The 144,179-nt window shown below is 38.0% G+C and overlaps 1 long non-coding RNA gene and 1 pseudogene across 1 annotated transcript; both read right to left on the reverse strand.

Moving 5' to 3' along the window:
* Positions 1–5,333: 5,333 nt before the first annotated feature.
* LOC116474070 (U2 spliceosomal RNA) lies at positions 5,334–5,484 on the reverse strand (annotated as a pseudogene).
* A 790-nt stretch (positions 5,485–6,274) lies between these two features.
* LOC131384027 (uncharacterized) lies at positions 6,275–118,826 on the reverse strand. Its single transcript, XR_009214507.1, has 3 exons — positions 118,786–118,826; positions 110,693–110,762; positions 6,275–6,382 (listed from the first exon to the last, which is right to left on the reverse strand). It is a non-coding gene; the product is annotated as an uncharacterized LOC131384027 (long non-coding RNA).
* Between the last annotated feature and the right edge of the window lie 25,353 nt (positions 118,827–144,179).

Genomic DNA, 144,179 nt, shown 5'->3' on the forward strand with positions numbered 1-144,179 from the left:
ATTCTTTTAAGATAGCAGTATTTCCCTTCAAAAAGCAGAAAAATGAATTTAATGAAATTTGGGATATCTTGGAGCCTTGGGGGTGTTTTCTGAGTCTGTAGAAGAAAGTACAATTCATACTAATAACATTGGCTAAAAGCATAAGCTGTGAACATTGGTGCAAAATGCCCTGGGAGTTATTTATGGCTTGATATAAAGAAACTTCAAGCTCAGATTAAAAGAAAAACAAATTAGACCTAAGGGTTACAGTGCAGCTTAGGTATTTTATTTCATCCATCTACTGCCTCCCAACCAATAGGAGATTCTCATGCCACAGTAATGGTTTCATTGAAAGCTCCCCTGAAAATGGAACTGATTAATAGGTACCTATGCTTTGGGAAGCACTGATAGAAACTTCTTTCTTAGCACTATTTCTGAGACCCCACACGTCATAATAGCAAGTGATAGAGGATAGCTGACAGAGATGAATTTGGGCAGCAACTAATAAAGGTCACTAAACACCAACTGTACTTGCAATGGTGGAAACCCAAACTACATCACTGGATCTGGCCTCTGACCAGCTCTTGGTTGCTCACACCTTTTCTGTTAGAAACCACATTCAAATTCACCAAACCAAGATGTCAAAATCAAAGCTGATCTGGCAGTAGATATACCCAAATTAAAACGAACTCTTGAACCCTGGAAGCTAAGTCACTATTGAAGCAGAGGACCAACTGGGCAGTATAATTAATTCACTCCCAGGCCAAATTGCTAAATTTTTTAAATGTCATGTCATACTTTCCTCCAGTGGTTATTTCCCTCTAGTCCATTTACCCCGTTGAGGAACAGAAGATGCAAAAATATCTTTGGACCTGCAAAAAAATCACTCTAATGCATAACCAGTGTCCATTTTTAATCAAAAGAACATAGCACAGTGTCTTAAAAATAGTAGGTATTCAGTAAATATGAACCAATTTTTATTTCCCCTGCCATGGATTAAAAAGGTGTAAAAATCTACCTTAGCTAGAATGCTGGTTTCTTTTAAAACAAAGGCAAAGAGATATGAAAAGTGCAAGTACCAGTCTATTTCATCTTATACAATAAGAAAACTCACATTCAATTTGGGTCACTGATGATTGTATTAAAGCATGCTTTTCTCTGAAAGCTCTTCCAAAGTGTTAAGTACTGGACACTGGATATTTTTCTCAAAGAGTGACTATTTTTATCCTTCTTTCTTCCTCCCTCTCCAGATAGTGCTATTCACTTTGTCAAGCAATTTTCTTAATAAAAGGCCCTAAATGCCCATGCAACAAAGAAAGGACAGTGAACCCAGGAGATCATGTCTGCTCATTGTATTCTTAGCCACAGAATAACCATAGAATTATCAGCAACAAGGAGACCAGAGGGAAACTTAAGTAGGGTCTCTGCCCTAACACACAGATGGGCTTGCAGGCAAGCTTTCATACATTCATTCAATAAATGTTTATTGTGGACCTATTATGTGCTTGACACTAAAGAAATAATGGTGAACAACAATAAAAAACATGGTTTTCACTCTCATGAAGATTACTGTTTAATGGGTTCTACTGATGTTAATCAAGTAATCACATTAATGAACACGTAAATTAGATGAAACAAAAAAATGGAGTACTATTCTATTAGCGTGTATAATAAAGGAACCTGAAAATACCAGAAGGGAATTAGAAAGCACTGTCCTGAAAAAGCAACTTGTGCTGACATCCATAGGATGCATAATAGTTAATTAAGCAAGGGGTTAAAAAGTAGAGAGAAGTGACTGACCATACAAAAGTTACGTGCTAGAAAGCATGCAGTTTTGTAGGCCATGTTAAAGATTTGGGTCCTTATTTTCAGAATCGTGGGAAAGCTTTGAAGAGAAGGCCCAAAGTTGAAGGAGGGAATTAGGCTATATTGCTAAAGTCCAGGCAAGAGATGATGGTAGCTGTTTTCTAGGATAGTAGCAATGAATATATGGCTATTCTCTGGAGGTAAAAAGTATTCAATCCAGCTGGGCGCGGTAATCCCAGCTGGATTGGGAGGCCGAGGCGGGCGGATCACCTGAGGTCAGGAGTTTGAGACCAGCCTGGCTGACACCCGTGAAACCCCATTTCTACTAAAAATACAGAAAATTAGCCAGCTATTCAAGAGGCTGAGGCAGGAGAATCGCTTGAACTGAGAGGTGGAGGTTGCAGTGAGTCAAGATTGCACCATTGCACTCCAGCTTGGGCAACAAAAGTGAAACTCCATCTCAGAGAAAAATAAATAAATAAATATAAAAAAAATCTGCAATCCATGAGGGAAGATTGGTTGTGCTGGGTAAAGAAGGTTAGGGAGTGAGAGGCAGATATCAAGGAGAACTACTAGTCCAGTTAAATCCCAACTTAAGCCAAGGAATTCTGGAAGGTGATCAAGTTTGTAGAGTGGTGACCATGAGTTTAGTTTTGGGCTTAGGGTTACTCAGATTTTTTTTAAATGAGCAGGCCAATAGTATATGTGAGCCTGGACTTCAGAGGAGAAGTCTATACTGGAGATAGTTATTTAGAAGTTAGATTCTTGGTAATTAATAAAATAAGCATTGATAGCATTACCTAGGAGAAGTATATAGGATATGAAGAGGACAAGACCTAAAACTCAGCTTTGAAGAAACTCAGCAGAGGAAAAGAAACTTTAAAGTGGTAGCAAGAAAACTGTTTAAATGATTGACCACAGTGACCAAGCTGGTTCCATTTGTTTAAACCTCCATGTACGGCTGGATTTAAAATTCAAAGCATAATCTAAAGAAAGCCCCCAGTTTACTTCTGTCAGGTTTTGATGGGTTGAATAAATGAATGAATGAAGTCTTAACTTTATCTCTGTTAGGGTTTGACTATAAGAACTAAGCACAATTCCCTATTGCTTTGCAGCTCACTTTGATTTTTTTTTCCTTAACTCTGAGCCTTCGTATCATGGGCCGTAAGAGGTGACTTTTCTCCTGTATGGCTCTAAACAATCTCTCACTCATCTCTGTATACACTTACTCAGTAACAATAGCTCCCATGTAGGGAGTATGCCAGTCACTTTACCTGCATTATCTCATCATTTTTGTAGATATAAGAATTGAGTCTCAAAAAGATTAAGCAACTTGTCCAAGGATACACATTAGTAAATGTCAGACTAAGACTAGTACAAAAGCCAGTCTCCCGAGGAGTATGCTGTCCTGTCTAAATAAAATCACAAACGGACAACTTCACTATATGCTCCAACTTTCCTGCTACAGTGTTCAAATGTTTCATGCTAAGTAGGATCTTCCTCTTGGCCACAGAAAATCACTATTAAAATGATCATTATTTAGTCCCACATTTCTCACAGTGTGGTACAAAAATTGCATTGAAATCACCTGGATTAAACTTGAGGTTATCAGGCCTTCAGGCTTCTCTCTTTCCCAATCCCACCACTGGCCACAGTCAAAATTCAGTTTCAGTGGGTTGAAGTGAAGCCAGGTCATTTGCAGTTTTAATAAAGTCTCATTGTTTTTTTCTGCACACAGAAGTTAAGCTTTCTTTTGCACTGTATAATTTGAAAACCATTGACTTAGCAGTACTCAACTTATTCTTATTGAACTGACTTAAAAGAGTACTTAATTTGAGTACATGTACTCATAAAGATTAATGTATCTAGTTATGAAAACCACAGATCTGAGACACAGAATACAAACTGAATAAATGGGCAGTCCAGAGATTAGTACTTGAGGAGGATGCTTACGTGTTTTTATATGAGGGGCGGCAGGGTAAAACAAGCTTTGCCATTTAATGATATTATCTATTATCTCCCCCGCCCTTACCAACCATTTCTTTGAGAAGGCAAGATTTAACCTTCTGCATCTACTGAGAAACTGCTTCTACCACTTGATGAAAAACCCTTTTGGAAGGCAGAGGATGGAAATGGCCTCTGCAAATGATTACAGATTGTTATGATTCCATTCTGAGGGCAGATGCCAAGAATCGTGACTGAAAGCAATCTTCTTATCTACAGGGGATTCCTCCAGCCAGTGCTTATGTATATTTTTCAAAATACATTATTATATCTGCAGTGTAACCACAGATGCTGAGCCCCAAGGCAGATATTGCTATTGCAAAGTACCTCCCCTGGCTGTGACACTGGAAAAAGCTTGTTTTCTTCCCTGAACTTTGTTCCATAAAGCTACAAAGGTTCCTTGGAAGTTCTCCAGTAATCTTTTATTTTTAAAGCATCTATGCTATTCTTTTAAAAGTGGTTTAGACATAGTGTGAGGGTGTGAAAGGATATGTGGTTTCTCAGTCCCTGAGAAGTGAAGCCAGAAGCTGCAGAAGGAGATACAGACTAAAGCAACTCAGCAGGCCTAGACCTTATTTTTAAGGAACCTATATACAAACTGGGCTTCACTAGAACACTTTGGCAAGTTTTTGCATCGTCAACCACCAGTTTTGATGCAGTTGCCTAAAGGGCTTGACACCCAACTAGGGAATAACTTAGGTTTGAGATTTAAGAATCACCCTAAGAGTTCTCTTGTTCCAGAGGGCACGCTCATTTTCCTGTAAGAACTGGACATTCCCTCCTATTGATTGGCAGGTCGTAAAGAACTCAACAGAAGTACTGACCCATGTAGACCTTGTCACTCACAGACAAGACAGATGTATGGTCTGAGGAACATTTAGGAACGGAGGTGAGGACAGCTTAAGCATTCTATGGTCAGCAGTGCTGTCCTTGTTTATATGCTTCCGTAGACTATGAGCTGAGAAGACCCCAAGCTACCAACTGCCTCATGAGGGAATGTATCATTCTTTTGGTACATAGAAGGGTCCTATTTATTTGAGCCTTTGCACTTTAATAGAGTTTATCACTCTTAAGAGCCAAATAGTTTAGATTAGGGCATCCCTGACAGTGTGTTACATAAATATAAACAACTTCAACAAAAATGTACTGGTTACCCAACATGGCCAGATACTGGGGATACTCTGATTCTCAAAATACCGCATGCCTTAGAATCACCTGGAAAGCGTGTTAAAATGCAGACTGCTGGGCTCCATTCCCACAGTTTCTAATTCAGCAGATCTGGGATAGGACCCAGAAATGACATTTTTAATAAGTTTCCAGGGAACGATGACGTTGCTGGTCTAGGAACCACGTGACGACTGCCATAGACAGCTGAAACATGGTCCTTGGTTTATAAGGTTTGGTACAAGATATAGTTCATCCAAATACATGACTATTTGTTTGCCAGTAGGAAGTACTTAATAAAGAGTTGTTGAATGGATGAATAAATAAATGAATGAAAACACAGAATGGATATAGTGTGTGAGAATGTGGAACGGTGGGGGATTTATTCTGATTACACAGTGTGGTGTTTGCAGAGCCATCAAGGGAGGAGCTAGCTGCATTGTGCTTCAAAGGTCAAGTTGAATTTGCATAATGAAATGCTGGCATGAAGAATTTCTACACTTGATCTTAGCCAAAAGACCGAGAAGCGATAGGCATGAAGAATTTCTAAGATAAGAGAACAGTATGGCAAAGGAACAGAGACAAGAAAGGAGATGTGTGTGGTGGGAAGTAGTGAATAAGCAGGTGGGTATGCAAGATATTACACAGGGCCATTCCTGAGCCTTGCCTGTCCCACAAAAGCCATTCTGCTACTGGTCCTCCTTTTTCTACCTTCTTGGAAAGCATCTGCTTCTTCTTTTACTACTTATTTTCTCTCCTACGACCGTGTACTTTCCTCTTTGAGCAATGTTAACATCCCTTATCTGAAGAACCTTTGGAACTAACTGAGGCAGATGCTTTTGGGGCCTCTATCATATCCATTCAACCCACCTCTTATTTCTAAGCAGCTGTAACGGAGGATTCTATGCACATGATTGAGAGCCACATCAACTATGTTGCACAGCTTCTTTCTGCTTTTTTGTCTCAGGGCTTCCTCCGTAGCTCAAAAACTGTGTTAGCCCATATGCAGGAGCAGCCAGAAGGGTAGGGCACTTTATACTCTGGGGAACAGCCATTAAACAATAGGGGAGAGGTTACAGTAGATACTTGACCCAGCATCTTGTCTTTTGAAAGCAGGGTTTCTTAGAGGGTCTACTGTGGAATTAAACCCAGTTCCCACAGCAGTAGCCATGTCAGTAACACATCCTTTATTGTTGTTGCTGTTGTTGGTTATCCTCCTCACCTCCCGTTGTACCCCTGCCTCAACCCTGTTTCCTGGGATCATCTCCCAAATAAATTACCTGCATCTAGATATTCATCTCAAGAACCTAAACTGAGATGTGGGGCCTCACAGGAAACACACAACACAGTCCTAGCTATTCATTCCTTGCTTGCTTGTCTGAGGCGATAGGTGAAATTTCAAGAGCAATGGCCTTTGGCTGCACTGGACCTGAAAATAGCAGAACATGGGTTAGCCAGTTTCCTTTGACACTGCAAAAGGGTTTATAGCATTAAAGATTAACAGTATAAAGTGTTTACAGGTTGTTTCCAATTTGAGTGACTAATTTATTTACTTAAAATGGACTCGATTTTTTTTTTCTTTTGAGACAGATTCTCATTCTGTTACCCAGGCTGGAGTGCTGTGGCACAATCATGGCTCCCTGCAGCCTTGAACACCCAGGCTTAAGCCATCCTCCCACCAAGGCCTCCCAAGTAGCTGGGACCACAGGTGCACGTTACCATGTTCAACTAATATTTTTATAGAGACAGGGAATCTCACTGTGTTGCCCAGGATAGTCTCAAACTCCCAGGCTCAAGTGATCCTCCTGCTTCAGCCTCCCAAATTGTTGATATTACAGGAATGAGTCACCACACCCAGTAACTCTTGACTTTTGTGACCTTGGTCTTGTAAGTTTAAATGAGAGCTACCTCCAGGAAGATTCAGAGGTCCTAAAGTGTTATATGTCCAAAATGAGACTTATGATGTTAGAAAGTAAGATATAAAAATATCTACATCACACTTGAGTTGACAAACGTATTAATCTATGAGACAAGGACACTTCTCCAACTACAGTGAAGCTCTGGGAACAGAAAGTCAAATGAGTTTTCAGGTGGGGGTTTGAAAACAATGAAGGGAAGTCACAGGAAAGACTCTAATAGTTTTATCTAGGATCCACTCCAAGCTGATTCAAATTGGAAACCTAATTTTGTGAACTTGATTTGGGTGTTTTCATAAGAGCACAGGCATTTAGCAGCAGGTAAATTCCATAACTCTCAAGAGGATGATAGCAGAGGCTTTTAGTGGAGGGAAAATGAATGGTCACCAGCATGAATATTTCATCATTCACTCCCCAGGCACCAGGGGATCAGAATATACAAATTACACTGATGTGATGCCAGGAGGAGGCTGTCCAGAGCTTTCAACATAGGAGGCTCTGGAAAAGTACTTGAAATTCTAACCACCACACAATATGATCTAAAGACAGCTGGAAACCTCAATAAGTATTTGAGAGTCTTAAAAAGCACTCAGTTTCAGGTGTCTTTACTTTTTGCTAAAAATCACTGAAGATACTGATTTGGGAACCACTTTGCATACACTTTCAGCCGAATTCTGATCTGAATGACTTATCTCAGCAAGGGCCTGAGTTTCTCCCTGTCTTAATATACTCAGAACTTCCCTCACCCACACAAAAATTTTAAAATCTCTTAATTTATGGGTCAGTAGGAATAAAGACAAAAAAATCACAAGGTGAGGGAATGAAAGCTAGAATGGATGGAAAAAGGTATATGGGAAAGGTCACAAAATATCATCTCTTATCCTAAAATACTCAATTCTTTCAACATACATAATTTATGCCCCAAGCCCCTCTCTACTTACTATTTGTAGAGAGTTTTATATTTCATGATACACTTTCACATACATGATATGAATTGATCCTAATAACTATCCACTAAAAAGAGGCAGGACAAGTATTTTCATCCCCATTTAAAGGATAAGTGCTAAGTTACTTATCCAAAGTCCTAAGGTTGCATAGTAACCTGGGGCCAGAATCCAGTACTTCTGACACCCATTCTAGTGCATTTTCTGCTTAGCTGCCTCTCCCAAGGCAAATGATGGATGAGCCTTTACTTGGACAGTTTCCCTAGCAAGGTGTCCTCACTTGTGGTTGGAAACCAAGAGGTGCCTCAAAGTGGGTTCTGCAGTCTGTTGCATGTTCATCTGTCCTCTGACAACCAGATCTTGGGTCAGCCTGCCTACATTTCAGTCCTGGACCCTCCATTTACTAATTGTATGGCTTTGGTAAAGTTATTCAACTTCTATGTCATATGTTTTCTATCTATAAAACAGGAATAGATATAATCCTGCCCTGGAAGAAGTAAAATTATCCCTATTTGCAGATGACATAATTCTATATATAGAAAACCCTAAAGACTCTAACAAACAAACCTGTTAGAACTAATAAATGAATTCAGCAAAGTAGTAGAATACAAAAATAAGTTCTTCACACCAATAATGCTCTATACAAAAGAAATCAAGAAAAAATATTACTTACAGTAGCATTTACAGTAGCATCGAAAAATTAAATACTCAGAAATAAACTCAACCAAGAAAGTGAAAGATCTGAAAACTATAAAACATTGATAAAAGGAATTGAAGAAGACACAAATGAAGCAAATATATCTACAATTAATGGATTGAATAATTGATATTTTTAAATGTTTATACCCTCCAAAACAATATACATATGCAAAACAGTCCCTACAAAATTTTAATTATGTTTTTCACAGAAATAGAAAAAGCAACACTAGAATTCATATGGACTCACAAAAGACCTTGAACAGACAAAGCAATCTCAAGAAAGAAAACGTTGGAGGTTGGAGGCATCACAATTCCAGATTTCAAATGATATTATGAAGCCATAGTAATAAAAACAATATGTTACTAGTATAAAAAAGACACATAAAACAAAGAAATGGAATAGAGAGCCAGAAATAAACCCAAGCTTATATACGCAACTAATTCTTGGCAAGGCTACAAAAAAGACACAATGTGGAAAGAAAGGACAGCTCTTCAATAAATAGTGCTGGAAAACTAGATATCCACACACAATAGAATGAAGCTGGACCTTATCTTATACTATACACAAAAATGTCCACTCAAAATGGATTAAAGATGTAAGATCTGAAAACACAAGACTTCTGGAAGAAAACATAGGGAGAAAGCCCTTGATGTTGGCTTTGGCAATGATTTCTTTGGCTATCACACCAAAAGATCAGGCAATAAAAGCAACAATAAACGAGTGAGACTACATTAAACTGAAAATCTGCTTCACAGCAAAGAAAACAATCAACAAAATGAAAAGGCAGCCTACAGAGTGGTAGAAAACATTTGTAAACCATGTAAATCTGGGAAATGCAAATCAAAACTATGAGACATCACTTCACACCTGTTAGGAGAGCTATTATTCAAAAGTCAAAAAATAAAAGTATCAGCGAGGATGTGGAGGAAAGGAAATACTTGTACACTGCTGGGGGCAATGCAAAGTAGTACAACAAAAATAGTATGGAGGTTCCTCAATAAATTAAGAGTAGAACTAGCACATAATCTAGCAATCCCTCTGCTTGGTGTATACCTACAGGAAATGAATTCAGCACCTCACAGAGACACCTACACTCTATGTTCATTGCAGCATTGTTCAAAATAGCCAAGATAGTCCAACAACCTAAGAGTCAATCAACAATGAATGAATAAAGAAATCATGGTACATATATATTATACATACACAACAGAATATTATTCAGCAATTATAAAAAGACTTCCTGTCATTTGCAAAAACACAGATAAACCTGAAGGGCATTACACTGTGTGAAATAAGCCAGGCACAGAAAAAATAATAACTACTGCATGGTGTCATTTATATGTAGAATCTTTAAAAGTTGAATATGTAGAAACAGGGAGTAGAACAGTGGGTAGCAGGAGTGGACAGGGGGAGGAAATGCACAGCATGAAGACTATAGTTAATAATATTGTAAATATACTGAAAATTTGTGAAGAGAGCAGATTTTAGGTGCTCTTACTACACAAACAAAAAGGTAACTACACCAGATGATGGACATGTTAATTTGCTTGACTTATATAACCATTTCATTATGTCTATGTACAACATCATGTTGCCTATCTTAAATATGTACAAAAATACATACACAGATAATCACCTCATAAAAGAAAGTATTATCCTTTTCTGATAAGATGGAAGAATCGAAGAAAAATGCAAGTAAGTCATTTTAACACAGTTCTTGCAATTTAGTTAATGCTCATAGAAGTTAGCTGCTATGATAATAAAAATGGCGATGCTGATTGTTGTTATAAAACCTGGCCAGGCTAGCATCCCAAGACAGTCTGTCAGTTAGGCAAATTTTCATTTTGGCAATATACATCTGCCTTTGGATTAGCTTTTACAGAAACAAATTTATCTTAAGCTTTTACATAGTTCAATTTTACCCAAGTTAGTAGATTTTAACATTTTAAAATCCAGGGCCATAATGTTTAGTCCTAAAATATCACATGAAGTCTTATTTATTATTTATTGAGACAGGGTCTCACTCTATTGCCTAGGCTGGAGTGCAGTATATAACAATATTATATGGTTATTATATTATTATATTTCATTTTTATTATTACATTATTATATACGAAAATTTGCCAAGAGTAGACTTTTAGGTGCTCTTACTACAAAAAAAAAAAAAAAAAAGTAACTATGCCAGGGTGATGGTTATGTTAATTTGCTTGACTGTTGTAACCATTACACTATGTCTATGTACACCATATATCTTATACAAAAAATAGATAGATACCACATCTCAAAGAAGAAAGTATTCTTTCTTGATAAGATGAAAGAATCAAAGAAAAATGCAAGTAAGTCATCTTAACACAGATATATATATATATATATACATATATATATAGCTTTTATATATATGTATATAAAATAATGGAAATGAGCAACACAAAAACAAGATAGTCATTGCCTCTGGGGATAAAACAGGGAGGTATTGTGAAGAAGGAGCACATAGTAGATTTAAGTTAATGAATCAGTTTTGGGGTTCTGTGTCAGTTTTGTAGATATTAAGTAAATACAGAAATAAAATAGGGCTGTGTAAAGATAATGGATAACAAATTAGGGAGTTTAATTCATTTAATATTTTAGATTGAAAATATTAGAGTTAAAAAGCATAAGATCAATTCAAAATAATCTGATAAATTTTAAAGACTATATTATATATAAAGCACACAAGGAAGAGTATATATTTATGGGGGATATACAGTATTTAAAATTTAGTAGACTAAACAATTCTTATAAAACTTAAAGTAATTCCCCAGGCACACCTCTGTTCTAATTCATTGGTCATACATGGATTATATCCTTCTCAGTGAAATTATAATGGGGAATGTACCTCTATAGAGTCAAGTGGGCTCAAATACAGCAAAAAACTTGGGCCCCATAGTAAAAGCAACTATAAAAATTCCAAGATTCAAATTTATCATTTCTAAAATTTCAGGACCCCATATTTATTCTGTGGGCAAGGGATGCTTTAAGATCAAGTCCTCTTAAATTTAGCAGCTTAATAATTTATACCCACCCTAAAGCAGCTACAAAAAACAAAATTGGTAAGTTTCTATTTTCAAAGTGCTTAGGAGTGAGTCTGGTAAAGATTAAATGATAAATAAGTATTGTTATGTAAATGAATCTCTTTGGAAATTATGACTATTTTTCCAACAAATTGTTACTCAAGTCTTCAGAATACTATAGTGTATTTATTTTGAGAAGAATATGCCAAAGGAAGATGAGAACAGCCTTTTTCCTGCGTTTTGTTGAACAAGTTAGCAATGTTTTGCATAACCTAATAGATTTTCAAGTCCAGCGTGTAATATCAGTGACAAGGCTTAACCTTAAGAAGTTCTAGGAAATTCAGCAAAACTGAATTCTTGCAGCACCTGGATTCCAAACTGTTCCTATCTGAAGGGTTAGCTCAGTTCACCATTTCCATGAATGCTTACAACACATATGCTTAGCTATTTCACACATCGAAATAAATTAAATGTACGTACTTTGCTTTGCAGAGGACAGTGTGGTTACCTCCCCAGTGTTCATCCCACACTTTTCCCATTGTATAGCAGTAATGTGATTTTGAGTAGGATTGACAGGGCCCAAACTCCAGAATATATCCCAACTGATTTAAGCCAATTAAGAAAATTTATATCTCCTGCTAGAGTGATTGAGTTAAAAGGGTTCATCCAGAGAGGGAGGGTAATGACTTTTATTCAAATAATCTTGAGAAGCTCTGTTCTTCAAAATGCTATAGACATAGAGGCACATGCCCTGAGTTTTTGCTGGTGGCCATCACGTGGCCATGAGGAAGCTACCCTGGGGATTGACACAATACACAGGGAGGGTAAAGCAAAGACAATTGCAGAGAAACAGATTCAGGACCTCAGTTTATGCCCAACGGCTGCTCCACCACTGAAATTTTCCATTAATGAACCACAAATCTAATTAGCTAATTGTTTTGAGCTGAAAGCAATTTAGCATTCAGATTTTCATAACAGAAATGTGAAACTGGTTGAATTGAGGTAAAAAGGACAGTGATGGGGGCTTTTCTTTCCATAACTGTGTAATCAATAATCACTTGTATTTAGATTTTTCTAATAGCCAATAAACCATAAACAAACAAAAGAATAAGGCATGAATGGAAAAATCATCCATGGCTCTGGTGATTTCCAGAGACATACGATGAGAAATAAAATGGTAGATACACACTAAGCCCCTGCTTTTATATCAATAAATGTTCCAAACACCTGTGTATTTCCTACTGAAAGAAAATATAAATTTCATATCAGAAGGCTTGCACAATCATTGAGTTAGGTGTGTCAGTTCTTTGTTTTAGAAGATTTATTCCAATACCAACTTTGTGATATTTCCACATCAGAGATATTCTGAACTGAATGAGGCTATGCTTTCTTCCTCTGGCTCAGTGCAACTGTTTTAGCAATAAGGATACACTGAAATTCAAGGTAACTTGCAGTGGTAGTGGTAGAATAGTGATAAAAATTCAAAACTCTGGGTTCTTTATCTAATGATTTCCTGACTGCACCATAAAAATAGATTCGAAAAATGTTGCCTCAGTCAGCTATTGCTATGCAGCAAACCACCCTAAAATGTAGTGTCTTGAAATTATTATATTCCTTAAACTCTATGGGTTTGCTACAATGGCTCTACTTCAGGATGCAGATCTGCCGGGCTGCTCTACTTCTCTCTATTCTTCCTTAGATCATGGGCTCATCAGATGAAGTTCTTCCCATGGAGATGGCAGGGGTGCGAAAATGATCACACATACACAAGCATATTTCTTGTATTACGTATGCTGACTTCCCATTGGCCAAGCCAAGTCACGTGGTCAAGTCCAAAGTCAAGCGGAAGAAACAGCGAAGTTACTGGCAAAGGGAAAAAAAATGCCAATAATTTGATCTACTGCAAAAGTAAACAGACTGAAGAACATTGAGGAGAAAATATAGTTCCTCAAGTCAAGTCAACAAAACACAAACGAGGTTATGAAGAGAAAAAGCATCAAGGCATTGCAATTTTGCAATGCCCTGCGTAATGAGTGCAAAGTGATTGTCTCATCTGAATCAAGTTCATTTATGTAGCTTGAGATAAGAATTAATACCATAAACTTCTCATTAAATATTAAATCACAGCTCTCTCACCCAGGCAAATTAGCCTAGATATTACCGATGCCAATGAAACTCCATCCGGATTCTAATTTGAAGGTGTAGATTTGAGCACAAACTGGTTGTATATAAATAGAAGATTTTATCAAGGACAGATAAGCAAAATATCTTTCTCCAACCTTTAAAGTCATATTGAGAATAAATTTTCAGATTTTTGTTAGGACCACTGAATTTACTTTGGGCCGGAAATAAAATTGTTCTTGTTTTGCCCACACTGTCAAAATGCCATCCTCTCCTCCTTTTCTCAGAAGGCAAGGGGTTTGTTATGAGGACAATTTAAAGAACGAGTGACCAGATCCCAAACAACTCTAGTAGGGGAAACTGAGAAGGGTTCAAGAAATCAGGGAGGCAGGGATTTATGTTAAGGCCATATGAAATATTGGAGCCACATCACACAATATGGAAGCTGCAGGAGCAACAGACGGAGCAGCAGCAGCCGCAGGTGGCTGCCCTGAGGCTGATCGCCACCGCAGCAGGATCCTCTGAAGTTGGTACCTGTCATCACATGATCAATGGAAACTATACCAGGAGTCTATGTAGAAGAAAACAATAATCATGTATTACTTGTTCCACCATAAACATGTAGAATAAAGCACAAATTACACAGTAAAATAGAATCTGGATTCAAGTCTGACTACTACTATAAAAATGAGTCCTAGCCTCACTACTTCACTAGCTGTGACAATTTTTGCAAATCACTTTGATTAACTTACATGAGCCTTAGACTCCCTCACCTGCAAAATGAAGAAATTAATAATCCCTGTCTCTGTGTTGTGGAGAAAACTAAATGGAGAAAACATATGTCAAATAACTAGCATGATGCTTAGCAAGTGGCAAAGGTGCATAAATAGTAGCTAAAGTCATTTTTCAAGCTATTTTATTGTAAGTTGATTTTTTTAACCACACTAGGGGAAGATAGATGTTTGTTGGAAAATTGGTAATTTACCTTTCTTTTCTCATTTTTCATGGTTTTCCAAGGAGCTTCACCAATATGTATCATCCATTTGAATGGAAAATTATGGTTTTAATAGAATGCACCAAAAACAGTTTCAATAAACAAAGATTACTGCACACTTTATTTGGTGTGTCTTAGTATAAGTCATTAAAAATAAAGATTCCCAAACATCTGATTCAGTAACACTATGAGGAATCTGCATTTTTAACTTCTCTGATTTATTCTGAGGCAGATGGTCTATATTTTGAGAAAAAATAAAAATAGCATAAACCGTGGTCTCCTACATATAAAAAGCAGAAGAATGTTTAGAAATACTTCAACAGATCCTCACCAGGCTACATGGATTGCCATTCCCAAAGAGATTAACAACAGCATTATAAATGAAAGCGGATTAGCTCAGGAGATACTATTTGTAAGAGAGGAAATTTCTCCTCCTACACTCAATTCTTTAAAGAATTTGGGACTTGTCACTTTTCTGTGTGATGTTCCACAATGTAATGAAATAAATGAGGATAACTGGAGCTAGCAAAATACCTACAAAAAAGTTCTTCTTAGAATATGATAACACATAAAAGCTTTCAGGATGGATTTATAGCCCTAGAAAGCAACCTCGTGGGAAAACAAACTTTTTTAGTACTGGGTGTGACCCAGTGGTGTCATCCAGTTCAAAGTCCTTATGTTTACATTTGATGACACTAAAGTTGCTCACAGGTAGGAAATGGTTCCATAGACCATCCAGCTTATTAATATCTGGGCTGGCATGAGAAAGACAGTCTTCAAAGGTTTCTTTTTTGTTCTTTCTGATAAACCAGTGATATTCAGCCTAGAGTCCCAGGTTAGTGAATGAGGAAAAGTATAAGCTTACAAGTCATTTTCAGTAGTTCTAGAGATCTAAAGGGAAATCTTCTAATAACACAGGTATGGAAGGCAAATTTAAAAATCAATTTTCTTTCCTTTTACCTAGAGTTATGTAAATTCAGTATGGTCACACTGATGCTCTCATGCTGCCCAGAAGCTCCACAAAGTTTCTGAAAAAGATTCAAGCTACCTCAGGGTAGAATTTTCTGGAATATGATTGGTGGATCTGACTCTGACACAAGAGTCATTATGTAAAGAAGACACCCCCCTTTCTAAGTAGAATCTGCTCACTTAGATCAAAATGCAGAGACAGCTAAACCAATGTTACCCATAGGAATGAATGGTGCTTACTGCTTGTATACTTATCTAACTTCACTATGTAGTAGCATCATAACGGAAGTGATGATTTATGCATAATCATAATATGATGGTAAACTTGGATCATTCATTTAAATCTGGATTCATGCTTAAATGGAAAGCCAGTAATAACTCAGATGGAACTAATTATGTATTGTTTAATGCATGCAGTTTAGAAAAAAATTTCAAGGCTGGGTGCGGTGGCTCAGGCCTGTAATCCCAGCACTTTGGGAGGCCAAGGCAGGCGGATCACTTGAGGTCAGGAGTTCGAGACCAGCCTGACCAACATAGAGAAACCCTGTCTCTACTAAAAATACAAAATTAGCCGGGTGTGGTGGTGCATGCCTGTAATCCCAGCTACTCCGGAGGCTGAGGCAGGAGAATCGCTTGAACCTAGGAGGTGGAGGTTGCGGTGAGCCGAGATTGTGCCATTGCACTCCAGCCTGGGCAACAAGAGCAAAACTCTGTCTCCAAAAAAAAAAAGAAAAGAAAAAAATTTCAAAACACAAGTCCTTGGTGACATTAAAAAGAAAAAAATCCTAAAATTACTGTACTATATCAAGCTACTTCTTGTTACAAATTTACATTTTAGGCCCCTGAGCTATAATTTTTAAATTTTCAGAGGGAACAGATTTTCAGGAAAAAATATACCTACAAAACAGGAGCTGTTTGGACAGAATTTAACTTCACATTCAAAATGAATAAAAAAATTTTTTCCGACTGGAAACACCAAACTTTGAAGCATATTGCTTCATGGCTTAAGATAAACATACCCAGCTAACCCGGTTGTATCAAATATTTAAATTTATCATAAAAGAATAATTACGGGAATTCCACATATTTATGACCTCAGATATTTCAGGAAACTCAGTTAGGTCATTAGTTCCACACCAAAGCATATTACTCCTGCTAACTCTCTTGCCAGGCTTTTATCTTTCTAGCTGCAAAGCTTCAAAAGTCTCTTCTATGAAGCCATTTGGCCATATCTGATCTTGCTTTCTCAGAGGACTACTCATAATTGACCACAAAGCACTAGGGCAGAGATGCTGTGCCATTAAAAAGAAAGATGTAGTAATTTAGTTAAATATGAACTGCACAGGAATTCTGTTAGCTAAACACATTCAAAAACAAACAAACAGAAAAGAAACCAAGTTTCTTTAGAAAAACTTCATAGTTCAAAAATTCATAGTTTGAAAAACTATGAATGACATGGAAAGTGGAAATTACTATCAACATATTCAATGTTAGGAGGCACTGTCCTGGGTAGTTGGTCAATTCTCTCTTACTATAATCTTCAGAGGAAAAGATGCATATTCCTTTGGCCACAACTGGATACAAGCTTTGTAGATTTTTATATTTTTATAATTTTAAATGTTTTACATTTTCAACGTTTTTAATCCCTTTTATATCAGTTGCCAATAATTCAAGTCGGTCTTCCCCATAAATCTCAAGATTTGTATCAAAAATCCCAAATTCCAATAGATCCAAAAACAAGCAACCATGGAAGGCTCCAAAGTATTTCTCTTAAAACAAATTATTCTTTAAATATTTAAACAATGCGAAGGAAGGGAGTTTACATTTGATAGATACCTACAATATTCCATACATCGTGCTCAGCACTTTAGATAAAATATCTTGATATCTGTACACATAGTATTAATACACTCACTTTCAATGAGGAAATTAAAGCTTGAGAGACTGAATGGCCCAAGGGTGAGAGCTAATAGATGGCAATGCTGAAACAACCACTACAGAAGAAGTAGCTCAAATTTTACTACATTATCCTCACCTAATTAAATTAGATGCAGAGTTGCACTCAGTACACATATCCAGTGCATTAGAGCTATTAGGTTCCAAGTAACAAACACTCAACTTAAACTAGTTTAAACAAAATAAGACATTTTATTAACCTCCTTAAACAAAGAAGTAATTGGAACTGGCTTTAAGAATGAATAGAATCATGGACTTAAAGTTAAGCGCCTCTCTTTCTTCTCTCTACACTGATTTCTGGACATGGTAAAGGACATGGTCCCAGAAACATCACTCTCTAATATTACAGTCTTAGGATATAAAACCCCCATCTACCAGCTGCTAATGAAAAAATATTTAGGGCAAAGTCTCTCAGCAGCACCATTATTGACATTTTGGACTGGATAATTCTTTGTTGTGAGGTCTGTCCTAGACATCGTATATGTTTAGCAGCATTGTTTACCTTACCCAGTAGTTGCCAACAGCCCCCCAATCATCCCCATCATAACAATTACAAATTGTTTATAATGCCAAATGTCTTTCACTGTGGGGTAGCAAAATATTCTTGTGTTGAGAATCACTGCTTTAGAGAGAATTATGACTAGCCTGGTTCAGTGTAAGCACCCACTCTTCAACAGTTCTCATGCCCAGAAAATGGAGTCATTTAAAAAGATGGCAACTCCAGTTCAGGCCACATGCTAGAATGGGGTTGTGGGAAGCGGGGATAAAATTTATTAAGAGGAGAAAAGTACAGCATTGACGTGGTCCCTAAAAAAGTCATTGAGACTGGGCTCTACTCCAATTTGTGTCAATTACATGCAGATTATAGCAGGAAAGCAAATCAAATGAGCATCTTTAACCTGACCCAAATGAAGTCTTATGAATCATTCATGGCCAAATGCCCACATCTTCTATTGCATTCACTATGATTTTCTATATTCCAATTGCTCTAGTGGAACATATAATATATTCTCTTTTTCGCCAAACTCAATATTCCAAGCACATTTTTTAAACATGCAGCAAGTTTACTTGTTCAAGGTAGAAGATTATAATAATAGCTAACACTTATTGAGTACCTATTAAGTGCCAGGTACTAATTTAGGAATTTTTCATTTATCTTATTCAATACTCACAATGGTCCTATCAAATACGCACTATTGTTACCTCTATCTTACAAAAGAAGAAAAATATCTTACAGAGGTTAAGTGACTTACCCATGGTCATTTAGCTGGGATTTCAAATCATGTCTGTTTAATATTAAAATAAATGGTCTTATATACAAATAAATGCTATCAATAGCTTTTTGGGACCCAAAACTGAAGATCCAGGAAAGAGACAATAGGAGTCAATATGGTTCTTCTTTTCCCTTTTCTCCAGTTATCTCCTCCCACCTATATGCCACTCCTCACCCTTATACACACACGTCCTTCTAGGAATAAAGAAAACATCACTGAGACATTTTTTAAAGTAAATTACTAATAAGTAGAGACAACTCAAAAACCAAACACTGAAAAGGATACGTAGGGTTAATCAGCTTTCATTTCTATTAAATTATGGCCCACTTTAACTGATGTTTATGAAGCAGGAGGGCAAAGGATGCGCAGAATAATTGCTCAGAAATATACCCCTCAGGGGAGCAGCATCATAGCAGGCAAAATTCTTTTACAGAGAATTAGCAAAAGTAGTTGCAGATCTTAAACGTTGCAGAGAGTTATGACGAAATCACAACAAAGTAGAGTCTAAGAGAACTCATCAACATTAGTAAGTCCAGGTTTTCTCAACTGTAAAATCAGTGAGTTAGATGATCTTGCCAACTAGACCACTTCTTTCTTTCTGATATATCCTACAGCCCAGTGTCAAGAGGCTGTGATGTTGGTGCCACAGGACAACTCTTAATCCTACTTAATCTAATTTAAATAAGTGCTGAACACTTCTTTTGGCAACTCCAAATCAACCTGGTCAGGAGAAACTCTACATGCAACTCAGCAATCTATCTGCATAGAAAAGACTCATTATTCCCTGCTTTAATGTTTGACCATATTCTTCACAAGAACTGCTGCATGATCATATCTGAATTTCACTGTTTAATTATCTATCTTATTATCATTCAACCTAGACATAGAAATCATCTTGGGCCACATATTAGTCTGTTTTCATGCTGCTATAAAGCACTGCCTAAAACTGGATAACATATAAACAATAGAGGTTTAATTGACTCACAGTTCCACATGACTGAGGAGGCCTCCAGAAACTTACAATCATGGCGGAAGGCAAAGGGGAAGCAAGTCATGTCTTACATGGTGACAGGAGAGAGAGAGACAGTCAGGTGGGGAACTGCCAAACACTTTTAAACCATCAGAATTCATGAGAACTCACTCACTATTATGAGAACTACATGGGGGAGACTGCCCCCATGAGTCAATCACCTCTCACCAAGTTCCTCCCTGGACATATGGGGATTACAATTCGAGATGAGATTTCGGTGGGGACACAGACCACATTGCACAGATTATCTTGTTACTTTTGCCATTGTCTTCGGTCCTGGCAATCTGTATCTCTTCTTCCACTGGCCCCCTAAGCTTGCCTATGATGAAGTTGGAATCCTCTTAAGTAATCTTTGTCAGTATTAATTATTTTTAGCTTGTTTTGTAGTTCTTAAAGCAACTTCAACACTGGCATATGAATTCAATTCAAAGCATTGAACCCTTGTGCCACATAGTTCTATACCTACCTGTAGTCCAACAGCCTGGATAATCTCTAAGGCCTTTTCAAGTAATAACATTCTATGATGTCATGGTGCTGTAGCAGTTGTATTAAACATAAAACATTCAGCAAAAGGGACATGCTGGGCTGCAGTTAAAAGACTAGATCATGAGCAGATTTTCAAAAATCGTCATTCACCAGTGGCAAAATGGTTTCAGGTTTTCCAACCAGAAATAACTACATAATACCACTATTATAAAATAGTGATATACCACTTCATACCTATAAAAATATAGGTACAAAGCCCTATACTCTCAGAATATACAAAAAGCACAACTATCCTCTATTGTAGGTGAATTACAGAATGATGGGAAGTGCCTAGGATCCCAAGCAATTTTCTCTATTTCCTAAAAATGAGTGTGAGTCTATATGTACTTTTCTTGTGATGTGTTAATTACCATGACTAATACTTCACTGAACCTTCTCTTTTTCTCTTGATTGTGGGGGTAGGGTGGGGGTGGTGAGATGCTTTTGAAAAAAACACATCAGAACAAATACATCCAAATTAATGGACTTCCTCAAAGGGCATGCCCTTCACCTAACAGTGCCAACAGTCATGCAAACTCCTCTGAGCTGTACCTTGGGAAACACTTTCAATGTCAGTTTTTTAGGAACATTTTTAAAAATGTCATATCACTTTATGTATTTATACTGTATATTTGGGAAAAAAAAAGTCAACTTGATTACCCAGCTCACTGAGCCATTTAGGTTAGCAGGCTTTACCATGAAACACTTGAGGATTTTTTTCTAAAAACCACAATGACCCACAAAGTCTTACAATCATGACCCATAAATCTTACAAACACTTACATACTGTGCCAAAAGCTGAGGAGGAAAACCTAAAAAAGAATTTTCAAAGATGTTTTTGTTAGTGACAACATCAATTACAATACGTTTATGGTCTCTCAAGATAAAATATTTTTAAGATGTTATACTCATTAGGAAGTATAACTTCTGGCCTGCATGTTGTATGTATATTATTTTTTATTTAGCCACCACCCATCTATGTATCTTTATAACACTTTAATTCAGAAATAATTTAAAACAGTTTATAAGGAGACATTAAAATACAAGAAATAGCAAAAATTAAAAGGGAAGCAAAAGAAGAACTAAAAAGAAAATCACATTAAGCACATAAATAGAGAACAGGAATGAAGTTTACAATGCACATCATAGTGTGAACTTATGACCCAAAATGTGGCAGGTAGCCAATGGGAAAAAGAAAACCAGGTCAGCTACACAATTCACAATGTTCGGAAGAAAGGAAGCAATTCAACTGCTCAGGGAGAATTCTGTAACTTACAGGATTTCCTTTTCCCATTAACCCATAGGCAGAGCCAGTCAAGCTTTTCCTCAGAAAATGGTTTTGAATCAATTCTGTGTCCTGGGTGGCTCAGTGAATAAGACCCCAAATTCTGTTCCATGTTGAATACTTCATGGAATATAGCTGTAATACTCATAGCTTTAACATTTTTGAGGCATGTGTAATAAGACACTTGCCTTTATCAACATAAGATTTTAACAAAGAATACCTAACTCTGAATAATGTTTATTCCTCCAAAAAAAATATATTTGCAAATATCTCCTAAAGTTATTTGATTAGGCCACTGTTTGGTGGGATTAGTATGTAATAAATCATCAAAGTTTAAAGAATGCCACCCAAAATATATTTTATCATAGAATAGTTGATATACCTTCTCTTTAAGAAATATATTTGGCTAGTTTACTTTTTTAATGGTTGCAGTATCTTATCACATTCCTCTGAAGATATCAGTTATATTCACATACATGTTCAAAGAGGCTTACATGGGTCATCTTTGCACACTGCATATAATAATGGAAAATTGGAAAGTGCTTAAATGTCCTTCAACAAGGTAAGGGTTAAACACTATACGACACATCCTAGAACACTATGCACACACTAAAATGAATAAGGTGCAGTTAAGTTGAGTCTTATGAGAAGATTCTAAAACATATTTGTATTCTTTTTCTGTTTGCTTTATTAATTCTGATCTTTGCTGGTCATTTTTCTATTTGTTGATTCTGATGGCTTTCTTCATAATGTTAGTTTTTCCACCAACTTAATGACTCTTGGTAGTGTGTATCTTTTATTTTGAGATTCTCTATTAGCCTATCTGAGAATACTATACAGTTGACCCTTCATATCTATGGGTTCCACATCTGCAGACTGAACCATTACAGATGGAAAATATTCTACATAAATAAATAATACAAATAAAAAATAATACAGTATAATAACTATTTACATAGCATTTACATTTTATTATTTGTAAGTAATCTAGAAACTATTCAACTTGTACTGGAGGATATATGTAGGTGATATGAAAATATGCTATTTTACATAAGGGAGTTGAACATATATGGATTTTGGTATCCATAGGAATCCTAGAACCAATCCCCCAGTGGATACTAAGGGACAACTGTATTCGTCACTATTCATTATAGGGAGAGAACATGCTGCTTGGTAAGACAAGCCTGTCTTATTAGTATTAGGACCCTCCCTCACATGTGTAATCAACAACCTGGGGCCCAAGTCTCATTCATTGTCTCTGCAGGGGGAAACATTTCTGCTGTCTGTTGCTTGGCACAATTGAGAGGAGCAAATATTGCTGGGTCTCCCAGCTTCTCCTTCTGTAGAACCTCACACAGTTATTCTGAGAATTGTTCCAGAGCCTCTTTCTCCTCTGTTGGCAGCTCCTGATTTTGAACCTCTCCTGACACTGCTCCTATTTTGTGTAGAAAAACTACCCAGTTCATGTTTTAGACAGTCAGTTTCCTATTCCAATCCAATCTGAACTAATTACTTCAGGGATTTCTTATAACATATGTCCATCCATCTACAGGATCTGTTCTGGTTTTTCAGCATTGTTACAGATTTTATTTTTAAAATCTATGCTTGTATTATTTCTAGGAATTTGAAGTGGGAATAGAGGCAGGCATGTTTTTTCAGTCCCCTCTTGCTCTCTTTTTGATAAATATCCAATTGAAACTTCCATGGGGACTGGGTTGATAGAATAGATTAATTTAAGAAGCATTTGCATTCTTACCAATTCTTCCAATACATGAACAATTATTTCTATTTCCCCATATATTTTCTATATAAAATGTTAATAATTCTACTCACATAGGTCTTAGACACTTTTTATTAATTATTCCTAGGTATTTTGTTCTCGTTACTATTGTGAATGAGATCTCCTTTTTCATCAAAATTTCTAACCAACTCCTATTGGTATATTAGGAAAGTTATTGATTTTGATATACTCATTTTGTAACTGACCACCTTGCTCAGCACTTTTATTTTTTCTAACAGTTTTTAAATTGATTCTCTTAGAGTTGCCAGGCAGATGGTCATGGGACAATGTGAAATATGTGTATCCGTATTTTCATTTCAATATTGTCTGCTATACAGAAAAGTAGAAAATAATATTAATCTCCATCAACAGGAAAATAAGAAATAGATTAAATAAATTATGATGCTTACAGATGAGAAAGCACCAAGCAATCTTTGAAAGCAAACATATGTGGAAAGAAACCCACATGTGAAAAGAAAAAATAAAAGGATACCAGATAGCATAAGTATTTTAACCCAATTTCCTCATTCTTACATAAGACTCTTTATGTGTATGTTGTGTATATGCAAAGAAAGAAAAAGAAAGAAAGAAAGAAAGAAAGAAAGAAAGAAAGAAAGAAAGAAAAAGAAAGAAAGAAAGAAAGAAAGAAAGAAAGAAAGAAAGAAAGAAAGGAGGGAAGGAGGGAGAAGGAAGGAAGAAAGAAAGAAAGAAAGAAAGAAGAGAAAGAAAGAAAGAAAGAAAAAGGAAGAAAGAAAGAAAGAAAACAAGGAAAGAAACGAAAAAAGAAAAAGTTTAACAGTTACACAAACAAATATTTAAAATGGTTAGATTTTGTTTTCCTAAAAGACCTGCAATGACAATGTCCTGCTTTTTTGTAATAAGAAGAAAATAAGCCAGGCATGGTGATTCATGCCTGTAATCCCAGCACTTGGGAGGCTGAGGCAGGTGGATTGCTTGAGCTCAGGAGTTCAAGACCAGCTTGAGCAACATGGCAAAATCTTGTCTCTATAAAAAATACAAAAATTAGCCAGTCATGGTGGCATGCATGTCCCAGCTACTGGGGAGGCTGAGGTAGGAGGATCACTTGAGCCCAGAAGGTCAAGGCTTCAGTGAGCTGAGATCATGTCACAGCACTCCAGCCTCAGCGACAGAGTGAGATCTTGTCAAGCAAAAAAAAAGAAGAAGAAGAAGAGGAAGATGACAACAACGATGATGACAACAATGAGGAAGAAGAGGAAGACAAAGGTAAAGAAGAAGAAGTAGGAGAAGACACAGAGGTGTTGTTTAAATGTATGTTGCTGGGCGGCTTATTATCATTCACAACAAACATTTTCTGACATATGCCATGCTCTCCATGTGACTAGCCACGCCATTCTGGCCTATGTAAACTAGTCCATGTGGTGAGATGAGTGGGTAAGCTAGCCAATTAGGGTTCTTCCACTGGAGTAGAGACTGTAAGAGAGAATGTTAATAAAGTATTCTCAGAGGGTGTCTTAAAAAAGATGAGCTAGACAAAGTTCAGGCTGAGGAATCAGTTTATGGAATTTTACCATGAAGTGACATCCAATATGGATGGAGTAATTCCAGCAAGGCTGATAAATACATGGGCATCTCAAACATTGATACTGCTCAATCTAACACTAGTTGAGTGTGTTTCATGTAAATTATTCAGGCCATGTAAACATATCCTGGTACAAGTCTTAACATTAAATTTTGATGGGAGAAGATAACTAATTGCTAACTCTAGGATATTAGCACTCAAAAAAGCTCTCCGCTTTTAAAAATGAGGCTGATCATATGAGCAGAAATACTCCAAGAGGTACTATCCGTACATTGACTATTAATCTTCATCTATGGCAAAATTTCTGATACGTAAATATGGAAAGTTGAACACGTGCCTTTATTATAGTTCAATTAAAACCTCACAGAAACATAGAATGTCATGATGGGAAAGTTATTTACTCGTTATTGAGTGTAGTCAAAACCAGAAAAAGTTAACATTTTGTCTACAATATACTCACGTATGGTCAGAAAAAGTCAAAACTCCTGTCATGGTAGTATAAAGGACTTTTCACTGATCGAAGGAATGTCAACAAGCATTGTATAGGGAAAAGGAGATATTCGTTGACACAATGGACAAAATCTGATTGAAGATCAAAGTTCTTCACTTCGCTCTCTGTTGTCATCTCTGCTGCCTTACTTTTCCCCCAACTCTGGCTTCCCTCAGAGCCTTAGGATGGCTATAGCTAATCTAGATACGACAACCAGACTTGACAACATATATATCCAAATCTCTTTCTAATGATCAAGGGAACTCACCCAGAACCCCTTAGCAGATTTCTGTTCATTGAACATAATTGAGTCACATGCTCATCTCTCAGTCAGTCACAGCAAATGACATGGGATCTTCTAGATTGGTTTTGACTAATCAAGATTCAATCTCCAAGTCTGAGGTAAGGATAGCTTTCCCTGAAGCATGTGTGCACATGGAAAAGGCAAAACATTGTGTGAAACTGTAGTTGTTTCATTAGAGAAAGATGAAGGTGGGAGGAAAGGTGGGTAGGCAACCAACAGACAACACAAAGAAACAAGTCTAAGATCACTACAGCAAGAACAGCTTACTCATAGTCTCCAGCATTTGTCCTCAGGTTTTTATCTCTGTATCTAGTTATTATTAACTGCTTTATAAGGAATGGCACACTCTACTTCTCTAGAAATCTGAATTTCACCTAACATTTTAGGTTCAATTGAATCCCACCTTGAGCTTATTAACCTCTCTCTAGAAGCAATGGTCCTCTAAGGCTAACCTGACATCTGACTAAAAGACCTTGTAGAAGCCATACACTCCATTGGCTGCCCTGTTGCTCTGGGAATGTTAAGCTTCACCCTGGGTTATTGCCATGCCTTTGGCTCAAACAGCCATATGCCTGGAGTTTCTCATTCTCTCACCTCTTCGGGAGTTGTATGAAATACCACACTGCAAGTGAGAAGTTCTGGCATCCCAGGTTGCCACTAAAAAGTCCACGTGATGTAAAGCAGAAAGTGGGGGAGAGTTATGTTCCATGAGATGTATTTGGACCAATGAGAAAATGAAGCTGGGGAGAGGGCTGGGCAAATAAATTTCACCTCCTTTATTGCTCTCATGGACTTCTCTAAGCTGGAGTTTCTCCAACCAGGCTGGAGAAATCCTTTATATTCAGTAAATACATTAGCCAAGCAAACCAGAATGTCTCCCGATGTTGATTATAAAGCAATGGTGAGCACAACAATGCAGCATTTCAGGTCACTTCACATCTTTCTTTCTCTTTTCCTCATTCTCCTGCTCTAGACTACATCTCCCAAATAAAGCCTCAGCTTTTCACCCTTTCCTCAGACTCTACTTTCCAAGAACGCAGGCTACGATAGACATTACAAAGAGCTATGGGATAGATGCCTCTCTGGACCACCCAACATTTGCTTAGCCGAAAATGGAACATGGAACATTCTGGGTTCAGTCCCACAGGCAAAGTTTGCACAAATTATACAACAAAATGGGTATTCATTTTCTGGGTATTTTGGAAAGAAGATTTAATTTTTTATCAACAACATAATTCATGACATTGTACATACTTAGAAAAATGTAAAACTATAATATGTAAAACCTATAAAGCATATAACATGACTTTACTGCAGAGGCAATATCCAAATCTTCCAAATGTACATCCTTGGCTGGCTGACTGACATTTAAACAAATCATAAGACAAGTTACTTCATCCAATCAGAACTCAGCAATGCCTTGAGCCCCCAACGTTGCTTGCTTATATCATCTATCAGAACTCATGACTAAATTTTGATAGCAGGTTATGTAGAATTTTATAAGCTACAGAAATCAACTAAAAAATTCAATTGTCATGAATAATGACTAATAATAAAATAATCATAGAAATGATCATAGAGAGAATGTGACAAAGGTGGAAAATTTGAATCAGATTAGGTAAAAATAATTTTTAATTGGTCACCTATGAATGAAGAATGCATTCTGTTTGTGTGACATTTGCCTGAAGAATTATTCACCTAGAACCAATCCTCTCACCTTCTTCTCAGTTTCCACTGCTCTATAACCTTGCTATTTATCATGAACTGTTTTCATGCTTTTGTTCATGCTTTCCCATCTGTCTGAGACACCTTTCCTTTTTTAGCTGTCTATTTCTAACTCAGTTCTTGTGTTACCCTCTTAAAGAGCCTGCACCATTAGACAGTGGTTGGCATACTATATCCCATGGGCCACACTGGTCTCACTCCTGGTGTTTTAATAGCCTGACAGCTAAAAATAGTTTGTACAGATAAACATTTGCAATCAGTCTGATGATGGGAAACACTATCTTTGAGTTCCAGTTAAGCAAGATGTTATCTACCTCCCAACAACATAAAGTCCTTCTCCTTGATAGAATATCTGCATTACAAAAACAATGGACTTAATTATTATTAATATACTGAATTATTTCAAAAAAATTTATGGATATTTCTTTCCTCTCTTGTTATATAAATACCTATACAAGAGCTTTGATTTTGCCTCTTGGCCCACAAAGCCTAAAATATTTACTAGCTTGCCTTTTATAGAGAAAATCTACTAACTCCTGCTCTGGAATCATGGAGCCCAAAGCAGTCAGAAAACTTATCTATTCAGCACCTGAATATCCAGATAAAGAAACCTATGCCCAGAGAAGGAATGAGTCCTGCCTGCCCCCTGTTTTGCAGCAGCCCTAAGACGGGTCTCCCAAGCCTGTAGATGCACCATGCTCCTCCTCAACTCAGCTCCACAGATGTTTGTTAAGTGAAACAGGATTTCTCAAAGAACATGAAAACCAGACAGTATGCCCAATCTCCATCAAATATGCCTCTCCTCTTCTGCCTTTTTCTCCTTGTTTAATTTAATGGAAATCCAATGCTTGGCTGAAATTCAAACCTCACTCTGGCTGCAGTAAGTGCTTGAAGATGTTATGTGAGAAGCAGCTGTGAAGAAGGAGTGAAATCAGTTAAGTGTGAACAGGGCTGAAAGCCTGAAAAGACTCCTACAGCCTAATAATGGTTTATTAAAAAGCTCTGGCAAGGCTGCACCAGCTTGACAGTTGGCCCTCACCTTTCATCTTTCTTTTGAAACAGCTCAGTAAAACCCATCTATCTACCTCTGTCTGAAGACCTGCCATTCCACAAGGCAGAACTTTTTACCTGGGGCACAGTGTTTACATTGGAACTCCATACATCATATTTACAAAAAAGGCCAGACACAACTGAGCAGCCTGCCTGCACATTATATTTAAATTTACTATTTTTTAAAAGAGGTCCTTTTAAAAGTATATTAAATTTGTGCTTGTAATAAAAGAGCTATTTGAACTTGTGTGATTTGTGTTTAAAGGTCATCAGCTGTATGAAACCTGTTCCGTGGAGACTGTAATGGAATGGTTGAGAGCTGAAAAATACTGAGCTGTTTTCCCTCCGTATTTATACAACTTATTTAAAAGCATGCTGTTTATAAATACTTTTAAAATATTTACTTCTCTAGCAGTTGTGCTTGGGAAAATTAGAATCTCAACTCACATGTTTAATGAGACAAGTCAAGTTCAGAGAGAGAGAGAGAAAGAGAGGGATACATACACACACATATACATACATACGGTGTTATTATTGCAAAAAAGCATGATTCTCTGAGCAAATGCTTGATGATGAAGATCATGTATAGTCTAAAGCTCAGAGATAGGATTTGTAGCCAAGCACACTGTGCTTAATTTATAGGAGAAGTTTTAGAAATAATATTCACATTATGGTGGTAGTTGGCTGGGGGTTCTTTCTATGTATTCCCACCTGCATTCTTGTCACAGCGAGTCTATGGATTGTGCCTGAGATAGGACGCTTGTGAGGACAAAGGCATGGTGGTCACTCCTACTGAGCTTTTTCTTGAAACAGCTTCTTTCTTTCCAACCCATTCAGATAAATTCTGTATGAATAAAATCCTCAGTAGACCATAAAAATATTGTTAGTGTTCATTTGGGAAAAAAAAATCAAAGATCCAGAAATGTTTTGGCAGCTTAAGAAATAAAGGCATTCTATTTTAAGAGTAAAAGTAACATGCTTCACTAATGTGTCGGGAGAAGGAAGAATGAAGGACCCATAGAACTGAAGAGTCTGAGGAAGGAGGTGGTAAGGAGGGAAACGCAAGAAGTATCTGTCACATTTGTCATTTCATTTTCCTACCTTTTCCAGGGTATGTTCCTTTATGTTTCTGAAGCATTAACACATTTTTGTTTTCAGAATAGCATAGTGGAAGGAAGGAGAACTCATCAATGGAGAGAACCAACTTTGCCATCAGACAATCTGGACCTGAATCCCAATTCTACTACTAAGTCATTTTCTAGTATCTCTGAACCTCAGTTTCCACAAACACAAAATGATTATACAAGCAAGGCTTGTTTGTTATGAGGATTACTTTAAATAATCCATGTAAAGAACTCACAGAGGCTCCTGACTTTGACAGGAACTGTGCAAAATGTAATGAGATAAAAAATAAGTGCAAGTTCGTAGTGGAGAACCACAGAGCCAGCTCGGGGTGCTGTCAAGAAGATCCTCCACGGCTCTTTGTTGTCCCCCAGCAGCTTGAAGTTGAATGCTGGAGAGAGCTTTAAGGCCTTGGTGGTTCTTAAATTGGACTGCACATCTGAGTCATCTGAGGAACTTTCCGTTTTAAAATCTAGACTTTTGGGCCTTGCTTCACATCTACTGAATCAGAATTTCTGGGTTGGATCTCTGACATTAGTATTTTTAAAAAACAACTCCCTAGTGATTCAAGTAAGCAACCAAGTGTAGGACCTTCTGATTTAATCCACCTTCCCTCAAATAAAGGAATTCTTTCTTCAACTTCCTTGCTTCAACCTCTTTGGGGTACTTCAACACTCTCAAGCAGCCAGGATCATCTGTCATGTCATTTCAGTTGTTAGACAGTGATTTTCTATGAAGTGCAAAAATCTTAAAATTTCTATACCCCCATATTAGTTCTTAGTATGGAACAATCCATCTTATGTAATAATTTTTCTAAAATGTGGAGGAGGCTAATCATCAGGTCTGCTTTACGTCTTTTTTCTTTCTTTCTTTCTTTCTTTCTTTCTTTCTTTCTTTCTTTCTTCCTTTCTTCTTTCTTTCTTCTTTCTTTTTCTTTCTTTTCTTTCTTTCTTAAGCTCCTTCAAATATTTTTCCCAGGACATGGTCTCTAAACCAACTCATCATCATCTTCACCTCAATAAATGTTCAATTATAATATTCTTCTTTAAAAGATCATACCAGAAGACAATAGGATTTTCTGTGTGGCCTAGTCAGCATAAAAAATCATTTTAAGGCCGGGCGCGGTGGCTCACGCTTGTAATCCCAGCACTTTGGGAGGCCGAGGCAGGCAGATCACGAGGTCAGGTGATCGAGACCACGGTGAAACCCCGTCGCTGCTAAAAATACAAAAAAAATTAGCCGGGCGTGGTGGCGGGCGCCTGTAGTCTCAGCTACTCGGAGAGGCTGAGGCAGGAGAATGGCGTGAACCCGGGAGGCGGAGCTTGCAGTGAGCCGAGATGGCGCGGCTGCACTCCAGCCTGGGCGACAGAGCGAGACCCCGTCTCAAAAAAAAAAAAATCATTTTATAATCTTCTCCTGAGCAATCTAATGTTTTATTACTTAGTTTATCTCTTTTGACAACTATCTAATATTGTTCAGGCTGTGGTCCATCAAAACCCCGGACATTCTTCAGAAGCTGCTGCAAAACTGTCTTCCTTATTTTAGTCCCCTGTTTAACTTTTTGAGAAAAATTTAGCATCATATTTTTCCCACTCTTAAATTTCCTTTGGAAGATCTTGATCTATCATTTTAATTTGTTGAGAGGATATACAGAAATTTTATTGTAATTAACATATTCATTATTCTTCCTTGCTTCAGTCATTTTATTCAGCCATTGGCTTAAAAAAGACCAAGAGGTATAAGACCAAAAGTTGAGGCCTGTGGAACACCACCGGAGACCTCTACCCATGTGGACACAGATCCATACAATCAGCTGTGAATCTAAAACTATAAAATGCTTTGCGGACCTCAAGAAGAATTCTAACTGGTGAACTCCAATAAGAATTCTTTATTCAATCTAACTCTAATTAGATCCACCAACCTCATCAAGGTATCTATAAAGATACTAAAGTTGACTTCAGATGTCTTCTTCTAAATGAATACAAACAAGTGGCAATGAATCCTCACCTTTTTAAGAGTATATAAACAATTCAATAATCTTTTTCAAAATTTTGTAAGACTGTCAACCTTATCAGTTAATATCAATCAGAAGCTAGCTTTGTGAGAATTAGAAAATTATTTGATTGTTGCCATTTTTTACAACTCTTTTATAAGTCCTTGGAGGTTAATGACAATGACTCAGTCTCAAAAATCATGCATCTAAGTTCTGTTAGCCATGATCGCTTTTATTCCCATGTACTTAAATTATTTTAAATCTACTGGATTTTCTTTTATTGACTCTTCATGGGCCACAACATCACCTTATTTTGTATTTAGTTTCTTCTTTTCCATTGGAAAATGCTTTCACTTTATAGACAATGGAAACAAAAATAGGAATTGTGCATTCTCCTTTCTTTTCATCATATTAACATCCAAATATTGTCTTCAGGATACAAGCTTGATACTTCCTCCAGTGTGCCTTTGGTACCCATTGTTTCAAAAATAGCTGAAATAGTTTTCAGTTTCATCATAATTCTGATAATTTCCTTAATCTTGACAATACTGTGCCCTGCTTTCAAATTTAACTTTGATCATTTGACATGTGAGGTTGAATAATTCTTTGTTGGGGGTTAGGAAACTACCCTGAACATGTAGGCTGTTTAGCCACATCCCTGGCCTCTGCCTACTAGATACCAGTAGCACATATTCAACTGAAAATGTCTTCTGACATTGTCACTAATTGAGATCTAAGTTTTTGGAAATTTTCATAATCATGTCTCAAAATTTTTGGATTAAAATGCAATCTTCCTTGCCATGTGCCCCTTGGTATCTTGTAGCTGGTTCATACTTAACTTTGCTAGTATCTCCATGTAGTTGGGTCATACATCACAACTTCCTCTGGGGGATCCAGACTCTCACATCTATAATTCTAAGACATGGTCTCTTGAATCTGACATGTTCCTGATTTCATTTGCAAATCTGCCATTTTTAATCCACCAAAGAAAAACTTGAACACAATCCCAGACCTTCGCAGATTGTGAGATTAAGATAAAAATAGTGAAATCATGAGACAATACTTAGACATTCTCAATGCTTCTAATTCCAATACCCACATAGGAATGGAAGAAACCAACCAGTGTGCCTTGGGCTGCTCCTTGCAAGCATTTCCCAAGAAATACTGATTTACGTCAGAGGTATTATTTTTTTTTTCTTTCACGGGTTATTTCTAGCTACTTTCCTAACAAAGTTTTTCTCCGGGTCCCCACCGCCTGCCTTCCTTTGACTAGCGCATTGCTAGATCTACTTTTTACCGGTGTGTCCTTGTAATAAAGTCTACTGAGCAACACATAGAAGGCAGTATTCTTTCAAAAAGAAAGGCAAGAATGTTCTTTTAGAAATTGCCTGCAGTGGCAAAAAGGAACACACAGAAAAGGACAATTTTGTGATTCAAAGGGAATGCAAAAGTCAGAATTCCTGCTAGCACAGAAGGACAGAGGAGCACAAGGTCCTAGAAGCATAAACACTAGACATGTGAGGTCAGCAGGCTCTCTGTCTACACACAGAATGCTAGTCTAGCTGTGTAGAAGATAAGCTCTGTAATGTTTGCACATCTTTCCCACCTAAGTTCAGAGGATCTGCCTTCCTCTTTGTGGCACTGTGAACCCAACTTCCTAAAAGTATCCAACACAAATTCTTCCCCAGATGTTCTCAGGAAATTTCCTGGGTCACCCACAAAATATGTTTTATACTTGCCAGTAGCCACAGGGCCAACAATTTTCAAGCTATAGTGTGCATGAGAATCACCATGAAAGCTTATTTAAAATGCGGCATTCTAGGACCTGCTCTCCAGGACTTTATGATGTGTGAGCTGGGGACTAGGAATTCACATTTTAATAATCAACACAGGTGATTCTGATGTATGGTTGAGAAACACCATTCCAGGTGTCCCAGGGGGAAACTGAGAAAACCTTGATACTGGGGCCTGGTCACATGGCCACAAAATCTATTTTATCATGGAATTCAGTATTTCTGTCTCCAAGAACAGTGCAGGGGCAAAGGGAAAACTTATCATTCACCCTCTGAAAGTTCACTGAAAAATATACTGATAAAAGGCAGATTAACAAGAGAAAAGACATATCCAAATTTATTTTTACATGCATAGTATGGGAAATTGTAGGAGAATAATTATTCAATAACCCAATTGGATACAGATATTTATGTAATCTTCTTCATTAGGGCAAGGGAGATGAGAAAAATGTAGCAATCTGAGGGATAGTAAATGATTTTTAGGGGGATTCAATGGGCTTAAAGAACACATAACAGCCTGTTACTAAGTCTATTGGGTCTACAGAGCAAACAATTGTTTGTGACAAAAGTCTGTCTAGATGTGTTGATAGATTTTTGTCTCTCTTTCTGCAATTTGAGTTAAGTTAATGAAAACCCAGATAATGCAATTGTGTTCTTTGTCAGGTCCAGTTTCTAGGCAGATAAAGGAACTTCAGAAAAAAATAAATAAATAAATAAATAAACCTTCAGCCTGTGCTTTGGGAGAGACAGACCCTTGAGAGACAGGTGTTGGGTAGGGGTAGGAAGGTCAGAATGACTTTGACACTGCTCCTTTAGTCCAGTATGTCAAAGTGTGTATTGGGAGGTATTGGTTTCTGAGTCACAACATTCCCATATCTGAAGGTCAGGGGAGGAAGGTCAGAGTGACCTTGAGGCCACTTCTTTAGTTCAGCACGTCAAAGTACATATTGGTTTCTGAGCCCCAAAATTCCCACCTGAAACTTCCCTAGAAATTTTGCCTACTGAAAACTGAGTTGGTGGATGTGAAGAGAAAAACTGAGTTAGTAGCTAAATGACAAAGGATCTTATTAATCTCATTCTGGGAATAGGCCAGTCCAATTACACAGTTGTATCTCATTTTAGAAAATCGAGTTGCAAATGGGATCTTAAAGTGAGGCCTCTATATTCAGGCAAACAGATCTTTAATAAGAGACATGTTTATGAAATCAGGGAAAAACAAACACATTAATGTCTGGAGCAGTCTATAAACTAGGTTCACCTAGAGAAGAGGGCAGTCATCTGAGAAGACCAGTGGCAATCCGATAGATTTTCCTGGGTTGTAGTATATCTGTAAAGTTTGTCCAAATATAAACTATTGCAGTAATTTTTCTTTAAAGCCAAGTTGACTAGCTTCATCTTTCAGGACTTTCGGAAAAAGTCAGTTCTAATTTTAGTAATTTCAAGTCAAAAAGGTGGGAGAAAAATTTAAAACATTAGTCAAGACAGTTGCAGCCAGATATTGGAGGTAACTACAATTTTAAAATTCAGTCCAGAATTTTAAAAAAACTAAAAAATGGACAAGGCTGTAATCTAATAACAAGTACACTATAGTTTTTTTTCTTAAATATAATTTTTCTCTCTCCAGTCCCACCTTTCTACCAAAGATAAATCATAGTAAGACTAGTTTGTAAAATAAGTTTAGTCTTTGACCTAATGATTACGTAAGTTTGGTAAGAATGACAATTGACCGTATAGGCTCTTTTTAAGTTGGCTTTGCTAAAACTTTTTCATAAGGAACCTCAGATTAGACTTTTCTGAAAAGCCTCTGAAGGCTTTGGGGCTAAGCCAAGGATTTATCATCAGACTGTGCCCAAGTGAATTCCTCTTTTCTCGAGGTCTTAAAAATATCTTGAGGTTCCTAGGCCCACCAGAAAGTGTTATTTTTTACTTACCACAAGGCTAGAATCCTGTAAGGGAGCTGTTAACAAGATACCAGGCCAGTCTTTCCAAGGTAGCATGGGTTCTGGCTCTATAAAGTCAATCTGAAATCCCAGTTCCTTAAAGTTGTCTAATGATACTGAAGAAAGGACATCCCAGTAAAAGCCTTGGTAATAAAACACTATTTCCAATAGTGTCTTGTTACTTAAAAAGAATTCTTATTGAACGTATGCTGACAGTATGCTGACAACTATATTGCCATAAAATAAAAATATCTATGAACAGTTTCCAAATTTTGGAGAGATCAGGTAGAGAGAAAAAGAAATGTTTTAATTTTTCCCACAGAAGAACACTTTACCAAATAGCTGTAAAGCTTCATAGAAAAAGAAATTTCCATAACTTTGGAAGACAAAACATAAAAAGAAGCAACAAATTTTTAAGCAAAAAAGTCATAAAAATCATTTCAACTCAACGTAATTAATTCTAATTAATTTTTGTTCTGCTTGATGTTGGATTACAATTTTATGAGTCCAGGTTTTTTTAGAGTTCTAGAAATTTTTACCCAGTCCAATGATACAATCATGAAATTGCCAGAATGTGTATTTGTCAAAGCTTTTTCTCACCATTTTTATGAACCTCTTTGAAGACATACTTTAGGATTTGCAAACTGTTTTCAGGGAAGAAAAAAAAAAGCATCAGAAGAAGGCAAATAACTGTGGACAACTAGACTTAAAATGGCAATGGTTAAAGACGGAATTCACATGAAAATTTGGTCATTCATTTTTTGTGACCCATAACAATTCAACATAATAATCATAATACTGACTGATAGCATACACCAAGACATATCAGATTTTTGGGAATCACATATAATTTTGGAACACATATTAATAACTTAAAAAGGTTGAACATAATTTTTTATTAGGGGATCTTTCCCATATAATTTAACACGTAAAATAAATGTTAGTTATCTCACTTTCAGATGCTTCAAGGTCCCTTTGAAGCAGCCCCAAATTAGTTTGAGGTCAAACGTAATCCATCACATAAACAGAACTAATGACAGAAACCACGACTGTCTCAATAGGTGCAGAAAAGGCCTTCAATAACATTCAACAGCCCTTCACACTAAAAACTCTCAATAAACTAGGTATTGATGGAACACATCTCAAAATAATAAGAGCTATTTATGACAAACCCACAGCCAATATCAAATGAATGGGCAAAAGCTGGAAGCATTCCCTTTGAAAACCGGCCCAAAACAACAACACCCTCTCTCACCACTCCTATTCAACACAGTATTGGAAGTTCTGGTGAGGGCAATCAGGCAAGAGAAAGAAAAAAAGCATATTCAAATAGGAAGAGAGGAGGTCAAATTGTCTCTGTTTGCAGATGACATGATTGTATATTTAGAAAACCCCATAATCTCGGCCCAAAAACTCCTTAAGCTGATAAGCAACTTCAGCAAAGTTTGAGGATACAAATTCAATGTGTGAATATCACAAGCATTCCTATACACCAGTAACAGACAAACAGAGAGCCAAATCATGAGTGAACTCCCATTCACAATTGCTAAGAAGATAATAAAATACCTAGGAATCCAACTTACAAGGGACATGAAGAACCTCTTCAAGGAAAACTACAAACCACTGCTCAAGGAAATAAGAGAGGACACAAATAAATGGAAAAACATTCCACGTTCATGGATAGGAAGAATCAATATCATGAAAATGGCCATACTGCCCAAAGTAATTTATAGATTCAATGCTATTCCCATAAAGCTACCACTGAGTTTCTTCACAGAATTGGAAAAAAAAAACTACTTTAAATTTCATATGAAACCAAAAAAGAGCCCGTATAGCCAAGACAATCATAAGCAAGAAAAACAAAGCTAGAGGCATCACACCACCTGACTTCAAACTACACTATGAGACCATAGTAACCAAAACAGCATAGTACTGGTACCAAAACAGATATATAGACCAATGAAACAGAACAGAGGCCTCAGATATAACACCACATATCTACAACCATGTGATCTTTGACAAACCTGACAAAAACAAGAAATGGGGAAAGGATTCCCTATTTAATAAATGGTGCTGGGAAAACTGGCTAGCTATATGCAGAAAACTGAAACTGGACTCCTTCCTTACACCTTATACAAAAATGAACTCGAGATGGATTAGAGACTTAAATGTAAGACCTAAAACCACAAAAACCCTAGAAGAAAACCTAGGCAATACCATTCAGGACATAGGCATGGGCAAAGACTTCATGACTAAAACACTAAAAGCAATGGCAACAAAAGCCAAAATTGACAAATGGGATCTAATTAAACTAAAGAGCTTCTGCACAGCAAAAGAAACTATCATCAGAATGAACAGGCAACCTACAGAACGGCAGAAAATTTTCACAATCTATCCATCTGACAAAGGGCTAATATCCAGACTTTACAAAGAACTTCAACAAATTCACAAGAAAAATCAAACAACCCCATCCAAAAGTGGGAAAAGGATATGAATAGACACTTCTCAAAAGAAGACATTTATGCAGCCAACAAACATTAAAAGAAAGCTCATCATCACTGGTCATTAGACAAATGCAAATCAAAAACCACAATGAGATACCATCTCACTCCAGTTAAAATGACGATCATTAAAAAGTCAGGAAACAACAGATGCTGGAGAGGATGTGGAGAAATGGGAACACTTTTACACTGTTGGTGGAAGTGTAAATTAGTTCAACCATTGTAGAAGACAGTGTGGTGATTCCTCATGGATCTAGAACCAGAAATACCATTTGACCCAGCAATCCCATTACTGGGTGTATACCCAAAGGATTGTAAATCATTCTGCTATAAAGACACATGCACACATATGTTTACTGCAGCACTATTTACAATAGCAAAGACTTGGAACCAATCCAAATGCCCATCAATGATAGACTGGATAAAGAAAATGTGGCATATATATATATATATATATATACACACACACACACACATATACACGTATATACACGTATATATACGTGTATATATATATACACTACATATTTTTATTTTTTAAATAAAAAGATATATATATACATATATAAAAAATACATTTTTTTATATATGTATATACATATATATATATATACCATGAAATACTATGCAGCTATAAAAAAGAATGAGTTCATATCCCTTGCAGGGACATGGATGAAGCTGGAAACCATCATTTTTAGCAAACTAACACAGGAACAGAAAACCAAACACCACATGTTCTCACTCGTAAGTGTGAGTTGAACAATGAAAACACATGGACACAGAAAGGGGAACATCACACACTGGGGCCTGTCGTGGGGTGGGGGACAAGCGGAGGGATGGCATTACAACAAATACCTAATGCATGCAGGGCTTAAAACTTAGATGACGGGTTGATGGGTGCAGCAAACCTGCACATTCTGTACATGTATCCCAGAACTTAAAGTATAATAAAAAATACTTAATTTAGAATTTGAAATTTGATTTTGGGAAACTGTTAAATAAGTCCAAGTTTTAAAACACTTCAAAAATAGAATCACAGGTCACTGTAGGGTAATAGTCATTTGTTTAGCCAAAATGATCATTAAAAAAAAAATTAAAAGCAAAATCTTTCACTCTTTGACAATGAGACAGCTTTTCAAATAATCAAAAGGCCTATTAAAGCTCTTTTGATTATATGATTAATAACATGGGACACATAGAATCTATGTCTCTTTCTCTTTCTTTTCTCTTTCTCTCTCTCTGCTATTTACTCAAAAGAGGAACAACAATGTTTTACTATCTTTTATTTATTCTACCAGAAAATCTCATTTAAAAGAGAACACCAGATTTTAGTATTTTATTAGTGTACTTTTAATATTAAAGATAATTTTAATAAAACTTGATAAATAAATCCATCCAATATCACTCAGCTTTGATCACATAAGGTAAGATTTCCATAAACCTTTTATATCCTCTTTCCATCTTTTTATTATCTTTCTTCCTCCAACTTTCTATATCCAATTGGTTTTATCTACATCATTCTTACTTTATCCCTTCATGTTGAAACAATCTTTAAATATCCTTTAAACTAGACAAAGTTAACTTTTTTCTCCACAAAACCACAGGTCTTCATGGCTTTTTATAACTTTTCTCACCAAAAATACATCTTGTTTTTCTTGTACACATTGCACACAAAATTGTTTTCCATATTTCTGGTAATTTTAAGTACATACATTAAAACAAACATTATTTTTATTTACCAAAGATTACTAGAGTCACGTGAACTTAAAAAACAATTTAGGGTTATTTATTGAATTTATGAGTACTTATTTATAAGTCAATTTGGTACCATGTAGACAGTACAAAAATACCTGTTTAGACATATTCATATATATAGACAAAACATTCAACACACACACGTACATACATATATATACAAAAGCCAAAGAGATTAGGCAGCTCAATGTAAGAGATCAGAGCTTGAGACCTAAAAGGAAACTGCCCACCTTCCCATGACTCTTGGGGTTCACAAAAATACAGAGCACTCCAAAGTAAGGGGGTAGGTGGTGACTTTGTGTGTGTGTGTGTGTTTCTCAAGGGGGTCTCAGAGTCATTAGAGGTCCCCTCTAGACCCCTTCATGTGGCATCAAAGATGGTAGAAGGAAGGAGAAATAAGCAAATGAAAGAACAAGTCTTTGAGAAGCCAATTTGTGGAGACTTTAAGCTTCTAAAAAAGGCCAATGAAATTTTACATTTTTCTCAGAAAAAAAAAAAAAAAACATGCCAACAAGAAAGGAAGTGAACAGAAGGACCAAACTTTTAATTAAAATGGGGTTTCAGTCAACTGAAGAAAAAAATCCCAAGGGAGAAACAGAATCCAAAAGAGAACAGAGAAACTTTAAAAAAAATACGGCCTGAATATCAGCTTTTAATTAAGGTGACTATTGACCATGGAGGGTTTTCCTTTAAATCTTTTAAATCTCTCATTATCCAACTTTACCCAGGACCAACAGCCAATATTTATGGCCTTTGAACTTTTTTTTCACCTTCCTCTTCATCGAAAGTTACCTACTGACTCAGAACCAAAACCAGTATCTTTATGACTTAACCAAGGATGTACGAAGGGTGTCCAAAGAAATGTCAAGAAGTCCTCACAAGATCCAGAGTAATTCCCAAAGAAAGTTAAAGCAAAAAGCAATTTAGACAACAGAAAAACAATAGTTATCCAGGGGAGCAAAATAGATCAATAATCAATGGATACCCGAAAAAATGTAATAGTCACATAAATATAAATTTAAAACAGACAATTCAAGCTAACTTTTAAAAATATGATACTGTTTATTTAACTTCAAAAACATTTCAGTATTCTAAACATACAAAAAGTAAAACATGTTTAAGTATACAAGGTTCTCAAACTTTCTTTTCTTTACTTTTTTTTTTTTTTTTTTTTTTTTTTTTTTTTCCGGCAGAGTCTTGTTCTGTTGCCCAGGCTGGAGTACAGTGATGTTATCACGGCTCACTGCAGTCTTGACCTCCAGAACTCAAGCGATCCTTTCACCTCAGTCTTCCAATAGCTGAGACTTCAGGCACACATCACCATGCCTGGCTAATTGTTTATATTTTTTTGTAGAGATGGGGTTTGCCATGTTGCACAGGTTGATCTCGAACTCCTGAGCTCCAGTAATCCACTTGCCTTGGCCTCCTAATGTGCTAGAATTATAAGCATAAGCCACTGCACCTGGCCAGTTCTTAAACTTTCATTGATACAGTGGCTGTTTGCTTTGCTAACAATGAAGGACTCTATAGTTTGTTTTAAAACTACCCCACTTAATGTAAAAAAAAAAAAAAAATTTTTCAACCATTTCTCATGCCAGCTGATCTCCCTTTTTCTATAGCTAAAAATGGCAGCAGAATGTGATGTCATAATATATAAAAACAAAACAACCTGAAGCTAAATGGATGTTCATTGCAGTGGAAACAGGCCCAGCCTCATCATGCATGCCCTGAGCTGTGGTCCCTTCAAAAGGCATCATGCTCCACAGCCTCAATGCCAAGCAAGGGTCATCCAGAGTTTGTCTCAGTTGTTTTGTTCCTTTTACAAAATGTAGATGCATACAGTTAATAACTCAGGATTTCTAGTCAATAACCATATAGTTAACACCACCTTGCAAATTAAAAAAGAAATTCCAGAAACATCTTTAAATGCCTTGTCACACCAACAGCACAGTACAAAGAGTGAGGAGAACACAAGAATGCCTTTTCATTTTAAAAATGTTTAGAGATATATACAACTTTGATACTGTTTCTGGGTGTTCCAGGCACCCATGGCTACTTCATGTAAACCACTGACAATTTCTAGAGCACTTGGAGAGACTACAATATGATCATGATCAAATTTTATAATTAAACCCATTGAGGGCAATAGATACTTCTTAAATAAGAGATATGTCCATTTGGTGTTCCCCTACTCTAAGGTATTCATGCAGAGTCAGATCAACAGTTATTATTCATCTTCCTCCCCCAACATCTCTTCTTCTTCCTCGTCTTCTTTGTCTTCTTCTACCTTTTTCCAGGCAACAGTTAGTGGGGTCTTTTGAGCCATCAAACTTTCCTTTAGACTTAAAGTCAGCAACATCCTTCTCATACTTCTCCTTCAGCTTCACTGCCTTAGTGATGCAAGACTGCTTTTCACTGTCACTTAAACATTCCACATCTCACCCAGCAGTTTTTGGTCACATCTTCAACAGAGATGCCAGGTTCTGGGGATTTGATCTTGGGGTAGAATTCTGAACAGAACAGGAAGAATTCAGATGATGGGCTTTAGCAGGCCTTAGGGACCTTTATCTTCTTGTGTCCCTTAGCTGGATTATAATCCTTCATTTCCCAGTCAGCATACTTTATCCACCTTTGAGATTTTATCAAATTTATCTTCTCTTTTCCAAACTGTCTTTCACCTCTCAGATAACTTTTGAAAATTCTTAAAAAACTGACAGGGCCATCTGGTTTCAACTTCTTATGTTCTTCTCTGCATGTCTTCACAAAGAAGACATTAGCAGACATTTTGCCTTTTGGGTTTCTGAGGTCACCTTTAGCCATCCTTACTCTATTGTTCACTTGTCTTGGCAGTGCAGGGCACCATGTGAGGCTCAGTGCTCCTCAGCCTCATGCTAGCTGCCTCCGTGAGAGCCCCAATCTAATTTTTATAAATGTTTACTTTTTCCTCCTGAATTTAAAGGATTTACATCCAGTACCTCCAAGGGACTGGCTCCCTGACTGGGAATTGAACCTGGCCATGACACTAGAAGCATGGAATCCTAGCCACTAGACTACAGGCTTGAGGTCCTTTTTTGCAAATCCCACAGAAGATCCAAAGCAGGCAGTTTGTGCATACAAATGACTTCATTTTACATCTGCTTTCTGCCTTTTAAAAAAAAAAACTCATAGAAGGAGTTTCTAAGGTTATGTTTCCTTTGTATCTTTTCATAGGTACCAATAAGATACCTGTTTAAAATGAGAGCACTCTAAAAAGTTTTCTTTTAAATATAACTAATTTATTTATTCCATAAGCAAGTCAACCCAATAAGCCTTTTTCATGGACAGTACCAGAGATAACTTTCCAGCTTTAGAATACCATAAATGTAAGTGATATTTTTAGAGTAGGCAAAGGCAGTGTAACCCTTATGATTGCCCAAAAAATTCATTCCCAGAAATAGACTAAGGTAGCAAAAGACTTGTTGTTACAGATGGTTGAGGATGGTGTTTGTGTGTACAGCGCCTTCACCATCACACAAATTTGTGAGGGGCTGCCAGTCACAGACTCATTTATCCATGCCACCAGGTAGGTCCTCCTAGGATTGAACTTTCTCCGGACTAACGAGGCAGCAAGAATTAAAAAAACAGGGGATTCATCAAGGAAGAAATGGAACCCACAGAGCGCAGAGACGAGTGAGGCAGGACAGCCACCCACCGGGAACTGGCATGGAGCCAAGGCAGGCTCCCTATTACAGGAAATGGCAAGTGAGTGAGAGCCCTCATGGCCCACTTCTGCCACAGATTATTAAAACCCTAGACACAGGAGGTTCCCCCACCCAGCTAACACCCTCCCACTGGGGCCTCTAGACTGACATGGAGACATGCCTGGATTCTGGGCAGAGATACAATTCAGGCCCATGTGGATCCCCAAAGAATCTTCCCCGTGAGCTCCCAATCTCCTGCTCTTCACTAGGCAGGGGCCCTGGCTTGGGCCCATAGTACAGTCACTCCATCCCGGGCTGAACCTTCCCATTATTCACAGTGATTCTGTGTCTCTCTGGGGTGGAATTTCCAGAGGCAACTGTCAGCCTCCCTGCCACTACCACTGTAGCAATACCTGCCCTTGCTGCCACTAGAATGGGGAAGAAATAGAGCCTGAATGTTTTACTTGCACCTCCAGTATGCTGCTGCTGCCCTATGGAGAAGAGGCCAGGCTGTCTTCTCTGCAAGTGCCCCATTCCCCCTGTTCATTACCAGGCAAGGCCCCCTTTCTTGGGCAAGCAATGCAGCTGCCCCACCCTGTGCTGATTATTTTGATTGACAGCAGCTATGTTCTCTGGGGTGGAGCCCCAAGAGACAAGTGAAAGGCCTTCTGCCATGGCCACTGCCAAGGTCCTCACCCCTGTGATCCCCAAGTGGGGGAGGAAACAAAAAGCCTAAGCTTGCCCCAGGGCTGCAGTGTGCAGCATGGGAGTGTCAAGCTGAGATCTGAGGCCAGGACTCAAGTGGGAGAGAAACCCACACTCTCAGTGCACTGAGAGGGAGCATAGCTGCAAACACCAGGAAATACACAGGAGCCACGTTGCTGAGCGAAAGCTTACCTACTGGCCATTACACTTAAGCACCATCTATAGGATTGCAACCCAAACTGCAAAATCAAAAATATTTTGCTTATATACCCCGCTGTGAAACCAAGGAGAGGAATTCAGCCACAAACAAAGACCCTGCACAAAGCCTCAGCCCTCTGAAAACATCTAGAAATGAAGCAAACTGACTATACCCAAATTATACTACAGCTAAAGAAACATCAGCTCATACAGATGAGAAAGAACCATTGCAATAACACTGGAAACTCTGAAAGAGTGCCTCCTTACCTCCAAACAACCACACTAGTGTTGCGGGAAGTCAGCGACCCCAAACGGAGGGACCAGCTGAAGCCATGGCAGAAGAACGTGGATTGTGAAGATTTTATGGACATTTATTAGTTCCCCAAATTAATACTTTTGTAATTTCTTACGCCTGTCTTTACTGCAATCTTTAAACATAAATTGTAAAGATTTCATGGACACTTATCACTTCCCCAATCAATACCCTTGTGATTTCCTATGCCTGTCTTTGCTTTAATCTCTTAATCCTGTCAACCGAGGAGGATGTATATCGTCTCAGGACCCTGTAATAATTGCGTTAACTACACAAATTGTACAGCATGTGTGTTTGAGCAATATGAAATGTGGGCACCCTGAAAAAAGAACAGGATAACAGCAATTGTTCAGGGAATAAGAGAGATAACCTTAAACTCTGACCGCCGGTGAGCCAGGCAGAACAGAGCCATATTTCTCTTCTTTCAAAAGCAAGTGGGAGAAATATCGCTGAATTCCTTTTCTCAGCATGGAATGTCCCTGAGAAAGAGAATGCGCACCTAGGGGTAGGTCTCTGAACTGGCCCCCCCAGGGCGTACCTGTCTCTTATGGTCGAGACTGCAGAGGTGAAATAAACTCCAGTCTCCCATAGCGCTCCCAGGCTTATTAGGAAGAGGAAATTCCCACCTAGTAAACTTTGGTCAGACCGGTTGATCTCAAAACCCTGTCTCCTGATAAGATGTTATCAATGACAGTGGTGCCCAAAACTTCATTAGCAATTTTAATTTCGCCTGAGTCCTGTGGTCCTGTGATCTCGCCCAGCCTCCACCTGCCTTGTGATATTCTATTACCCTGTTAAGTACTTGATATCTGTTACCCACACCTATTTGCACACTCCCTCCCCTTTGAAAATCCCTAATAAAAACTTGATGGTTTTTATGGCTTGTGGGGCATCATGGATCCTACCAATGTGTGATGTCTCCCCCGGACAACCAGCTTTAAAATTTCTCTCTTTCGTACTCTGTCCTTTTATTTCTCAAGCCAGCGGACGCTTAGGAAAATAGAAAAGAACCTACGTGATTATCTGGGCAGGTCCCCTGATACACTAGCTCCCGAGCAATGATTCCAGAAGGAAATGGCTGAAATGACAGACATAGAATTCAGAATCTGGATAGTAATGAAGACCATCAAGATTCAAGAGAAACTTGAAACCTATTCCAAAGAATCTAAGGCATCCAGTAAAATGATTCAAGAGATGAAAGACAAAAATCACCATTTTAAGAAAGAACCAAACGGAGCTAATAGAGATGAAACTTCACTACAAGAATGTAATAACACAAGAGGAAGTATTAACAGCAGTATAGACCAAACTGAAGAAAGAATCTCAGAGCCCAAAGACCAGTTATTCAAATTAACTCAGTCAGATAAAAGTAAATAAAGAATTTTAAAAAATAAATAAAACCTCAGAGAAATGTGGGATTATGTAAAGAGATTAAATCTACCATTCATGGTATCCCTAAAAGAGGAGAGAGCACAAGCAACTAGGACAACATATTTGAGGATATCATCCATGAAAATTTCCCCAACATTGACAGATAGCTTGACATGCAAATTCAGAAAATTTAGAGAATCTCTGAGAGACACAATATAAAATGACCATCCCTAAGACATGTAGTTATCAAATTCTCTGAGGTGAATGTGAAAGAAAAAAAATAAATAAATAAAGGCAGCCAGAGAGAAGAAGCAGGTCACCTAAAAAGGGAACACCACCAGTCTAACAATGGACATTTTAGCAAAAACCATACAAGCCAGAATAGATTGGCGGGCTATATTCAACATCCTGAAAGAAAAGAAATTTTAACCAAGAATTTCATATCCAGCCAAACTAAGCTTCATAAGCAAAGGAGAAATAAAATCCTTTCCAGAGAAGCAAATGCTAAGGGAATTTGTTACCACCGGGACTTCCAAGAGGCCCTTAAGGGAATGCTAGACATGGAAATGAAAACCCTTACCAGCCACCACAAAAACATACTGAAATACATAGATCATCAACATTATAAAGCAACTACACAATCAAGTCTACATAACAACTAGCTAACAGCATGATGACAGGATCTAATCCACACATATCAGTATTAACCTTGAACATAAATGGGCTAAATGCCCCCACTTAAAAGGCACAGAGTGGCAAGTGGATAAAGAAGCAACACAACTGCATGCTGTTTTCAAGAGACCCACCTCACATGTATGGGCACCCACAGGCTCAAAGAAAAGGGATGAAGAAAGATCTATTAGGCAAACAGAAAACAGAAAAGATCAGGGGTTGCTATTCTTAGTTTAGACAAAACCAACTTTAAACCAGCAACGATCAAAACAAAAAGGACAAAGAAGGGCATTACAAAATGGTAACGGGTTTAATTCAACAAGAAGAATTAATTTTCTGAAATATATATGCACCTAATACTAGAGCACTCAAATTCATTTTTAAAAACTTCTTAGAGACTTACGAAGAGACTTGGATAAGCACACAGCAACAGTGGGAGAATTCAACACCCCACTGACAATATGGGACAGATCATTGAGGCAGAATACTAACAAAAATATTCAGGACCCAAACTTGACACTTGACCAAATGGACCTAACATATCTATGGAACACTTTACCCAACAAAAACAGAACAAGCATTCTTTTCATCTGCACATGGCACATATTCTAAAATTGACCACACTCTAGGCCATAAAGCAATTCTAAACAAATTCAAAAGAAACAAAATCATACCAACCACATTATCAGACCACAACACAATAAAAACAGAAATCAATACCAAGAAGATCTCTCAAAATCATACAACTAAATGGAAGTTAAACAGTCTGCTCCTGAATGACTTTTGGGGAAACATTGAAATTAAGGCAGAAATCAAGAAATTGTTTGAAAGTAATGAAAACAAAAATACAACATACCATAATCTCTGGGACTAACATAAGCTGAAGCAATGTTAAGAGGAAAGTTTATAGTGCTAAATGCCCACATCAAAAAGTTAGAAGGATCTCAAATTAACAACCTAACATCACAAACGTCACACCGAGAGGAACTTGAAAAACAAGAGCAAACCAATTCCAAAGCTAGTAGAATAAAAGAAATAACCCACGTCAGAGTTGAACTAAACAAAATGGAAATGAAAAAACACACAAAAGATCAATGAAACCAAAAGTTGGTGTTTTGAAGAAATGAATAAGATTGATAGACTGCTAGCTAGTCTAAGAAATAAAAAAGGGAGAATATCCAAATAAATACAATCAGAAACGACAAATAGGACATTACCACCCACCTCATAAAAATACAAAAAACTCATAGAGACTATTATAAACACCTCTGTGGACACAAACTAGAAAACCTAGAAGAAATTAAGAAATTCCTGGAAATATACAACCTCCAAAGAGTAAACCATGAAGAAATTGAAATCCTGAATAGATGAATAACAAGTTTCAAAATTGAACCATTAGTAAAAACCTACCGTCAGAAAAATGCCTTGGAGCAGAAGGATTCACAGCCCAATTTTCCCAGACATACAAAGAAGATCTGGTACCAATCCTAGTGAAATTTATCCTAAAAACTGAGGAGGCAGGACTTCTCCCTAACCCATTCTATGGGGTTAGCATCAGTCTGATACCAAAATATGGCAGAGACACAAAAATGGAAACTTCAAGCCAATATCCCTGAGGAATACAGATGCAAAAATCCTCAACAAAATACTAGCAAAGCAAATCCAGCAGCACAACTGTATTAGTCCATTTCCACACTGCTGATGAAGACATACCCAAGACTGGGCAATTTACAGAAGAAAGAAGTTTAATGGACTTACAGTTCCATGTGGCTGGGAGGCCTCACAATTATGGTGGAAGGCAAGGAGGAGCAAGTCACATCTTACATGGATGGCAGCAGGCAAAGAGAGAGAGTTTGTGCAGGGAAACTGCCTTTTTTAAAAGCTGTCAGATCTCATGAGATTTATTCACTATTATGAGAACAGCATGAGAAAGACTTGCTTCATGATTTGATTACCCGCCACCAGGTCCCTCCCACAATACATGGGAAGGCAACATTAGATTAGGGTGGGGACACAGCCAAACCATATCAATAACAAAAAGTTAACCCACCACAATCAAGTAGGCCTTATTCCCGGGATGCAAGGTTGCTTCAACATACACAAATCAATAAATGCGACTCATCATATAACAGAACTAAAAACAAAAACCCCCACAATTATCTCAATACATGCAGAAAGGGCTTTTGATAAAACATTGCTTCATGTTAAAAACTCTGAACAAACTAGGTATCAGAGGTATTTTAAGGTATTATTTAACAACTTTAAAATAGTAAGAGCCATCTATAACAAACCCACAGGGGAACATCATACTGAATGGGAAAATGCTAGAAGCGTTCCCCCTGAGAACTGGAACAAGACAAGGATGTTCACTCTCACCACTCTTATTTAACATAGTGCTGGAAGTCATAGCCAGAGCAATCAGGCAAGAGAATAATACAAAAGGCATCAAATTAGAAAGGGAGAAATTAGACAATCTCTCTTTGCAGATGATATGACACTATACCTAGAAAAACCTATAATTGCTGCCTAAAGGCTCCTAGTTCTGATAAATAACTTCAGTAAAGTTTCAGGATACAAGGTCAGTATATAAAACCCAGTAGCATTTCTATATACTAATAACGTTCAAGCTGAAAGCCAAATCAATTAAATCCCATTCACAATAGCCACAAAAAGAATAAAATACCTAAGAATACAGTTAACCAGGGAGATAAAAGATCTCTACAATAATAATTATAAAACCTCTTGAAATAAATAAGAGATAACACAAACAAGTGGAACAACATTCCATTATCATGGATAGGAAGAATCAATATTGTTAAACTGGCCATATTGCCCAAAGCAATTTACAGATTCAATGCAATTCCTATCAAACTACAAAAGAACATTTTTCACAAAATAAGAAAATAAAATTCTAAAATTCATGTAGAATTGAAAAAGAGCCTAAATAGTCAAAGCAATTTTAAGCAAAAAGAACAAAGCAGGAGTCATCACATTACTTGACTTCAAACTATACTACAAGGCTACAGTAAGCAAAACGTCATTGTACTGGTACAAAAACAGACACACAGACTAATGAAACCAGTTAGAAAACCCAAAAATAAAGCCACACACCTACTACTATCTGATCTTTGGCAAAGCCAACAATAATAAGCAATGGGATGGGATTCCCTGTTCAATAAATGGTGCTGGAATAACTGGCTAGCCATATGCAGAAGGTTGAAACTGGACCCCTTCCTTACACCATATACAAAATCAACTCAAGATGGATTAAAAACTTAAATATAAAACCTAAAACTGTAACAACCCTGAAAGGAAACCTAGGTAATACCCTCCTGGACATCAGCCCAGGCAAAAACTTCATAACAGTCTCTAAAAGCAATTGAAACAACGAAAAATTGATTATTGGGAGCTAATTAAACCAAAGCGCTTCTGCACAGCAAAGTGGCTGTGTTATAGAGCTCTTCTGCAAAGGGTTTTATTAACCAGTTCCTTAAACTTTTTTTCCCTCATCCATGTAAATATGGGGGCTCAAACCCAGTCCAAGGAACAAGATGAAGAGAGAAAATGCCATTCTTCATGCCATACCCCTTCCCTTCTGAGAAGCTTAGATACAATAAATTTCACCTCCACCCACCTCTCTCAGTTGCACAAGTCAAACTCCCCAGGCGCATCAGCATGTGCAAAGTGATACCAGTGTATCACTTGGAGATGGAGTCTATTCCTGCAATGTCTGAGGTCGATTAGTCAAAATGTCCCATTACAGAATGAATGTGTGGAGAGAAGTGTGACTTTGAGCTGTAATGACCATCAGTGTTTGAGTGTGCAAAAAGGGTTTGCAAGCCTATTGGCACTGGAAAAAAGGGTCTGAGCAGCTGAAGATAAAAAGAAAGTATGGCGAGGCAGAAAATTAGGGTGAAAGTCAGGAAAGGCCTGTTTCTCTTCTCGTGGTGCATCCTAAATGTAGTCCCTGGTCCAACAGCATCAGCATCACTTAGAAGCTTGTTAGAAATGCAAATCCTTGGGCCCTACCATTTGTGTTTTAGCAACCCTCTGGGAATTCTGATAAACCCTCAAGTTTGAGTCACTAGTCTAAAGTTTAAAGCTTACAGAAACTACTGCCACCAAATGATTAGCTATTACCTTTCTGTAAATACTAAGAGCAATGGAGATAAATGGTTGAGATTTGAGAAGATCTTGTTGATTTGTCTTGGTTCATGGGCTTTATTACTGTGACTTTAAGGACTTAAAGAGAAAGGTCAAGGTCCCTGGCTATCGACATATCCTATCTTTTGCATGGCTAAGAGGCATGATGGTCTCAGAATTGGCTTTCAGGGGTAGAGAGGTTGGCTGGGGTTTGCCCCTACTGTAAACACTTTGTTACACTATCTGGAAAAGTCTCCCCAGAATAAAACGTTTCCTCTTTGGAAGAGAGGCTTCTTGTTTGTTAACCCACCTCTCACAAATTGTCAAGAGACAGAATCAGGGTAATGAAGGAAATAACAGGAGGAGACACATAGTTGTGGGTGTGGACCAGACTCCACTCTCTGGTGGCGAATGTTTGCCAACTTCAGAGACAAAAGTGAGGCAGGAGCCATCAGCAAGAAATTAATTCAACAAGAACACCTGCACTATAATCTCCCTGGTAGGGTCCTGCACGAAGCACACCGGATTCAAACAGTAGGAAACAAATTATGGAGAAGCATTATGCCCCTACCAATCAAGCATGGGAAATATTAAACAGGAGGTAAAATAAAACTTAAATAAAGAAGATAAATAGAAAAGTGGAGAATCAAGAGTGATGCTCTCCTAGAAGAAGTGCCATGAGACCTCAGGTACATGAGCAACCTCTATGGACTTGTCTTTCCCCTTTTAAAAAATAAACAAGTCAACTAGATGGCCACCAATGCCAATTCCAGTTCTAAAATTTTTTGTAAATCTCTCACCATAGCCTGAATCTTTCCCCACATAACTGTACTGAGCTCCTGTGGTTTTAATCACTACTTGCTAATTTCTGGGTACATTTTTCCTACTGAGTTTTCCAGGATAAAACTTTTATGGATTAAAAAATCTTTCAAAGTCTCTACCTTTGAACTGGGTATGCAATTAACGCCTATAAACCAGGCAAACCAGGGTAAGCATATGTGAGAGCAATGCATTTCAGTAATGGAGGGAGGAAAAGAATAGAGTGTAATAAATATTAAGACAAAATAGAGTTTAACAAATATAAAAAAACTCACTCGTTTATCTTAATATGCATTTTACTCTGTATTTTTCCATACCTGGCTCTCCTCTATTTATTAAACTCTCATCTCATACTTCTTATTATTTTTCAGTTGCATGAATAAATCCTCACAAGAACCATAAAAAGTAGGTATCACAGTGATCTCCATTTTACAGTAAGAAAATTGAGGTTTAGGGACATTAACAGCCCCAAAATGACCTGGTGATAAGTGGCAGAAGTAAACTGAAACCAGGAGTAGCTGAATCCAGAGCCAGGTGCTTAATTGTTAGTTCAAATGAAACTGAGTTTTAGGAAGTCTCTAAAGGTAATTTACTCATTTGTTAAAGCAACCCTTATGGGCTGTTGTTCCTTCAAGCAAAGGAGTAGCTTTTGACATTGAATCCCAACAGTCCTTTGAAGAGCATTCCTTGTACCCAATAGGGGCTGAAGGGGGCAGAAACAAAGCCAGGGCCTCCTGTGTCTCCGTATTCATCATCAGAGCCTGCCAGTCCAGGTTCTGTTCTGAATAAGCTATGACATTGGAGAAGTCACTTGACGTCTCTAGGCCTTAGTCTATCTGGAATTCAGGGAAGACTCTTTCCCCAGCTGACAAAAGTCTGACTTTTATCACATTACTTGAATCTTAGGAAAATCTGTTGTTTTGCAACCCAGCCCCTTTAGATCTGTGAAAAAACTCCACGTAAAGACAGATAAGTAATCAGGTCTTAGCAGTTCTTGCCTAAAATTTGTGTTCTCCTACAATTAAGGCTCCTCTTTACCTTAAGTTTCTGCATGTACGTGCCACATATTTGTTAGTGAGCTTTTCATTTTTGCTTTCATTTCTTTTGCTTCACTGCCCAATAGTTAGAATAGTATGAGACACATTTGAGTGATTATTCTGAAAATCAAAACCTCTTGTTTTAAGGTACAACAGTCACCTTATCCCACACTTCAGTAGAGAACCTCATCTTACATTTTTGCCCCAAGTCTCATAAATTTACAACTTTTTCTTCTTCTTGCTGAAGCCTTCAATAGAAAGGACCAAAGGTCTCTGGAGAAGCTTCCTTTTCCCCCACCATTTTCTTCTCCACCTTTCCAGAAACAAATAGTTCAGAACAGAGGAAATAATTGTTTATTCCCTCTATACTTCAGATCATCTAGCACTCTCTGGCTGCTGGCATTTCCAATCTTTTTCATTGCTTTTAATTTATTTTTTACAGTTGCAGATTGAAGGGGTGGCAGAGAGGCAAATCAGAGTTATTCTTGAGTTCAAACTTCAGCAAGAAAATTACAGTGTTGGAGTGGCCACTAGGAGTAAAGTTCCTCTTCCTATTTTTTCCTAACAAATTACAAAAGTAAACCCAGAATACGTAAAATTACATTCCTGCTGGGCATCTGTAATGAATCTACCACTTTACATTCTCCCACTATACCTGTTTCAGTCCAATTTAGTCACAAGTCATATCCAGAATAATAACCCTTTAGAAGAGTAATCACCTTACCCACCCAACTAAATGAATCTACTTCAGTGGAAATGTTGACTCTATATCATGGTCTTAGGAATCATGGAGTTAGAAAGAAATTTTGGAAGTGTTCTAGGTCATCTTCATATCTAGGTTGAACCAAGTTCAAAATAAAGAAAACGATGTGATATTAAAGCAGTCAGAGAGTTGGTCTCTTTTGGTAATGCAATGCTTACTTCAATAGACTAATCCAGGAAAATAATTCACTTACATTTTTTAGAGGGAAAGAAGAAAAACAAATGGTTTCGACTATTCGATTTTTAAAATATAATTTAAACCCTAAAGAGAGCTTTGTACCTTGACCCAGTAAGGATCTTTTAAAGAACCACAGAGTTATACATTGAAAAGAAACCGCTGAAATACAGTATGGACATCTCTAAAATAAGTGAATAAGTGTACTGTTGGCATGAATAGGCAGTGGCATTTACAGCAAATAACTCATGCTGCCAGGAATATACTAAAATAACTGCACATGAACAAAGAAAATTTCAAAATTAACTTATATATTGTTACTCGGGAATCTTATTTGCAAGCATCACATTCTGGCTGATTCAATCAAAATGAATGAATTGAAATTATATCAGCTGCTTGCAGAGTTGAGTTGCTCAGAAGGCTGAAAAATAGGCAGGACAAAGGAGACTAGACAACAACCTGATCATGGCTAGTGTTATCCAACGGGGACTCTTCTGTAGATGTCCTGAAAATTAGGCCCAACAGTTTGCAAAAGCATTCAATAATAGTCCCAGACCCCAAATGTCACTGTTGTAACCCCTGCTCCTGGTTTTCCCAGAAATATATACATCCTCCATTGTTGTTGCCATCATAATAAAAGGAAATGAGTTATTCATTGTTCCTACTTCTTTGCATTTCTGGCTTCCATTTTATCCACCTAGATGAATCTACTGCTTGATCAGCTTTAGATCAAGTGCCTACAAGGAAAGTTGTAAAAGCAACTAGCTTGTCTTTTGTATTTCCATGACATAAAAGAGGATTTGCCTCCCACCAAGACACATAGGGTACAGATAACAGTCAAGATAGGGAAAGTTATGCTGTAATAATAAAGAGCCCCCCAAATTTAGGGCTTAACACAGAACGTTTTTGTTTTTATTTTGTTTTGTTTTTCCAGTCATACTACATATCTGTAACAAGTTAGCTGGTTAGCTGGGGGATTTGCTTAATGTCATTCTCTCCCTCTCACTCTAGGTCATAAAGTGAGAGAATAGCCTCTATGTGGAATACCACAGGTTATTATGGCAAAGGAAGAGAGTGGGGAAACACGTACTGGCATTTAAAGCTTCTCATTGGAACTGACGCATGTCTTTTCTGCCTAGACCTTAATGGTCAAAGCAAGCTACATGGCCACATCTAAGTTTATGGGGAAGGGGAAGGGTAGAGAACTATAATCCTATGATGTGCTTAGGAGAAAAAAAAAATATTTGGTGGAAAGCACTAACAAACAGCATAATAGTGAGTTTTCAAATACATGAAAAGAATTCAGATACGAGGCAACTGAACAAGTTAATGTTCAGTTATATTACATATTACATATAAATCTATTACATATTAATGATAGTTAACATTTGTTGAGTGGTTTCCATGTTCCAGAAACTATTGCTTTTGATTGTCTTATGAACCTTATCTCACTGAAATGACTCTATGGCCTGGTTTTTACTATTTTTTTTTTTTTTTAGGAACACAATTTTTTTATCATTATACTTTAAGTTCTAGGGTATGTGTGTACAATGTGCAGGTTTGTTACATATGTATACATGTGCCATGTTGGTTTGCTGCACCCATTAGCTCATCATTTACATTAGGTATTTCTCCTAATGCTATCCCTCCCCCATCCCCCGACCCCACAACAGGCCCCAGTGTGTGATGTTCCCCACTCTGTGTCCAAGTGTTCTCATTGTTCAGTTCCCGCCTATGAGTGAGAACACGTGTGGCCATCAGAGAAATGCAAATCAAAACCACAATGAGATACCATCTCACACCAGTTAGAATGGCGATCATTAAAAAGTCAGGAAACAACAGGTGCTGGAGAGGATGTGGAGAAATAGGAACACTTTTACACTGTTGGTGGGACTGTAAACTAGTTCAACCACTGTGGGAGTCAGTGTGGCGATTCCTCAGGGATCTAGAACTAGAAATACCATTTGACCCAGCCATTCCATTACTGGGTATATACCCAAAGGACTATAAATCATGCTGCTATAAAGACACATGCACGCATATGTTTATTGTGGCACTATTCACAATAGCAAAGACTTGGAACCAACCCAAATGTCCAACAACGATAGACTGGATTAAGAAAATGTGGCACATATACACCATGGAATACTATGCAGCCTTAAAAAATGATGAGTTCGTGTCCTTTGTAGGGACATGGATGAAACTGGAAAACATCATTCTCAGTAAACTATCGCAAGGACAAAAAACCAAACACCGCATGTTCTCACTCATAGGTGGGAATTGAACAATGAGAACTCATGGACACAGGAAGGGGAACATCACACTCCGGGGACTGTTGTGGGGATGGGGGAGTGGGGAGGGACAGCATTAGGAGATATACCTAATGCTAAATGACGAGTTAATGGGTGCAGCAAACCAACATGGCACATGGATACATATGTAACAAACCTGCACATTGTGCACATGTACCCTAAAACCTAAAGTATAATAATAATAATAAAAAAAGGAAAGAACAGATGCTGGAGAGGATGTGGAGAAATAGGAATGCTTTTACAATGTTGGTGGCAGTAAACTAGTTCAACCATTGTGGAAGTCAGTGTGGCGATTCCATAAGGATCTAGAACTAGAAATACCATTTGACCCAGCCATCCCATTACTGGATTTTTACTATTATCCTTATTTATTGTGGAGGAAATTGAGGATTGAAGAGATTATGTGACTTGCACAAGGTCACATACTAGGGAATGGAAGAGCTGCAATTTCGATTCATAATTTTTGAGAACTATGAACTAAAGACAAAAGAAAATCAAAATTTTTCCTGAATGAACAATAGCTACTGCAAGTTTTAGCAAAAGGACAGCTGAAGGGTCATATGGGTGGTAGTGTTTATTTTCTGTTTCCCACCTCTGTTCTTGCTATCCTTTAAGTTCCCCTGCTTTTTCTTTTTGCTTCTTGCTCTCATTAATCCATGTGTCTAACCCAAGTTTTCTTCATGGAGGATTTGACCAGGAATTGTGTAGAGAAAGATGCCGAGATCAAGAGCCAGAAGACCTGGGTTCTTGTATCAAGCTCTGAACTATAATAAATTCCCAACCACTCTGAGTCTCAGTCTTCTCAAATATAGAATGGTAATAATAACCACAAATTACAGAATCGAGGTATAAACAAAATAAATTATCAGAAAGTACTTTGAAGCAACCTAACTTTTATAAATGGAAAATATTTTTGGTGGTAAGATGATCAGATAAAGAGCATCTGCTATGATACAAAACTTCTGAACAATTAAAAAAAAACTTTAAAATCCAAAAAGATGAACAGCTGAAGAAATTCCTTGTCAATAGGGAGACATTTGAAGGATTATCATTTTCAAATTTCTTCTGCAATAACAGCAGGTAGATAAGCATTCAATTGCAGGGCTAATCTTACTCTCCCAATGACCCCTAGTAAGTGAGAGCTTACTGAGTTATCTCTTTGGCACTCTTCTTTCTAAATAAGTCTAATTCCTTAAGCCTCTCTTTATAAGACTCTGATGCATTTGAGGAAACAGTGACACCACAAATCATTTTATATCATATTCATTTATTTGATAATAAATAATAATCACATGTGCCTTTCAAACAATAAATTGTAAAATTCTTAAAATTATTTTGTTAATTTGGGGGATGTCATTATGAAGTTAAGATTTCTAAATTCTCTTATTTTTATTGGAGTTAGGTAGATGGGAGAGGTCAGTGTGGAATAAAAGTGGAAGCACAGCTAAATATGGGGGGAAATGACTGCTGATAGTTGCTTGGATAAAATGTCAGTGCCAACTAAAAGTGTCCATTAAAACATCTTTCATTACAATTTGCCGTGTGATCGTTGTGGCCCAAAGTGTCCTGGTCATTCCTTTCGGTGGATTACAGTAGATGAATTGCTTACAAGCACTCACACCCACATGTCTAAATTAATAATATAACGCTGTTTTGTGCAAAGCCTGCTTTGTGCAGAACAAACCCAGTGGTAGCAGATGGACATTTGCTGGTGCTAAGAGAGCTGTGTATTTAGCATAAAATAGGAATTCTGTTGCTTGAGAAACAGTGTACTTTATGCTTTTTTTTTAAAAAAAAAAGCATTCATCCTCTACCACATGTCCAAAATTTATCTTTGTTAGCATAATTAATAAATTTAAAAAAGGAAAGAGACCAACAGGGGAGAAGTCTATCATTTTCAATTATTGTTGGGTAAATTACTCGCTTTTGTTACTTTGGCAGAAATATTTTTTAAAGCAGCATGAGTTTCCTGGGACACTGACCATCTTTTGGTACCATGTTACCACTTTAACAGATTTTACTTATGAAGGAGCTAAAATTGCTCTATCTTGCAAATAAAATGTAAGTGATTATTTAGTCCAAATATTAGGTTACATTCTACTTCTCTGCCACATGGTCCTAAATTGTTATAACTGATTCCTTTGTTGTTTCAATCAGCAATTCTGATCTTCAAAAAGGAAAATTTAATTTGTTTGGGAGAACTCTGGGACCTAGTTTAGCCTCCAATGTTTATAAATAACTCCTGTCAACTTGTGAATCATGAACCGTAGGCATTGTTTGCTTCTCCTTATTGATCAAGTAACTTATGAAGAAGGGTAATATTTTGGGAACATCACATAAATATCTTGACATCACATAAATATCTTCAAAGAGGATATCATGAAATTCAGTGTAAGTGTCCCCATGTATATGCAGGGTTGCAAAAATACAACCCAGTTTTTCCAGTAAGTATCAGTAGCAACCTGAAAATGTTCAAGATGATACTTATTCCAAAGAATATCTCTTTTCTATGAACCTGGATCACCATGGTTGTGCTTCTTAGTTTGTAAACATCTACTCTTCAGCCCACCTTCTCTGGCATTCTTAGTATATGCTTCTTTGGGGAAAAAGAGATCAGAAGAAAGTACCCTCTTGTACCTTTCTCTGCTGTCCTTTCCTCTTGGTGTCACTTTCCCTTCTGTGTTCTTTCTATAGCTTCTTTCTGTAACCAATCAAACTTTTAAATGAGGACATTGCATTTTTTACTTTTTGTATTTACATTTCTGGCTCTTAGTTTGGAAAATAAAGACTGATTTATATTTCTCCTTTAAAAAAAAAAGAAAAGAAAAAGCAGTCACTTACACAATTTTAAAGTATTTCTTTCCCTGAAGCCCTTAATCCAAAAGAGAAAATAAAAAAGAAGCACCTCCCCCTGCTGAAAGGCTCTTTAGGAGGGAATGCAATCAGCCACATTTAGTGACTTAAGGGAGAAAAAGATCACCAGTCATCTTGCACCCCTTGCTGGGAGAATCTGGGGAATGAGGGCCATTTAGACATATTTGGTTGATTAAAAAGTTGGAGTTTGTATTTTACTGAATCTTTAGAACTATTTCTTTTTCTTTTCTACATTTTGAATATGCTCTTGCCCTGAATATTTATAGTTTAATGCTTTAGAAAAAGCAATAATATAAAATTTCCTTTAAACATCTCCAACTATAAACCTACTGCAATTTTCTCTTATAAGACTGTACAAACGTGTAATTCAGGTTTTATAGGGCTTACTATTATTACAGAAGGCAATGTAGGCCAACTTCTCATGGAAATGATATGTGTTTCACATTACAAATGACTTTTAATTATCAAATTGACTCCAACAATGATTTTCCATTCCCATGAGTTTTTAAGACAAGAAAGTAAGAAAGCCAAGAAAAAGCATTTTATAATTAGTATCTGATTAATAAAGTATTGGGTCATCCTATCAGGACTGAAAAAACTTCTGAAGCTTTCCTTACTTTCTGTTATGGGAGATAATATGTTGTCTTTATGTCTAAGCCAGTTTAAATATGAGTGTCTGTTACTTATAGCCAATGGCATTCTGCTGCATAATATAGTATTATAAATTACAAGCAAAAGAATCTAACTCTAGATCACTTAGCCAAAAGGAAATGTATTAGACAGATATCTGAGGAATTAAAGGACTGGTTGGAGTTTCAAAGGTCAGGCTTGAAAACTACCAGAAACCTAGGACATTATAAAGGGTCATAAGAGTGCTGTTAGTTATAATATCAATTAAATGACCCCCTCCTCATTCGTGGGTCTTTTGTTCAAGATTCAATATGCAGTTGGCCATGTTTGTATCACATGTGTACCATTGAGGTGTGCAGAGAGCAGAAAGGAATAGAAAAATCTGGTTCCATTCATTTCCATGCTAGGAAATGAGCAGCCTCATTCCAAAATAATGTAAGCCAGATAAACTCCCAAAGGAATTGAAATATTAAGATAAATTGGGATGGATTCTGGGTAAATCAAAATTATAAATAATCTAGCAAAATAACACATGGACTTTGAAGTTACACAGACACCACTCACTAAGTATACGACCTTTAACAAATTATTTTCTCTCTCCAAATTTTGATTTTTAAATCTGTAAAATGATAATAATCATGATGATGAAAAGCACTTCTGGTTTCTAGAATTCTTCCAAAGATCAAGTACACTAATGTATACAAAAATATTTGGCAAGAAAACCACCACAAAGTAGCTGTGGGTCATCAGCCCCACCATCATCAACATCCTCCTCAGCATTTCCAAAAGAGAAGGGAGGTAGCTGCCAAAATAATCTCTTCCCTAATTATAAGACTGCTTTGAAAACTCATGACTTCAATAGCAATGTCCTGGAGGACGCTCTGGGCAAAACAAAGCAAAACAAAACAAATTAAAACCATAGTCAGGAATGCTCTGAAAGCCTCAATCCAAGTATTAGGTTAAGAAAGAGAAACTCCATTGTGCTTTGAAGTCAGGAATCCAACAACCTCTTGGTGTCTGCCTAACCAAGTGAAGGAGATTCTGCATGTTGTCTCTCAGGAAAGATTAAGGCCCTACTAATGAGACTAGACAACTCTTTATCTTGTAGCTCAGACACAATAATCATCTCACTGACTCTCACTCCTGAAGAGTGGCTCCTGATTCCTTGACATGAGATCTGGGGATCTCAGCCTGTGAGGATTCCACTTGCAGGGCAGCAGCCTCCTTCTCCCACTGAAGGGCTCTGGGAAGAACTCCTGGACTTTCACTGGAACTAAAGACTGCTCAGGATCAGGGGACAATGGGAACAATGCCTTCCACCAACCAGAAACACATGCATTGGTAGCTGGGTATGTTAGTCTGTTCTTGCGTTGCTATAATTTATTTTGTAATTTATTTAAAAACAAGAGAGAGAGAGAGTGAGAGAGATTTAATTGGTTCCTGGTTCTGCAGGCTGTACAGGAAGCATGAGGCTGGCATCTGCTCAGCTTCTGGGGAGGCCTCGGGAAACTTATAGTCATGGAGTGAAGCAAAGGGGGAGCAGGCTCATCCATGGCCAGAGCAGGAACACGATGGGGTGGGGTGCCACACACATTTACATGACCGGATCTCATGAGAACTCACTCACTATTGCAAGGACAGCTCCAACGGGATGGTGCTAAATCATTCATGAAAAACCTGCCTCCAAGATCCAGTCACCTCCCTTCAGACCCCACCTCCAACACTGGGGAATCCAATTTCAACACGACATTTGAGCAGAGACATAAATCCCAACTATATCACCAAGGATGGTGGCTCACTTGTAGGTCCAGCTACTGGGAAGACTAAAGTGGGAAGATCACTTGAGCCCAGGAGTTTGAGGCTGTATGATTATGCCACTACACTCCAGCCTGGGTGACAGAGCAAGATCCTGTCTCTAAAAAAAAAAAGAAACAAACACCTGCATTGAGCTGTGATGTTTAAGTCACTACACGCTTTAGGGTTCTTACCACTGCCTACTCTACCCAAACCAATACACGAGCACTACATAAGCATTTGTTGAATAAATGAACATGTTTTCTCCAAGTTGGTTTTTTCTATGCATGATTCTTGTATTTTTTGTGAGGGCATTTTAATTCCAGGTGTTACAAAGGTGGTGTGCTCATACCATACTGACAATACTTTATCTACATCTATATTCTTGTGAACAGAATGTAATGACTATAAAACCTGCTGAGTGGATGTTCCATAATTTGCTTAACCATTTGTTTACTGGTAGAAATTTACATTGTTGCTAATCTTTCACCCTTTTGAGCTAATCCTGGGTAAGGAATAACATTTAATTGATCGTACACTGGAATGTTCTATATTATCTAATAATATTTGGGTGAACATACTTTTGTTAATATACAGCCATGTTTTGCCACGTTTGTGAAAATGGTTAACGTAATCTTTTCCCAAGTGGTGAAATAAAAGTAGGTTTCATTAAAGACTAAAAATAGTTAGACTAAGCCTTATTTACCCCATATATTTTCTCTCCTCTCTTCTGAAGGCTGCAGCAGCAGCATTCATCTCTGCTAAGGCTGTCTAGGTTCTCTACGTTTAAGGCCAGGGATTGCTTTTTATTTTCAAAAGACAGATAGCAGCTGGCTCCTGGTCTAGGCTCCAGCAACAACCAAATCATCAGTCTTAAAGGATTGTTCCTGACATTAACTGACTTAATAGCAGAGATTACCTTTTATATCTCAAATTGAAAAAGAATTAACCAATATGGTATCATGATGATTGATTTTTTTTTTTTTAACTACCACAGTAAAAACCTATTAGCTGAGTCCTGGGATTCATGTGGTACAAGAAACATGTTACATTATGGCAAGTAGATGATAAACTAAGTAAAGCCTCTTCCATAACGTTTTGGAGATGTGTTTCCTCTGCCCTTGGTACTTAAATTTGGATAGTTGTTGAACAAAAGAGAAAACAGCTAAAAGAATTATACAGAACTTTGAATTTCAGATCACTCACACTGATGGACATCGAGATGAACTTCTGAGCTTTGTTGTAAAGACACACCTATAATTTCTCATGATTCAGTAAAATTGAAAAATCCAAGTGAGATTAGAAAACATACTCCAAAAGGGAATGAGGAAGGTGGTTTAGAGAGGGCTGGCTTTATATTCTTAAGTTTCTAGCTAATTTGGATGGAAGAAAAATGTCCATTCTGTTTTTATTCCTTTAGAAAGAAAAGAAAGAAGACCCAAAACCATGCTGTAAAAAAAGCAAAGTTTGTATGCAAGTTTTAAGGTCTTTAAATTTTCACTTTTGCTCATTTGCTAGAAATTTTCTTTGCAGCTTTGCAACTATGACTAGTGTGTTTTCAGCATATCAGAAAGTGGTCTCAGTACCATAAACTGTTTGCTTGATGTTTCCTCTGCTTTTTCTCCTCCACCGTAAGCTTCAACAGGTGGAAAAACAAAAACAATTCTCCCTGCTGATTCAGAAGGTGGAGAGACAGCATCTGTCAAATTACAATTTCTGTATGAATTGCTGCATCAGTCCAGATAACATTCACGTAATGCTGTCAGATACACATGCATACACATCAAGAAACTCGTAAACTGAACTTTGCTGCATGTAAAGAATTTGCCCCAGTCTACAAATCATGAGAGTACTCAACCATCAGCAAAAATGTATCTAGAGACCCTGCCACATATATTATGCTGCTGAGCCTTCTTTATAGGCTTGCCAAATGGACCCTGACATATTACCGTAAGAACTATCAATCTCCTTATCAAAATAAATGAGATTAAACATTTTGTGATATCGCGTCCATTTGTTTTTTACATTGTACCTAATATGCAGCATTTGGGAATTCACAAAGTTGCAACAGGCTCACTTCATAATTGTGGAGAATGCAGTAGATTGGTGGAAACACTTTCTGACCCTTTGAAAAAGGCACTAAGATATCTGAATGTTTTATTTCTAACTAGCAAAGCAGATTAAGGACACAGTCTCCATTTTTGTTGATGAAAATCAAAGAATGGGACATCCAGGTACAATCTTTTTTTGTTGTTTCCTAAAATATTTCTTCCAAGCTGAGAGGCCACCAATGTGACTCTCAAAATTTCTTATAATTTCTACTTAAAAATAGTACAAATTAATTAAACCAAAGCAAGTGGTAGATTTATTTTCTCATTTCTCTACATGCCACTCTCAATCTTCCTTTTACCTGTTTTATCTATCATGTGAAGAAAAAATGTTTAAGTTGTATGAGAGGCAGTACCTAGTTTACGGAGAAACTGAAACAAGAAGAGAGCTAATTAAAAACCAGTCATCTGGGAAGGTCTCTGCAAGGTGGTATCTTATGAGCTGATGTCTACATAAAAGGGAGGCAGCCATGTGTCTGGAATATTCAGCAGCCAGTTCAGAGGCCAGGAGCTTGGACTGTTTGAGGTAGAGAAAAATGGTTTCTGTGTCTGGAACATGTCAAGGAAGGCAAGAGCCCTGGGGAGTTGGAGAGTGGTTTAGGGACGGCAGGACATGGTCAGAAGCTCAGCCTTTATTCTGAGTACAATCAGCAACTAGTTTGGAGCATTTCAAGCAGGACAGTGACAAGATTTTACATTTAAAAAATCACTTCTGCATAGAGAATTGACTGTGGAGAGACAAGAACAGTAGTCCAGGAACCAGTGAGAATGCTATGGTTGAGGTGACAGTTACTGGTGGCTTGTACTATCATGGTAGCTGTGCAAATGAAGAGAAGTGAATGAATTCAGATATGCTTTGAAGGTAGGGCTAAAAGGAGCTGCTTAGGATTGGCTGGGTGTAAGAAAAAGTGAGTAATAAGGAATGACTCCCAGGCCTTTGACTTTAGCACATAGATAGATGGTGGTACTCTACACTAAGACGGGACCAGAGGGATGAGAGAATAGAAACTCTGTCAAGGGTTCTTAGTCATGCTAAATTTTAGGGGTGTGTGAATCTGGAACTCAAAAGAGAAGTTAGGCTAGATATATAGATTGCATAATATAAAACGTCTCTATAATTCTGTGCGTGTGCGTGTGCGTGGGGTGTGTGTGTGTGTGTGTGTGTGTGTGTGTGTGTAAATTTGAAGTCATGAGATTAGATGAGGCCACCGAAGAATACAGACAAATAGCAGGAAAACTAAAACTGCTGTGGGACAGTCCAAAAGAAAAGAGTTTGAGGAAACAGAGAAGGAAACAAAATAGAGAGGTCAGTAAAGTAGAAAAATAAACTAGTGTATGGAATCACATAAACCAAGAGAATAAAGTGTTTCAAGAAGGCAGGCAGAGACAACTGTGTCCAAATTCACAGAAAGGTTGAGAAGGATGAGGACAGCAAATGACCATTGATTTGTTAATACAGAGGTCATCCATGACCTTCCCAAGAAGAGCTTCAGAGCACTGGTAGAAAAAGAAGGTCAATCAAAATCAGTTAAGGAGGCAGGAGGGAAAAAAACAATGGCAACATTAACACCTTCGATCTTCTTTTTGGTGAAAGGGAGCACAAAAAGGGAGTGGTGGTTAGAAGAGGATCCATGGTGTAGAGGTGGTTTTGTTGTTGCTGTTATTTGGAGATGAAAGAACATGTTTACATGTCTACAGCAGGGATTCAATACAGCAGGAAACACTGGTTATAAAACGGGGGAGTTATAAAACTATGGAAATGACATCTTCAGAATATGAGAGGAACGGAACCTAGATCACAGTGGAGGAACTGCTTTTTGAAAACAGCAGGAAATTGCCTAGGTTTTCTTCCAGAGTTTGTATGGTTTTAGGTTTATGTTTAAATCTTTAATCCATCTTGAGTTCATTTTTGTATAAGGTGTAAGGAAGGAGTCCAGTTTCTGTTTTCTGCATATGGCTAGCCAGTTTTCCCAACTCCATTTATTAAATAGGGAATCATTTCCCCATTGCTTGTTTTTGTCAGGTTTGTCAAGGATCAGATGATTGTAGATGTGTGGTGTTATTTCTGAGGCCTCTGTTCTGTTCCATTGGTCTATGTATCTGTTTTGGTACCAGTACCATGATGTTTTGGTTACTGTAGCCTTGCAGTATAGTTTGAAGTCAGATAGCGCGATGCCTCCAGCTTTGTTCTTCTTGCTTAGGATTGTCTTGGCTATATGGGCTCTTTTTTGGTTCCATATGAAAATTAAAGTAGTTTTTTCTAATTCTGTGAAGAAAGTCAATGGTAGCTTGATGGAAATAGCATTGAATCTATCAATTACTTTGGGCAGTATGGCCATTTTCACAATATTGATTCTTCCTACCCATGAGCATGGAATGTTTTTCCATCTGTTTGTGTCCTCTCTTATTTCCTTGAGCAGTGGTTTGTAGTTCTCCTTGAAGAGATCCTTCACAACCCTTGTAAGTTGTATTACTAGGTATTTTATTCTCTTTGTATACTATGCAGCCACAAAAAAGAATGAGTTCATGTCCTTTGCAGGGACATGGATGAAGCTAGAAACCATCATTCTCGGCAAACTAACACAGGAACAAAAAACCAAACACCACATGTTCTCACTTATAAGAAGGAGTTGAACAATGAGAATACATGGGTACAGGGAAGGGAACATCACACACCAGGGCCTTTCGGGGGGTGGGGGGCAAGGGGAGGGATAGCATTAGGAGGAATACCTAATGTTGATGACGGGTTGATGGGTGCAGCAAACCACCATGGCACATGTATACCTATGTAACAAACCTGCACGTTCTGCACATGTATCCCAGAACTTAAAGTATAATTTAAAAATAAATACATAAATATTATTAAAATAAACTACTGTTTAGAGTTTTCTGAAAAAGAAAAGAAAAGAGCACGGAAGATATAGCACTAATGGCCGTAACTCCAAAAAGGTGGAACACCAGCAGAAGCCTAGGGTGATTGAATCCATAAAACATGAACACCCTGGAATATCTGTGGATACTCAGAGACTTTGGTCCTCAAATTTAGATCCTCAGCTCAGTCTCCAGCAAGACCTGTATTTTCATAACCCAATTCTGATCCCTACCATCTCTTTCCCTCATCAAGATCTCACTTTTTCTCTCCTCCAATTTCTCATCACCTTTAAAAGTGTAATTCAATACTGCCTTCTTCAAGAAGCCATCTCTAGCTGCTTCCACTGACATGAATTCCTCATTTCTCTGAAATTTAAAAGTTCTATGCAGCCTGCATTCAGTACTTTTTTATCTACTATTGTGATCTCTAAATGTTTCCTACTTTAGGTATTTTTTTGCACAATAGGATCAGAGCTCTATGAGGATAGTGAATACATTTTTAAATATCTGGTCTCCTGTGGTGCCTAAATGTAGGTGAGAATGCTATTATGTCTCAAAAACTGCCTGCTTGCTAATGGATTATAGTGGACATAGGCAGAGTGAATTAGGACACAGATTACAGAACAAAATTTCCAGTGAATATCAATCATTATCACACCATTAACTCCAAACTGTACTTAATGTAAGGTGGATTAAACTCTTCAGGTATATGTGACAGGGTGCTGCAACCATTCCCACTCCTAATTTAGAAAAATATATCTGGCCCAGGCCAATTGTGCCAGAGCTCCTCTGACACAGAAACATTCACTCTAAAATTATCACTTATGCAAATTCCCATGTTTATTAAGGAAATATTATAATATTCATCCTTGAAAGCCACATTTATTGAATTCACTTTTGCTGTAGGATCTGTCACATTTTTTCAAACTGCATAATAGACAAGATAAACCAGCACATGGTTAACGTATTTCCAAAAGTGAAGGATTTTGTGGTGCACTGAAAAAAACTGATTACATGTCATTGTTATTTCTAATAAAGGAAATTGTTTTTATTTTCTTAGAATCCCCAATTATATTGCTGTTGAATTATGAATGTTCTCTTAAATGATTTATATCTTGATGAGATTGGCATGTACTGAAACTACAGCTCAAACATTCTTTGCTACTCCTTATGTTATCTCTATGTCCTTCTTCATGACTAGCTATTTCCAGTTAGATTTAAGGTATGGCAATTTCCGGATCTATTTCAGTGTTGGGGATGACCTGATATAGAAAATCAGTTGTGTATGCATTTGGTGACGGCTTCAGGTCTCCTTCAGTGGTGGGCATCTCAATAAAAACAGTGTTCAAGAAAAATGGTGGGGTTCATTCTCATTAGCTAGCTCCAAATATGTCATATCAGAAAAAATTTTAAACCCATGCAAATGAAGAAAAAGCTAAATTTTCAATAAATTTACAACTGGATTATATTTTATTATAATATGAAATGCTTCCCAGAGTTCCAGTCCCTGACCCCCTCTCCACCCAACTGCCACATGCCCCGTTCTCTTAAGTATGCTTTTTGGATTATTTAAGCTGCTTGTGCTTAAAGAGCAAACTCTCCAAGTCTGGGCTGTCAACCAATATACACTTGATGCTTTTGGCCCATCCACAGAATGGGTTGGGACAAGAAAATGGTAGGAAGGGCTGGCAAAGGGGACAGAGTGATACAGCAGTTATTTAGAAGTCATTAACTCAAGTATAGAAAAGGCAAAGGTTATCAAACAGAACATTCTGCAGAACATAAAGGTGAGAAGGGAAATGCTATTGTTCCTTGTAGTAATTTGTGGTATTTTACTAAACGATTTTCATCACTGAGAGGTATTACTTCACATGCAAGAAATATAGTGGTCTTTTAAGTCATGCTGAAGGTTTATTTAATGTTCTTGAAATTATCTTAGTTTAAATATCTTCCTGGCTTTTCCTTAATTAATTCTCATTTCTTCCTTACCCTTCCTCCTACTCCCTAACCATACTTCTACCAAATCCCTGTAGAATCAACTGAGAAAAATGTCAGAAAATTCCTCTTCAAGGAAATCTACTCCATAGGAGAAATGATAAAATTTTGTACCATTTTACGTTTAAAACTAATTATTTCATTTTCAGAAAACAAATTGGAATTGAATAAAGAGTCTATGTGGGAAAGCTATTTTCCTTTACTTTGAATTTCTTGTTAGATGTGAACATGAGAAAAGTTACTTTTAATGCAATTGGAAAGCAGTCATTTCATCAAAGGTGCAAAAGCACATTCCTAAATTGGTTTAGGATCATTGCATCTTATATCTGCTCTAATTCCCTGAGAGACACCATTTCCAATTAACAGTGGAAAGCTTGGCATATAGAAAAGAAATGTTCTTTCTCACAGTGAGCAATACTTTTCCAATGCTGTTCAATGGTCCATTCTTCTCTGTGGACTTTAGTTGATCTACCCTGTTAGGGTTAAGCTTCTTGGGAAATATTTACAAGGAAACCCCTCCAGACCCACTCATGCAGTTAACTACCCTCTCTTTTGTACCATTGATGAACTTGGTACACACCTACATGAGCTGCCCTTACCACCTATGGTGCCATTATTTATTTGTTCATCAAAACTGCTCCACTATACTATGAGCACCTTGAGGGCAGGGATTATCCCTTATCTGTAGTCATAATCTCATTGCACCCAGCAAGTACTAAGTAGATATCTGATGAATTAATGATTCTTCTCCCCATTATTACTAATTATATGATCCTGGAAGTGTTATATAGTCTCCCTATACCTGTTTCCTTATATGTGTTTAATAATATAAACCTTATTGTGTTGTGGGAAGGATCAAATAAAAAGAGACTACAAAAAAATGCTCATTGGCATGCCAGGCCCATAGAAGGAGCTTGTGGCAGACAATGCTGAATACCTAACCACAGACCATTTCTCTTACTAATAAGTGCTACGTGGTACAGGCAGCAATGTGTTCAGAAAAGGCCAACACATTCTCTACTCCCAGATGGGGAACTCATAATTACTGATTAAGGAGTGAACATAAGAGTTGGTCCCAGTTAATGAAACAAGGGAATTCTGCTGATGGTTTCTTGGATCATCATCTTTGATAAAAGAGAGACTCAGGAGGTAAAAGATTGACCCCATTTTGGCTTCCATGGATGTTGTTTTATAAGCTGTGGCCTCCATCTTGCTACCATGAAAGGAAAGCCAAGAGAGTTACAGAGAAGCCAACTCAAGGGACCTGACATCTTTGAGGTGCTATATTAATCAACTCTGAAACTTCCTCCCTGTAGATATTATAGTATGTGAGAAAACTGAATGTTCTTCCATTACTTGAAAGGAAAAAAATCCTAAATAATAAAATGTTCAATAAATTCCAGCTATTTATTATTATTATTAATGGTTTTAGTCAGTACTAACGCTCTCTGACTAATCTTTACTACCACAGGAAGTAGGCTTGCCTAAAATTATCCCATACCTTCCTTGGTGTTATTTACAAAATAGGAATTCCACAAGACAAGATTCCCTTGCCTATTTAGAAGATCTAAAAGAAAGGTATCAGGTATCTACAGTACCCAGCCACTCCTTAGTAGTAAGCCCAGGGTAACATAGTGCAAATGAAGATAAATTTAGCTTATAAAATTTTTCAATATTTCGTTGATCTTTTGGACCTGCTAAAAACCTGAAACAGGTGCCCTGTGGCAAGCCCCTCTCAAAGAAGTTGAATCTAAGTCAACTCAGTCAACAAAATCTTCTTCAAGCTCTTCTCAATTGAGCTTTTCTCCTCTATCTACCTAGCTGGGACAGATTGAGGGCTGCCCTCTGAAGAAATGTCTTCAAATTTTCATTTGTTTTTTCAGATTTACTCACATCTCTTGTTCTATAACACTGCAAATAGATTGTTGAAGGTTTCAGACTTCTCCAAGCACTCCCAGGCTTTTAAGCACATATTATGTTATACTAGGCTTGCTCATCTTCCCTACAACATCCACCATGGTACATCAAAGACCTCCAACTTGGATAAAATATCTATGTTATTGTTGTATACGTTGAACATCTTTATTATAATGCATAACAAAAAATAAAATATTGGGTGGGGTAGATATTCTCCTGAAAGCTTTTGGATCAAAGGGGAATGGTATTCCCTGCCACATACATATCCCATGGATCACTCAGATCCCAATATACTCAACAACATAAAATGGGGTAATTTGTGTAGGGTTTACAAGATGCTATGACAACTGTATAAGGGTAGGGTAACGCCAAGGGATAATACAGTAAATGGGAACAGTAGCAGCTGAGTGATTGCCACCCTTAGGGCAGAAGGAAGAAGGAAATAGGGAAGAGTCAAGTACTATAAAGAAATCCGCCCTTGGAGTGACCTTCAGTTAAGGGACACAGCCAGCCTAAGGGCAGTTTTCATGAAAGGATTTAAAAACTTGGTCTTACTATTTTCCTTGTTTCTGACCTTGGACTGGGCCTATTCATTGGTCAGTATCCAGAGGACAGGGGAGTCCTATTGATGAAGTCCATATAGATCAGCCTGTGAGACAGAGAAGAGGTGGTATGAGGTAGATAATAGATCTGAGAGGCACACGCAAGGCGCAAAACGGGTTTATTGTGAGAAGAAAGGTATTGTGTCAGAGATGGTTAACTTTCTGAAGAGTATATTCTATTGTGCAAATCCTGGCAAGGTGTAACGGGGAGAGAGGAAAAAAGAGAAAGCAGAATCAAAACCCTTTTATCCTTACCTACATTTGCTTGAATATCAGGTCTCTCCCTATTTCAGGCCAATAACTAGGGCTCTAGAATGCTAACAGAAATGCAGATCTGAGTGAGAGCTATGAGAAGGGCACAACTGGAGGTACAGAAGGTGCAGGAAAATGGAAACGAGATGCCAATTTCTCTTTCTCTGTGGCTGTCAGGAGTTGCAGTACTTTTATTACACTAGTTGAAAACTGTGCTTCTAACTCTAAGCTATAGAAAAAAATTTAAAACACTCTAATTTAACCTATTCTCAGTTGGATACTGATCTGGCCATTTACAAAACAATACAAAAACTTGGTAGATAATCCAATTCTACATGTGTGAAGATGGCAGTATTCATTTCTACCTGAGTATATTTATCGACCTAAATTTTTTTAGAAACTTCTAGACAAAGAAACTTACTAATTCAGTTTTGCCTAACGTCAGCCTTTGGCCGTAACTGAAGTAATTAAACTGTTTAAACATATTTTGCAAATTTTTAAATTTTTTCTTAGTCAAGTAAAAACATAGAATTTCTCTTTAAAAATTTGAGATCTGGGCCAGGCCCGGTGACTCACGCCTGTGATCTCAGCACTTTGGGAGGCCAAGGCGGGTGGATCATCTGATGTCTGGAGTTTGAGACCAGCCTGACCAACATGGGGAAACCCCATCTCTACTAAGAATACAAAAATTATCCAGGCGTGGTGGCATGCACCTGTAATCCCAGCTACTTGGGAGGCTGCGGTAGGAGAATTGCTTGAACCCGGGAGGTGCAGGTTGCAGTGAGCCAAGATCATGCCATTGCACTCCAGCCTGGGGGACAAGAGTGAGACTTTGTCTCAAAAAACAAAACAAAAAATTTGAGATCTGATATATAAGGCTAAATCCAACTATGAACAACTCTAGTCCTTCTCCTCTCATCAAACATCCCAGTTTGTAGCAAACCTGCTTCCAGACCTTTTTTCCAGATTTTTGAATATATGTATATAGAAAGATATATTTCATGAAAATTATGTGGTATTGTGTAAACAGTGCTGTACTGTACATGTAATTCTACAATTTCTTTTCTCATTCAATAATGGGTATTGCAGATATAGTGATATTAATTCAAACAGCATTTATTACATTCCTTTTAATATTAGCATAAATTTACCAGATTATTTACTTATCCACCTATTGATGGGCATTTAAACCGATTCTATCTGGGGAATATAAACAATACTACAATGAATAACTTTCTACATGTATTTTTGAGCACAGTTACAATTAGAAAGACATGGAATTGCTAATTCGTAAGTGTTATAAATAGTCTCTGAAGATGGCTACCCATGGTCTCGGGGTGTTTTTGTTGTTATTATCATAATAAATTCCTATCTCCATACAAACTCACGTTGCTCCTCACATCAACAGGCACAGTCTAATTCCCAACTCCCTGAAAATGAGCCTGGCCTTAGTGACTTACATGATCAATAGAATGTGATAGAAATGATTTTCTTGAACTTCTGAGGCCAGGTTATAAGAAGCCTTACGGTTTCCACCTGGGCCTTTGAAATACTTGTTCTAGAAAGCCAGTCACTATGTAAGAAGTATGACTACCCTGAGACTCCTGTCCTTCGAGAAAGCCCAAGCTAGCCATGTAAAAGATGATGGGAGTTGGGAGAAAAGCTAGTCAGTCCCCATTCATTTCAGCTATCCTAACTGAAGCTCAGACATGTTATGAGTGAAAAAGTCATCTTAGATGTCTACTTTCCAGGTCAAGTGGTTTTGTAACTGCAGCCCTAGTTACTATCTGGTTGCAGCCACATGAAAGACCAGAGGGAACCACTCAGCTGAGCTCAGTCAAGCCACAGAACTACAAGAGACACTAGCAAATTCTTTTGAGCACTAAAGTTTGAGAATTTTTTATGTAGCAGTAGATAACGGAAACAATAGGATATACTAATTTTTATATTTAATAAATGCTTCCCAATTGTCCTCCAAGGTGGCTATATCTTTTACTTTTCTGCCATTAGTACATAAAGATTCCTATGTTCCTACAACCCATCTTTTTACACTGAGAAAGATTATGAAGCATTTTTCTAGATGAACTTTTTACTTTGGTTCCAAAGCCAAAAAAAAACTTTTGTAATTTCTATTTGCAATTAGGAGCTTTTGCAGTTTCTCTTGTGCCCAACACACAGACAGGGAAAGACAGTTTCGTCCCTCAAATAAGTGAGTTAGAGAGCTTCTTGTTTATCCTCAAAACCGTGAAAACGGCTCATGGAAATTGTAATGTCTAGTTATCTGGAATTCCAAATTTGCAGGCCATGTTGTTCAAAAGCAATGCTTGAAAAATGACTCTGGATCATTTTGCAGTGGTCAGTCTGAGGCTGACCCCAGCTCCACACATGCTGCAAGAAAGCTCATCTCAAGATGATCATGGCTCTAAATATATAACTCCACTCTTTTCATCTCTACAATCCAATTAAATGCAAGCAAACCCAACCACTGTCAGAAAATGACTACAGAGAATTGGGTCAATGCACCTCCGTGAGATTTTCTTCTGGGCTAATCACAGGGTCAGTCCAATTATTTTCAGAGATTTGGAGGGTGACAGAAAGGCTATCCTTCAATGCTCTCACTTAACTGCTTGTAGCTATTCAGTCTTGGTGCTAAGCCCATAGAATATCGTGTTGCCAGCATGGACAGAGTATACATCTACCAGTGATCCTGGCCAGGAAAATCTCTCCTTTCTGTGAAACCTTTATGTCCCCAGAGAAATGCATCGCCCTGCTTCTCTAGTTTGTTTTTCTATAAAATAACCCCCCAAAATGGCATTATTTTATGATAAATATCATGTGTGGTTGTTTAATATAATCATGCAATGTAAATTTTTCTATATAATATATGCATATATATTATGTATATATAATGCAGATATTTCTATATAATAATCATGCAATGTATTTTTCAAATCCTTCCCTCTTAGTCTCCCCTTTCTCAGTAATAGCTCTTTTGATAACTAGGGTGATTTTCCTTCTAGACATATTCCTATGCCTTTTTGCATTATTATTTCTATGTGTTGTTGGATGAAAGGATCTAATGCATTCCTATACATTGTTATTTCTATGTGTTGGTGTTGTACAAGCATGAGATAATAATACTGTTTTGCAACCATAATTTTTCACTTGCCCGTATATTGTAGGCTCCTGTCACAGGTACAAGTGTTTGTCTCATTTGTTCTTCCTTAACAACTGCATAGGGCTTCACTGCCCCATTTATTTCTAATGGGAATTATGGAAAATTACTGGAGAAAAATGGTCTCTCACCTTTTCATTCCAATTGTTCACCCCAGAGTGTTATCTGTAAGTGCTTCAAAGAAGAGTAGAGCAACAAGCAGTTTAGAAATAGAGAAAAACAGAGAGAAAAAAAAAGAGAATGGCAAAACAGAAATTCATGAAGGCGTGGATTCCATGTGGATCCTATGGTTATTGACTCAGGTTGGAAAGGAAAAAGTATGAATGACACTGTCTGTGCCAACATTTTTTATGTTAGCATCAACATGTTTTAGCTGGAGCTTAAGAATACTAATACTAGCATCTCTTCTTTAAGAAAAGGCAGTGTTATTTTTAAAAGAATATGATGCAATCCCATTAACGCACAGGAATTATTATATGTTCTCTTGCACTGAGACATACTGTGCATTGAATTGTGTTCTCCAAAATGGAACCGAATATAGGAAAATCCTTGCTAAGACCTTCCAGTAAGATAACCAACGGTTAGGTTTCACTAACATCATCATTTTAAAGATACTAATAATAGTTAAAGTCACCCTTAGCATTATAAAGTCACCACAAAAGACTTTATTTACCCTCTAATAATATTTATTTTGTTATTAATAATGAAACAAAAAAGACAGTTATGAATAGTGAAGCAACAAAATATACCCAGCTTTGACCTGAGGGTCTTTCGGCCAATGAGTAAAGACAGATTTTTTTATTGTTGGTATTATTTAGGTATCATGAGAGAAATAATACTTTATAACCATTGATTAGCTAAAAAGTTTCTCATTAGTGAATTTAGGACCTATCCAGGAATCAGCTTGACTGTTTCAGTAAACCAAAAATAATTTAGTGACACTAACAAAAAAAAATCTGTTTTTTCAAGTCAAATTAGTACCAATCAAAGGAAATAGAAGGATAAAAGTTGCAATGTCCCTGTTTATTTCCTTCAAGATGAAACATGGGAAAAGCTGACTCAATCCTACGGGCACTCACATGGCAAATGCAACTGCCAAAAAGAGAGACTAACCATAAGGAAATAAAAAATCTCTGAGCATCCAAAAGGATTGCCACAAAATCAAAACATCAAATATTGGGCAGTTTACTCAGGGGGTCACTGAGGTCTTCAGGCAGAATTGTGCAGTTTGGATCCAATTTTTAAAAGCTTGCTTATCTGGTTTCTTAATTCATAAAGGATTAGTAATGGCCATCTAGGGAAACTAGAAAAGACTGGCCAATATTGATAGAAAAATTGACATTAACAAGAAATATAAGAAACAAGGAATACATGAAGGAAGACATACTAATTCCTAACAGCTTGGGCTATTTAGAGATGAAGCAAACAGCTCCAGAGGTCTCAAAGCATGGAGAAAATTTGTTCATATTCTCTTCACCATACTGTGTGTAAGAAAGCAGAAAAATGTGGAATACATTTTACAAAGACTTTCACTTAAATATTAAAGAGAGGTAGAGGGAGAAACAGAGGGAGAGAGAGAGAGAGAGAGAGAGAGAGTGTGTGTGTGTGTGTGTGTGTGTGTGTGTGTGTGTGTGTGTGCATGTTTGCTGCTTAAGTTTTAAGAAAAATGTAGGCCGGGCGCGGTGGCTCACGCCTGTAATCCCAGCACTTTGGGAGATCGAGGCGGGCGGATCACGAGGTCAGGAGATGGAGACCAGCCTGACCAACATGGAGAAACCCCGTTTCTACTAAAAATACCAAAAAAATTAGCCGGGCGTGGTAGCCAGCGCCTGTAGTCCCAGCTACTCTGGAGGCTGAGGCAGGAAAATGGCGTGAGCCCAGGAGGCGGAGCTTGCAGTGAGCCAAGATCCCGCCACTGCACTCCAGCCTGGGCGACAGAGCGAGACTCCGTCTCAAAAAAAAAAAAAAGAGAAAAGGAAAAATGTATTAAGGCTCCACTGCATGTGTTATCTCACAAGGTGCTAACTTTCCATATCCAGATTTATTCAGAGAAGGAAGGAAGGAGCTTTTCACATACGTAAATAGAGGCAACCTAGTTACCTCTAGGTTATCGTCTCCTCTCCAAAGCATTCTATTAGCTTGCTGTGTAAAATGTTTCTCTACATACTACAGTGTCTCCCTTTGGCAACTGAAATAAGAGCCTTGCCCATTGACACCCTTAAAATGTGTATGGAAGGCTGAGTGGATCCCTCGAAGACACCAAAACAAGACGTTGATCACAAAGGTTAATTGGCAAGACAGAAAGCTCAGATAAACTAAAGCTCCTATTACATCTCACAGAAAGATAGATCTTGGAAAAGCAGTTGGGAGAAAGGGAGTGGATTTAGAGAGCAGCTAGTCCAAGAGTTTTTTATATTGTGTTCCAAGTAGCCCTCGATTCAGAAGAAGTGCTTCAGGAACCATTTTAGGGAAGAAGAGGAAGACCAAGCAGATTGAGGGCAACTCCAGACCCACACAAACACACTCACGCCAAAGCAGCCCTGCTTTCATCTGTCTGTCATGTCTGATATTCTATAAAATTTTATTTTAATGAAACATTCTATAGCCAAGAAATGAAAGTTTTAAAATCACTAATTACGAGCTAGATATAATGTGCTTAGTCATAAATAAATAATTTCAAATGTGTAAAGCAGAAAACTAAATGAGATTGAGGGATTAAGGTGGATCATGGCAGATAAGAGGCAGGACTAGATTGAAGCTCTGACTTGGGTGGACAGAGTAGTGTGTAAAGGCTCGCATCATTAATTTTTGCTCCAGAAAGACTGCAGGAGTAAATCAGGAGACTGGAGAGGACCTGCAGACCCTCTGAAGAAAGTAAATTGTTCCTGCAGAAAAGGGAGACACTTCAAATACTGTGCTGGTATCCATAGCTAAGAGACCCACAGAAGATTCACATCACAGGACTCTGTGCAGACAACCCCCAGGACCAGCCCAGAGCCTGGTAGACTTGCTAGTTGGCTAGATCCAGAAGAGAGATAACAATCACCGCAGCTCAGCTCTCAGGAAGCCACATCCATAGGAAAAGGGGGAGAGTACTACATTAAGGGAACACCCCGTGGGACAAAAGAATCCGAACAACAGCCATCAGCCCTAGACCCTCCCTCTGAAAGAGCTTACCCAAATGAGAAGGAACCAGAATACCAACTCTGGTAGTGTGACAAAACAGGGTTCTTTAACATTAAAAAAAAAAAAATCACACTAGACCTCCAGCAATGGATCGAAAACAAGAAGAATCCCTGATTAACCTGAAAAACAATTCAGGAGGTAAGTTATTAAGCTAATCAGGGAGGCACCAGAGAAGGGCAAAGTGCAATGCAAGGAAATCCAAATAATGATACAAGAAGTGTAAGGAGAAATATTCAATAAAATAGCATAAATAGAAAACAATCAAAACTTGGAAACAGTGGACACACTTATAGAAATGCAAAATGCTCTAGAAAGTTTCAACAATAGAATCGAACAGTAGACGAAAGATATACCTAATGCTAAATGACGAGTTAATGGGTGCAGCAAAACAACATGGCACATGGATACATATGTTAACAAACCTGCACATCGTGCACATGTACCCTAAAACCTAAAGTATAATAATAAAAAAAAGAGCAATAAAAAAAAAAGAAATTCAGAGCTCAAAGACAAGGTCTTTGAATTAACCCAGTCCAACAAAGACAAAGAAAAAATAATAAGAAAATATGAACAAAGCCTCTTGGATTATGTTAAATGAACAAACTTAAGAATAATCGACATTCTTGAGGAGGAAAAGAAATCTAAAAGTTTGGAAAACACATTTGGGGGAAAAAATGAGGAAAACTACCCTGGTCTTGCTAAAGACCTAGATATCCAGACACAAGAAGCACAAAGAACAGCTGGGAAATGCTTCACAAAAAGATCATTGCCTAGGCACATAGTCATCAGGTTATCTAAAGTTAAGATGAAGGAAAGAATCTTAAGAGCTGTGAGACAGACGCACCAGGTAACCCATAAAGGAAAACCTATCATATTAACAGCAGATTTCTCAGCAAAGACCCTATAAGCTAGAAGGGATTGGGGTCCTATCTTTAGCCTCATAAAAGAAAACAATTGTCAATCAAGAATTGTGTATCCAGAGAAACTAAGATTCATATAGGAAGGAAAGATACAGTTTTTTTCAGACAAACAAATGCTGAGAGAATTCACCACTACCAACCCACTGCTACAAGAATTGCTAAAATGAGATCTAAGTCTTGAAACAAATCCTGGAAAAAACATCAAAAAAAGCATACATCTCACAGGATCTATAAAAATACAATTTAAAAAACAAAAACAACAAAAAACCAAGGTATACAGGCAACAAATAGCATGATGAGTGCAATGATACCTTATATCTCAATACTGACATTAAATGTAAATGGCCTAAATGCTCCACTTAAAAGATACAAAATGGCAGAATGGATAAGAATTCACCAACCAACCATCTGTGGCCTTCAAGAGACTCACCTAACACATAAAAATTCATATAAACTTAAGGTAAAGGAATGGAAAAAGGCATTTAATGCAAATGGACACCAAAAGTGAGCAGAAATACCTATTCTTATATCAGACAAAACAAACTTTAGAGTAACAGCAATTAAAAGAGACAAAGAAGGACATTATATAATGATAAAAGGCCTTGTCCACCAGGAAGATATCACAATTCTAAATATCTATGCAGTTAACACTGGGGCTCCCACGTTTATAAAACAGTTACTAATAGACCTCAGAAATGAGATAGACAGCAACACAATAATAGTAGGAGACTTCAATACTCCACTCACAGCACTAGAAGAATCATCAAGACAGAAAGTCAACAAAGAAACGATGGATTTTAACTATACCTTGGAACAAGTGGACTTAACAGGTATATACAGAACATTCCACCCAACAACTGCAGAATATACATTCTGTTCGACAGTGCACGGAACTTTCTCAAAGATAGACCATACGATAGGCCACAAAAGGAGCCTCAATAAATTAAAAAAAGATTGAAACTATATCAAGCACTCCCTCAGAACACAGTGGAATAAAACTGGAAATCAACTCCAAAAGGAACCTTCAAAACCATACAAATACATGGAAATTAAATAACCTGCTCCTGAATGATCATTGGGTCAAAAACAAAATCAAGATGGAAATTAAAAAATTCTTCGAACTGAATGACAATAGTGACACAACCTATCGAAAGCTCTGGGATACAGCAAAGGTGGTGCTAAGGGGAAAGTTCATAGTTCTAAACACCTACATCAAAAAGTCGGAAAGAGCACAAGCTTCCATTCTAAGACCATACCTCAAGGAACTAGAAAAACAAGAACAAACCAAACCCAAATCCAGCAGAAGAAAGGAAATAACCAAGATCAGAGAAGAACTAAAGGAAATTAAAACAAACAAAAATACAAAAGATAAATGAAACAAAAAGCTTGCTTTTTGGAAAGACAAATAAAATTGATAGACCATTAGCAAGATTCACCAAGAAAAGAAGGGAGAAAATACAAATAAGCTTAATAAGAAACAAAATAGGAGATGTTACAACTCACACCACAGAAATACAAAAGATCGTTCAAGGCTACTATCAACACCTTTATGCACATAAACTAGAAAAACCCCCAGAAGAGATGGATAAATTCCTGGAAATATACAACCTTCCTAGCTTAAATCATGAAGATTTAGATACCCTCAACAGGCCAATAACCGGCAGTGAGATTGAAATGGTAATTTTTTAAATTACCAACAAAAAAGTCCAGGACCAGACAGATTCACAGCAGAATTCTACCAGACATTCAAAGAAGAATTGGTACGAATCCTATTGACACTATTCCATAAGACAGGGAAAGGGGGAACCCTTTCTTAATCATTCTGTGAAGCCAGTATCATCCTAATACCAAAACCAGAAAAGGACATAACCAAAAAAGAAAACTATAGACCAATATCCCTGATGAACACAGATGCTAAAATCCTTAACAAAATGCTAGCTAACCAACTCCAACAACATATCAAAAAGATAATTCATGATGATCAAGTGGGTTTCATCCAGGGACGCAGGGAAGGTTTAACATATGCACATCGATAAATGTGAAAAACCACATAAAACAGAATTAAAAACAAAACTCACATGATTATCTCAATAAATGCATTAAACGCATTCAACAAAATCTAGCATCCTTTATGATTAAAATTCTCAGCAAAATCAGCATACGAGGAACATACCCCGTATTACATACACAGATATAATAAAAGACATCTATGACAAACCCATAGCTAACATAATACTGAATGGGGAAAAGTTGAAAGCGTTTCCTATGAAAACTGGAACAAGACAAGGATGCCCACTCACACCACTCCTCTTCAACATAGTACTGGAAGTCTTAGCCAGAGCAATCAGATGAGAGAAAGAAATAAAAGGCATCCAAATCAGGAAAGAGGAAGTCAAACTATCACTGATGATGATATAACTGTTTACCTAGAAAACTCTGAAGACTTCAGAAAGTTCCTAGGACTGATAAAAAAAAATTCAGCAAAGTTTCTGGATACAAAATTAATGTATACAAATAAGTAGCTTTTCTATACATGAACAGCAACCAAGCTGAGTCAAGAACTCAACCCCTTTTACAATAGCTGCAAAAAAATAAAATAAAATACTAAGGAATATACCTAACCAAGGAGGTGAAAGTCCTCTATAAGGAAAACTACAAAACACTGCTGAAAGAAATCATAGATGACAGAAACACATAAAAACACATCCCATGTTCATGGATGGGTAGGATCAATATTGTAAAAATTACCATACTGCCAAAAGCCGTCTACAAATTTAATGCAATTTCCATAAAAATATCACCATCATTCTTCACAGAATTAAAAAAAAATTCTAAAATTCATATGTAACCAAAAAACACTCCACATAGTCAAAGCAAGACTAAGCAAAAAGAACACATCTGGGGGCATCATATTACCTGATTTCAAACTATACTGTAAGGCCATAGTCACCAAAACAGCATGGTACTAGTATCAAAATAGGCACACAGACCCATGGAACAGAATAGAGAACCCAGAAATAAACCCCAATACTTACAGCTAACTGATCTTCGACAAAGCAATCAAAAACATAAAGTGGGGAAAGGACAGCCTTTTCAACAAATGGTGCTGGGATAATTGGCTAGCCACATGTAGGAGAATAAAACTGGATTCTCATCTCTCACCTTATACAAAAATTAACTCAAGATGGATTAAGGATTTAAATCTAAGACTTAAAGCTGTAAAAATTCAGAAGATAACGTTGGAAAAACCCTTCTAGACATTGGCTTAGGCAAGGATTTCATGACCAAGAACCCAAAAACAAATGCAATAAAAACAAATATAAGTAGGTGGAACTTCATTAAACTAAACAGCTTTTGTACAACAAAAGGAAGAGTCAGTAGAGAAAACAGACAACCCACAGAGTGGGAGAAAATCTTCACAATCTATATATCTGACAAAGCACTAATATCCAGAATTACAACAAACTCAAAGGAATCACCAAGCAAAAAACAATCTCATCAAAAAGTGGGCTAAGGACATGAATAGACAATTCTCAAAAGAAGATATACAAATGGACAACCAACATATGAAAAAATGCTCAACATCACTAATTATCAGGGAAATGCAAATCAAAACCACAATGCAATACCACCGTACTCCTGCAAAAATGGCCATAATCAAAAAATCTAAAAATAGTAGATATTTGCATATATGTGGTGAACCAGGAACACTTCTATGTTGCTGGTGGGAATGTAAACTAGTACAACAACTGTGGAAAACAGTGTGGAGGTTCCTTAAAGAACTAAAAGTAGAACTACCATTTGATCCAGCAATCCCACTACTCAGTATCTACCTGGAGGAAAAGAAGTCATTACAGGAAGGGATACTTGCACACGCATGTTTATAGCAGCACAATTCATAATTGCAAAAATGTGGAACCAATCCAAATGCCCATCAACCAACGAGTGGATAAAGAAACTGTGGTATATATTTATTCAATGAAATACTACTCAGCCCTAAAAAGGAATGAATTAATGGCATTTGCAGCAATCTGGATGAGAATGGAGACTATTATTCTAAGTGAAGTGACTCAGGTATGGAAAACCAAACATCATATGTTCTCACTCATAAGTGGAGCTAAGCTATGAGGATGCAAAGGCATAAGAATGACACAATGGACTTTGGGGACTCAGGGTGAAAGGATCAGAAGAGGGTGAGAGATAAAGGACTACAAATAGGGCTCAGTGTATACTGCTTGAGTGATGAGTGCACCAAAATCTCATGAATTACACTGAAGAACTTACTCATGTAACCAAATACCATCTGTTCCCCAATAACCTATGGAAATAATAAATAAATAAATAAATAAAGCAATAATGCAATACCATTTCATTTATCAAAGGGGCAAGGATTCTGATAGGGAAGGTTGGAAAGAGCAAGACACAGGCAAACGCTACTAACTGGAGTAGAAAGACCTGCACTCTTTCTGCAGAATGGCTGGGCAACACCAGGGACCAAGAGCTTTAAAACGAGTCTATGCTTTCACCCTTTCACTCAGTGGTTTTACATCTAGAATTTAGCCTAAGGAAATAAGTAGACAGCCATGCAAACATGTAAGTTCAAGAATATTTACCTCATCATAGTTTATCATATGTTTAAAAATGGAACGCCAGGGGTGGTGGCACACAACTGTAATCCCAGTGCTTTGGAAGTCCAAGGTAGGAGGATGGCTTGAGCCCAGGAGTTTGAGGTTATATTGAGCTATGCATGTGCCATTGCACTCCAGCCTGAGTGACAGAGCAAGACCCTGTCTCTACAAAAACAAAAAGCAAAATTGAGAACCACCTAAATATGATATAATAGGAAATTGGTTTAAATGAACTAGTATAATACTGGGCAACCATTATGAATGATGCTAGCTCATGGGCTTCCTGATTTGATGCACTAAGAACACAACATTACTTCTGTGGCATTCCTGCCCAAAAATGCATGAACACCAGACATACCCAAATTTAGGAACATTCAACAAAACAACTGACCTGCATGCTTAAAAATGTCAATATAATGAAAGGCAAAATACGTTTAAGGAACCGTACTCATATTAAAAGAAACTAAAAAGACTTGACAACTAAATGCAATGTAAGATCCTAGATTAGAGCCTGGACCAAGGAAAAAAATTGTCATGAAGGACATTATGGGGCAAGTGGCAGAACCTGAATATGGACTGTACATTAGATCATAGTATTATATCAGTGTAAGTTTCCTGATTTGGATAATTGTACTATATTATGTTAAAGAATATTTTTGTTCTTAGAAAATTCACACTGATGCATTTAGGGTAAAGGGGTATCCTGTATGCAACCATATTAGTCCATTTTCATGCTGCTTATACAGACATACCCAAGACTGAGAAATTTACAAAAGAAAGAGGTTTAACTGGACTTATAGTTCCACGTGACTAGGGAAGCCCCACAATCGTGGCAGAAGGCAAGGAGGAGCAAGTGATGTTTTACACGGATGGCAGCAGGCAAAGAGAGAGCTTGTGCAGGCAAACTCTTGTTTTTAAAGCCATCAGATCTCATGAGACTCATTCACTATCACAAGAACAGCATGGAAAAGACCCCCCCCATAATTCAACCATCTCCCACTGGGTTCCTCCCATGATGGGTGGGAATTTGGGAGTTACACTTCAAGAGATTTGGGTGAGGATACAGCCAAACCATGTCAGCAACTTACTCTCAAATGGTTCAGAAAAAAATACAAATGTGTATTTACAGAGAAAAAATGATAGAGCAAATGCGGTCAAATGATATTAATGAATGAATCTGAGTAAAGGGTATCCTGGAATTCTTTTTAGTATTCTTGCCCCTTTTCCATGAGTTTAAAAGTATTTCAAAATAAAAAGCTAAGAGAAGGAAAAAAAGAGATTGAGAAATAATACCACTTATGAATATTTAAAACACATATACTCATAAAGTCTACACATTTTATAGGAATAAATACACATTTAAGGACATAAATATGTTGAGTTAACTTCTATTTGAGGGAATAAAATAGAAGTGAGGATTGGGGAAGAAAGGGGAGGCCAAATGAATAAAAATTAGAAAAAAGAAGGCTCTTGAATGGATAATAGTGATGACTATATGCTACGAGTTGAGGAGTTTATTCTCTGAATTTGGGATTCAAAGAAAAAAATGAGGATAAAATAAACTGCTAATGTAGTTCCAGCATTCACAATCTAAAACATCTTTTAAACATATTCTAGAATCCAGGTGGTGATGCAGCCTCTTCTTGAACACCTTCAACTGCAGTAATCCACAAGGGCCAGAGTTGTGACCCAGAAATTTCACCAACAGGATGTTCTTCCCTCTTCTAGTCCCTTGCAATCTGTACATTGGTAAGGATTTTGAGTTCTGAAATAATATTTCTACAAGCTTTGTTACCATGTGAACACTGTCATTGCAAACAAAAACTGATTAATGGGCACAGTAACAAGAGAGTTCTTAGAAAAATGGTGTGCCTCAGCTTAAAAAAGAAATTGACTACATAAACATATAAACTAAGCCATCTTTGCACTCACAGTTTATGAACAGCCATTCAGTACCAAGACACATATGGGCTATATCATGGACACTAGGTTATCTGTCTTGGAAACAAGTGAACTGTTAAGACAGTGAAATTTATGCTTAAGGGGTGTAAAAACAATAAAAGAAAACTTCAGGCTTTTAGACTTTGTGATGTAAGAAAAGAACAGACATGGAGATGCAGCACAGTATATCAGCCAAAAGTTTTCCTTATGTCTAGCTAATCTAGACACATCTATTTTTTGTAACTATATATATATATATATATATGTATGAAGATATTTATATTCCTTATTATAGCTATTACTAAATGTAGCCTCTGTGCTTTCAGAAATAATCTCTAAAACACCAAATTTTCTAACTTCCCACTAACTTCCCAGTGAATTAAATCCAAAAGAAGTAACAATTCTACCATTAAAAATGTCTTTCCCAGTTCAAATTATCTTTCAAAATTTCAGCTGCATTGAAACTGAAATACATTCATTAATCATTTTCATTCTCATACTTTTCTTTCGATTATCTTGAGTAGAAAGGTTGAATAAACAGAATGAAAAATCATTATATTATGCCTACGAAAATTTTTCATTAAGTCTCTGAAAACTTGTGAATAAATAATCGCTTTTTCTTTTCTTTCATCTTTTATTAACAGCATAGTTCTGTTGACTTTTTTCCTAATTTCTTGGACCTAAGTTTGCTATTAGATCAGCCAAAGGAAACATATTGATCACGTAAATCCCTAGTTGGACTTTTGCCTAATCCCTTTACTTGTAAGATTCTACCTTTCTTTCCCTGTGAATTATTTGTTACAAAGGAAAGTATAAAATCTCCCTAATCACCCAACATTTCCTGCTCATGTTCTTGGAGATTTTGATCCCTATGGAAAATGTTGATACTGAGAGGCCTTAATATATACACCTTCAGTAAGATATTTTCTTAAAGTCTAAATCTAAGGTAATCACAAAATTGTATATTTCACAGTGCAAAAGCGAATCTAATAGAACCCATCAAAACCTGGGGATTTCCTGTTTTCTCAATTAAAGGATTTTTCAGAGCTGAGACATGCATCCAAACTGAATTCATTTCAATATTTGGGGGATTAGAAATAAAGACGATCACATTTGCATTGCTTTATTGTTCAGTGTATAATCCTTCACAGTGGTGATCTAGTTCCATTTACTTTTTACTTTTATGTGTTTTTGCATGATCTTTGTTTACTTTTTTTTTTTTTTTTTTGAGCCTGAGTTTTGCTATTGTTCCCCAGGCTGGAGTACAATGGCACAATCTTGGCTCACGGCAACCTCCGCCTCCCAGGTTCAAGCGATTGTCCTGCCTCAGCCTCCTGAGTAGCTGGGATTACAGGCACGCACCACCACGACCAGCTAATTTTGTTTTTTTGGTAGAGATGGGGTTTGTCCATGTTGGTCAGGCTGGTCTCAAACTCCTGACCTCAGGTAATCTGCCCGACTCAGCCTCCCAAAGTGCTGGGATTACAGGCACAAGCCACCATGCCTGGCCTACTTTCACTTAACAATACTTAACACTAGAAAATTCCAATGTAAAAATATATTGTGTGTATTTTTCTTCAAAATGCAAAAAGTCATCCCATGGATAGCCACAGAATTGTCTTTGAGAAGTTGTCTTTGAATTTGGGCTCCATTATCCCTGAAATTATTTGAATACTTTCATTTATTACACTGGATAGGCCAGATAATGCAGAATAGAATTTTATAAATAATGGATTTCATTGGACTTCCAGGTTTCTACTTGTTCATGAAAGAAGTTTATCAGGAAGTAGTCTTGAGAAAGGAGTAGAATGACAGCAACCCATAATTAAGCCTATGGGGAATATATGGGTATTTAGGGTATGTATGTTCAAATGGGTAGGTCTGGAAAGTTAAAACTTTGCAAACTCTTAGATTCCTCTGTGATATGGATGAAGGCCTCAGCTAACTTAGTTATTATTGTATCCACAGAACTAAGCATAGTAACCAGCACATAGTAGATGCTCAATAAATGTTAAGCACATTTATGAGCTATAAAAATAGAGTAAGTACACAGTATTCTGTTCAGGGGAGTGAGAAATAAATATAATTTCAGTTGTACCCAGAAGGAGCTTAGTATACTTGCACCTTTCAGGATAACACTAACACATGACAAATCAGGGCTTCAGGAGAAATAATACCACTGGATAGTGTGCACGTCTAGAGGAGGAAGACCCTTGGAATGCCTTTCTGGTTCTTTGAAAGAGTGGTGGGTGAATCAGGGATGAGTAAGGAGTACCAGAAGGACAGGACATCAGCCTGCAGACATATGGAAGGTTCATATGCGAGGGTAGTAGTATCCCTAATTGGAAAGGAGGGCTGGGACTTGTGTGCGTGCACTTGTGTAAAAGGGAGTAGGGCTTGACTGGCAGGCCAGAAAGTCAGGCTTTAGCCATTAGGTATGATTGTATTGGGGAGGTTTCCATGAAGGGAAATGACAGATGCACACAAGGTTTAAGCAAAATTAATCTGGTAAAATGAAAAATAAATTGGAGAGAGGAGAAGTTAGAGAAACAGGAGTATAGGACATGGAACATAACAAGAACCCCTTGGATATTTACTCAGTTGATGTGCGAAGGCAAAGAGTCTCCGCCTGAGCAATGCTGATTGAACAGACTCATTAAATACCTACAGGTTCTTTGAATCTGCACTTTCACTTCTGGGAATGTGTCCTATGGAAAAATAAAGATGTGAGCAAGGAATTGCCTACCAGTCTGCAAATTGCAGCATTCTTTAGACAATGGTTAATTATGGAAAATTATGCAGCCCTTAAAAATGATGTAAATGTACCTATAGAGAAGGAAAAATGCTCGTGACATATGAAGTGAAAAAGCAGATTTACAAAGACTACACAGAAGATGATCCCGAAATGAACATATATAATGTTCACTCTGCACAACAAATCATTAACATTAGCTCTATCTAGCTGATGGGATTAGAAGTGAATATTACTTTTTTCTAATATTTATTTTCTGATATTTCTACATGAAAAGTTGTAATTAAAGTTCTTTTTATAAAATAATATTTGAGGCATAAAGGTCTAACATTGGAGACTAAGATGGGTAGAAGTTAGAACAAAAGGCAGGTGCCATAATTTACTATAGACTCACTTGTTTTCCATGAAAATGGGCAGTAAACAGCAGGAGAAAAATGGTACTGCCCTTCGTAGAAGCTCAGTTCCAAATATGAGAGACATTTATACAGATCTAAGAGAAAATGCTATAAAAATTACTCTTCTTTGAGGGAGAGGTTTGTAAAGCGGAAAGAGACAAAGAGAGAGAGAGAGAGAGAACCAAAGACTAAATATTTAGAGAAAAGAAGAGAAAGAAGCTGAATGCATGAGGAAAAGCATCTTTATCTTTGATCCTCAAAACCTACCAGAATATCCAGCAAATAGTGGCATCTCCATAATCATAATCTTACAAAGAGATAAGTGGCCATAAAGAGATGAAGATGAGGACAGGATGATGGGAAAGTTGCTGAGAGATACAAGAATTTCAAGAAACAAGAGGTAGATAATAGAGCCAATGTTCTAGAGAGTGTATTTGAACTGAGGAAAAGTCCCAAGGTTTGAAAAGTCAGCAGTCTTTTATGAGGTCCAGCGGTCTTAAAGAGTGTAATTTTTATGAAGCTGGAAGAAGACATCCACAATTTCAGGAATTTCAGCAAATGTCAGTAGTATTTTTAAAAAAAGAAGCAGGGTAGATATTTTACTCCAGCAACTTGCCACTTACACATCCATGTATCTAATCCACAAACATAAATGAAAGAACTATTGGAAGCACTGAGAGGCTGGGGACAACTGAGGGAAGCTGTCCCAGCAAGTATCCAGTGACAAGGTCAGTTTTATAAGGTGTGATTTCATAGAACAGCAGTACCTCTCATATGGCTAGGAAAAGAATGAAGAAAAGATGAAAAAAACTACAGCATAACATTGAAGTAAAGAAAGGACTGGATACAAATTTTCCTTTTAATAATCTTCAGCTTAAAAGTGAAGTAGGATAAGAACTTGTCTGTCAAGAGCCATAAAGGAAAGAGGATTCTGGCTTGAGTATAAAAAAAAAAATGGAAACAAACATTATAAAAATAATGCCAGAGAATTAAAAGGATTCCCAACCACAAACCAAAATGGATACACTATCAGGAAGCATAGGAGCCAAGCTACCATTGGGGAGCATGAAATGAATTGAGAGTCACCACTTTCACTAGCCATTACATTATTCTGAAGCTTGGAACAGTGAAGATAAAGGAGACCCTGAAGATGACTCAGGCTTATACCAGCAAAAACTGATGAACAAGTACAGAAGATACTCCTTGGAGCAAAGAAACCCAGGTTATTAAGGAAAAAACCTCTGATAGAGCCCACTTTGGTTTCTAGGAATAGCCAAGAGCTAAGTAGAGCCAGAAGAAAGCTATGTGACTAGATGAATTGGAAGTTGAGTCTGGCCAAGACTGTTAGCAAAACTAATTCCTTTTTTCAGATGACTACACCACTTGACTCCATTTTCCAACTTGACTTGCAGTTAGATGTGGTTAATAGTCAACTGAGTTCTGGAAAATGAAATGAGAATGGGTTTTATATGCTCTTTGGGGGCTGAGATGTTTAAGATGTGAGTGAATCTTCCTTATGGTCTCTGCCCATTCAACATTTAGTAAGTCAGCACTCCAAAGACCTAGAGATGAGTAGAATCACGGAAGGAACCTGGGTCCCATGGATCACATGAAGTGCCCAACCATAAATATACATGGGAATAGACTATGATATATGTGAAAAACTTGTATTAAATAATAAGCCACTAAGATTTAGGGTTTTATCTATGAAGCAGCAGCATCTTGACCAACATTTTGAGCTATTGCTGATCCACGATCTCTGACTGCAAGAAATAGCATATTTACAAATAGAAGTAAAAAGAGAGAGAGGCAGATTTGAGCTTCTGGAGATGGAAGGTTGTCAGGAGGTAATGACTGGAAAAAATGTATGGTCTTGCTGGTGAGAGACACATGACAGTTGCCTGAAAAGAACTGTTAAGTCACCCAACTGCTCTTTAGCATCAGAAAAGATGAAGGCAGGGTATTGAGTCAGAACAACTAAAGATTACTTGGTTGTTTACAATTAAGAAACTGAAATTCAGTTTTTAAAATCTTGCCCAGGGAAGTATCCTAGTTCAGATAATAAGACTTCTAGCTGTAAGAATTCAAAGTTTTCTTTGTACCTTGTAAGCAGTCACAGAATATTTTATAACAGTGGTTCTCAAATTTGTGGGTGAGTTTTCCCCTCAGGGGATATTTGGCAATCTCTATAAATATTTTTGGGTGTCATAGCTGGGAGCCAGGGTGCTACTGGCACCTAGTAAGTAAAGATCATAAATGCTGCTAAATACCCTATGATGCAGCTGACTCTCTTTTCAGACTCAGCCTGCCTGCACCCAGGTGATTAAAAAGCTTTATTGCTCACACAAAGCCTGTTTGGTGGTCTCTTCACATGGAAGCCAGTGAAATTTGGTGCCGTGACTCGGATCAGGGGACCTCTCTTGGGAGATCAATCCCCTGTTCTCCTGCTCTTTCCTCCGTGAGAAAGATCCACCTATGACCTCGGGTCCTCAGACCAACCAGCCCAAGGAACATCTCACCAATTTTAAATTGGGTAAGTGGCCTCTCTTTACACTTTTCTCCAACCTCTCTCACTATCCCTCAATCTCTTTCTCCTTTCAATCTTGGCACCACACTTCAATCTCTCCCTTCTCTTAATTTCAGTTCCTTTCCTTTTCTGGTAGAGACAAAGGAGATGCATTTTATCTGTGAACCCAAAACTCCAGCGCCAGTCACGGACTCGGGAAGACAGTCTTCCCTTGGTGTTTAATCATGCCAGGACACCTGCCTGATTATTCACCCACGTTTCAGAGGCATCTGACCATGTGGGGATGCCTGCCTTGGTCCTTCACCCTTAGCGGCAAGTATCGCTTTTTTAGGGGCAAGAACCCCCACCGACCCCTTCTCTCCAAGTCTCTACCTGTTCTCCAATTTCCTGGGGGGCAAGCACCCCCTGCCCCTTCTCTCCGTGTCTCTACTCTCTCTTTTCTCTGGGCTGGCCCCCTTCACTATGGGCAACCTTCCACCCTCCATTCCTCCCTCCTCTCCCTTCTGTGTTCTCAAGAACTTAAAACCTCTTCAACTCACACCTGACCTAAAACCTAAACACCTTATTTTCTTCTACAATGCCACTTGACCCCAGTACAAACTCGACAGTGGTTCCAAATAGCCAGAAAATGGCACTTTCAATTTTTCCATCCTACAAGATCTACATAATTCTTGTCGTAAAATGGGCAAACGGTCTGAGGTGCCTGACGTCCAGGCATTCTTTTACACATTGTTCCCTCCCTAGTCTCTGTTCCCAATGTGACTCATCCCAAATCCTCCTTCTTTCCCTCCTGCCTGTCCTCTCAATCTCAACCCCAAGCATCGCTGAGTCTTTCTAATCTTCCTTTTCTACAGACCCATCTGACCTCTCCCCTCCTCCCCAGGCTGCCCCTCGCCAGGCCAAGCTAGGTCCCAATTCTTCCTCAGCCTCTGCTCCCTAACCCTATAATCCTTTTATCACCTCTCCTCCTCACACCCAGTCCAGCTTACAGTTTCATTCCATGACTAGCCCTCCCCCACCTGCACAGCAATTTCCTCTTAAAAAGGTGGCTGGAGCTAAAAGCATAGTCAAGGTTAATGCTCCTTTTTCTTTATCCCAAATCAGATAGCATTTAGGCTTTTTCTTCAAATATAAAAACCCAGCCCAGTTCATGGCTCATTTGGCAGCAACCCTGAGACGCTTTACAGTCCTAGACCCTAAAAGGTCAAAAGGCCGTCTTATTCTCAATATACATTCTATTACCCAATCCACTCCCAACATTAAATAAAATTCCAAAAATTAAATTCTGGCCCTCAAACCCTACAACAGGACTTAATTAACCTCGCCTTCAAGGTGTACAATAATAAAGTAGAGGCAGCCAAGTAGCAATGTATTTCTGAGTTGCAATACCTTGCCTCCACTGCAAGACAAACCCAGCATATCTCCAGCACAGAAGAACTCCAAACGCCTGAACCGCAGCTGCCAGGGGTTCCTCCAGAACCTCCTCCCCCAGGAGCTTGCTACAAGTGCCAGAAATCTGGCCACTGGGCCAAGGAATGCCCGCAGCCTGGGATTCCTCCTAAGCCGTGTCCCATCTGTGCGGGACCTCACTGAAAATTGGACTGTTAAACTCACCTGGCAGCCACTTCCAGAGCCCCTGGAACTCTGGCCCAAGGCTCTCTGACTGATTCCTTCCCAGATCTTCTTGGCTTAGCAGCAGAAGACTGACACTGCCTGATCTCCTCGGAAGCCTACAGGACCATCACAGATGCTCTGGGTTACTCTCACAGTGGAAGGTAAGTCTGTCCCCTTCTAATTCAATACAGAGGCTACCCAATCCACACTACCTTCTTTTCAAGGGCCTGTTTCCCTTGCCTCCATAACTGTTGTGAACATTGATGGCCAGGCTTCTAAACCTCTTAAAACTCCCCAACTCTGGTGCCAACTTAGACAATAGTCTTTTAAGCACCCCTTTTTAGTTATCCCCACCTACCCAGTTCCCTTATTAGGCCGAGATATTTTAACCAAATTATCTGCTTCCCTGACTATTCCTGGGCTACCACCACACCTCATTGCTGCCTTTTCCCCCAGTTCAAAGCCTCCTTCACATCCTCCCCTAATATCTCCTCACCTTAACCCACAAGTATAGGACACCTCTACTCCCTCCTTAGCGACTGATCATGCACCCCTTAACATCCCATTAAAACCTAATCACCCTTACCCCACTCAATGCCAATATCCCATCCCACAGCATGCTTTAAAAGGATTAAACCCTGTTATCACTCACCTGCTACAGCATGGTCTTTTAAAGCCTATAAACTCTCCTTACAATTCCCCCATTTTACCTGTCCTAAAACCAGACAAGGCTTACAGGTTAGTTCAGAATCTGCACCTTATCAACCAAATTGTTTTGCCTATCCACCCCATGGTGCCAAACCCATATACTCTCCTATCCTCACTACCTCCCTCCCCAACCCATTGTTCTGTTCTGGATCTCAAACACACTTTCTTTACTATTCCTTTGCACCCTTCATCCAAGCCTCTCTTCACTTTCACTTGGACTGACCCTGACACCCATTAGGTTCAGCAAATTACCTGGGCTGTACTGCTGCAAGGCTTCACAGACAGCCCCCATTACTTCGGTCAAGCCCAAATTTCTTCCTCATCTGTTACCTATCTCGGCATAATTCTCATAAAAACACACGTGCTCTCCCTGCCGATTGTGTCTGACTGATCTCTCAAACCCCAACACCTTCTACAAAACAACAACTCCTTTCCTTCCTAGGCAGGGTTGGATACTTTCAACTTTAGATACCTGGTTTTGCCATCCTAACAAAACCATTATATAAACTCACAAAAGGAAACCTAGCTGATCCCACAGATCCTAAATCCTTTCCCCACTCCTCTTTCCGTTCCTTCAAGACAGCTTTAGAGACTGCCCCCAAACTAGCTCCCCCTGACCCATCCCAACCCTTTTCATTACACACAGCTGAAGTGCAGGGCTATGCAGTCAGAATTCTTACACAAGAACCGGGACTGTGCCCTGTAGCCTTTTTATCCAAACAACTTGACCTTACTGTTTTAGCCTAGCCCTCATGTCTGCGTGCAGTGGCCACTGCCGCCCTAATACTTTTAGAGGCCCTCAAAATCATAAACTATGCTCCACTCACTCTCTACAGTTCTCATAACTTCCAAAATCTATTTTCTTCCTCACACCTGACACATATACTTTCTGCTCCCCAGCTCCTTCAGCTGTACTCACTCTTTGTTAAGTCTCCCACAGTTACCATTGTTCCTGGCCCAGACTCCAATCTGGCCTCCCACATTATTCCGGATACCACACCTTACCCCCATGACTGTATCTCGCTGATCCACCTGACATTCACTCCATTTCCCCATATTCTTTCATGTTCCTTACCCTGAACACACTTGGTTTATTGATGGCAGTTCTACCACGCCTAATCGCCACTCACCAGCAAAGGCAGGCTATGCTATAGTATCTTCCACACCTGTAATTGAGGCTACCGCTCTGACCCCCTCCACTACCTCTCAGCAAGCCAAACTAGTTGCCTTAACTCAGGCCCTCACTCTTGCAAACGGACTACGTGTCAATATTTATACTGACTCTAATTATGCCTTCCATATTCTGCACCACCATGCTGTTACATGGGCTGAAAGAGGTTTCCTCACTACGCAAAGATCCTCCATCATTAATGCCTCTTTAATAAAAGCTCTGCTCAAGGCCGCTTTACTTCCAAAGGAAGCTTGAGTCATTCACTGCAAGGGCCATCAAAAGGCGTCGTATCCCATTGCTCTAGGCAACGCTTATGTCGATAAGGTGGCTAGACAAGCAGCTAGCGTTCCAACTTCTGTCCCTCATGGCCAGTTTTTCTCCTTCACATCGGTCACTCCCACCTATTCCCCTGCTGAAACTTCCACCTATCAATCTATTCCCACACAAGGCAAATGGTTCTTAGACCAAGGAAAATATCTCCTTCCAGCCTCACAGGCCCATTCTATTCTGTCGTCATTTCATAACCTCTTCCATGTAGGTTACAGGCCACTAGCTTGCCTCTTAAAACTCTCATTTCCTTTCCATCGTGAAAATCTATCCTTAAGGAAATCACTTCTCAGTGTTCCATCTGCTATTCTACTACCCCTCAGGGATTGTTCAGGCCCCCTCCCTTCCCTACACATCAAGCTCCGGGATTTGCCCCTGCCCAGGACTGGCAAATTGAGTTTACTCACATGCCTGGAGTCAGGAAACTAAAATACGTCTTGGTCTGGGTAGACACTTTTCACTGGATGGGTAGAGAAGCCTTTCCCACAGGGTCTGAGAAGGCCACCACGGTCATTTCTTCCCTTCTGTCAGATATAATTCCTCAGTTTGGCCTTCCCACCTCTATACAGTGTGGTAACAGTGGTATTCAGTGGAACCTTCATACCCCTTACTGTCCTCAGTCTTCAGGAAAGGTAGAACGGACTAATGGAAAAGACACACCTCACCAAGCTCAGCCTCCAACTTAAAAAGGACTGGACAGTACTTTTACCTCTTGCCCTTCTCAGAATTAGAGCCTGTTCTCGAGGTGCTACAGGGTACAGTCCATTTGAACTTTTATATGGACGCACTTTCTTACTCGGCCACAACCTCGTCCCAGACACCAGCCCTCTAAGCGAATATCCTCCAGTCCTCCAGCGGGCTAGGAAATTCACCAGGCTGCTCATCTTGTCTTGCCTACTCCAGATTCTCAGCCATATGAAGACACCCTAGCTGGACGATCAGTTCTTGTTAAGAATCTGACCCCTCAAACTCTACAACCTCTATGGACCAGACCCTACTTAGTCATCTATAGTACTCCAACTGCCTTCCACCTGCAGGACCCTCCCCATTGGGTTCACCGTTCCAGAATAAAGCTGTGTCCGTTGGCCAGCCAGCCTAATCCCTCCTCTTCCTCCTGGAAGTCGCAAGTACTCTCCCCTACTTCCCTTAAACTCACTTCTATTTCTGAAGAACAGCAATAACCCTTATGAGCCTAATATATCCCTTCATTCTAATAGGCCTGTTTGTCTTTACCCTACTTTTTGCAACAGGGCTTTACAAAGTCACCCCCATTACTTGGACCGAGCCCCAAAAACTAGTCATCCCTACTATCTTCTGTCTAGTAATACTCCTATTCTCCGTTCTCAACTACTTATAAATTCCCTACTCTTGTTTACACTGCCAGTTTACACTGTTTCTCCAAGCCATCACAGCTGATATATCTTGGTGCTATCCCCAAACTGCCACTCTTAACTCCCTCTTACAGTGGATAGATGATCTTTGCTGGCAGGGGACCCTCCAATCCTTTCACCCTGATGAAGTTCTATTCTTTACTTTTATACTCACTCTTATTCTCATTCCCATTCTTATGCCACCCTCTACCTCTGCCCAGCTATCTCCACCATGCTATCAACCTTACCCATTCTCTCCTAGCCATTTCTAATCCCTCCTTAGCGAACAACTGCTGGCTTTGCATTTCCCTTTCTTCCAGTGCCTACACAGCTGTCCCCGCCTTACATGCAGACCAGGCAACATCTCCTGTCTCCCTGCACCTCCGAACTTCCTTTAACAGCCCTCACCTTTACCTTCCTGAAGAACTCATTTACTTTCTAGACAGGTCCAGCAAAACCTCCCCGGACATTTCACATCAGCAAGATGCCGCCCTCCTCCACACTTACTTAAAAAACCTTTCTCCTTATATCAACTCTACTACCCCCATATTTGGACCTCTCACAACACAAACTACTATTCCTGTGGCTGCTCCTTTATTTATCTCTCAGCAAAGTCCCACTGGAATTCCCCTGGGTAACCTTTCACCTTCTCAATGTTCCTTTACTCTTCATCTCCAAAGCCCAACTACACACATCACTGAAACAACTGGAGCCTTCCAGCTCCGAATTACAGATAAGCCCTCTATAAATACTGACAAACTTAAAAATATTAGCAGTAATTAACGCTTAGGAAGACACTTACCCTGTATTTCACTCTATCCTTGGCTACCTTCCCCTTGCTCATCAGACTCTCCTCCCAGGCCCTCTTCTTGTTTACTTATACCCAGCCCCGAAAATAATGGTGAAAGGTTGCTCATAGATACCCAATGTTTTCTCATATACCATGACAATCGAACCTCCCCCTCTACGCAGTTACCTCATCAGTCCCCATTACAACCTCTGACAGCTGCCACCCTAGCTGGATCCCTAGGAGTCTAGGTACAAAACACCCCTTTCAGCACTCCTCATCTTTTTACTTTGCATCTCCAGTTTTGCCTCACACAAGGTCTCTTCTTCCTCTGTGGATCCTCTACCTACACGTGTCTACCTGCTAACTGGACAGGCACATGCACACTAGTTTTCCTTACTCCCAAAATTCAATTTGCAAATGATACCGAAGAGCTCCCTGTTCCCCTCATGACACCAACACGACAAAAAAGGAGTTATTCCACTAATTCCCTTGCTTGTCAGTTTAAGACTTTCTGCCTCCACTATTACTCTCGGTACTGGAATAGCAGGCATTTCAACCTCTGTCATGACCTTCCGTAGCCTCTCTACTGACTTCTCTGCTAGAATCACAGACATATCACAAACTTTATCAGTCCTCCAGGCCCAAGTTGACTCTTTAGCTGCAGTTGTCCCCCAAAACCGCCGAGGCCTGTGACTTACTGCTGAAAAAGGAGGACTCTGTATTTTTTTTTTTTTTTTTTTTTTTTTTGAGATGGAGTCTCGCTCTGTCACCCAGGCTGGAGTGCAGTGGCGCAATCTCGGCTCACTGCAAGCTCCGCCTCCCAGGTTCATGCCATTCTCCCGCCTCAGCCTCTCTGAGCAGCTGGGACTACAGGCGCCCGCCACCACGCCCGGCTAATTTTTTGTATTTTTGGTAGAGACGGGGTTTCACCGTGGTCTCGATCTCCTGACCTCCTGATCCGCCCGCCTCGGCCTCCCAGAGTGCTGGGATTACAAGCGTGAGCCACCGCGCCCGGCCGACTCTGTATATTTTTAAATGAAGAGTGTTGTTTTCACCTAAATCAATCTGGCCTGGTGTATGACAACATAAAAAAACTCGAGGATAGAGCCCAAAAACTTGCCAACCAAGCAAGTAATTATGCTGAACCCCCTTGGGCACTCTCTAATGGGATGTCCTGGGTCCTCCCAATTCTTAGTCCTTTAATACCTATTTTTCTCCTTCTTTTATTTGGACCTTGTATCTTCCGTTTAGTTTCTCAATTCATCGAAAGCAGTATCCAGGCCATCACCAATCATTGTATACGACAAATGCTCCTTCTAACAACCCCACAATATCACCCCTTACCACAAAATCCTCCTTCAACTTGACCTCTCCCGCTCTAGGTTCCCATGCCACCCCTAATCTGCTCGAAGCAGCCCTGAGAAACATCGCTCATTAACTCTCCATGCCACCCCCGAAAAAAAATTTTTTTTCGCTGCCCCTACATGTCAATACTATTTTATGTTATTTTTCTTATTAATATAAGAAGGCAGGAATGTCAGGCCTCTGAGCCCAAGCTAAGCCATCGCATCCCCTGTGACCTGCATGTATACACCCAGATGGCCTGAAGTAACTGAAGAATCACAAAAGAATTGAAAATGGCCTGTTCCTGCCTTAACTGATGACATTCCACTACAAAAGAAGTGAAAATGGCCAGTCCTTGCCTTAACTGATGACATTACCTTGTGAAATTCCTTCTCCTGGCTCATCCTGGCTCAAAAAGCTCCCCCACTGAGCACCTTGTGACCCCCTACTCCTGCCTGCCAGAGAACAACCCCTCTTTGCCTGTAATTTTCCTTTACTCACCCAAATCTTATAAAACAGCCCCACCCCTATCTCCCCTTCCCTGACTCTGTTTTTGGACTCAGCCCGCCTGCAACCCTGATGCTCCTCGATTTACAATGGGGTTACATCCTGGTAACTCCATCATAAATTTTAAATATTGTAAGTTGAAAATGCATTTAATACATCTAACCTAGTGAACATTGTACCTTAACCTAGCCTCCCATAAACATGCTCAAAACACTTACGTTACCCTACAGTTGGGAAAAGTCACGTAACACAAAGGCTATCTTATAATAAAGTGTTGAATAACTCATGTAATTTATTGACTATTGCACTGAAAATGTAAAAAAGAATGGCTCTGTGGGTACTCAAATGCAGTTTCTAGTGTCATTGTAAAGTCAAAATATCATGGTAAGATGTACCGTAGTGGCCCGGTGTGGTAGGCGTGGGAGGCCGAGGTGGGGAGATCACTTGAGGCCAGGAGTTTGAGACCAGCCTGGCCAACATGGAGAAACCCCGTCTCTACTAAAAATTAGCCAGACGCGGTGGCACATGCCTGTAATACCAACTACTTGGGATGCTGAGGCAAGAGAATCAGTTGAACATGGGAGGCGGAGGTTGCAGTGACCCCTACCACTGCACTCCAGCCTGGGCAACAGAGTGGGACCCCTTCTCAAAAAACAAACAAACAACAACAACAAAAAAACAGTTGTACCATTGTAAGTCGGGGACCATTTGCAGTAACAAGATTGAGAAATTTTGCTTTAGAATATTGTGTGACCATGCATAATAAAAATTTGGTTTCCAACTTTAATAAAAACTAATCTGTAAGGCTAACCAAAAGGTAATTTGACCTTGACATTAGCCCATCATTTTTGTATATTCATTTTTTTCAAAATCTCATTTTGTTTAAAGCAAAGTTACATGGAGAAAGACAAGCTTCCCAAAAAAGTATGTATTAATTAAACAAAGGCCTAGGGGGTTGGCTTATACCTACAAAATTGCACATCATTGAAAATTGAAATTTGCCAAGGACAAAAGTCACTGCACAAATCAATAATCCCCTAGGATAAAAAACGCTCACTTTCTATGGATTTCTGTTTTCACCTTAAGATTCATAATAGCTTGCCATATTTATGACACCTGAAGAGAAGGAATAGGAAAAAGATCTATCATGTCAAAAGGCATCACAGAGTGTTCTGGATGACTTGAACAATACTGAGACTAAAATAGTTGTAGGGGTCTATTTTGAAGGTGGAGATGGGGGACAGAAGATTACAAAAGATATACCATCAGCAATCAAATTCTAGGTTAGTTAGACTTCATGCTGCTTTCTTGAACATATCTTTCTGTTCTTCTTAAGGCCCCATTATTAATCTCAGCTTGCCAGGACAATTTAATATTTCCTCTTCTTATTTTGCCCTCATTTTTAGTTGCAAGAAAGTACATTGTCTATCATATTAATTCTGATAACAGTACACGTTTAAATACCATATCAGGGTTTATGTATATTTATATCCACATTGCATATATATGTATCCATGCATATAGGTATATCCTGATTCTATATTATTAGTAACATCATTCTTCTCTGTTAATAATTTGGAAGAAGTTCAAAAGTTTATTAAATATTCTGACTTTGGCTCTATAGACAGTTATTAGAAAAATTATTATCTAAATACAACCTGCTAAATGCTTAAGACATGTACTTTATTCTTCTGGGTTGCTATAGATTTTTAAAGTCTCATTCTTATTTTAAATTAGAACATCAACAGCACCTAAAACATTTTTACTTAGGTGACATTTAATGGTATTATCTATGTTCTTATAAGGTCACTAGAACATTCAGTTGCGTGAGCAACATTTGTGCATCTTTCACACATTTGTAAGTGAAGATATTACCCAGTATTTCACTCAACATACTTTCTATTGGTATCTAGAGGATAAATCCATTTTTAAGCTTAATTTCAAGGTTTATTTACAGATGAATATTATGCAACACTTTTCCAGGTTATAAATGTTACTTTTTCATCTTCAATTCAATAAACATGTATGTGATTGTGAGATACATATGTAAAGGTTTACAAAGGAAAGGAAGGGAAGCAAAGAGGGAAGGGGCTTTTAAGGATGAATTAAGAGAGCATGACTTGTTGCAAAAATAGCTGTAATTGCTTGATACTTAAGACAACTCTGAAAGCCAGTTTATTTTCTAAATAAAGAGGGATGGTAGAAAATCCTAGAGAAATGGGAACTTAGAGCTGTTAAGAAAATGGCAAAGAATGTTAGTTTAAAAATATCAATCTCCAGATTACAAGTTGATGAGGAGTCAAAGTTATGGTTAGCCCACTCTCTATAAAAGACACTTAACTGGTTAGGGGAAAATTGAAACTCAGTAGAAACTTCTCTAATTCTGACCACAAAAGTGGCAGGAGAGCTCATTAACAGAATTGCAAGGTGCTTGAGTAAATTTTGAGTCCATTTTGGAGAAAAATTTTAATATATATAAAGTAAAAAATCATTTTAGGACTTCTTCTGTTTTGTATTCTTTCTTACATCTTTTAAAATCGGTCTATTATTTATCATTATATAAAAATTCATTTTGGAATTATAAATACATGATTAGATTTTACACATAAATGGGTAACATCTTATTATTGCTTTGAGTTCTTTCCAAAGATCAGTTTCTTCTAAATTATTCAATATCCATGTTTCAGTCACAGCTGAGTCCTGTCACTGTGCTTACCTGGTAGTATTCTTAGTTGAATAGTCAATCCAGGTTAAGTTTCTTAAAATATAAACTACTCAAAGTTCTAAACCAGGGATTGAAAATGGGCAATAACAGGATCCTGTAATACAAGATGACTTCTTATTATTTCTTTAACCACTTTGAGTTTACCAGTCAAACTCGGTACCTAATTGAGATAACCAACTTACCACAGGAAACTGTTAACATCTATGCCTTTGCTCCCTCAAGTTTTCCTGGGTTAATGTTAATTGTTATACTTAAGTATACAAACTGTCACATGTACAAAATAAAATAAATACTATGTTTGATGTTTTCAAGGAAGCAATTGTACTCAGATTAACATCTGTAAGTAATGAACAATTCAGGAATAATTATATTCCCATTCACATTAATACAAATTATTCATGCAGATTAACAAGTCCCACAAGCTCAGGATCCAAAAGCAACTGGTTACACTTAAAATAAGTCATATACCCTGAAAGTATAGGAATATCAGCAACAATTGAAATTATGACCCAAAGCAATAATATTGTAATTCTCCGGGCTCCTAATATTCACTTCCACAGAATACATCATAACTAGGTTAAACTAGATAAAGGTGGAAAGATTAGCGAGAAATTCATAGACGGGTTAAATTATTTGCAGAATAATAAAGTTTAAAATGTATTTGCAAGTTTGTACATGTTTACATGTAGTAGAATCTCACAAACTCAACTACATGGAGAGGGAAGACCTACTTCAATTAGCAAAAATATATACATTGTAAGGATTTTTAAATGAATGCATTCAGATATATATCGTAACTACAACCAGAAAAACAACAAGCTTTTAGAAGTCCCAAAAGAGACTTATTTTAATGACTAGAGAAGAAAGATTTGCAATTAGCATATTCATTATTTGTATGTAAATTGATGATTCTAACAGATGCTTAAGGGTGTTAAAAAACAATTTGTTCCATTAAGGAATTTAAACATTCTCCTTAAAATCTTGTTTACCTGTTTAATTTGCTGAACAATGTCATTCCTCAATCAGAGGATAAGGGAAAAAGAAAGATTCAGATTGTCTCTGTTGTTAATTTTCCTCTGGTGAGATCCTTATATAAAAAGCACAGCCAGAGGCTACAGTTCAACACTAATATTTTGGTGACTTTCTTTATTCTTTAATTAAGTGCTGCATTTTTTGTTTCTGGCAGGAATATATTTTGCACTGGTAAAGATGATCTTTCTACAGTAGTGACATCTTTTTTAGTGATGAACTCACTAGTAAAGTTCAGAATAAAAAAGGTGGAGAGAATTAACAAAGTAAATTTATTCTCAAGAATGGTTGGTAATCAATAGTCTATGACCTTCATTTTGGCACGAGATCAAATCATGTCTTAAAACTGGTGATAGTGGGAGTACTACAGAGTTTGATGTCTGGCCCCTTCTCTAGGATTCCAATTATGAAAACCTTTTATTTTCTTCTTAAGCAAGCATAAGCGAGAGATTTGAACAGAAAGCCAAGTAATTATTCTAAGATCTGACATTATCTGTGGTATTCCTCTCCCTGCAGGAAAACCAAGGCAAACTATCCCTTCAGCCAGCTCCTGCCAGCCCTTGAAAATGAATCAATGCTAGTGAGACAGATTAGGGATGGGAACCAGTCTCCAAACCCCCACCTCCCATGTCCCACCAAGGATTTCTACTGCAAGCTGGGGTTTGGGTGTGGCCGGCAGGGACCCCAACCAATCCATCCAGACCATGTACCCTCTTGCCCAAAGCACCATACCCACTGGTTGCAGGATCATGAGGAAGCTAAAATAAGCAGCTCCCACCATAAATCTTACTCAAAGGAGTTAACCCTATCTCCTGCATGTGCACAAGACCAGGAGAGTAACCGATCCTTAACCCTAGCTTCATTGTAATACTAAAAATCACACCCAGGGGTGGAAATATATGTATTTTTTTTTTTTTAATTTTTTTCCATAGTTTATTGGGATACAGGTGGTGTTTGGTTACATGAGTAAGTTCTTTAGCAGTGATTTGTGAGATTTTGGTGCACCCATCACACAAGCAGTACACACTGCACCCTGGTTGTAGTCTTTTACCCTTGTCCCCTCCCATGCTTCTGCACACGTTCCCAAAGTCCATTGTATCATTCTTATGCCTTTGCGTCCTCATAGCTTAGCTCCAACATATCAATGAGAACATACGATGTTTAGTTTTCCATTCCTGAGTTACTTTGCTTAGAATAACAGTCTCCAATCTCGAGGTGGCTGCAAATGCCATTAATTCATTTCTTGTTACGGCTGAGTAGTATTTCATGGTATATATATGTATGTGTGTGTGTGTGTGTGTGTGTGTGTGTGTGTATGTGTGTGTGTGTGTGTATGTGTGTGTGTGTGTGTGTATATATATATATCACAGTTTCTTTATCCACTCGTTGATTTATGGGCATTTAGGTTAGTTCCACAATTTTGCAATTGTGAATTGTGCTGCTATAAACATGCATGTGCAAGTATCTTTGTCGTATAATGACTTCTTTTCCTCTGGGTAGATACCTAGTAGTGGGATTACTGGATCAAGTGGTAGATCTACTTTTAGCTCTTTACCGAATCTCCACACTGTTTCCCATAGTGGCTATACTAGTTTACATTCCCACCAGCAGTGTAGAAGGAATTCCTTGATCACCACATCACACCAACATCTACTGGTTTTTTTTTTATTTTTTGATTATGGACGGCCATTCTTGCAGGAGTAAGAATGCAGGTGGTATCGCATTGTGGTTTTGATTTTTATTCCCTGATCATTAGTGATGTTGAGCATTTTTTCATTTGTTTGTTGACCATTTGTATATCTTCTTTTGAGAATTGTCTATTCATGTCCTTAGCACACTTTTTGATGGTACTGTTTGATTTTTCTTACTGATTTGTTTGAGTTTGTTGTAGATTCTGGTATTAGTCCTTTGTCAGATGTATAGATTGTGAAGATTTTCTCCCACTCTGTGGGTTGTCTGTTTACTCTGTAGACTGTTCCTTTTGCCATGCAAAAGCTCTTTAAAGTCCCAGCTATTTATATTTGTTTTTATTGCATTTGCTTTGGGGTTCTTGGTCATGAAATCCTTGCCTAAGCCAATGTCTAGAAGGGTTTTTCCAATGTTATGCTCTAGAAATTTTAAAGTTTCAGGTCTTAGGTTTAATTCATCTTGAGTTTATTTTTGTATAAATTGAGAGATGAGGATCCAGTTTCATTCTCCTACATGTGGCTAGCCAATTATCCCGGTACCATTTGTTGAAAAGGGTGTTCTTTCCCCACTTTATGTTTTTGATTGCTTTGTCGAAGATCAGTTAGCTGTATTTGGATTTATTTCTGGGTTCTCTATTCTGTTCCATGGGTCTATGTGCCTATTTTCATACCAGTACCATGCTGTTTTGGTGACTGTGGCCTTATAGTTTGAAATCAGGTAGTGTGATGCCTCCAGATGTGTTCTTTTCGCTTAGTCTTACTTTGGCTATGCAGGCTCTTTTTTAGTTCCATATGAAATTTAGAATTGTTTTTATCTAATTCTGTAAAGAATGATGGTGGTATTTTTATGGGAATTGCATTGAATTTGTAGATTAGTTTTGGTAGTATGGTCATTTTCACAACATTGATTCTACCCATCCATGAGCATGGGATGTGTTTCCATCTGTTTGTGTCATCTATAATTTCTTTCAGCAGTGTTTTGTAGTTTTCCTTGTAGATGTCTTTTGCCTCCTTGGGTAGGTAATTCCTAAGTATTTTATTATTTTTTTGCAGCTATTGTAAAAGGGGTTGAGTTCTTGATTTAATTCTCCGCTTGGTCCCTGTTGATGTATAGAAGAGCTACTTATTTGTATATATTAATCCTGTATCTGGAAACTTTGCTGAATTCTTTTATCAGTTCTAGAAGCTTTCTGGAGGAGTCTTTAGGATTTTTTAGGTAAATTATAATATCATCAGAAAACAGTGACAGTTTGACTTCCTCTTTACTGATTTGGATGCCCTTTATTTCCTTCTCTCATCTGATTGATCTGGCTAGGACTTCCAGTAGTGTGTTGAAGAGAAGTGGTGTGAGTGGGCATCCTTGTCTTATTCCAGTTCTGACAGGGAATGCTTTCAACTTTTCCCCATTTAGTATCATGTTAACTGTGGGTTTGGCATACATGGCTTTTATTACATTGAGGTATGTCCCTTGTATGCTGATTCTGCTGAGAGTTTTAATCATAGAAGGATGCTGGATTTTGTTGAATGCTTTTTCTGCATCTATTGAGATGATCATGTGATTTTTGTTTTTAATTCTGTTTGTTATGCAGATGTTTTTCCACATCTATTGAGATGATCATGTGATTTTTGTTTTTAATAAATGTTTATCACATTTATTATTAAACTATCCTTGCATCCCTGGAATGAAACCCACTTGATCATCATGAATTATCTTTTTGATATGTTGTTGGATTTGGTTAGCTAGTACTTTGTTAAGGATTTTAGCAGCTATGTTCATCAGGGATATTGGTCTGTAGATTTCTTTTTTTGTTATGTCCTTTTCTGGTTTTGTTATTAGGGTGATATTGGCTTCACAGAATGATTTAGAAGGGTTCCCTCTTTCTCTATCTTGCAGAATAGTGTTAAGATTGGCACCAGTTCATCTTTGAATTTTTGGTATAATTCTGCTGTGAATCCGATTGGTCCTGGATTTGTTTTGGTTGGTAATTTTTTAATTATCATTTTAATCTCACTTCTTATTATTGGTCTGTTCAGGGTATCTAATTCTTCCTGATTAAGCTAGGAGGGTTGTATATTTCCAGGAATTTATCAACCTCTTCTAGGTTTTCTAGTTTATGCAGGTAAAGGGGTTCATAGGAGCTTTGAATGATCTTTTGTATTTCTTTGATGTCAGTTGTAATATCTCCTGTTTCATTTCTTAATGAGGTTGTTTGAATTTTCCCTCTTTTCTTGGTTAATCTTGCTAATGATCTATCAATTTTATGTATCTTTTATGTAGCTTTTTGTTTCATTTATCTTTTGCACTGTATTTTGTTTCAATTTCCTTTAGTTCTGCTTTGTTCATGTTATTTCCGTTCTTCTGCTGGGTTTGGATTTGGTTTGTTCTTTTTTCTCTAGTCCTTGAGGTGTTACCTTAGAAATCTTGTGCTCTTTCAGTCTTTTTGATGTAGGTGTTTACAACTATGAACTTTCCTCTTAGCACTGCCTTTGCTGTATCCCAGAGGGTTTGATAGGTTGTGTCATTATTGTTATTCAGTTCAAAGAATTTTTTAATTTCCATCTTGATTTCGTTTTTGACCCAATGATCATTCAGGAGCAGGTTATTTAATTTCCATGTATTTGCATGGTTTTCAAGGTTCCTTTTGGAGTTGATTTCCAATTTTATTCCACTGTGGTCTGAGAAAGTGTTTGATATAATTTCAATTTTCTCAAATTTTGTGAGGCTCATTTTGTGGCCTATTACATGCTCTTTGAGAAAGTTCCATGCACTGTTGAAAAGAACGTGCATTCTTTGATTGTTGTATGAAATGTTCTGTATATATCTGTTAAGTCCATTTGTTCCAAGGTATAGTTAAAATCTATTTTTTCTTTGTTGACTTTCTGTCTTGATGAACTGTGTAGTTCAGTCAGTGGAATATTGAAGTGCCCCCCATTATTGTGTTGCTGTCTATCTCATTTCTTAGGTCTATCAGTAACTGTTTTATAAATTTGGGAGCTCCAGTATTAGGTGCATATAGGTTTAGGATTGTGATATTTTTCTGTTGGACAAGGCCTTTTACCATTATATAATGTCCTTCTTTGTCTCTTTCAACTGCTGCTGTTGGTTTAAAGTTTGTGTTGTCTAATATAAGAATTGCTACTCCTGCTCACTTTTGGTGTTCATTTGCATGAAATGCCTTTCTCCACCACTTTAAGTGGAGGTGGCAGGCAGGTGGAAATGGACTCCGAGGGTTCTTAGCTTTGGTCGTTTAATGTTCTATTTTTGTGCTGGTTGGCCTCTTGCCAAGAGGTGGTGCTTTATGGAAAGAATCAGCTGTGGTAGTATGGAGATAAACTGGCGCTGGGCAGGGCCCTAGAACTCCCAAAAGTATATGCCTTTTGTCTTCAGCTATGTTGGTGGGCAGGGAAGGCCTATCAGGTGGGGGCAGGGCTAGGTGTGTCTGAGTTCAGACTCTCCTTGGGTGGATCTTGCTGCAGCTGCTGTGGGGGATGGGGATGAGGTTCCCAGGACAATGAATTTGTGTACCTAGAAGGATAATGGCTGCCTCTACTGAGTCATGCGGGTTGTCAAGGAATTGGGGGAAAACCAGCAGTCACAGGCCTCACCCAGCTCCCATGCAATCCAAAGGGCCAGTCTCCCTCCCACCATGTCCCCCCTAAAAGCACTGAGTCTGTTTCCAGGCAGTGGGTGAGTAGGACTTGAGAACCTGCCCAGGCTACCCCCTCCCAACTGCAAAAGAAAGGGGCTTTGGTTCTTCCCCGGCCTGTGGAGTCTGCACACCAGATTCACATCCTCCCTGGAGTTCTTGCCAGGAGGCTTCTCACCTGGTTCAAATTGTTACTAAATTCAGCTGGAGACTTCCTTCTCCCTGTGGCATTTTCCTCACACCGCTGGCTGCCCCACCCAGATCCCTGTGATGCCAGGCAAGAACAGCCCGCTTGGGGACCCAGCAAGCTTCCAGGACCTTTCCCACTGCTTCCTCTGCCCCTATATTTTGCTCAGCTCTCTAAATCAACTCAGATCCAGGTAAGGTCGGAAATTCCTCCCGCAAACTAGACTTTCAGTTTCTCCAGCAGGGCAGTTGTTTGGGAGCGGAGGATCTCCCTTTCCCGATTCTGCAGTTTGAGCACTCACAGTATTTGGAGTGTCTCTTGGGTCCTGCAGGAGCAGTATGCTTCCTTCATAGAGTCTGTGGGTCTTCTCAGGATTCCTGGTTTGCTCTTGCAGTCATCCTGGAACTAAAATTCATGATCCAAGCGTTTACACGCTGCTCTGTCTCTCGGAGTTGGAGCTACAATCTAGTCCTGCCTCCTGTCCACCATGATGATCAAGGGGTGTAAATTTAATGTGCTAATGGAACATGTGATGCATGAAGAAGCATATTATTAAAGCACACAGGTGCTAAAATTTCCTCACTTCTTCCTACCTAAACATCACTCCTTTTCTGCCACAACCCCTTTAAAACTTCCTTTTCAATTCCCTCTGAGGGGTCACCAGAGAATTTCTCTCTCTCTCTCTCTCTTTCTGCCTCCCTTATGCTGGGGCATAAACTCCAATAAAGCCTTGTCTAGGAAAACTCTTTGGGCCTTGTGGCATTAGCACACAGAATAAAATTATTTAACCTCCACCCTGCATTGATTACCTTCCCTTCTACCTGTTGCTTGATCTAGACCAGGGCTTTTCACACTTTAGTGACTATACAAATCATTTGGAGGGCCTTGTTAAAATGCATATTTTGAATTATGAAGTCTTGAGTAAGTTCTGAGATTCTGCATTTCTAATAAGGTCCCAGGTGATGCTGCTGATTGATGGACCAAACATAAGTAACAAAAGAGCTAGAACTTAAATCTCAAGTCCCTGGTTTTAACACTGGTATAGTCACAATGATGATGATGATGATAATGGCAGCTAACAAATATATAAAAATGTATCAAAATTTGTCGTAATTTTCTGCACTAATATGAAAACTGGGATGCTATGTTTTGAAGAAATCTCTGTGAGAACAACACAGTACTTAAGAATTCAAACATCTCACACTATTTTAAGCTGTTTCAGAAAGAAGAAAATATGAAACTAAATAGGAGAGAAAAGGAGGAAGGAAGGGAGGGAGGAAGGAAGGAAGGGAAGAAGAAAAGGAAGGAAGGAAGGAAGGAAGGTAGGTGTATTCATCCATTCTTATAGTGCTATAAAGAACTGCCGGAGACTGGGTATTTTATAAAGAAAAGAAGTTTAATTGACTCACTGTTCTGCATGACTGGAAAGGCCTCAGGAAACTTACAATCATGGTGGAAGGCAAAGGGGAAGCAAGGCACCTTTTTCACATGGCGGCAGAAAGGAAAATGAATGCAGGAGGAACTACCAAACACATAAGACTATCAGATCTTGTGAGAACTCACTATCATGAGAACAGCATGGAGGAAACCACGCCCACGATTCAATTACCCCCACCTGGTCTCTCCCTCGACACATGGAGATTATGAGGATTATGGGGATTACAATTCAAGATGAGATTTTTGGGTGGGGACACAGCCAAACCATATCAGAAGGAAAAAAAAGGACAAATAAATTGGAGCCTGCAGAGCCATTTTATCAGAAAATACTGCTGATATTGGGACAATGCTTCCAGCATATGTACAATCTGTTCTTTCATTCAGCAAATATTTATTGAGCATATTCTATGCAAAGGGCACGAAGTTCTAAAGATACTAAAATTAGCATGACAAATAGGATCTTTGCCATCCCAAAGTATATAGAAGAGCAGTTCACACCATCCATCTTCTGTGTATGATGAAACTACTTCAAATATTTTTTAAATACTTGAGTTCTCCCAGAGGTTTTCATTTCTATCATCCCTTTCTTCTACAAAAGTGTTGTTCTACAGATGCTTACAAGAGTCTAGCAAATATTGAATAGTATATCTGCACTCATGCATTATTATTACACCTGTTTCATCTTGAGCAAATAGCAGGAAAACAGGCTATGAGTCCTTCAAGTTGATAAGGCAGGGTTAGAACAGCAAAATTAAACACAGGAAATGGGCCAATATTATATACATAAGAGAATTAACAACAACAAAAGTAAAGGCTGTTTTTAGCACTTTTTTTTAACTTCCATAAAAACCCTTTGAGCAAGTACATTTATAAAAACCACTTTTCAAGTAATATAAAATGATGCTGAGAGAGGATAAATAGTTTTCCCAAGATAATAGAATTAACAAAAGCCAAGGCTGAGGTCAGTCAAACCCAAGTAGGGGCTAATTCAATGACAAAGCTCTCAAAGGCTGTGATATGCTGGCCTCTCAGAACCTGGCATATGGTGAGAGAAAAAGCAGAATGTGGTCTAAAGTCACCTATAAGTTAATTAAAAGAAGATGCCACATACAAGTATGGTTAAGAATAATAAATCAGAGACTAAAAGCTAATTCCAAATTGTATACAACAGAAGCTGGGGAGGGAGGTAAATAGCAGGCCAAAGGTCAAGACAAATTTTCATGGGTAACATTTTCTGATAGAGTTTCTTGAGATCTGCAGTGTTAACCCTGAGCATCCATTTCAAACCATCTCCAAGACTGAGCACTCCCACCCCAGCTTCTGCTACACCAACAACTTCTTTCCCACTAAGCACCCCCACCCCAGCATCTGCTACACACTCCCACCCCAGCATCTGCTACACCCACAACTTCTTTACCACTGATGATGCTTCACCTCACAGTATTGCCACTAAGCTCAGTCACCAAGTAATGAACAGCACTGAGGTAGCCACCACCTTTCCCACAACAGTGTCTTCAAATATTAAATACCATGAGGCACAAACAGAGTTTCCTGTTGTGGTGAAAAATGAGGAGTCCCCTGACAAATCTCACAACTGCCTTATACATCTCTATTAATCATAATCTATAAGAATAATTTTCTTGGGAACATTTCTTACACTTACACTTATGTCATAGTATTTGCAGGCTTGAGGATTCTTCCATGTACTTTGGATAATTTACTTCTCCATAAACCTAGAAGGGAAATACAACCTTGAACCATCTAGGCCACTTGCTAGGCTAGCAATTTTAATGTACAGACACCTCCCTCGTGTCTTTTTTAATGGAGCAAATGATATAAATAACTGGGATCTTAGGCCTTAAATTTTATGTGGAAAGGGTGACCATAGTAAAACTTACTGAGAATTTCCAGAAAATTTATAAAGCATCAGCTTGAGTTATCAGTCTGTAAGGATGCATCTCATAGAAAAATTATGTTAACCCAGAAAATATTCTTTACATTATTTTGTTCATATTAGATGCTGCATATCCAGAAATAGGACACAAGAACAATGACAGAGAACAAGACTTTCTGCTTAGAAATTTAACCACCTCCAAGTCTTCTGACTCTGGACCTCTCACCCTTCTTTGCCTTTATACTGGACTAAACAAGTTAAATTTGGATTCCATTTTGTAGACATCAGTGAGTAGAGTAGAGTATTTTAAGGTAAAGGGTAAGATAACTAAGCTGATTTTAGATAATAGTATAAGTTTAGAACTGAAAAGCCTTAGTTAAAAGAAGGAAATGCAGACAAGACTGGGAGCTATTTCAAGGATGTAACACTTATGTTTACTTTTTACTCTAGATTTTCCCATTACCCTGTCCTCAGCCCAGTCCTTCTTTACCTTTTCTTGTGGAAACTTTTTCTCAGTTTCAACCTGTTTCTAGCTAGTCTCAGATGAGGCCGTCAAAGTTCTCCTAGCTACTAAGATGCAGGTCTTTTTTCTGTTTCTACTTTTGCCTGGCTTTGGGAAAAAGAACAACCATATCTTTTGCTGTTTGGTTGGTCGGTTTTAGACACAGGGTCTCACTCTGTCACACAGGCCTGAAGTACAATGGCACGATCATAGCCCACTGTAACCTCGAACTCCTGGGCTCAAGCAATCCTCCCACTTCAGCCTCCTGAGTAGCTAGAACTATAGGCACATGCCACCACACCCAGTTAATTTTTTTATTTTTTGTAGAGATGGGGTCTCACTATGTTGCCCAGGCTTGTTTGGAACTCCTGGTCTCAAGCAATCCTTTCATGTTGGACTCCCAAACTGCTGGGATTATAGGTGTGAGCCACTGCTCCCAGCCCAACCATATGGTTATAAGCTATTCCAGTTACTACTTCTACATAACAAACTAATCCAAATTTGTTAAACCTCATGACTGTGAATCAAGAATGTGAGCAGACCTTGGTTAAACTATTCTGCTTCATGTAGTATTGACTGGGGGTACTTGCTGGTACCCAGGAGGCAGATATGCTGGCCTGGAGAATCCAAGGTGGCTTTACACGTATATCTGGTACATTGGCACAGGTGGCTGGAAGGCTGGGCTCAGCTAGAACTATTCACAGGGGTCGCTAATATTGCCTTTCCAACATGAGAGCCTCAGTGTAGTCAGACTTCTACCATGGCAATTGCTTTCCCCAGAGCAACTGTCCCAAGAGAACTGAGTAGAAGCTTCTTTGGCCGTTGGACCTTTTCTGATGTAGGTGTTAGTGTCACAGAGTGTAACTATATTCTGTTGGGTACAAGTTGAGTCATAGACCAGCCTAGATTCAAGGGGAGATAATGTATTTTTAAAAAATATTTTTTTTTTTTAGCTGGGCATGGTGGCACATGCCTGCAATCCTAGCTACTTGGGAGGTGAAGGCAGGAGAATCGCTTGAACCCGGGAGGTGGAGGTTGCAGCGAGCTGAGATCGTACCATTGCACTCCAACCTGGGAAACAGAGTGAGACTCTGTCTCAAATATATATATATTGTTAAATTTGTGGGTATATAGTAGGTGTATATATTTATGGGCATATGAGATGTTTTGATACAGGCATGCAATGTGAAATAAGCACATCATGGAGAATGGTGTATCCAACCCCTCAAGCATTTATCCTTTGAGCTTTGAGTTATAAACAATCCAATTACACTCTTTAAGTTATTTTAAAATATACAGTCAAGTTATTATTGACTATAGTCACCCTGTGTTGTGGCTATGAAATACTTGGTCTTATTCATTTTTTCTATTTTTTTGTACCCATTAATTATCCCCACTCCACTCCAACACCCCACTACCCTTCCCAGCCTCTTGTCACCATCCTTTTACTCTGTGTGACCATGAGTTCAATTGATTTGATTTTTAGATCCCAGTAATAAGTTAGAACATGTGACATTTGTCTTTCTGTGCCTGGCTTATTTCACTCAACATGATGATCTCCTTCCATCCACGTTGTTGCAAACGACTGGATCTCACTTCCATTTAGGGCTGAATAGTACTCCATTGTGTATATGTGCCATATTTTCTTTATCCATTCATCTGTTGATGGACACTTACATTGCTTCCAAATCTTAGCTATTGTAAACAGTGCTGCAACAAACATAGGAGTGTGGATATCTCTTCGATATACTGATTTCCTTTCTTCTGGGTAAATATCCAGCAGTGGGAGTGCTGGATCATAAGGTAGCTCAATTTGTGGTTTTCTAAGTTACCTCCAAACTGTTCTCCATAGTGGCTGTACTAACTTACATCCCTGTCAACAGTGCACAAGGGTGCCTTTTCCTCCACATCCTCGCCAGCATTTGTTATTGCCTGTCTTTTGGATATAAGCCATTTTAACAGGGGTGAGGGGAAGGGAATTTAGACACCATCTCTGATTGGGACTGGCAAAATCACTCTGGAGAAGAGCTTGAGGAATGGTAGATAATGTTGGATTCATCTTTAGAAAATATTTTCTGCCACAAGAGTAAAGTTGAAGTTGAACAGACTAGAGCTCAAATCCTCTTTTCCTTTCTAATTGTGCAACTCTTGGAACATTACATAATCTCACAGGATTTATTGCCTGTCCTATGAAATAAAATTAAAAAATTGCTACCTCTCATGATCAGATGATAACATTAAATAAGACTTACATAAAGCAGCCTAACTCTGGTAAATGACCAACACGTGTAAGTATTTCTCTCCTCTCTAGAACCAGTAATACTGCAAACCAGGGTCCTATAGACAGTCTTCATTGCTTTCTATGTCCACTGCCTCCTAGTAGCTGGCTCATAACTCTTCCCATCAATTTTTTGATTCCACCTTGTTTTTCCCACATCTTTTTCAGTACCCCATCACTGAGAATACTTACAGATAGCTTATTCACTATAGATCAGCCCCCACAGACACACCCATTTCCTCAGAAAACTGTCAGTAATCATGGGGAAAGCAACATTTAAGAGCATATGCACAGAATGAGAAATAATGTTTTTCCCATGACAGAGAGCAAAACTTCAGACCAACCTCTGTTTAATTCATAAATTCTAAATCTGTAGGTGTATACAAAAGTATACATAATGTTTGTTTTCCAGAATGTGGTTAAAAAATTCACTTTTAATACTGAATGCAATTACCAAATTATAGTATAGATTTTTGAGGAAAATTTGAAATCTACGGCTTAAAAAGCATTGGCCTAAGTAAAATTGTTAGGGTAGATTTATCAGTCTTTTATAAAGATAGCATCATGCTCATGTATTTAGGTTGTATACTGGCATAGTGCTTCTTTGCTTCCTGCTTCCCTTTCTTCTTTCGCTCCATCACTTTTCTTGCTTGTAACAATGTGCCCTATTGCCAGTGATGTATTTACATTCATTCATTCTCTGGAACACATACAATTGTGATGAAATACAAAATCCAGGCCAGCTCAACATGGAGTGACTCTAGACTGGTTTTTCTTTTATTTCAATAGATGAAACAAGGCACAGTGGTGGAAGTAGGTTTCCTGCAGCTTGGCTCTCTAAATGTATTGCAACATAGTGGGAAACCTGAGTGAAATGATGCAGATCAATATAGCTGTCTTAGGAGAATGTTGTGATGCTTTCTTGCTGTTACCCATGAAACAAGCTTAAATCCATTATTATTTTTGCTGGAGGCATGAAGCTGCACTCAGTTACTTTGAAGAAACCAGAGAAAACTGACAAGGACAGTGGCCTTAGACATCTTATAGCCTTTGCTTACAAAACAGTGTGGGGTCTAAACAGCAATCAGATCAAATATGACTTCACCACCAGGGGTTTCCAGCCCAGAAATAATCCATAGAATCAAGAACATCACATAGCAGGATCTTCTGGGACATGTGTCGTGTAAACATATACCATCTCTCCCATCTTTGTGGTTTTTTTTCCTAAGACAAAGATTACCTGACTCCCTTCAATGGGTTGTTTGTATCTCTTCCCATCAAAGGCTGCTGGTAGTCCTGTTTGAGCAGACATACTGTGGCCTCAGACAGACCAAGAATAATTGGAAGCTAATTTACCATGGAAAGCTTAATGATATTTGAAATCACAGATGAGTGCTTTAGGGAAATAACAGGAGAAATATTCAGAGCAGGCAAGTAGGCATATCCACAGTGACCATCATTCTTTTTCCCTCACGAGTGCAATTAGCCCCCAGTAACTCACTTGTCTTAGTCCATTCAAGCTGCTGTAAGAAAATACTGTAGATGGGTATTTTGGTAGATTTGGTGGTTTGTAAACAATAGAAATTTATGTCTTACAGTTCCAGAGGCTGGAAAGTCCAAGATTAAGGGACTAATAGATTTGGTGTCTGGTGAGGGCTCCTCTTCTCACTCTAACTTCACATGGCAGAAGGAGCAAGGAGTCTCTCTCAGGCCTCTTTTATAAGGGCCCTAATCCTGCTCATGAGTGCTCTGCCATCATGACCTAATCATCTCCCAAATGCCACATCTCCCAATGCCATTATCTTGGGGATTAGAAGTCCAACATATGAATATTGGGGGTGGGGAATAAAAATTCAGACCATAGCCTCATCCTATCAGGAAAACTTTCTGTGCCTGTATTAGTCTGTTTTCACACCACTGATAAAGACATACCCAAGCCTGGGCAATTTACAAAAGAAAGAGGTTGAATGGACTTACAGTTCCACATGGCTGGGGAGGCCTCACAATCATAGTGGAAGGCAAGGAGGAGCAGTCACATCTTACATGGATGGTAGCAGGCAAAGAGAGAGAACTTGCGCAGGGGAACTCCTCTTTATAAAACCATCACATCTGGTGAGATTTATTCACTATCACGAGAACATCACAAGAAAGACTTGCCCCCATGATTCAGTTACCTCCCACTGGGTCCCTCCCACAACATGCAGGAATTCAAGATGAGATTTGGATGGGGACACAGCCAAATTGTATCAGTGCCCAAATTTCTTCCAAAATGATTGATGTTGTTTTCTTTTTTAACAACTTTATTAAGGTATATTTGAAAATAAAAATTGCATATATTTAAGTGTACAACTTGATGCTTTGATATATGTATATATTGTGAAATGATTACCACATTCAAGCTAATTAACATATCCAATATCTCACAAAATTAACATTTTCTGTGTGTGTCTGTGTGTATGTGTAAAACACTTAATATCTACCTTCTTAGCAAATTTCAAGTGTCAAATTGTTCATCTTGCGAAACTGGAACTTCATACCCTTTGACCAACATCATCTCATTTTCCCTTCCTTCCAGGCCTTAATAACTACCACTCTACCCTCTGCTTCTATGAATTTGACTATTTCCTATTCTGAATATATGTAAGATCATGCAATATTTGTCTTTCTGTGTCTGGCTTATTTTACTTAGTATACTGTCCTCCAGATTCATCCATTTTGTCAAAAGTTGCAAGATTTCCTTATTTTTAAGGCTGAATAATCTTCCATTGTATGTATATGTGTGTGTGTGTGTATCTATATATACCATGTTCTATTTCATTAGTCTATACGTCTGTTTTTGGTTTCTTTTTGCCACTACTGTACTGTTTTGATTACTGTAGCTTTGTAATATATTTCAAAACCAGGAAATATATGCTTCCACCATCATTCTTCTTGCTCAAAACTGCTTTGGCTATTCGGGGTCTTTTGTAGTGTCATGCAAATTGTAGAATTATTTTTCCATTTCTGAAAAGAAAGCCACTGTGATTTTAATAGGGATTACATTGAATCTGTAGATCACTTTGGGTAAAGTGATGGTTAATATTGCATGTCAACTTGATTGGATTAAAAGATGTGAAGTATTCTTCCTGGGTGTGTCTGTGAGGGTGTTGCCAAAGGAGATTAACATTTGACTCTCTTATATCTCCTTGGACTGGGAAAGCTGCAGCTCCAGGAAGGTGCAGCAAGATGGGGTTTAGGTGGCTTCAACAGCTGGGATCTAATCAGCAAAGACTGCAGGGGTCCTGGATGGTTAAGGCCATGGGTCCACAGCCAGCAGCAAGGACTGCCAGGATTATTAATGGCAAAGGCTACTGGGATTCCTCCTGCTCTCCTTTTCCCCCACAGGGGAACTCAAAGCCAAGGGGATTTTTCTTGGTGCTTAGCTCTGCCAGCCTGGAGGATGGAGTGACATGGGTAAAACGAACCTCTTTTCCTACTCTTTTCTATGAGTTATGAGACTGGAGCTTGCCTTTATCATATCAGCCTTTCCTTTTCCCTTGTTATACCAGAAGAGGTCTGTATGTGATATTTTGAGATTTTATGCTTTACGACTTTTTTTTCATAAGTAGAAGCTAAAATTCTCAGAAAATATTAATTTTTGATATAGTGAAGAGAAATTGCTCAATATAGCAGTATTGTCAAATGGCTAAGAGCCTGGCTCTGCACTTGGCCTCCCTGGGTTCAAATCTGTATTATCTTACTTCTTAGCAATGAAAGATTATTTCATCCTTCTTGCCTCAGTATTTTTATCTGTAAAATAGGGATCACATTATTGTCTTTTGGGCTCATTGAGAGCATTGAATGAAAATGCTTATAGGCCAGGTATGGTGGCTCATGCCTGTAATCCCAGCACTTTGGGAGGCTGAGGCTGGTGGATCATGAGATTAGGAGTTCAAGACGAGCCTGGCCAATATGGTGAAACCACGTCTCTACTAAAAATACAAAAATTAGCTGGGTGTGGTGGTGCATGCCTATAGTCCTAGCTGCTTGGGAGCCTGAAGCAGGAGAATCACTTGAATCCGGGAGGTGGAGGTTGAAGTGAGCCAAGATCACACCACTGCACTCCAGCCTGGATGACAGAGTGAGACTCTGTTTCAAAAAGAAAAAAAAAAAGAAAAGAAAAAAAGAAAAGAAAAAAAATAAAATGCTTGTAAAATCTTATCATAATGGATGGCACATAACATGTGCTTGTATTAGTCCATTTTCATACTGCTATAAAAAAAATACCCAAGACTGCATAATTTATAAAGAAAAGAGGTTTAATTGACTCACAGTTCCAAATGGCTGGGGAGGCCTCAGGGAACTGACAATTACGGCGGAAGGTGAAGGAGAAGCAAAGGCATGTCTTACATGATGGCAGGCCAGAGACAGCAAACAAAGGAGCTGCCAAATACTGTTAAAACCCTCAGCTCTCGAAAGAACTCCCTCACTACCATGAGAACAGCATGGGAGAAACTGCCCCCATGATCCAATCACCTCCTACCAGATCCCTCCCTCAATATGTGGGGATTACAATTCGAAATGAGATTTTGGTTGAGATACAGAGCCAAACCATATCAGTGCTCAATAATTGTTTTTAAATTATGAAGTGGGTGTTCCGTGTATTTTGTGAGGTGCCTTAAACACATGAGCATAGAACACAGAATTTGAAAACAGAAATTGAGGTTTCTCCATTACTAAATACTAAGAAAATTGTGTTAGGATTAGAAGGGCAAGGTGAGGAGGAGGGTGAATGCAAGAGTGAAACCTGACCTCAAGTTAGCTCAGCCAGATGCAGTACGGGCTTACTGTCACCCATGATCATCAAAAAGTACCCCAAGTGTTCCTTGAGGGGTAGATGTTACCCACAAAATAGAAACATGGAAACACCACTCCAAAAATGCACAAATGTCTTTACAGTGCCAGAACCAAATTCAGTGGAATGCAGTCCACCACAAGGGAAGTCTGTAACACTCAGTTCATCCTCCTTTCCAGATTAATCAAGGAGTCTTGCAACCAGTAATAGCTTCCTTAAAAGGGTGCAAGATTCCACATTTTACTTACTTCCATCCATGAAGTCATTCTTCCAAGTTTGGCACCGGGGGCAGGGGTGGAAGGGGATTTCTTCTAAATTTTCCTAATGAAAGAGAAGAGAGATAAATTTTGCATTAACATTAAAGACTATAAGGGTAAATTGTTATGTAGCAATGCAATATTATGAGTCACATTTAAGTTTCTTTGCTATTTCAACTGAATCATTTTATTTATTTATATATATATACACACACACACACACATATTCCTTAACTACCTTGTCTAAGCAACTGATAGACACAAGGACTTCAGTAGAAGTTGCTATACCTTTTGCCTCATCTACAAAGAAATGGTTCATTTAAATAATTTTTATTCCTTAATGAAGACCAATACATTATCAAGCCACTTCTATTAGGACAAAATGTTTTTAATATGAAGACTAGCTAATGACACAGCAGGAAACAACAAAAGACAAATTCTTTTTTTGCTCTGTTTCTATTTATATTTCTCGCACTAATGTTTAAATCTACCAAATTACCTTTATTACAGGCTTTTTTAAATCTGATAAACTGTATTCCCCTATGTTACACCAGAGCTTGCAAACCAAGGCTATCAATTATTTCCAAGAGACAATAATATTGCTGATAATAATAGACTTTTATTTGACAAATAATTAGCTTTACATCCAGAAATGGGTAATACAGCACTACACTAAAAGGAAAATATTCTTCTGTGGATATTGGCGGTATTTCTTTAGTCACATGCAACAACGCACATATCATTAATCTTATTATTCCTTCAAGAGAGAGTGTCTCAATTATTAAAAAACCTTTAAGCTAAGAATTTGCCTACCTAACTGGTAATTTTCAACTGAAACTATTTTCCCACAGGTTAAGGTAGGAAGTACTAAAAATCAATCTTCTTTATACCCTTTGGTACCCTTTATGACCTTGATCCTGCCTATCTTTCTAGTCTCGTATCTTTCATTTCTTCTCCTTGTGTTTCCTGCATTGCCATTTTAGGTTCCTCAGACAAGTAATTGTTCCCTTCCATTGTGAAGACTGTGCACACACTCCTCCCTCTACCTGAAGCACTTGCTTCCGCCACAAATCCTTCCCCTATCCTGCAAAACATTAGCTCTGGCTTTATGCCCTTATATAACTTTATATGTCTACATAGTATAAATATCTATTTGTATAGTTATTTTATTGTCTATCTTTCTCATAACTCTGACAGTTCTATGGGAAAATGAGTCTCGTCTGTTTATCTTATTATTGTAGACCCAGCATCTAACACGGTGCTTGATATAATAGAAGATCAATAAATACTTGTTGAATAAATATATGGCTTCATTTTTTGTAAAAGTGATCGACAGTCTAGCATTTTCCCAGATTGGGAGCTAATCAACACTATGCTAGATATATCAGCATTAGCAAAAAAAAAAAAAAAGAACAGGCTACAAATTGCTATTAAGTCTATGAAGTAATTTATCATATGCTTCCTGCTATCACTCCCCTGATAAGTTTATCTTTTGTGTAATGATGTAAATTTGGGAGGGAGACCATGGGGTCAGCATTCTATGCATCCTATTTCAAGTGGTGTACTAATATAATTAGCTATTCTGCAGGCCATTAACTTCTGTAATGATGTCTACAATAAAGCAGAATATGAAGTTGAAATGGGAAGAAAAGAATCAGTTTACATACTCACTGATACTCTTGAGTACTATTTTGGCTCTGAGGAACTCTTAGTGCAAAATTCAACAGAGAATCTCCAGAAGATAGTCTGCCCTCAGCAACTATCCATTCAACCCTGTGGCTCCTGAAGTCTCTTTGACAAGTAGTAAAAGTTGTCAATCTGTGATCTACCATTTTTGGTAGACCTGCCTCCTCATGCAAGAGCAGAAAGCATAAAAAGCTTTCATTAAGCTCATATCATCCAAATACACACACAAACTTTTTCCCATTGTCTTAAAATAGCTGTCAAACTCCTCTGTAGTTCTTTTCTTCTACCACAAAATGAAATTATAGCTACTAACCTTAAAGGAATGTTTCTAATGTACAATGAATCAAAAGAGCTGAGAAATTGTGTACATGTGTTATTATAGAAATGTCTAGAATGATTAAGAAGGAATTCGTTTCAGCTTCACAAATCTTCACAGCTTTCCAACATCAAGGAAAAGTTAGAAAAAAAAAAATACTTCATGACATTTCTCCGAAAATAAAACAGAACATAAATTTAAAAGAAATAGAAGAGTGTCACCAAGAAAAATGTAGAGCAAAAGATTCAAAATAGAACTCCTGAAACTTAAAAACAAATCTTTTGTATGCCTTGGTAACAGTAATGATGATATTCAAAAATGACTAATAATAGAGCCAGTACTCAAATAATGTGAGTACCAAACAAAGCATTCAGGGGTAATGTCACGTATTAATGGAGACACAACTTAATCTGGGATAGAATGCTTCTTTTTAAGAGTAAAGTTCTATAGGAATATCAATTTAATGTCTCATCAAGACAACTGTCCTCTCCTCTTTTTATTCTTAGCTTTATTTATTGTAAACAATGCAAAAATAAAGCAGCACACTAGTAAATGTTGTTTTCATTCTTCTTTGTTGAATTTGTCATCTTCTCCTGGCTAATACATAATTTAGTTCAAATCTTCACACAAACTTAATTTGTAGGGATGTAAGCTTTTTCAAACACACAGTTTTGGTTCTCTCTTTGTCTGAATTGAATACTTTGGCAACACCCTTGGGAAATTTAGGCTTTGGTTTGAGATGCTGACCTACAGTACAAATCAGGCCAGTAAACCATTGGCTATTGGTTTGTATTCACCTAAGGAAGCAGAATCATCATCAATCACAAAGAATTCTTCATTTTCTTGAAACAAGTTATGCAAGCAAGAATATCCCTGTTTTGCATGTGACAAGATTCACATTGAACTCAGCATTCCTAAACCTAGAATATAGACTGTTGGTCAGCTTCCTACTTTGCACTTAAATTCAACTTTCTCCCACCTGATCATAATCAAGCTCTCCCTAAACACAGAGATAGATCTTGATTCCCAGGCTAAGAGCCAGCCTTTCTTCTTGGCCAAGTCTTTTTCTCTTTGGTGAGAGGTTCTTGAACTCTAAACCCGTCTGCTTAGAGTTCTTGGGAAAAGAGGAAAAAGAATAAGGAAGACCTTCAGCCTGAAAGGTAATGCCATAAGAAGGTAACTCAAATCCATAAGAAAAAATAAAGAACACTGAAATGGCAAATACGCAAGTTAATATAAAACACTAAAAGCATTTTTTTTACATTTCTTCCCTTAATTTATTTAAAAGACATAAGACTGTATAAAGCAATAATTATAACAATCTATTATTAAGTTGATAACATATATAAAAATATGTAACAATAATAGCACAAAGGAGTGGGAGAGAATAGAGCTATATTGAAGGAAAATTTCTGTATTTTACAATAATTAAGTTAGTATTATTCTAGAGGAAATTGTGATAAATTAAAATGCATTTTATAATTTCCTAGATTGACCATTGAGATAATAACTCAAAAACTAGTTTTAAAAATCAAAAGAGAAATTAAAGTAGTATACTAAAAGTATTGTCTTAACAGAAAAGAAGCAATAAAGGAATAGAGAAACAAACAAATAGACGATTCAACAGTGAAAGTTGGAGATCTCAATACCAAAGATTCAATAATTGATAGAACCACTATATTAAAAAAATCAGTAAAGATATAGAAGACTTGAACAATACTATCAACCAACTCAAACTAATTTAGGTAGAATGGTCCACTCATTGAATGAAGGATGCATGATCTTTTTAAGTGCACATGGAATATTTTTCAGGATGAGATCATATGGTAAGCCATAAAACAAATCTCAACACACTTAAAAAGACTGAATTCATACAAAGTGTATTTTCAACCAAAATGGAATTTAGAAATAAACAACTAAAAGGAATATGGGAAATCCTTAAGTACTTGAAAATTAAACAATACACTTCTAAATTTTAAAAATGAAACTAAAAGTTTTTGAAAAGATCAACAAAATTGGCAAATCTTTAACCAGACTAACCAATAAAAAGAGAGTGAGACAGACAGAGATGAAGGAGGCACAAGTTGCCAAATTCAAGTCATAGAAGAAACCACAGGGTAAATTAGGAAATGCTTTGCATAAATGAAAACAAACAGAAAAACCCCACAATATCAAAATTTATGATGTACAGCTAAGCAGTGTTTATAAAGACATTTACAGCTTTAAAGGCATATATTGGAAAAGAAGAAAGGTCTCAAATCAATAACTTATGCTTCTACCTTGAGAGCATAGTAAAAGAAGAGCAAACTAACCCCAAAACAAGCAGAGAATAGAAATAAAGGTTAGAGCACAAATCAATGAACTACAAAACAAAAACAACAGGAAAATAAGGCAATAAAACTAAAAGTTGCTTCTTTCAAAATATCAGCAAAATTGGCAAATATTTAACTGGACTAACCAAAGGAAAAACATGAAAACATAATTTATCAAATTCAGGAATGAAAGTGGAAATATTACAACCAATGCTGCAGAAATTAAAACATTATAAGGGAATTTATAAACAACTATGCCAAAAAATAAGACAAATGAGATGAAATGGACAATTCCTAGAAACAAGATTTGAATAGACATTACACACACACACACACGAATGATCACTGCGCATATAAAAACATGTTTAGCATCATTAGTTATCAGGAAAATACAAATTAAAACTACAATAAGATACCATTATGTACTCACTAGAATGACTATAATCAAAAAGAAAGGTATTTCAAAGTGTAGGAAAAGATGTGAAGGACCCAACACCTTCATTTATTGCTGGTGGGAAGGTAAATAATACAGCCATTTTGCAAAACATAGTTTCTCATGAAATTAAATATACACTTAACATTTGACCCAGCAATTTTATTTCTTGGAATCCACCCAAAATAAAAATACATGTCCACACAAAGATTTGTAAGTGAATGTTTATAGCAATATCATCCATGACAGCCCAAAATTGAAAAGCATCCAAATGTGTATTAAATGGCAAATAAATAAACAAAATGCAATATATGCATACAATGGAGCACTATCGAACAATAAAAAGAAATGCAGTCTTGATGCACACTATGGCATTTTGAACCTTAAAAACGTCATACTAACTAAAGAGACCTTATTCAAAACACTACATATTGTATGATTCTACATACACAAAATGTCCAGAAACAGTAAATTTATACAGAGAGAAAGCAGGCCAGTGGTTTCCTAGAGCTAGGTGTGAGATAGGGGATTATCTTCAAATGGGAAGGAGATAACATTTCGGGGTTCTGTAAATGTTCTAAAACTAGATTGTGGTGATTGTTGCACAAATGTAAATTTTACTTTAAAAAAATCACTGAATTGTATACTTATAATGGGTGATTTTACGGTATGTAAATTATACCCCAGTAAAGCTGGGATTTTTTAATGGTTAATAATTATATGAAAGGAAAATACAAATGGCTCTGTTTGGATGAAAATGCTTGATATCTAATAAAAATAGAAATTCAAACTAAAAGTATAATGAGATACAGTTTTTACAACTCAGGTTTGCTAAGATTAAAAAGTTTGTAACACACCTAATTGATAATAATATGGGCATCCTTATTAATGTCTGGGAGGAATATATGTTGGCATTTTCTCTATGAGAAGCAGTTTTTCTTTATCTATTGAAAATTAAGATTGCATGTTTCTTGATTCGGTAATTACTTTCCTAATCCCACTGACACTAAGTGATAAATTTAAATTATTTTTGCTACAAGCAAAATATTGCAAGCAATCTAAAAGTTCATCAATAAAAGACTAAGATAGATTATGATATAACTAATGAATGAAATCTGATGCAGATGTAAAAATATACAGCTCCAAAATTGTCTCTATTTGCAGAGGATATGATCTTATACATAGAAAACCCTAAATATTACCTACATACACACAACCTGTTAGCACTAATAAATGACTTCCATAAAGTAGCAGGATATAAAGCCAACACAGAAAAAATCAGTTGCATTTCTGTACTCTTAACAATAAACAATCAGAAAAAAATTACAAAAATTTTTATTTACAATCGCATCAAAAAATACTAAGTAATTAAAACTAAGATACAAAGAAGGTAAAAGACTTGTACAATGAAAACAACAAAACATTGCTGAAAGAAATTTTAAAAGACGTAGATGAATGGAAATACATATCAAGTTCATGAATTGGAAGAATTAACATTGTTAAAATGTCATAAAAACCAAAGTGATCTACAGAATCAATGCAATGGCTATCAAAATCCCAGTGACATTTTTGCAAAGATAGACAAACTCATCCTAAAATTCACATGGCATCTCAAGCAACCCCAAAAATCAAAAATGATCTTGTAAAAGAAGAGGGATGTTAATAATGGGGGAGGCTACACATGTGTGGGGCAAGGGGTACATGGGAAATGTCTTGTATCTTCCCCTCAATTTTGTTGTGGAACTAAAACTGATCTAAAAAGTAAATTTTAAAAAACAACAAACTACTAAGCTGAAGTACTCACGTTTCTTGATTTCAGAATTTACTATAAATCTATTACAAAGCGAGGTCCATTCCAAGATATCCGAATAGGAAGAGCTCTGGTTTGCAGCTCCCAGTGTGATTGATGCAGAAGATGAGTGATTTCTGCATTTCCAACTGAGGTACCTGGTTCATCTCACTGGGACTAGTTGGACAGTGGGTGCAGCCCATGGAGGGTGAGACGAAGCAGAGCGGGGTGTCACCTCACCTAGGAAGTGCCTTTCCTAGCCAAGGGAAGTCATGACAGACTGTACCTGGAAAAATGAGACACTGTCGCCCAAATACTGAACTTTTCCCAAGGTCTCAGCAACCAGCAGACAAGAAGATTCTCTCCTGTGCCTGGCTCAGTGGGTCCCATGCCAATGAAGCCTTGCTCACTGCTAGCGCAGCAGCCTGAGATCGACCTGTGAGGCAGCAGCATGGCTAGGGGAGTGCGTCTGCCATTACTGAGGATTGAGTCAGTAAACAAAGCTGCCAGGAAGCTCGAACTGGGCAGAACACACCGCAGCTCAGCAAAGCCTACTGCCGCTATAGACTCCACTTCTGTGAGCAGGGCATAGCTGAACAAAAGGCAGTAGACAACTTCTACAGACTTAAATGTCCCTGTCTGACAGCTCTGAAGAGAGCAGTGGTTCTCCCAACACGGTGTTTTAGCTCGGAGAATGGACAGACTGCCTCTCCAAGTGGCTCCCTGACCCCCATGTAGCCTAACTGGGAGACACCTCCTAGTAGGGGCTGACAGACACCTCATATAGGTGGGTGCCCCTCTGGGATGAAGTCTCCAAGGGAAGGATCAGGCAGCAATATTTGCTGTTCTGCAATATTTGCTGTTCTGCAGCCTCCGCTGGTGATACCCAGGCAAACAGGGTCTGGAGTGGACCTCCAGCAAACCCCAACAGACCTGCAGCTGAGGGACCTGACTGTTAGAAGGAAAACTATCAAACAGGAATAGCATCAACATCAACAAAAAGGACATCTATACCAAAGCTCCATCTGTAGGTCACCAACATCAAAGACCAAAGGTAGATAAAACCACAAAGATGGGGAGAAACCAGAGCAGAAGAGCTGAAAATTCTACAAACCAGGGCACCTATTCTCCTGCAAAGGACTGCAGCTCCTTGAGAGCAACAGAACAAAGCTGGACGGAGAATGACTTTGACGAGTTGACAGAAGTAGGCTTCAGAAGGTCATTAATAACAAACTCCTCCAAGCTAAAGGAGCGTGTTCAAACCCATCACAAGGAAGCTAAAAACCTTGAAAAAAGGTTAGACGAATGGCTAACTAGAATAAATAGTGTAGAGAAGAACTTAAAGGACCTGATGGAGCTGAAAACCATGACATGAGAACTTTGTGGCACATGCACAAACGTCAATAGCCAATTCGATCAAGTGGAAGAAAGGGTATCAGTGACTGAAGATCACATGAATGAAATAAAGTGAGAACACAAGATTAGAGAAAAGAAGAGTAAAAAGAAACAAACAAAGCCTCCAAGAAATATGGGACTATGTGAAAAGACCAAATCTACACTTGATTGGTGTACCTGAAAGTGATAGAGAGAATGAAACTAAGTTGGAAAACACTCTTCAGTATATTATCCAGGAGAACTTCCCCAACCAGCAAGGCAGGCCAACATTCAAATTCAGGAAACACAGAGAACACCACAAAGATATTGCTCAAGAAGAGAAACCCCAGCACACATAATTGTCAGATTCACCAAGGTTGAAATGAAGGAAAAAAATGTTATGGGCAGCCAGAGAGAAAGGTCAGGTTACCCACAAAGGGAAGCCCATCAGACTAACAGCAGATCTCTCAGCAGAAACCCTACAAGCCAGAAGAGAGTGGGGGCCAATATTCAACATACTTAAAGCAAAGAATTTTCAACCCAGAATTTCAAATCCAGCCAAACTAAGCTTCATAAGTGAAGGAGAAATAAAATCCTTTACAGACAATCAAATGCTGAGAGATTTTTTTCACCACCAGGCCTGCCTTACAAGAGCTCCTGAAGGAAGCACTAAATATGGAAAGAAACAACCAGTACCAGCCACTGAAAAAACACCAAATTGTAAACACTACTGATGCTAGGAAGAAACTGCGTCAATTAACAGGCAAAATAACCAACTAACATCATAATGACAGTATCAAATACACACATAAAAATATTAACCTTAAATTTAAATGGGCTAAATGCTCCAATTAAAAGACACAGACTGAAAATTGCATAAAGAGTCAAGACCCATCAGTGTGCTGTATTCAGGAGACCCATCTCACGTGCAGAGACACACACACACTCAAAATAAAGGGATGGAGGAAGATCTACCAAGCTAATGGAAAGCAAAAAAAAGCAGGGGTTGCAATCCTAGTCTCTGATAAAACCAACAAAGATCAAAAGAGACAAAGAAAGCCATTACATAATGGTAAAGGGATCAATTCAACAAGAAGAGCTAACCATCTTAAATATATATGCACCCATTACAGGAGCACCCAGATTCATACAGCAAGTCCTTAGAGACCTACAAAGAGACTTACACTCCCACACAATAATAATGGGAGGTCTTAACACCACACTGTTGATATTACACAGATCAACGAGACAGAGGTTAACAAGGATATCCAGGACTTGAACTTAGCTCTGCACCAAGCAAACCTAATAGACATCTACAGAACTCTCCACCCTAAATCAATAGAATGTACATTCTTCTCAGCACCACATAATACTTATAAAATTGACCATGTAATAGGAAGTAAAGCCCTCCTCAGCAAATGTAAAAGAAATCACAACAAACTGGATCTCATACCACAGTGCAATCAAACTAGAACTCAGGATTAAGAAACTCACTCAAAACTGCTCAACTACACGGAAACTGAACAACCTGCTCCTGAATGACTACTGGGTAAATAACAAAATGAAGGCAGAAATAAAGATGTGCTTTGAAACCAATGAGAACAAAGACACAACATACCAGAATCTCTGGGACACATTTAAAGCAAGGTGTAGAGGGAAATTTATAGCAATAAATGCCCACAAGAGAAAGCAGGAAAGAGCTAAAATTGACACCCTAACATCACAATTAAAAGAACTAGAGAAACAAGAGCAAACACATTCAAAAGCTAGCAGAAGGCAAGAAATAACTAAGATCAGAGCAGAACTGAAGGAGATAGAAACACAAAAACCCTTCAAAAAATCAATGAATCCAGGAGCTGGTTTTTTGAAAGGATCAACAAAATTCAAAGACTGCTAGGAAGACTAATAAAGAAGAAAAGTGAGAAGAAACAAATAGACGCAATAAAAAATGATAAAGGGGATATCACCACTGATCCCACAGAAATACAAACTACCATCAGAGAATACTAGAAACACCTCTACGCAAATAAACTAGAAAAACTAGAAGAAATGGATAAATTCCTGGACACATACACCCTCCGAAGACTAAGCCAGGAAGATACTGAATCTCTGAATAGACCAATAACAGGTGCTGAAATTGAGGCAATAATTAATAACCTACCAACCAAAAAAAGTCCAGGACCAGACGGGTTCACAGCCGAATTCTACCAGAGGTACAAGGAGGAGCTGGTACCATTCCTTCTGAAATTATTCCAATCGATAGAAAAAGAGGGAATCCTCCCTAACTCATTTTATGAAGCCAGCATGATCCTGATACCAAAGCCTGACAGAGACACAATAGAAAGAGATAATTTTAGAACAATATCCTTCATGAAAATTGATCAAAAAATCCTCAATAAACTACTGGCAAACTGAATCCAGCAGCACATCAAAAAGCTTACCCACCATGATCAAGTGGGCTTCATCCCTGGGATGCAAGGCTGGTTTAACATATGCAAATCAATAAACATAATCCATCACATAAACAGAGCCAAAGACAAAAACTACATAATTATCTCAATAGATGCAGAAAATGCCTTTGACAAAATTCAACAGCACTTCATGCTAAAAACTCTCAATAAATTAGGTATTGATGGGACATATCTCAAAATAATAAGAGCTATTTATGACAAACCAACAGCCAATATCATACTGAATGGGCAAAAACTGGAAGCATTCCCTTTGAAAACTGGCACAAGACAGGGATGCCCTCTCTCACCACTCCTATTCAACATAGTGTTGGAAGTTCTGGCCAGGGCAATCAGGTAGGAGAAAGAAATAAAGGGTATTCAATTAGGAAAAGAGGAAGTCAAACTGTCCCTTGTTACAGATGACATGATTGTATATTTAAAAAACCCCATCATCTCAGCCCCAAATCTCCATAAGCTGATAAGCAATTTCAGCAAGATCTCAGGATTCAAAATCAATGTACAAAAATCACAAGCATTCCTATACACCAATAACAGACAGAGAGCCAAATCATGAGTGAACTCCCATTCACAATTGCTTCAAACAGAATAAAATACCTAGGAATCCAACTTACAAGGGATGTGAAGGACTTCTTCAAGGAGAACTACAAACCACTGCACAATGAAATAATAGAGGACACAAACAAATGGAAGAACATTCCATGCTCATGGATAGGAAGAATCAATATCATGAAAATGGCCATATTGCCCAAGGTAATTTATAGATTCAATGCCATCCCCACCAAGCTACCCATGACTTTCTTCACACAATTGGGAAAAACTACTTTAAAGTTCATATGGAACCAAAAAAGGGCCCACATTGCCAAGAAAATCCTAAGCCAAAAGAACAAAGCTGGAGGCATCACGCTACCTAACTTCAAACTATACTACAAGGCTACGGTAACCAAAACAGCAAGTTACTGGTACCAAAATAGAGATATAGACCAATGCAACAGAACAGAGCCCTCAGAAATAATACCACACATCTACAACCATCTGATCTTTGACAAACCTGACAAAAACAAGCAACGGGGAAAGGATTCCCTATTTAATAAATGGTGCTGGGAAACTGGCTAGCCATATGTAGAAAGCTGAAACTGGATCCCTTCCTTACACCTTATACAAAAATTAATTCAAGATGGAATAAAGACTTAAATGTTAGACCTACAACCATAAAAACCCTAGAAGAAAACCTAGGCAATACCATTCAGGACATAGGCATGGGCAAGGACTTCATGTCTAAAACACCAAAAGCAATGGCAACAAAAGCCAAAATAGACAAATGTGATCTAATTAAACTAAACAGCTTCTGCACAGCAAAAGAAACTACCATCAGAGTGAACAGGCAACCAACAGAATGGGAGAAAATTTTTGCAATCTACTCATCTGACAAAGGGCTAATATCCAGAATCTACAAAGAACGCAAACAAATTTACAAGAAAAAACGAAACAACCCCATCACAAAGTGGGCAAAGGATATGAACAGACACATCTCAAAAGAAGACATTTATGCAGCCAGCAGACATGAAAAATGCTCATCATCACTGGCCATCAGAGAAATGCAAATCAAAACCACAATGAGATACCATTGCATGCCAGTAAGAATGGTGATCATTAAAAAGTCAGGAAACAACAGATGCTGGAGAGGATGTGGAGAAATAGGAACACTTTTACACTGTTGGTGGGACTGTAAACTAGTTCAACCATTGTAGAAGACAGTGTGGCAATTCCTCAAGGATCTAGAACTAAAAATACCATTTGACCCAGCAATCCCATTACTGGGTATATACCCAAAGGATTATAAATCATGCTGCTATAAAGACACATGCACACGTATGTTTATTGCGGCACTATTCACAATAGCAAAGACTTAGAACCAACCCAAATGTCCATCAGTGATAGACTGGATTAAGAAAATGTGGCACATATACACCATGGAATACTATGCAGCCATAAAAAAGGATGAGTTCATGTCCTTTGTAAGGACATGGATGAAGCTGGAAACTATCATTCTCAGCAAACTATCACAAGGACAGAAAACCAAACACCACATGTTCTCACTCATAGGTGGGAATTCAACAATGAGAACACACGGACACAGGAAGGGGAACATCACACACCAGGGCTGTCAAGGGGTGGGGGAAGGGGGGAGGGACAGCATTAGAAGATATACCTAATGTAAATGATGAGTTAATGGGTGAAGCACACCAACATAGCACATGTGTACATATGTAACAAACCTGCACGTTGTGCACATGTACCCTAAAAGTTAAAGTATAAAAAACAAATAAATAAATAAATAAAATTCAGAAGAAATTTTTTATACAAAAAAAAAAAAAAAACAAACAAATTAGAACTCAGGGTTAAGAAACTCACTCAAAACTACACAACATGGAAACTGAAAAACCTGCTCCTGAATGACTACTGGGTACATAACGAAATGAAGGCAGAAATAAAGATGTGCTTTGAAACCAATGAGAACAAAGACACAATGTACCAGAATCTCTGGGACACACTGAAAGCAGTGTGTGGAGGGAAATTTATAGCACTAAATGCCCACAAGAGAAAGCAGGAAAGATCTAAAATCAACACCCTAACATCACAATTAAAAGAACTAGAGAAGCAACAGCAAACACATTCAAAAGCTAGCAGAAGACAAGAAATAACTAAGATCAGAGCAGAACTGAAGGAGATAGGGTACAAAAAAAACCCTCAAAAAAATCAATGAATCCAGCAGCTGGTTTTTGAAATAATCAACAAAATTGATAGACTGCTAGCAAGACTAATAAAGAAGAAAAGAAAGAAGAATCAAATAGATTCAATAAAAAATGATACAGGGGATATCACCACCAATCCCACAGAAATACAAAGTACGATCAGAGAATACTATAAACACCTCTACGCAAATAAACAATAAAATCTAGAATAAATGGATAAATTCCTGGACACATACACCCTCCCAAGTCTAAACCAGGAAGAAGTTGAATCTCTGAATAGACCAATAACAGGCTCTGAAATTGATACAATAATTAATAGCCTAACAACCAAGAAAAGTCAGGACCAGACAGATTCACAGCTGAATTCTACCAGAGTTAAAAAGAGGAGCTGGTACCATTCCTTCTGAAACTATTCCAATCAATAGAAAAAGAGGGAATCCTCCCTAACTCATTTTATGAGGCCAGCATCGTCCTGATACCAAAGCCTGGCAGAGACACAACAAAAAAAGAGAATTTTAGATCAATATCCCTGATGAATATCCATGCAAAAAATCCTCAATAAAATACTAGCAAACCAAATCCAGCAGCACATCAAAAAGCTTATCCACCACAATCAAGTCAGCTTCATCCCTGGGATGCAAGGCTGGTTCAAAATATGAACTCAATAAACAGAATCTATCACATAAACAGAACCAAAGACAAAAACGACATGATTATCTCAATAGATGCTGAAAAGGCCTTTGACAAAATTCAACAGCGCTTCATGCTAAAAACTCTCAATAAACTAGGTATTGATGAAACGTACCTCAAAATAAAAAGAGCTATTTATGACAAACCAACAGCCAATATCTTACTGAATGGGCAAAAACTGGAAACATTCCCTTTGAAAACAGGCACAAGACAAGGATGCCCTGTCTCACCACTCCTTTCAACATAGTGTTGGAAGTTCTGGCCAGGGCAATCAAGCAAGAGAAAGAAATAAATGGTATTCAATTAGGAAAAGAGGAAATCAAATTATCCCTGTTTGCAGATGACACGATTGTATATTTAGAAAACCCCATCATCTCAGCCCAAAATCTCCTTAAGCTGATAAGCAAATTCAGCAAAGTCTCAAGATACAAAATCAGTGTGCAAAAATCACAAGCATTCCTATACACTAATAACAGACAAACAGAGAGCCAAATCATGAGTGAACTCCCACTCACAATTGCTACAAAGAGAATAAAATACCTAGGAATCCAACTTACAAGGGATGTGAAGGACCTCTTCAAGGAGAACTACAAACCACTGCTCAACAAAATAAAAGAGGACACAAACAAATGGAAGAAGATTCCATGCTCATGGATAGGAAGAATCAGTATCGTGAAAATGGCCATACTGCCCAAGGTAATTTGTAGATTCAGTGCTATCCCCATCAAGCTACCAATGACTTTCTTCACACAATTGGAGAAAAACTACTTTAAAGTTCATATGGAACCAAAAAAAGAGCCCACATTGCCAAAACAATCCTAAGCAAAAAGAACAAAGCTGGAGGCATCATGCTACCTGACTTCAAACTATACTACAAGGCTAGAGCAATGAAAACAGCATGGTACTGGTACCAAAACAGATACATAGACCAACGGAACAGAGGCCTCAGAAATAACACCACATATCTACAACCATCTGATCTTTGACAAACCTGACAAAAACAAGAAATGGGGAAAGGATTCCTTATTTAATAAATGGTGCTGTAGAAAACTGAAACTGGATCCCTTCCTTTCACCTTATACAAAAATTAATTCAAGATGGATCAAAGACTTACATGTTAGACCTAAAGCCATAAAAACCCTAGAAGAAAACCTAGGCAACACCATTCAGGACATAGGCGTGGGCAAGGACTTCATGTCTAAAACACCAAAAGCAATGGCAACAAAAGCCAGAATAGACAAATGGGATCTAATTAAACTACAGAGCTTTTGCACAGCAAAAGAAACTACCATCAGAGTGAACAGGCAACCTACAGAATGGGAGAAAACTTATGCAATTTACCCATCGACAAAGGGCTAATATCCAGAATCTACAAAGAACTCAAATAAATTTACAAGAAAAAAACAAACAACCCCATCAAAAAGTAGGCAAAGGATATGAACAGACACATCTCAAAAGAAGACATTTATGCAGCCAACACACAAATGAAAAAATACTGATTATCACTGGTCATCAGAGAAATGCAAATCAAAACCACAATGAGATACCATTGCATGCCAGTAAGAATGGTGATCATTAAAACGTCAGGAAACAGACGCTGGAGAGGATGTGGTGAAAGTGGAACACTTTTACACCGTTCGTGGGAGTGTAAATTAGTTCAACCATTGTGGAAGTCAGTGTGGCGATTCCTCAGGGATCTAGAACTAGAAATACCATTTGACCCAGCCATCCCATTACTGGGTATATACCCAAAGGATTATAAGTCATGCTACTATAAAAACACATGCACATGTATGTTTATTGTGGCACTATTCACAATAACAAAAACTTGGAACCAACCCAAATGTCCATCAATAATAGACTGGATTAAGCAAATGTGGCACATATACACCATGGAATACTATGCAAGCCCTTAAAAAGATGAATTCATGTCCTTTGCAGGGACATGGATGAAACTGGAAACCATCATTCTCAGCAAACTATCACAAGGACAGAAAACCAAACACCACATGTTCTCACTCATAGGTGGGAATTGAACAATGAGTACACTTGGACACAGGGCAGGGAACATCACACACTGGAGCCTGTCAGGGGGTGGGCGTCTGAGGGAGGAATAGCATTAGGAGAAATACCTATCGTAAATGACAAGTTGATGAGTGCAGCAAACCAATATGGCACATGTATACCTATGTATCAAACCTGCAAATTGTGCAAATGTACCCTAGAACTTAAAGTATAATAAAAAAATCTATTACAAAACTAAAGTAATCATAACAATTTGGTACTGGCATAAAGATAGACATATAATTCAATGGAATAAAGCAGCCCAGAAATAAACCCTTCTCATAGGTGGTCAAAAGATTTTTTTCCCAACTTTCATTTAGATATAAGCATACATGTGCAGGTTTGTTACATAGGTATATTGCGTGATGCTGAGGTTTGGGGTATGAATGATCCGATCACCCAGATAGTACACAATACGTAGTTTTTCAAGCCATGTCCACCTCCCACCCTCCCCCTTCTAGTAGTCCACAGTGCCTGTTGTTCCCATGTTTATGTCCATGTGTGCTCAATGTTTAGCTCCCACTTACAAGTGACACATGCAGTATTTGGTTTTCTGTTCCTGCACAATTTGCTTAGGATTACAGCCTCAATTGCATCCATGTTGCTCCAAACTACATGATTTCATTATTATTTATGGCCAAGTAGTACTTCATGGTGTATACTTACATTTTCTTTATCCAATTCTCTATTTATAGACTCTTACATTAATTCTATATCTTTGCTGTTGTGTATAGTGCTGCAATAAACATATGAATGCAGGTATCTTTTTCATATAATGATTTCTTTCTTTTTGGGTATATATTCAATATTGGGATTGCTGAATTGAATGACAGTTCTATTTTCAGTTCTTTCAGAAATCTTCATCCTGTTTTCCATTGAGGTTTTACTAATTTACATCCCCACCAACAGTGTATAAGCATTCCCTTTTCTCTGCATCCTCAACTACTTTTGTTGATTTTTGACATTTTACTAATAGCCATTCTGACTGGTGTGAGATGGTTTCTCACTGTGGTTTTGATTTGCATTTCTCTGATGATGAGTGCTGCTGGGCATTTTTCATATTTTTTTGGCCACTTATGTGTCTTTTTTTGAGAAGTGTCTGTTCATGTCATTTGCCCATTTTTAATGGGGTGTTTTGGATTTTGCTTGTTAAGTTCTTAATAGATTCTGGATATTGGACCTTTGTTGGATACATAGTTTGCCAATTTTTTTCCCATTCTGTAGGTCGTCTGTTTACTCTGTTTCTTTTACTGTGCAGTGCAGAAGCTCTTTAGTTTAACTGGGTCAATTTTAGGTCATTTTTTGTCCATTTTAGGTCAATTTTTGTCAATCTTGTCAATTTTTATTTTTCTTACAATTATTTTTGGAAACTTAACCAAATTTTTTTGTTTTTGCCAAGGTCAATGTCAAGAGGGGAATTTCCTAGCTTGTCTTCTAGGACTTTTATATTGTGAGGTCTTAAATCTTTGATCAACTTTGACTTAATTTTTGTATAAGGTGAATGCAAGGGATCCAGTTACAATCTTCTGCATATGGCTAGCCAGTTATCCCAGCACCATTTATTAAATAGGGAGTCCTTTCCTCATTGCTTGTTTTTGTTGGCATTGTTGACAATCAGATGGTTTCTTTCCGAGTTTTCTATTATGCACCATTGGTTTATGTGTCTGTTTTTGTGCTAGTACCATGCTGGTTTGGTAACTCTAGCTTTATACTACACTTGGAAGCCTGGTAGTGTGATGCCTTCAGCTTTGTCCTCTTTGCTTAGAATTGCTTTGGGTACTCCAGCTCTTTTTCATTCCATGAGAATTTTAAAATATTTTTTCTACTTCTGTGAAAAATAGCATTGGTAGTTTTATAGGAATAGCATTGAACCTACAGATTGCTTTAGGAAATATGGACATTTTAATTCTTCCAACCCATAAGCATGGAAAGTTTTGCCATTTATTTGTGTCATCTCTGATTTATTTCAGCAGTGTTTTGTAGCTCTCCCTATAGAGCTCTTTCACCTCCTTGGTTAGCTGTATTTCTAGGTATTTTATTTTATTTGTGACTACTATAAATAGAATTGCGTTCTTTATTTGACTCTCAGGCTGGACTTTATTGGTGTACAGAAATGCTAGTGATTTCTGTACATTGATTTTGGATTTGGAAACTTTACTAAAGTCATTTAACAGTTCTAAAAGCCTTTTGGCAGACTCTACGGTTTTCTAGGTATAGTACTGTATCATCAACAAAGAGAGATAAGATAGCTTGACTTCTTCTTTTCCTATTTGGATGCCTTTTATTTCTTTCTCTTGCATGATTGCCCTGGCTAACACTTCCATTACTATTTTGAATAGGAGCGGTGGGAGTGGGCATTTTTGTCTTGTTCCAGTTCTCAAGGGGAGTGGTTCCTGTTTTTGCCCATTCAGTATGATGCTGGCTATGGGTTTTTTATAGATGGCTCTTATTAGTTTGAGATATGTTCCTTCAATGCCTAGTCTGTTGAGGCCTTCTATCATGAGGGATTGGTGGACTTTATCAAAATGTGTTTATTGAGATGACCGTGTGGTTTTGTTTTTAATTCAGTTTATGTGATGAATCACATTTACTGACTTGCATATGTTGAAACGATCTTGCATCCCAGAAATAAAGCCTCCATGATTGTGGTGTATTTACTTTTTGATGTGCTGCTGGATTTGGTTTGCTAGTATTTTGTTGAGGATTTTTGCATCTATGTTCATCAAGGATATTGGCCTGAAGTTTTCTTTTCTCCTCCTGTCACTGCCAGATTTTGGTATCAAGCTGATGTTGGCTCTAAAGAATGAGATAGGGAGGAGCCCCATCTCCTCAATTTTTGGAATAGTTTCAGTGGAATTGGTATAATTCTTTCTTGTACATCTGATGGAATTTGATTGTGAATCTATCTGGTCCAGAATTTTTTTGATTGGTAGGTTTTTTACTACTGATTCCATTTCAGAATTTGATATTGGTCTATTCAGGGTTTCAATCTCGTCCTGATGTGTGTGCATAGAGTTGTTCATAGTAGTCTCTGAGGACCTTTTTTTATTTCTGTGGAATGAGCTATAATGTCACCTTTGTCATTTTTTATTGTACTTATTTGACTCTCTCTTTTTTATTTGTTAATCTAGCTAGCACTCTATCAATTTTGCTTATTCTTTCAAAAAACAAACTCTTAGTTTCATTGATCTTTTGTATGAAATTTTGCATTGTAATTTGGTTAAGCTCTTCTCTAATTTTAGTTATTTCTTTCTTCTGCTAGCTTTGCAGTTGTTCTTTTTTTTCTAGTTCCTTTAGGTGCAAAGCTAGACAATTTAAGAGCTTTCTAACTTCTTGATGAAGATGTTTAGTGCTATAAACTTTACTCTTAACACTACATTAGCTGCATCCCAGATATTTTGGTAAGTTGTGCTCCTATTTTTATCAATTTAAAGGAATTTTTTAAATTTCTGCCTTAATTTTGGTGTTCACCCAAGAGATATTCAGGAACAAGCTGTTTAATTTCCATGTATTTATGTAGCTTTGAGATATATTCTTGATATTAATTTCTGTTTTTATTGCAGTGTGGTCGAAGACTGTGTTTAGGATAATTTAGATGTTTTTGAATTTATTGAGACATGTTTTATTACTGAGTATGTGGTTGATCTTAGAATATGTTTCATATGCAGATGACAAGAATGTATATTCTTTGGTTGTTGGGTGGAGTATTCTGTAGATTTCTATTAGGTCCAGTTGGTCGAGGGTTGTGTTTAATTCCAGTCTTTGTTAGATTTCTGCTTCAGTGATCTGTCTAATGCTGTCAGTGGGGCTACTGAAATCTCCCTATATAATTGTGTGGCTAGGTAATTATTTTTTTTAGGTGAAGAATAACTTGGTTTATGAATCTGGGTGCTCTAATGTTGGTTATATATTTAGGATACTTCAGTCTTCTTCTTGGATCCAACCATTTTTCATTACATAATACCCCTTCTTGTCCTTCTTGTTAATGGTTTAAACACTGTTTTGTCTTTTATTTGTTGTTTTTATTTGCATGGTAGATCTTTCTCCATCCCTCTACTTTGAGCCTGTGGGTGTCATTACAGGTGAGATGGATCCCTAAAGACAGCAGACAGATAGGTCATTTTTTTCTATCTAGATTGCCATTCTATGTATTTTAAGTAGGGCATCTAGCCCATTTATATTCAGGGTTAGTATTGATATGTGAGATTTTGATCCTGTCATTGTGTTGTTAGCTAGTTGTTATGTACACTTGATTGTGCAGTTGCCTGATAGTGTCTGTGGGCTATGTGCTTAAGTGTGTATTTGTGGTAGCAGGTGTTTTCCTTTAGATTTGATGTTTAGCACACCCTTGAGGACCTCTTATAAGGCTGGTTTAGTTGAAATGAATTTCCTCATCATCTGCTTGTCTGCAAGGATTTTATTTCTTCTTCTTCACTTATAAAGTTTAGTTTGGTGGAGTATGAAATTCTTGGTTGGGCCAGATGCAGTGGCTCATACCTGTAACCACAGCACTTTGGGAGGCAGAGGTGGAAGGATTGCTTGAGCCCAGGAGCTTGAGGCCAGCCTAAGCAACATGGCAAAACCCCATCTCTACAAAAATAAATAAATAAGTACAAAATTAGCTGGGTATGGTGGCACACACTTATGTTCCCAGCTTCTCAGGAGGCTGAGGTGGGAGGAGTACCTGAGCCTGGGATATTGAGGCTGCAGTGAGCTGAGCTCATGCCACTTCACTCCAGCCTGGGTAACAGAGTGAGATCCTATCTCATAAATAAATAAATTATTTTAAAAATAAAAATAAACTTTTGATTGGCATTTATTTTCTTTAAGGATGCTGAAAATAGGTCCCCAATCTCTTCAGGTTTCTGCTGAGAAGTCCACTACTAACTTGATGGGGTTACCTCTGTATGTGACCTGACCCTTATCTCTATCTGCCTTTAAGATTGTTTCCTTTGCATTGACCTTGGTGAAGCTGATGACTATATGCCTTGAGATGATCACCTTGTACAGTAACTGGCCAGGGTTCTCTATATTTCTTGAATACACATGTTGTATTAGTCCATTCTCATATTGCTATAAAGAAATACCTGAGACTGGGTAATTTATAAAGAGATGAGGTTAACTGACGCACAGTTCTGCAGGCTGTACAGGAAGCATGGCTGAGGAGGCCTCAGGAAATTGACAGTCATGGCAGAAGGTGAACAGGAAGCAGGCTTGTCTTACATGACTGGAGCAGGAGGAAGAGAAGAGGAGACGTGCTACACACTTTAAACAACCAGATCTCATGATAACTCACTCGCTATCACGAGAACAGCATCAAAGGGGAAATCTGCCCTCATGATCCAATCACCAGGCCCCACCTCCAACATTGGGGATTATAATTTGATTGAGCAGGGACACAGACCCCAACCATATCGCATATCAACTTCTCTAGTGAGATTAGGGAAATTTTTGCGGACTGTATCTTCAAATATATTTTCCAAGTTGCTTATTCTTTCTTCTTCTCTCTTTGAAAATTTGATCTCTTTATATAATCTCATATTTCTCAGAGGTGTTGTTTATTCTTCTTAATTATATATTCTTCTTCTTCTTCCTCCTCATCCTCCTTTCTCCTCCTCCTCCTTCCCTCCTTCTTCTTCTTCTTCTTCTTCTTCTTCTTCTTCTTCTTCTTCTTCTTCTTCTTCTTCTTTTTCTTCCTTCTTCCTATTCTTCTTTCTTCTTCTTCATTTTTTGTCTGACTGAGTTGATTTGAAGAACTGGTCTTTGAGCCCTGAGATTCTTTCTTCAGCTTGATCTACTCTGCTGTTAATACTTCTGATTGTATTATGGAATTCTTGTTTTTATGGAATTATTTTTCTAGTTTTCAGCTCTAGAATTTCAGTTTCATTATTTCATAAATTGGTTATTTTGTCTTTCAGCTCTTAGGTTGTTTTACTGGATTCTTCGGATTCCTTGGATTGGGTTTCAAGTCTCTCCTGAAACTCAGTGAGCTTCCTTGCCATCCAGGTTCTCAATTCCGTATCTGTCATTTCAGTCATTTCAGACTGGTTAAGAACAATTGCTATGGAGCTAATGGACTTGTTTAGTGATAAGGGGACTGGCTTTTTGAATTTCCAGAGTTCTTGCACTGACTTTTTCTCATCTTGGAGGGCTGGTGTTCCTTTAATTGTGATGTAAGTTGTTGGCTTCATTTCTGTATGTTTTCAGAGGCCCAAAGCTCTGTACAGGGTCTTTGTGGCCAAATTCTTGCCCTTGGTTTCACAGGGGGGTATATTAGCAAAATATCTCCTGTGTTGTAGTTTGGGCTGTGACCCAGTAGATGGTGCTTAAGAGTAATGATCAGTAGATAAGCTTTGAGCCATGCAGCTCCTTTGCATTTCCTCAAGTTTGCAGCTGTGCTCTGCAATTGGGGAGTAGGGAGAGGGGGTGGGGAGAGGGGCTGGGTAGAGGGTTGGAGAGGAAGGTTACTCTCTTACCAGGTCCATTCCTGGGCCTTGGGAGAGCCTCTCTCTGATCACTGCACTCTGCCAGTGTTTCTTTTGTTAGATGTTCCAGGCTGCTGGAGTCCTTCAAGCAGAAGCCACAGCAGGGAGATAGATCACATCCTTTTCAAACTGGCCCTGTGGAGGGAGAAACACCCTGGTCCCACAGTATCCCACAAATCTACATGTCTCTTCCCTCTCAGTGCTCTGAGAGGGTAAGCTCCTCCCCAACTCGAGTGGACCCCAGGCTTAGCAATCCCAAGTGGTGCATGGCAGCCCTGGGCTGCCAGGACTGGCTTGTGGCTCCATCATCCCCACCCTCTGGGTTGGGTTCTGGGTGTGCTGGGGGATTTGAAGGCTCCCAGGCTGCTGGGAACGCACTCAGATGGAGCAAAGTACCCAGGTTGGTCACTGAGGCTGTATTATGTATAGTCTCCTGGTTGGTGGCCAGGCAGGGGGCCTGGGAAGGACTGGCAGGCAGGCAGACCTGCAGGGAAGTCAGCTCCACTTTCTCCTGGCCACAGTTAAATGGGGCCAGAGCCTCTTGGAGGAAGATGGGGAGCCCTGGGATATGGCCGACAGAGCTGTCCTGTGCACAGAGGCCCCTGGCTCCCTACTGGCTGAAGGCCCATTTCCATCTACTATCTGGGAAGATTCCCCCTGCCAACTCAACTGTCCCTGTGTGATGTGGGGTCCCCCCTGCAGCTAGGATCTCTAGAGGTACACAGCAACAGTGGGCAGTCCCACAGTCGCTTCACTCACCCCTTCCCCAAGAGCCATTTGGATGTGAGAACCAACTCTAGCATTCGAGCACCATGCACAGGGTTCCCAGCTTTGTCTCTCTTCAGTCTCAGCTTCTATGTCACTTCTGCATCCACTCTCAGTATTTTCCCTCCAAAGATCTGTTCAAATTATGTTAGTTTAGTCAAAATATTGGTCTCTTTCAATGGAGTCAGCACTTCCCAGTTGCATCCAGTTGGCCATCTTGTTAAAAAGTCTCTAATGATTTTTGTCAAGATTGCCAAGACCATTCAATGGAGAAAGGACAGCCTTTACAACAAATGGTGCTGAGAAAATTGGATACCACATGTAGAAGAATAAAGTTAGACTTTTGCCTAACATCATATACCAAAATTAACTCAGATTTGATCAAAGACCTAAAACTATAAAAGTCTTAGAAGAAAACAGAGGGCAAAAGCTTCGTATCATTAGATTTGTCAGTGATTTCTTGGATATAACAACAAAGGCACAGGTAATAGAAGGAAAAATAGACAAATTGAATTTCATAAAATTAGAACTTTTGTGCATCAAAAGACAAAATCAACAGAATGAAAAAGGAAGCCCACAAAAATGGAGATGATATTTGCAAATTATATATCTGGCAAATGATTAATATCTAGAATATATAGAGAATTCCTAACATTTAACAACACAAAAACAGATAACCCAATTTAAAAATGGTAAAGGACTTGAGTAGACATTTCTCCAAAGAACATACACAAATGGTTATCAATCACCTGCAAAGATGTTCAGCTTCACTAATCACTAGGGAAATGCAAATGCAAACTACAAGGAGATACCACCTGACACCCATTAGGATGGCTACAATTAAAACAAAACAAAATAACAAGTGTTAGTGAGGATGTGAAGTAATTGCAGCAATGTTGGTGGAAATGTCCAATGGTATAGCAGCTGTGGAAAAGAATATGACTGTTTTTCAAAAAACTACCGTATGATCCAGCAATTTCACTTCTGGGTATATACCCAAAAGAATTGAAAACAAACCTCCAAGAGATATTTTTACCCCAATGTTCATAGCAGCATTATCCACAATAGCTAAAATGTGGAAGCAATGCAAGTGCCCATCAACAGATGAAGGGATAAGTGAAATGTGGTATATACATACAATTGAATATCATTCGGCCTTAAAAAAGAAATTCTGACATACACTTATACCACAGGTGAACCTTAAGAACATTACATTAAGTGAAATCAGCCAGTCACAAAACGACAAACACTATATTATTCCACTTATAAGATATTTAGAGTAATCAAAATCACAGAGCTGATATTAGTAGAATAATGGTTACCAGAGGTTAGGGGGAAGGTAAAAGGGAGATTTATTGTTTAATGAGTAGAGAGTTTCAGTTTTAATCTAAGACATTGAGACGCTAATATATTTTATCTAATATATTGGTTCAAAAGCTCTTGCTTCTCACTATAGCAATAACTACAAGTTTGGCTTTAGAGTATTTATATTGAGAGAAACTTCCATTTAATTACCAGACAAGCCATTTAATTTGAAGTTGATTCTTTGCATAGTAGAAACTATTAATAAATCAAGCATAACATTTTAAAGTAGATAGTTTTTCAAAAAAATTGAGGGTTTATTTTCCTGTAATCTATAGTTTTAAAAAATTAGTCATTCAGAATATTATTTGAGAATAATGAAAGTATAGAGGGTAATTACACTAAAAGTTAAAATGAGTCTTTGATGTACACTTTAAGCGCAGGAATCATTTATCCTGGCTGGAATAGAGTTAACGGCAATGCAGCATACTTAGAATAAGGAATTCCCCTGAATATGCTCATATAGACATATATTCCTTTTGAAATGTCATTACCAATAAATATTTTAGGTCTATTAAGCGTTTTTTGGTCATTCATTCTTTCTTACCCAAGATTTTTTACTTTGGTGTCAGTGCTGTCCCTTCTATCAACTTCATTATGCTTCCTTGAAACTTGGAAATTTTGAAATTGCCTAACAAAACATTCCAAGTCACAATGCAAACAAGCTAAAGAATATCAGAGAAAAGAAAATGCCGAAAACTCACAGAAAGTAAGCAGGAAAAAAGGCTGAGACCATCACCATGCCAAGGGGCCTTGCTAACACAAGAACTCCCCGTCATCTCCTCAAATCTATGACTAACCATTGACAACAGGCCCCAAATGCTTTTCTTCTTTAAATCCAGCCAAGTTCACTTAGAATGTTTTCACTTGTCATTTAATAAACAT

The sequence above is a fragment of the Hylobates moloch genome, unplaced genomic scaffold, assembly GCF_009828535.3.
Source record: "Hylobates moloch isolate HMO894 unplaced genomic scaffold, HMol_V3 SCAFFOLD_8, whole genome shotgun sequence".
Lineage (NCBI taxonomy): Eukaryota > Metazoa > Chordata > Mammalia > Primates > Hylobatidae > Hylobates > Hylobates moloch.